Consider the following 144,179-nt stretch of genomic DNA (forward strand, 5'->3'; position numbering starts at 1 on the left):
GAACAATCATCACTTCAAATGGTGTAAACTACCATTCAGACTGGAAAACAATAACGCAGGGTATCTCGCAAGGTTTGATCGTCGGTCCAATTCTCTTTGTATTGTATGTCAATGACTTACCATTAAACATAAATTCATCATCCATCCTGTTTGCTGATGACACGACTGTCTTGATAGAAAGCGAAGAAACAGAAATGATTCCTGATAGTCACTGGTACATTAGACAGGCTAGAGTCGTGGTTCCAGTGAAATGGTCTGGAGTTTAACACATCAAAAACAAACTTGATTTAATTCAGAACTAAACAGTCAAAAGACCAGAAAATAAGTATAAATCATAGAAGTGAAGAATTAACAGAAGTGCATTCTGACAAATTTTGAGGTCTACACCTTGATAAAAATCTAAACTGGAACATGCACATTGAGTACCTGTGCAGCAAACTGGGTAGCTTTGCATATGCCATGCATATATTATCAAGTGCTACTAACATGTCCACTAACAAAGTAGCATACGTAAGTTACTTTGAATCAGTGATAAGATATGGCATTATTTTCTGGGGGAGCTCCAGTATTATATCTCATGTACTGAAGCTCCATAAGAAAATTATCAGAAATATGTCCACTACACAGCAAAGAAAATCATGTTGTCCATTATTATAGAAACTAAAAATTTTGACTGTACATATACATATACGAGCTAATGATATTTTTACACAACAAACCGGAATTGTTCATTAAAAACAGATTTGATCATCCGTACAGTACAAGGACTAAATATAGTTTTATGCTTCCTGTCCATATATTGAAATTAATGCCCAGACCCCATAATATATGGGCATGAAAGTCTACAACAAACTTAAAGGCAAAAACATTCTAAACATGGAACTAGGGATACTAAAAAAAAAGGTTACATCAAATTCTTATACACAAATGTTATTACTCATTAGAAGATTTCATGGAAGATGATCTGATAATTTGAGCAGAATCCAACCGCAAATTAGCATTATATTGTGGAAAAAAAAAAAACAACAAATTGTCCTTTATCAAGAAAGATATGTACCTAAGCTGGAAAATAAGAAAATATAGATACTGCTACACAGTCTAAATATAGTTTTAAAAATTAATGTTAGATTCTAGTTTGTAATTTTTGATGTGTCTCCTGTACCATAATCACATGATTTGTAAGAGTATATTATGAGACTAATAAATCACAGTTCACTAACTAAGTGATATTGCTAGTACATCACAGTTTGGTTACAGAAAAGGAAAGTCAACTATACATGCCATAGAACTCCTAGCGAGAGACATTTTAGCAGCATTGGAGGACCATGCTTGTATACAGGTAAGCTTATGTGATCTGAGCAAGGCTTTGAGTGTGCTGAACACTCTGTTTTGCTTTCTTAACTTGAGTACTGTGGAATTAGTGACAAAAGTTTAAAACTCATCAAATCATACCTCAATAAAAGAAAGCAAGTGGTTAGTTCAGGAAATCATCTCTCAAACACACTCGAGGTTCAACGTGGAGTGCCACAGGGATCTAAATTAGGACCACCTATATTCCTTGTACATATAAATGACTTACCTGGAAACATAGATGTAAAGACATACATGTATGCATATGTTACAACTTTTCTGTCTGTAAACTTTCTATGAATTTGGCAAAAGGAAATGCAATATCGTGGTTTAATGTGTATGGTCTACTATTAAATAAAAAAATACCCAGAATATGTGGTTCAGTCTACAAAGACTATTAGAAATACAAAATTTTTAGGTATCATACTTGACAATAAACTAACATGGAACTCTCGTGTTGAACTCACAGTGATTAGGCTGTCAAGATTTATATATCTGCTGAATAGACTGATGTGCTGTCCGACATTTGAATATGTAAGGATAGAATACTTTTTAACGTATGGGTTAATACTCTGGGATACAGCAAAAGACTATGTGAAATTCTGTTGATCCAGAAGAAAGCAATCAGAGTAATGGCAAAGGTAGGTAATAGGACACATTGTAAACATTGTTCATTAAACATAGAGTTTTAACAGTTATTAATCTGTATATTCTTGATAATGTTAACCATATACTTGCTGAACAACCAAATTTAGGTGTAACAAATCAAAGGAACAACTACGTACAAGAATCTGTACTCCTCTGCTCTTGCCACAAAATAGATCGGCAAAAATTAACAATTGTCATAAGTACATGGCAATTAAAATATATAACAATTTTTTTAAACATGTCTCACTCATACCCATCAAAGTATTTAAGGAAAAGTTACATAACTTCTTGTTAATTAACCCATTCTATTCATTAGAAGAATTTTTAAAAATGCCCAATATCAACTTAAATATGTAAAAATATATTTTACAAAGTTAATAGGCCTGGGTGAAGTGAACTGATGAAGATTATTACATGTAATAATGCTGAATGACAAAGAATCTCCATCTGAATCTGAATCACAAAAAAGAGAAATGTAATCAAACAAAAGAAAGTCCAGGATGGAATAACAATAATATGAAAATGATGCAGACAGGCACAATAGAAAATTGTGCTAAAGCTTAAATGTTTAACAGTCCTTTTTATTGTGCCTGCCAGTGACAGAGGCCTCCCCTGTGTGATGGGTAACAGGCTATCCTTTCCACATTGTTATTATTCCATCCTGGATATTCCACTGTTTGATTTTGCCTAATGGCTTTCCTTCCATCCCACAGTCCACAGCTGTGTACCTTTGTTAGTATTCCCTAACACATTACTTTGGTCAGTGTTCGTCCTTTCTACCCAGAGAGCTTTTCGAGTCGGACCAATGTAGAATCAAAAATCAAATGACAGTAATAAAACTACTGCAGTAAAGGTAAACAATGCAACCAAACTTCATATGTATAAAAGAAAACATTGCTTGAATGAGTCCATTTACAGATGAACTGTGATTTCTCTACACTTCAGACAATAATCAGAATGATTAGTACACCTTTAAATGACACAGGATGGCATTTTTGATTAGATTAGATTAGATTCAGTTTTTGTGCCTTAGCCCCAAAAATTGAGATGATTCTCGTGGGTGTGGAACGTGTCAGGAAGTGTAACATAAAACATTTGAGTATTATACTTACTACGCTGATCGTTTGTCAGGAGATTGTCGAAATAGGTGAATACAATACGGTAAGCTGGAACAGCAAATATTTACAGAATTAACATGCTGTCAGAATGAAACACTGTTATGCATTGTTAATAAATTTATCATACACAAAATACCTAATCTTGACTGTTGTGACCAAGTGCTGTCAAAACTGAAATCTAGCAGATATGTTACTTAATCTGGCGTAACGGTCTCCATGTAGTAGAAGGAGTTGCCTATAAAAAAGTTTTGAAACAAATACTAACAAAGAGATAGAGGGGCTGGCCAGTACTTACCTCACCTCAGTACAGCCGATAGATGCACATAAAACAGAACCGAAAATTTACGTTCCTAGCTTTCGGAACAAATGTTCCTTCATCGGGGAGGAGAGAGGGGAAAGAAAGGGAAGAAGGGAAAGGAGATTCAGTTACTCACAACCCAGGTTATGAAGCAACAGGGAAAGGAAAATAGGGAGGGCAGCAAGGATGGAGGCATGGTTGTCAGAGGGAAGCCACATATATTCTACTGTAAGTACTGTGCCAGCTTCAAACCAAAGAGGATGCATACAGAAGTAAAGAGGTATATAGTATAGAGATAAACACAACTATGTAGGATGAAAAGATGCATGAATGGCTAAAGAGGAAAGGGAAAGAGGATAAGACTGAAGAGTAAATGGGAGTGAGGTTGTTTAACGTAGGTAACCTGGGTTGTGAGTAACTGAATCTCCTTTCCCTTCTTCCCTTTCTTTCCCCTCTCTCCTCCCCGATGAAGGAACATTTGTTCCGAAAGCTAGGAACGTAAATTTTCGGTTCTGTTTTATGTGCATCTATCGGCTGTACTGAGCTAAGTACTGGCCAGCCCCTCTTATCTCTTTGTTAGTATTTGTTTCACATCTTTATATGAGATTTTCTATCAAAAAGTTTTTCAAACTCTGTTTAAACCATACTTTATCTGAAACCAAGTTTTTAATAGTTGCTGACAATTTATTTTTGGACCAAGGTAAGGGATTTTAGGTCTATATGTAGATTGTTCTTATTTCTAGTATTGATACTATGTATTGAGCTATTGGTTGGAAATAGAGATGTATTACTTGCAACAAATTTCATTAAGTAATAAATATATTGAGAAGCAGTGGTTAGAATACAAAGTTCCTTGAACAGGTTTCTACAATACGTTCTTGAATTTACACAACAAATGGTTCTTATCACATACTTTTGTACCCTAAAAACTTTTGCTCGTTGTGATGAGTTGCTCCAGAATATGATCCCATATGATGTAACAGAATGAAAGTAAGCAAAGTGTGCAAGTGTGCAAGTTTTTTTTATATTTGTATCTCCTACAGCTGACATCATTCTCATGGCAAATGCAGACTTGTTTAGGCGCTTAAGTAATTCTGTGGTATGCCCTTCCCAACTGAATTTGTTATCGAGTTGTAATCCCAGAAATTTAACACTGTCCACCTCTTCAATATGCATGTCTTCATATGTTATATACATGCTGGAAGGAAATCTCTTACAAGTTCTGAACTGCATATAGTGGGTCTTCTCAAAGTTTAATGGCAGTGAATTAGCTTTAAACCACTTATTAATGTCAGTGAAAATTTGATTAGCAGCTATTTCTAATTCTGTACTTGACTTGCTACTTATTGCAATGTTTGTATCATCTGCAAACAAGACAAACTTAGCATCTCGCAACATAACAGATGAGAGGTCATTAATGTACACAAGAAAAAACAGTGGACCGAGATGCAACCTTGAGGAACACCACATGTAAGTGATTCCCAGTCAGATGAAGACTGACTGCTTACTGCACAGGTATTTTGCAATGACACCCTTTGTTTCCTTTTAGATAGATAAGACTCAAACCATTTCGCAGCATTGCCGGTGACACCATAATATTCTAATTTAAGAGAATGCTGTGGTTCATGCAATCAAAGGCTTTTGACAGGTCACAGAAAATGCCAGTAGCCTCTAATTTATTATCTAATGAATTAAGTACATTCTCACTGTAAGTGTAAATAGCTTTCTCTATATCAAAACCCTTAAGAAATCCAAACTGTGAACTGGATAATATATTGTTTGCAGTCAGATGCTTAAGGAGATGTTTGAACACAACATTTTCAAATATTTTTGAGAAAGTTGGCAATATGAAATTGGTCGATAGTTTGAGGGTATCTCTTTATCCCCCTTCTTGTAAAGAGACTTAACTTCAGCATATTTTAGCCAGTCTGGATATGTTCCGCTGATAAGAGATTGATTACACAAATAACTTAAGATATAACTCAACTCACATGTGCACTCTTTGATTAACTTTGTTGGTATGTTATCATACCCACTGGAATACTTAGATTTTAAGGATTTTATGACGGATGGCTACTTCTTTGGGAGACGTGAGTGTCATTCCAATTTTACGGAAGTTATTTTTAAAGACTGGTCTCAGATGCCCCATTGCACTGTTCACCGAACCTGATAACCCCAAGCTGTCAGTAACAGAAATGAAGTACCTGTTTAAGAGGTTTGCAACACTACATGTACTTGTTACCAAAGTCTCATTTATTTTTAGAGCTATCTGTTCCTCTTTGTTTTTGATCCCACCTGTCTCTGTCTTCACTATATCCCATACAGTTTTTATTTTGTTGCCTGATGTAATTATCATTTTCTCACAATAAAGTTGCTTTGATTTCTGTATTACTTGCTTCAATAGTTTGTTGTATTCTTTGTAATACATTACAATTCTAACACAAGCGCTGTTCCTAGGTAGTAGATACAGTCTCCTTTTTGTCCCACATGATATCTTTATTTCTTGTGTAATCCAAAGTTTATTTTTTGACTTGTGTGTGATTTGAGTTATCTTTAGGGGAAAACAGTTTTCAGAAGTGGAGGTAACTTTATTAATGAATGTTTTGTAGTTTCCATTTGAGTCAGAAATATTGTAAACACCTATCCAGTTCATGTCTTTGAGCAATTTCCTGAATTTCTCAAGTTTTGACTTATTTATTATCCTCCTGGACTCAGATTTAATAGATTTTTTATCCTGACAAGTTTCAACATTTAACACAGGATGCTGCATGTCATTATCAGATAGCCCATTTACTATTGGTTTTGTGATATGACTTTTTTCCCCTAGATTTGTCTGCAAAGATATTATCAGTAGCAGTCTCAGAGCATTTACATATCCTGGTATCAAAGTTCACAGTAGGATCTAAATTGAATGATAGTGTTACTGACTGCAATAATTTTTCGTTGACAGAGCTTTTCAATAAATCGTTAAAATCACCAGCAACCACTATTTCTTCATTTTTCTACCATGAGATGGGATAGCAGAGCTTCCATATTTTTTATGAAGATGTTAAAATTTCCTGAAGGTGATCTGTATATACCTACTATTATAAAGGGCTCATTATGAAATACTACTTCTGTTGCACAAGCTTCTAAGTGCTGCTCTGAGCAAAATTTATTAATATGATTAGTCTTGAAATCAAAACAGTTTCTGACAAATATGGCAACATCTCGTTTCTCCATATTTTCTCTACAGAAATAAGAAGCTGACTTGAATCCTGTAACGTTTAACAGATCTGTACCAGTGATCACATGATGTTCAGAGAGGCAGATTATATCAACTGGTTAGCTCAACTCTAATTCTTTAAGACAAATAAGCAACTCATTAAGCTTACCCCTTAGTCCTCAGATATTCTGATGCAATAACGATAACTGATTTTTTGCAGTGGCTGAATTACAACTGGATGAACCTAATTTTCCTGCCAATTTTTGAGTATCTCTGGTTTCAGTCAGAGGCTGTCTGCATGAATTGTGTACATTATAATTTGCTTTCTGGCTCCCTGTTTTATCAATGTGAATGTCATTTACAGCCTGTCTCTGAATGTCTTTTGTTTCTGCCCTCCCTGCCTTAAAAAACTGCTGATCTGTCCCCCCCTAAGTTATTTGCTATTAGCCCAGACAGTTTTCCCCTTCCCTTTCTTGTTGAGGTGAAGGCCATGCTTAGTATAGTCCCACCTGTTGATAGAGTCAATGGAAACCACATTGATATGAAACCCCATATATGATCCAAGCAGCCGTCCCACCTCTAAATTAACTCTCTTAACAGAAGAATTTAAATGAGGCCGGTCATGGTGCCTCAGAAGAGAGACAAGCCCAACACCAGTATATCTCGTTGCTGAAGCTATCTTTACCAGGTCACTCTCAATTGAATAATTAGTTTCCTATCTATGCTGTTGCCCACCCCACCCACTATTACCATGGTGTCTTCCTTTGTGAAGATGTTTCCACCAGAAGCTAATGTTAAGGACAACTAACAAATTGGACATTGGCTCCAAGTTTTTGACACCATGATAGCTCTCCTTATTATACCTCCCTAGCTAGATGGGTACAAATAGAATCTGTGGAAGTTTTGTTCTGCATAGTTGGCAAGGTTGTGCAAATAATTTGTTTTTGTTAAGCACAGTTAAAATGGCAACAATGCAGGAGCAGGTTCAGTATGTTTTAATGTTGGCAGGGTACAACCTGTTAGATCAGTAAAAGCTATTTCAGAACCCAACAGGGATGAAAACTGCCTATGAGGGAAAAGCATTCAATTCTGGAACAATAAACTCAGAAGCACAGGTAGTCTGTTACATGTAAATTCTGCTGAAAAGCCACAGATCTCCAAAGAAAATGTCAGGATCTTGTTAGAGATGCAATTCAATGAAGCCTTCATATATCTGTTCATCCTTCTAGTTTGCAGTTACAGATTCCACATTAAACAGTGCACAAAACATTCCATCTAAGAACAAACAAGATTAATGAAATCCGCATTAGAACTGCTAAAAGGAATGCTGAGTCACCCATCTGCCTTCAACATGTGTGTTTCTCTTATGAAATGACATTTCCTGTTAGTGTAGCTGTAAACACACACAGCTGTAGAATATGAGGAAGTGAAAACCCACTTTTTGCATGTGAATAGGAGAGGTGCATCCCTATAAAGTCTATGTGTTGGCTGGCTTAATGCTTAACATGGTGAGTGGATCATTCTTCACTGACAGTGACTGGAATTTTGTACCTGGATATACTGGTACAGTACGAATTCCCAAAACTATCACTGACAACGTTTTACCAGCAAGATGGAGCTCCACCACATTTCAACCTCTTTCTTATGGAATGTCTGAATAGAGAAATGCCTGGAAAGTGGATTGGCAGAGGTGAGCCAACTGTTTGGCCTGCTTGACCTGTGTGCTTCACAACATTAAATTTTGTTTCTTATGGGTTTATATGAAAAATGTAATTACCTGTTTAAAATCAACAGTGTTCAGCACTTGAAAGACCACATAAGGGATGCTATGGCAGCAGTTATGCTAATCATGCTCCAGGCTACATGGGATGAGGTGGAATATCGCCTGGATATTTGTCGTGCCACCATGGGGTTCTATATTGAAATCTACTGAGGGTGTGATATTCAGGAAAAAACTTCAACAGTGTCCTTTTGCAACATTGTAGGCCATAGTAAGCCATAAATATATATAATAAATAGTTTGCAGGTTATAGTTTGTTCATTTTGGATACCTTTGGACACCCAATATTCCTTCTACCTTTCAGCTTTCCAGTCTTTGCTTAGTAAGGGCTTGCCATCTGAGCACTTGATATTCATACTGCTGCATCTCTTTTCTCCAAAGGCCATTCAAATTTGCCCATAGGTGGCTCTGTCTTCCCCATAATTATGCATGCTTCTATGTGTTTGCATTTTTTATTTAGCCATTCCATCTTTACCATTTTGCACATCCCGTCAGTCTCGTATTGTAGATGTCTGTATTCCCTTTTGCCTGATACATTAGTGACATTTTTTATATTTTCTCCTTTCGTCAGTTAGATTCAATATTTTGTATATTGTCAATATATTTCTACTAGGATTTATCTTTTCTGCCTATTTGATCCACTACTGCCTACACTATTTCACCTCACAAGATTACTCATTAACATTCTATAGCTTTCCTTTCCCCTCTTTGCCAATGGTTGTCTAGAACCCACTTTGAAATTCTCAACCACCTCTAGTTCTTCCAGATTATCCAGATCCCATATCCTTAATTTCCTGCCTTTCCTTCAGTTGTGATAAATTGTGATCATTGTATATATCTGACCCCAGAATTGTTTTGCAGTTTCAAATCTGGTTTTCAAATCTCTATCTTACCTTTATGAAATCTGTTTGAAATCTTCTTACTTCTCTCAGTCTCTTCCATCTATATAACCTCCTCCTATGATTTTTAAACCAAATATTCTGACTACTAAATTATTATCTGCACCAAAATTCCACCAGACTCCTTACTCTGTTATTCCTTACCTCAGTCCATGTTGTTTTATTATTTTTCCTTCTCTTCCATTTCCAGTCTCCCATCACAATTAGGTTCCTCCCCGCAGGAAACAATCTGTTGGCCTGAAAAATTACCAGTTCATGTCACTGATGTGGGTGTGCCAACTAAAAATTGTTAGTTCGCCAAAACAGGTCATTCCAAAGGATTTAAGTATGTTTAATTCATGTTAGTAAGTTGTCGAAGTGTCTGCAGCAAGATCCCTGAGTTACTCTCCAAAATAAACAGCAGCAATGCCAATATTGTATTAGGTACCGAAAGCTGGTTCAAACAAGACATAAAAAGCAGTGAAATTTTGAACTCGGATTGGACAATGCTTAGGCCGGTATTACACTATCAAATTTCTTTGTCAAAGATTTGATCAAAGGTGTGATCAAATATTCCGTCAAATATATTTGACAAAGATCTTTGACGTAGCGCTAGAAGGGGTATTACACTGTCATCAAATTTTTCATCAAAGTTCAAGATGGCTGACAACAACTTGATATTAACCGCAGCAGTTGCACGTACCGCAATTGCATTGTGTGCACATGCGGAAAAGAAGTGGGGGAAAAAAAGGAACCATACATACGAGGTTGACAGTCTTAAATTCCTGTGATTACAACTTGATAATAAATTCAGTTGGGAGGAGCACACCACAGAACCGCAGAAATGCCTTAACAAATCTGCATTTGCAATTCGAGTGTTAGCAGACATAGGCAACATAAAAATGAAAAAGCTTGCATAGTTTGCCTACTTTCATTCCATAATGTCATATGGGATAATATTTTGGGGTAAATCTTCAAGTCAAACAAAAGTTTTCAAAGTCCAAAAGCATGTAATACGTATTATTTGTGGAGTAAATTCACGGACGTCCTGCAGAAACCTCTTCAAAGAACTGGGTATACTAACTACTGCCTCTCAGTATATTTACTCCTTAATGAAATTTGTCCTAAATAATATATCTCTTTTTCCAACAAACAACTCAGTTCATACATACAATACCAGGAACAAAAATGATCTGCACAAGGACTTAAAAGCACTTACTTTAGTTCAAAAAGGGGTCCACTACTCAGGAACACTCATCTTCAATAATTTGCCAGCAAACATAAAAAATTTAATTGCAAATAAAGATCAGTTTAAAAGGAGCCTGAAAGACTTACTAGTGGCCAACTCCTTCTACTCCACTGACAAAATTTTTAATAGAAACAAATGATGTATTGTATTTATTCATACTATTAGTATTGTTATTTCAGCTTAAAAAAATTGACATGTTCCACATCCGCGAGGATCTCCTCACCACGGATCTATGGAATGAAAAACTAATCTAATCTGGGTGAAGCCGTGGGTTTTACGACGACACGATAAAAGCATTCAACAAAACTTGTTACGTGAGCTTACAGTGAAAGACGTCAGGTCGTACATCACATACGTAAGAAAGGATGAGCATACATTTCCGTATGTGCTCAGTGAAGTGTATCCTCATATCACAAAGCACAATATTCGCTTAAGAACTGCTACATCTTCAGAAGACAGGCTCACTGTAACACTCCGATTCCTTGCTACAAGAGAGGGTTATGTTAGGTCAGGTCAGGTCAGGTCAGGTCTCCAATCTTCTTAATCTGTTTTTGTATTCAGGGTTCCTCACATTGTAAAGCGCCTCATCAGATTCATACATCTCTATTAATTTTGTAGTTGTCGGCACACACCAATTGTATTTACCGGCAATGTTTATAAAAACAATACAGACGACAGAACGCTACAATGATGCTAGCGCTCCATGTGGTAACATGTCACATTGCAGTGAACAGAAGACAAGCGATTTCTTTGATCAAATCTACAGCGAGGCCCTAGATTTGATCAAATTTTGGACGACATTTGACAAAGTCCCTATTACACCATCAAATATCTTTGACAAAGATATTGGACAAAGAAATTTGATAGTGTAATACCGGCCTTAGGAAGGATAGGACTGATGCTGTGGGAGGTGGTGTGTTCATTACAGTTAAAAGCTGTTTAAATGCAGTTGAGATTGATACTGGGTCGGACTGTGAAATAGTCTGGATAAAGCTGTCAATCAGACAAGGATTGACCATTGTATTAGGATGTTTTTATAGACCATCAGCATCCGCAACAAACATCGCAGAACATTTCAAGGAAAGTCTTGAGTACATAGGAAGTAAATATCCAAATTATCCATTAGTTATTGGTGGAGACTTTAATCTGGCATCCATAAAATTACATGTTTATCACAGGGGGCAGAAACAAAGATTCATGTGAAGTTATTCTAGGAGCAATTGGTTAGAAAACCAACTTGAGATGGGAACATATTAGATATATTGGTGACAAACAGACCTGATCTTTTTGAGGAAGTTAATCTGAAAGAAGGTATTAGTGACCATAATGTCATTGTGGCTTCTATGTCAGTGGAATTTGCAAAAAAAAAAAAAAAAAAACAAAGAAACAGCATAGAGTTTTCTTGTTTGGGAAAGCAAATAAAAGTGTCATTAATGAATATCTTCATAGTCAGCTCCAAGAATTCTTCATTGGACACAAAGATATTGGGCATCTTTGGTCAGAATTTAAAGGCATTGTCCACCATGTGCTAGAGAAGTATGTGCCTAGCAAAAATATAGGGGAGCGAAAGGATCCACCTAGGTACAACAAATATATTAGGAAGTTGCTGAGGAAGCAGAGAATTTTGCACAGTCATTTTAAACATAGTCACTGCTCTGCTGACAAACAGAAATTATGCAAAATGAAAGCAGCTTCAGAAGGACAATGAGAGAATCTTTTAACGAATTTGAAAGCAATATTTTATCTGCAGATTCTAAAAATAACCCCAAAAATTTTGGTTGTACATAAAATCTATGAACACTGCAAATAATTCAATACCTTCTCTTGCTGACAGTATGGGTAATGTAACTAATGATAAACAGAAGGCTGAAATTCTAAATCTAGCTTTCAAAAACTCGTTTACGGTAGAGGACTGCAGCACCATTCCCCCTTTCAATTATCGATCAAATGCAAGGATGGTTGACATAGTGTTTAGTGTATCTGGGATTGTAAAACAGTTAAGATCCTTAGACACCAGGAAGCATTTTATGTTGACTATGCTACAAATATAGCACCATTCTTATGCATCATCTATCAGAGATCGTCGTAACAGCGGAAAGTTCCATGGACTGGAAGAAGGCCCAGGTCATAGCAATCTATAAAAAGGATAGAAAATCAGATGCACATAATTACCGGCCAATTTCACTGACATCGATTTGTGTTCAGACATAATGACTTTTCTAGACTCTGAGAAGCCCATCTGCAGAAACCAGCACGGTTTTTGGAAACAGCGGTCATGCGAGAAACAGCTGGCCCTCTTTGTGCATGATATACAACAGGCTGTAGATACTGGCTCCCAGGTTGATGCCACATTTCTCAACTTTCGAAAGGTGTTCGACTCAGTTCCGCACTGTCGCTTGCTCCAAAAAGTGCTCACTTATGGTCTGTCTTAACTCTTCTGTCTTCCATCACCATATCATGGATTTTATCAATGATTTCTGGAGCTGTAACCTCCACAGGGCGTCCAAAAAGTTCAGCATCACTTGTGCCCATATGGCCTCTCCGAAAATTTTAAAACCACTTATAAACTGTTCTAATCGAAGGTGTAGAATCACCGTAATGTTTATCAAGATTCTCTTTAGTCTCCTGAGGCGTTTTTTTCCTTTCATAAAGTAATGTTTAATGACCATACGAAATTCTTTTTCATCCATTTTTTGACAATCACTTGATTTCCTTGAATCACATGAATGCCAAACACAAAGAAATAGATCAATATGGCTGAAACTTTGTGTGCATTCTTTCCAAAGATGCTACTAACTAAACATGACCTGGATACGTACCAGTGGTGCCGTCTCTAGGACTTTGCACAGACTTTTTAAAAACCCCTCGTACTGCGGTTGGATGCCAGTGCCTATATTTCCTCTGTTAGTTGGTAGAGGTCAGGTGCAGGCTCAGCTTGAGCAATGTAATGAACTGCAGGTACATAGTAGTCAGCAACATGAACCACCAGCTGTTTCTCACCGACTGCAGCCGAGCCAGAGCATGTCCCCCATCCGCTACCCTCAGCTACTGCCACAGGATGAGTAGAAGTCCCAGCTGACTCATGCTCAGCCCCACACCCAGTATATCCACTGAGCTGGCTCCACACAACTTTTGGAGACGCTACTTGAACTGCCAACTGCCCTGTGCATTCCCAAACTTTTCACATGGGCCACAGATCATGACAATGAGGAAGGGTGCCTACCAACAATGCACCCTGTTCAACCTTCTACTGCACAAGGCCGTCCATATGCCTTGTATTTATGCTCGCGTCATCATTTCCTTGTCAACGTGGGAGCTGATGTTAGCATTGTTCCACTCTCATTCACTGTAGCGGATGTAACACCATCCAAACTTTTCCTTGAAGCGGACAATAAATTGACACTTTGTGTCGATGGCATGGTTGTGTTACCTATTAAACTCATCCCTGGTGCACTGTTCGCTTGGGCTTTCCATGTGGCCAGCATAAAACTGTCAAGACAGATGGTGCACCAGTGCGTCATAAAGCACATCGCCTCCCTCCACACAAAATAGGTGTGGCTAAAGTTGCAGTGACTGAACTTCTGCGGGTAGGCATTGTTCGATTGTTGGACAGTAACTGGTCTTTCCCCATGTACTTAGTCTCCAAGAAGGATGACACATTGTGCATCTGTAGTGAATATCATTGCCTTAATGTGCATACCGTAATAGACAATTATTCTATCCCACATATTTAGGACTTCGCCCAACTATTAAGTGGAGCACGCATTTTCAGTGTTTCAGACTGCCGCAAGGCATATTTACAAATACCGATGGAATAGAGTGACATACCCAAAACAACCTTGATCACCCCCTTCAACCATCATAAATTTTGTTACATGCCATATGGCCTCAAAAATGTGGCTGAAACTTGGCAATTTTTCATCAACTCACTTCTCTGTAACTGTTATTACTTCTACACACACCTAGACAATATTCTCATTTTCCCCTCCTCTGATGGGGAACATAAGCCACATCTTTTGGCCATGATACAGGACTTGCTGGCAAGTAACGGAGTTAAGATTAATCACAATAAATCACAGCTTCGACGTACCTCTGTTATCTTTCTGGGGTACACAGTCTCCTGTGACGGTATATGCCCTTCACAAGACCGGGTCAACTGCATTCGCAGCCTGCCACTCCCTGCAACTATTCGTGAATTGCACTGGTCTTTGGGGATGATCAGTTTTTACAGATGTAACTTACTGATGGTGGCAGCTATCCTAGCCACCCTTAAGGTCGCATTAGCTGGCAAACAAACTTATGATAATCACTGGATATAGTGGTCTGACAGTATGATAAAAGCATTTGATGGTCTCAAGACAGCTCTAGAATGTGGCCACCCCTTGCCACATGCTCAAATCTCTGTTGTGGCAGATGCAAGTGATTTTGTGATAGATGCTGTTCTTCAACAACATGTTGGTGACACAAATCAGCCAAGCCATTTTTTTTCATTTTTTTTTTTTTTTTTAAAGAATACGTATTTGCGGCTCAACGTAAGTGGTCAGCTTTCGACAGAGAACTTTTTGCAGTGTATGAGGCCGTTAAACATTTCCACACAAACGTCGAAGGGAGAATGTAACAATTTTCGCCGATCATCATCCCCTCATGGATGCCATTTGCAAACTTGCCATTGACACTTACACATGCAAGTTTTCGCTGTTGGATTTCATCTGGCTATACACAAAGAACATCTGACATATTCATGGCTTTTAAAATGTGATAGCTTATTATCTGCCACATGTTGTTGTTGTGGTCTTCAGTCCTGAGACTGGTTTGATGCAGCTCTCCATGCTGCTCTATCCTGTGTAAACTTCTTCATCTCCCAGTACGTACCGCAGCCTACATCCTTCTGAATCTGCTTAGTGTATTCATCTCTTGGTCTCCCTCTATGATTTTTACCCTCCATGCTTCCCTCCAATACTAAATTGGTGATCCCTTGATGCCTCAGAACATGTCCTACCAACCGATCCATTCTTCTAGTCAAGTTGTGCCACAAACTCCTCTTCTCCCCAATCCTATTCAATACCTCCTCATTAGTTATGTGATCTACCCATCTAATCTTCAGCATTCTTCTGTAGCACCACATTTCAAAAGCTTCTGTTCTCTTCTTGTCCAAACTATTTATTGTCCATGTTTCACTTCCATACATGGCTACACTCCATACAAAAACTTTCAGAAATGACTTCCTGACACTTAAATCTATGCTCGATGTTAACAAATTTCTCTTCTTCAGAAACGCTTTCCTTCCCATTGCCAGTCTACATTTTATATCCTCTCTGCTTCGACCATCATCAGTTATTTTGCTCCCCAAATAGCAAAACTCCTTTACTACTTTAAGTGTGTCATTTCCTAATCTAATTCCCTCAGCATCACCCAACTTAGTTCGACTACATTCCATTATCCTTGTTTTGCTTTTGTTGATGTTCATTTTATGTCCTCTCTTCAAGACACTGTCCATCCCGTTCAACTGATCTTCCAAGTCCTTTGCTGCCTCTGACAGAATTACAATGTCATCGGCGAACCTTAAAGTTTTTATTTTTCCTCCATGTATTCTCTAGCTCAAGATTTTTATCTTGCTGGATAGCTAGATTCAGGCGCCATACTTCCATCACAACTGATCAAGATAGACAGTTTGAGTCACTGTTATTTAACAACTCTGCCTACTCTGTGGCGTGAATAAATTTTGCAGTACGGCATATGACTCTGAGAGTAACAGGTTCGTTGAGTGTTGGCACAGGGCTCAGAAAGTGGCCCTCATGTGCCACTGCAGTGAATGGTTCTATGATCTCCCCTGGGTCATATTGCAAATCCACAAGGCTTATAAGGCAGACTTCCAGGTGTCACTTGCAGATGTCCTGTGTGGTGAGAGATTAGTCCTCCCAACTGAGTTTGTCAATGATGCTGCAACTGTTGATCTAGCTGGTCTCCCCACTCTTGTCAACCGTGTCCAGTTGCACATAGCTGTGATCCGTACACCACCCCTACAATGTATACCTACCCCCCCCCCCCCCCTCCTACCCCCCGTTTTCTTGCACTCGGCCTTGGAGTCATGCGAATTTATTATGTTATGGGATGACACTGTCAAATCAGCACTACTGTCGCCTTACTCTGGTCGGCATTGGGTATTGGCATACATGGCTAATACTGTGGACATCCTCATCAACGGCCAGTGTGAGACAGTTTCATTTCAGTGGGTTAAACCAGCTTGGATAATCGAGGAATCAGCCCACGACAACCTCTTGAGTTGAGTTCCACACCATCGCATGATGACCCTGAACCAGTACATACTACCCCTCAACCTGTGAATCAACCTGATTGTGCATGTGTTGAGCCTATGCCTGTCAGTCGCTCAGTGGTTGCATTTATGATTTCCCTCCCTTGGCTCACATGGACTCAGTGTGTGATGATCCATTGCCTGATGTTCAAAAACACATTGTGTGTGACATTGCATCATCACAAATGGTGCCCTCAATGTGCTCTAGTGCTTCTCCTGAGCTACAATATCCCCCCCCCCCCCTTTTCTCCTTCAGTGCCACCTATGACTGCCATCAACAAGATTTGATTTTTCATCAGTACTTCTGGGTGCCCGAGTGATGAACTTCCCTTACACCACAGTTCCAAGATGGATCACTCTTCATCCTTCGTACAAGGGGCACTTCACCCAAGGCCACACCCATTTCACATATAACCATCCTCTGCTCAGTTCCCATTCCAGATGAGGTGGATGCCGCTGGAATAACAGTGATGCTCAAGATACGCCTCCCCCTTTTCGCCGCAACTCCAACACTGTCACCTCCCATGCCAGTACAGTTCATGCATGCACGGTGACCAGTCTGCCCTCCTTTCTGGATGGTGGACTATACCTTCTCTAGCCCATCCTGCATGCACCTCCCCAACTCCACAAGAAATGGTCCACCCATGCCTCCCATTCGAACCAGCCATGGCATGGTTGATTATGCTTCTTTGCATGATCAGCCAACACCTGTTTAGTGGCCCTCAACATCCTTGTATTTGACAACACCCACATCCACTTACTTTCCCCAGTGCTCCACACTGCTAGGGGCTGAAAGGGGAGGGGGGTGTAGCTTTGTGGCAACTATAGATCACCAATAACAGTAGAATAAGGAGTGCTCTATCTTAGGATTTAGTGAGCTCTGAATCTTGTTGTGGATTGTGTTTGTATTCGCTCAACATGTGTTGTTTTGCTGCTTGTTGTGCACGAATAAAGAGCTTTAATTGTAACTGTTGGTTATTTCTATCCAGAAGCTCGCCAGTGTCGATAGAATACCCACACAGTGGATGAAACATTCACCATTTCACATGACTGGTATGTTATCAGCAGTACCAGTGCCTTTGATTATACTCAGATTGTGTGTGCCTGACACGAGTCACCCAATCTCCCAAGTCATGCTCGTATTGGGCTTTCCAAGTGCTATCGTGTCAAGTGTACATCACAGATATTTCAATTTCATGGAAACTGCTGTGATTACAGTCTGTGCCATTGGGAACAATGTGTTGATAACAGTGGTTGCCATCAAATTTTGTGAGACACAGTATTGGGTAGACCAGCTGCAGTATAGCAAATCACTTACCAGTTCAATGCTGAATGACCAAAGATTGTGAGCAGCCATACCACCAGCACTAGTCATAATTTGTTGTTGCTATACTTTACAGAAGTAGCCAGCAGTGGTTGCTTCTGTTTGTTAATGTATAACTTGACTCGTTCCACATCCCTGAAGGCTGTCCTTCATGATGGGACTGACATAGCACAATGTGTGAATGATGGTGGAGGTATTTATATGCAAATGTCTGTTTACACAGGATAAAATTTGATCCCTGATACTTCTACAATCAACTGTCACCAGTGGATGATAGAGGCACCAGTGTAATGTTGAAGGCATCTCCCCTGAACTTATGACGTATTATCTTTATAACAGAGAATAAAGAATTATAATAACAAATAAGGTAGGGCTGAAAGTATATTCAGAGTGAGGAAACATTAAATATTGTGTCTTGTGAGATTCATGCCTCAGCCCAGTCTTGTTATTGAACTAAGTAAATGGTTTACCAAAGACATTGCAGGAATTTTAAAAACTATGATTTATGCTTCAAATGCAACTACTGTATACTAATAAAAGGCCCCAGAAACACACATACCAGATACAGCCAACATATCAGAGCAATAGAATTAAATTTATGTCGCATGAAAGAGTTTAATTTGTAGCCTTACAGAACAAACAAACGAAGAAGGTGTTCGTGTACTAGAAGTAACAATTAATGGGGAATGGCCTAAATGAAACTGTGAGCAAATCCTATGTTTCTGAACGGACAACAAATTGCGTTGGTACCAGCTTAAGAATAAGTTCATCAGCAAGCTCAGTTCTACCTGATTTGCACTTAGAAATCTCTCTTATTGTTTTCACGTGCAGACAGGATTGCTGGCACAGATTTTGCATACTTTCTCTCAATGCTGTCCTGTAGCATAATTTTCTGGGGCAAAAGGTAAAAAAGATTTGTTCTACAGATGCATACCATGAGAATGTTGTGCAAAATTGGTAATCTCAGTTCACCATATATGTAGATGAGATGTTGAATCACAGACATGCACAACAAAAGGACTGCTATAAATGAGAGCTTTCGGCCAAAATGCCTTTTTCTATTGTGGGAAACACACATGCATTAACACAAGCACAACTCGCACACAAATGACCACTGTCTCTGGCCACCAACTCCACTCTTCATGGTGAGAGACAGTGATCATGTGTTTGTGAGTTGTGCTTGTGTGAATGTGATAGTGTTTTTTATGTTAGAAGAAGGCCTTTTTTGACCAAAAGCTCGCATCTGTAGCTGTCCTTTTGTTCTGCCTCTCTGTGACTCAACATCACCTGTGTGTGGCGAGTAGCAATCTATCCTTTTCATAATAGTCATTATTCTATCCTGGATTTTCCATTCTTTGAAAATTGATAATCAAACCTTTTTCAGAAACTGCCTTAGGGATCATGTGATTCTTAAAGTCACATATCAATACATTTACTTCTGATGGTAGTTATGTGTTGTTAACAATACAAGAAAATGTAAAATGAATTGTGAAATTAGCAACTGCATGATGGTTACAAATAATTTCCATATAGATTGTGTGGTTCTGTCTGTAGCTCACAATGAAGTTCTATATACTGGTGCAAATATTTTTAGCAGGTTGCCAGTAAAGATGAGGCTAGATATTGGAAATCTCCAAACTTTTAAACTAAAGAAAAACAGTACTTTCTATAATTTATCATAATATTTGAACATGGGATGCAAATTCCAGTTAACACATGTTTGTATTAAACAGGTTTTTAATTTTTACATCTTATGGACAGCCAAAAGCGTTCTTTGAAGAAAGTAAAATTATGTAAATACTTAATATTTAGTACTAAGTGGAAACAGCAGCTATACAGTGTAAGAGGAATATCAGTGATTTTATTTCTAAATATTTATTTTTCTGTTACTGTTCATAATACCAAGATCTATAACACACCCATTGCAAAGTGAAAATTTATTCTGGAAACATAAAGTTGTAATTGGTTATTGTTACACTTTACAAGCAGTGGATGGTTCTGCCAGTTAATAGTAGAAATTGATTTGTTCCACAGCCCTAAAGGCTTTCCTTCATGATAAGATTTACAATTTAGAATGTGTGTGTGGATTAATGAATAAAATGACTGTACAGTATGATTATTCAAGGTTGTGAGGGATGGGAATGACCTGACTTATTTCAAGAGCTATGTCAAAAACCGTCTGTGAAAGCAAAGAGAACCTCATCACAGATTTAAATGAAGGCAAAGCATTACTTTAAAAAAGCCTAATGAAGCCAAAATGAGCATCAGAAGATCAGCAAAAAGCATTCAGTGTGTTAAAAATATTTTCTTATTAATCTTGTGGAAAAATATTAAGATGTTCTGATCTTACATAAAGTCAGTAAATACACGTAACTCATCTGTACAGTTTCTCAGTGATCACATTTACACCGAAATGGGAGGTTGACAAAGAGACAGCTGAAATATGGAATTCTGTTTTCCAAATTTTTAAAAAGTTGAGGAATCATGCTTTGTGATGTATCCTTTCAATCACTGGATGAAAATCAAAGTCTGATATTAAGGTTATTGATGACATTATAGAAAATCAACTAAAATCATTCAACAGAGGTGGCAACTGAGCCTGCTGAGATACCTGTATAATTTTCAGTAGATTATGCAAAGCAACTTTCTCCTTGTATAGCATCAGTTTAGTTTAGGTTGCTGGAAGTATTCCAAGCCATTGGAAAAAACCCTAATTCATATTTTCGTAGTCATAAAACATGTGTATAATTATAGACTGATATCACTGACAACAATTTATTATCAAATTATGGACTATGTTTTATGTTCAGTGTATTATGATCTTATTTGACACTAAAAATCTCCACTTTAAGAATCAACATGAATTTAAAGCAAAGGCCTACCAAGCAGCTTCCACCTTTATTTCTCTACCACACTATTTTTTCTTCTCTTCCTTTTCATACTACCAAATTCCAGTCCTCCATCACTATTAAATGTTAGTCTCCCATAACTATCTGAATAATTTCTTTAATCTTATCATGCATTCTTCCAATCACTTTGTCATCTGCAGAGCTATTAGACTTATAAACTTGTACTTTTGTGGTGGTTGTTGGCATTTTATTTTATCTTGGATACTATAATGTGTTCACCACGCAGTTCACAGTGGCAAACCCGTATTCCTACTACTTTCCTCCAGAACATTTTACCCAGGTGAATGTTGCCACCATCATTAAGGCACACAGTTAAGCTGTATGTTGTTAGGAAAAATAACAGCCATAGTTTCCCTTTGCTTCCAACTGTTTGCAATATCAACATGCAAGGCCATGTTGGCTACTGTTAAATGGCCAGATCAGGGAATCATTCAGATGGTTGCCCCTGAAACTGTTGAAAAGGATGCTGCCTCTCTTCAAGAACCACAGGTTAGTCTGGCTGCTCCACAGATACCCCTCACTTGTGGTCATAGGTTAGTTGTGACCCCCTGATATCATTGTCACATACAACATTTATGCATTTTGTGAAGTGCAGAAGTTTACATTTGTGAAAGTTTAAAGCAAGTTACCAATCTTTGCACCACTTTAAAACTGATAATAGAAGCATTGAGTTGTTGACAGGCAGACAAAAAAAGAATGAAAACTTTGCTAGCTTTCACATGAATCCTCTTTTGAGCTAGAATTAAAGTTTTATTTTAGCAAACAGAGGATCCAAGCAATGCAAATTAGATATATTTGTTAAGTTGGCACTGACTTTTGGAATATATGAACAAGAATAAAAATAGACAATGCACAGTGCACTGTGAGGTTGTGTATTGCATTTGTTTTATTTACTTTTACTGTGTAATGCATCACACATGCTGAAATGTATTATATTAATGTGTCTCTTAATTCTTAATTTTTATCAATTATCTTATTTTATGCTGCGGGAATCCCTTTTACTCTGTTTTAATGTACTAATCTGTGACTACTGCACATGTCATTTGACTATTCAAACATTTTTTCCCCGTCATATCCATGAATTTACATTAGTTTTGCACCACTGTTGACAAACTGCACTTTGAAGTGCCACATATGTGTGAATTAATATTTTGTTGTCATTTGTACAACCTTTGAGCATAGCGTTTGTAGTATCACTCTTCTGTAATTTTAGTCTTTATTATCCTTTTTCCTGTCACAACATAGACCTGAAGATGATCCACAGTGCAGATTTATATAAGTAGTCGGTAATAAAACGTTGTGATCCAGATGGTGTTTGTTTATTTACTCTAATACAAGAGATCGTGATTCTTGAGACATTGTGGCAGTCATGTTTCTTAATAAATAAAGAAACACTGTATTTACTTGAGTACCTTGTTCCATGGCATCAGAATGTCATGAGGAAAGTTGGTGGGCATGGATTAGAGCTCATGATGATTCCTTACAAAATAGCAGAGCATTTCAATAATCTGCTGTCAATATTTATGAGGCTAGCAACATACAGACTCCATGAGTAATTTGATTGGATTATTCATGAGCTATCTTTAAATCAGTTACTCAAATGGTGTTTTTTGAAGGGCTTAAGTGTGAAACACTATCATCCAGTTATAAAAGATGAGTATAGAAATCACACAGTTTTGTTGTTAAGAAAGTACGTTATTATTTAATATACATCCAGTTTTATGACAATAATTTGTAAACCATCTCTCAGTTTGCCACTGTAATGGCTTCTCTACGGGGAAAGTTATTTTTTACCTTGATAATGAACTTCTGGTAGAGTTTAGCAGGGAAACTGTTCTATTGGCATTTTATTGTGACATTGCCAAGATATTTGATCACCTATTTCATGAAACTACTCTAAGAATTTAACATATTATGCCATCAAATGTACATCACTTGTATTATTTGAAACTTCTCTCTGTAACAAGGAACTTCTGATTACACCAACAGGCAGCACCACAGGAGTAGAACTGGAATGAGAGGAAACTCAAATACACCTCACAGGAATTAGTACTTCAACAGTTCTTGTTCATGACCTACATTCAAGTCTATTACAGTCATCACAAAAGCTTTGAGAGTTACAACATATATTGATAACAGAAATATACAAATAAAACTCACTTGTACCAGTCACAGCTAAAAAAAGCACTGAACAGGTTCATCCAGTTACCTTGTATGTAATACAGAACTAACATTAATACCTCCTGCTGGCACTGTAAAAACTTCTAATTAATCATACAAGGAAAGAAGTATGGAAGCAGAATCAAAGCCTAATCTGAAATCTAGTATTCAATCATAATGTGGAAAGTACCATGCCACTGATCCGCCTAACTGAAACTAACATTTTATATCAGCACATCATGCAAATGAATGTAGTTAGATAAACTGTAAAATGGACAAACCAGAATTACTTACTGTAAGAGAACATTTAGAATAGCCTGACATCAGTAGCCCACTGTAATTGAATTGAAGAAAAAGATCCTTGCTCAGAAAGCAACATCATCTGGAGAAATGTGAAATGTACACAATGTTCACCTCATGCTGGCCACGAAATCTACACTGAGATGACAAAAGTGATATGCGCATGTAGAGATAGCAGTAGTATCGCATACACAAGGTACAAAAGGGGAGTGTGTTGGTGGAGCTGTCAGTTGTACCGAGGTGTGGTATGTGTGAAGAGGTTACATACGTGATTATGGCCACACAATGGAAATTAACAGAGTCTGAATGTGGAGTGATAGTTGGAGCTAGGTGCAAGCAACATTCTATTTTGGAAATCATTTGGGAATTCAATATTCTGAGATCCACAGTGTCAAGAGAGTGCTGAGAATACCAGCTTTCAAGATTGCCTCTCACCATAGACAACACAACAGCCAACATCCTTCACTTAATGACTGAGAGCAGTGGCATTATCCCAGAGTTTTCAGTGCAAGCAGACAAGCAATACTGGATTAAATAACTATATAAATTAATGAGGGACAAACGACAAACTTATCGGTAGTACAGTGTGGGAAAATTTGGCTTTAGTGGGCTATGGCAGCAGATGAGCGATGTGAGTGCCTTTGCTAACAGCATGACATCACCTGCAGTGCCTTTCCTGGTGTCATAACCATTTCAGTTGGACCTATACAACTGGAAGACCATGATCTGGTCAGATGAGTTCTTATTTCAGTTGTTAAGAACTGATGGTTAGGTCTGAGTGGGGCATAAACCCTCAAAGCCATGGTCTAAAATTGTCAACAAGGAAGGTGGTGGTAGTTCCATAATGGTGTGGGATATGTTTACACAGAATGGACGGGGTCCTCTGGTCCAACTGAACTGATCATTGACTGGAAACAGTTATGTTTGACTACTTGGAAACCATTTGCAGGAATTCATGGACTTCATGTTCCCAAACAGTGGTGGAATTTTTATGGATGACAATGCACTGTGTCACAGGGCCACAGTTGTTTGTGATTGGTTTGAAGAATATTCTGGACAATTTTAATAATTTGGTCACCCAGATCGCCTGATATGAATCCCATTGAACATTTATGGAATGTGGTCGAGAGGTCAGTCTGTGTACAAACTCCTGCACCGGCAGCACTTTCGCAATTATGGATGGCTATAGAGGTAGCATTGCTCAATATTCCTGCAGGGGTCTTCCAATGACTTATTGAGTCCACGTCATGTCAAGTTGCTGCACTACACACAATGGAAGTATCTGAGACATAGTAGCTACAAATAGGCTGGATCTTGTTGACAATGTCAGTGTAGAAATGGGGATTAGTGATCATGATGTCATTATAGCAACTATAGTAACAGAAGTTAATAAAGCAGTTAAGAAGCGTAGGAGAGTGTTTCTGCTAGCAGCAGCAGATAAACAGTTGTTAGCTTCTCACTTAGACAGTGAATTGACATCATTTAGTTCCAATAAGATGGACATAGAGGAATTATGGGCAAAGTTTTGGCAGATTGTAAATCATGGTCTGAAGAATTACGTGCCTTGTAAGTGGATTAAGGATGGAAAAGACCCAACATGGTTTAATAGCAAGATTAGGAAAATACTGAGAAGCAGAGGCTGTGGCAGTCTCGGTTCAAAAGAGAGTGCACAAATGACAAAAATCAAAGGTAAGTAGAGGTTTGTGCATCTGTGAAATGATCTGTGCATGAAGCATACAACTACCATCATCAAACCTTAGCAAAATATCTGGTAGAGAACCTGAGAAAATTACGGTCCTATGTAAAATCGCTCAGTGGTCTAAGGCTTCCATCCAGTCACTTGTTGACCAGTCTGTGTAGCAGCTGAAGATAGCAAAATGAAGCCAAAATTTTAAATTTCATGTTTAAGAAATCTTTCACACAGGAGAATCATACAGACATACCATTGTTTGACCACTGAACAGACTCCCATATGGACAACATAGTAATGAGCATCCCTGACAGAGAGAAACAGCCAAAAGAGTTGAAAACAAATAAGTCAGCAGGGCTGGATGGAATACAAATTCGGTTTTTCAAAGAGTATTCTACAGCATTGGCTCCTTACCTAGCTTTCATTTATTGCAAGTCTTTCGCCCAGTGCAGAGTCCCAATTGACTACAAAAAAGCGCAGTTGACTTCCTGTATATGAGAAAGGAAGGCAAAAGGACCTGACCCACAACATTACAGACAAATATACCTAACATTGGTTTGCTGCAGAATCCTTGAACACACTCTTCAGTTCAAATATTATAAATTTTCTTGAGACTGAGAATCTTATGTCTATGAATCAGCATGATTTTAGAAAGCATTGCTCCTGTGAAACCCAGCTTGCACTTTTCTCAATTGATATGCTGCGAACAATGGATGAAGGGGAACAGGCGGATTCCATATTTCTAGATTTCTGGAAAGTGTTTGATACAGTGCCCCATTGCAGGCTGTTAAAGAAGGTATGAGCTTATGGAATTGGTTCACAAATATGTGAGTGGCTCGAAGACGTCTTAAGTTATAGAACCCAGAAAGTCATCCTTCACAGTGAGTGTTCATCAGAGACATGGGTATCATCAGGAGTGTCCCACGAAAGTGTGATGGGTTCACTATTATTCTCTACATACATAAATGTTTTGGCAGACAGGGTTGGCAGCAGTCTGATGATGCTGTGATGTACAATAAGATGTTGAAGTTGTGTAACAATAGGAGGATACAAGATGACTTAGACAAAGTTTTAGTTCATGTGATGAATGGCAGATAGCTCTAAGTGTATAAAAACATAAGTTAATGTGGATGAGTAGGGAAAAAAAACTTGTGATGTTTGGATACAGCATTAGTAGTGCTGTGCTTGACACAGTCATATCATTTAACTATCTGGGTGTAACATTGCAAAACGATATGAAATGGAACGAGCATGTGAGGATTGTGATAGGGAAGGTGAATGGTCAGCTTCGGTTTATTTGGAGAATTCTCGGAAAGCATGGTTCATTTGTAAAGGATGTCATGTATGGGACACTAGTGCAACCTATTCTTGAGTACTACTCAAGTTTTTTGGGATCTTATCAGGCCAGATTAAAGGAAGATATCAAAGCAACTCAGAGGCAGGCAGCTAGATTTGTTAGAGGTAGGTTCAAACAACATGCAAGTGTTATGGATGTGCTTCAGGAACTCAAATGGGAATCCATGGAGGGGAGGTGACATTCTTTTTGAGGAACACTATTGAGAAAATGTAGAGAACCAGTATTTGAAGCAGACTGCAGAATGATTCTGCTGCCTGCAATGTACATTGCATATAAGGAGCACGTAGGGCTCATACAAAGGCATATAAACATTCGTTTTTTCCTCACTCTATTTGTGAGTGTAACTGGAAAGGAAATGACGCCATGAGTCATATGGCAAATTGTGGAGTATCTATGTAGATATAGGCGTAACACACCACTGAGCAGCTACTTTGTAAGACTATGTATCATATTTGAAAACAAACACTGGAAAATCACAAAATATGCGAACTACATGGAAAGCTTTGGTGACATGCTGAAAGTAAAGACCACATCATAAATATGAGGAGGAGGAGGAGGCAGAAGAGGAGAAGACAAAGATGAACTCCTGATAGTGATGACGCTATAGCTCAAGCTTATAAAAGAAAGAACTATTAATTACTGGTAAAAAAATCAGAGATTATAGAACTAAATCTGTCAATATTTTAGGTACACATATTGAGTCCAAAATTCCTGTAGGAAGAAAATGTCAACAATGTCTGGAAAAAAGAGATATTGAGTGTGGGTTGTAATGTTTTACCATTAACATTTTTTTAAACAATGCAGAAAAGTATTGTTCATGCAATTTATAGGACTAGTCACTTGGTGCACTAGAGCAATAAATTCATAAATTTGTTTTTAGTTACTTGATATTAAAAACAGTATACCTGACATTAGAGAGGACTTCACTTATGTAATACTAGAGTTGAAGTTTGAAGTGCAGGTATCAAGAAAAGGGACTTCTCTCAAGACAAACTACCCCCCCCCCCCCCCCCCAAACACAGAGAGAGAGGGAATTTTTTAGTTCATGCCAATGATTTCTATCAGTCAATCAGTTATACAGCATTAAGGACTTCTTTGATATACCTAACAGTGAAATTATGTTTTAAGATTTCATTGTAATCTACTGTATTATTATCTAATGATCCCATTCTCCGCTCAAAAATCCATTTAAATGCCATTTGTACATAGAAACACGTTACAGTGAGTCCAGAAAAATGATTAGAATGTTTTCCATATTTTCATTCCTTAATATTTGCTGCGATAATTTTACTGGGGCAATGTAGCTATAGACAGCGAACATTTATCCTGTAAAAACAATTAATAACAAAATTATGTCAGTTGGCATTCGGATCTCTTCCACAGTCTTCTTTCAGTAGAACAGAACTCTTACCACACACATTCCAGAATATTTAGTACTTTATGTTATATGGTTGTAACAAGCGGTTAATACTGGTTTGAAATGGGCTACAACAAACATAACTGTAATAACAGGTACAAAAGTTGGGGTCAGCACAACAGAAGTTTAAGGGGGAAGGAGGGGGTGTAATGGATTTTGGTCCAAAAAATCGATTTTTCAAAAATATTATTTTCTTGATCTAAACAGTTTAATCTGTGTTGTGTGTGAATTTTATTGTGATAGCAGCTTTAGAAATGACTTTAAATTGTTAAACTGATTAACTCTGCTCTGGCAGCCACCCCCACCTTTTCTGATATTTGGGAAACTGCATGCTTCAGCGGAATTTTTCTCAGTGTGAAGGTTATATTTTTCGACATCTTTGGCTGACATCTATATCTTTGCCTGAAAACTTTCTTGCATCTGGTTTATTTACATTTTGACAATACTAATACATATTAGTAGGTGGAATGTTGAATTCACAAACCTTTACTTGGAAGTCAAAATTTATGCATAATCGGTGGTGGAAAAACTGTGTTTAGAAAATGTAGGCTTCATGGAAATCGGTTTACCAACAAAAAAATAGGAAAGCTCAAAATGAAGAACATAAGCTCTCAGCTTCAGCATCGAAACTTGGGACAGGAGAATTGTACAGGTGTGTGAATGATGTTGATATGGGTTCAGACTTATTGATTTAGAGCTTCTCTGCCAGGCTATAAAGTTTTCTTGTTCATGTGTTAGCCGCAAAACACTGAATGCAAGATTGTTGTTGAATAAAGAAGAGCAATTTAAAATTAATTTGTAATTTGAATTTTCATTTTCCTCCTCCAAGAAAACTGACACTGGTACCTGGGAAAGCAATTTTAGATTAGCACATGCTCTGAGATGCCTTGGACAGGGCAGGGAAGTAGGTAATTTATTGTGTGGTATTCTGAACATGCCTCCACCTTGTGCAAGGGTTGAAGAAAATAAATAAAGAAATGTCTGATAATGTATGCTATACCATTAAAGTTTCTATGAAGATAGCAGTGGAGGAACCAAAAAGAAATAGATCCTGGGGTAGATATACATGACAGTGAATCTCATACAAATGTTACTGACCTGTGTGTGTGTGTGTCGATGGGACCTGGATGAAAAGGGGCCACAAATCTCTGTATGGAGTTGCATATGTCATTGGTATTGACTCAGATAAAGTTTTAGATGTAGAAATTATGTCTAAATATTGCCACCAGTGTGCAACAAGAAAAAGTCCAACAATGAAGACAATGAGAAACTGTGGCAAGAAAAGCTAGCAGTAGCATGCTCTAAAAATTATAGTGGCTCAAGTGGAGGCATGGGGGGTGCTGCAGTTGTGAGGATGTTCTCCAGATCTGAGGACCAGTATGTTGTTAGATATACTAAATACTTTGGTGATGGGGACACCTGTAAGAGATAAAAATCCGTACAATATAACAATAGAAAAGTTGAAAAGTGCTGGCCACATCCAAAAGAGGCTTGGTGGTAGTCTTCGTCAATTGCTGAAAGAGAAGAAAGGTGAAGTACTTGAGAATGGAAAACCACTAGGAGGAAAAAGCAGGCTTACTCTGAAAGAAATTGATTCTCTTCAGTTATTTTATGGGAGAGCTACCAGGAAAAACACACATAATTTAGAGGCAATGAGGCGTGTTGTGTGGGCAATTTTTTTCCATGAACTATCCACTGACCAAACACCAATACACAATCTGTGTTCGAAAGATGATTGGTGAAAGTTCAACAACAGAAATGAGAAGTATTCACATAAATACTCATTACCAGAACCTGTTATGAATGCAATTAAGCCCACATTCAGGTTTCTTGCAAACCCTGACTTATTAAGGAAGTGTCTTCACAGAAAGACACAAAATAGACATTGAAATCCTCAGTAATTTAATTTGGGTTAGATGCTCAAAAAGGACATCCTGTGGACTTGAAGTACTCAAAATAGGTGTCTGTGATGCAGTTTTATGTTGCAATAATGGAAATAATGACAGAGTTGAAGTGCTGAAGAGAGTTGGTAGATATCCTGCTGTGTGTACGACAAAAGCATTTTATACCATCAACGAGAGCAGGGTCAAGAAAGCTAACAGATCAGTGTCTTACCTGCAAATACAGTCAAGGCAGATTCAAAGAGGAGAGAAGAGAAACTTGGAGGGTGAGGAGTATCAGTATGGAAGATTTTAAAATTGAGGTAAGCTTATTACATGTAAAAGTATGAGAAGAAAACTATTGAACCTCATTTTCTCTGTTTTACATTTTTTATGTTATTAGAAGCTGCTTCTCAAAAAGTATATGTGCTAATGCTATGAAATTTTCAGGAACTGTTCACAACGTGTTGCTGTCTCCCTGGAACTAAAAAAATATGAGATCCCACAATTACATTATGATTTTTAGATGTTTGTATGTAGAAAAAAAAAGTTCATTTTGGATGTGCAAAATTAAAAACTCTGTTAATTATACAATTTGTACCATAAATTAATAACTGTAATTCAATGGTCTTATAACCTTCTCAGGACAGTGCAATAAAATTTTCAGATTAAATGCATGATTGGAATTTGAGTTTGGCTTTTTATAAAAAAGAAAATAAAAAAAATTAAAAATTCAAATTTCTGGCAAAATATTAATCCTGCATATTTTATTATATTTTTCCGTTAAAACAAAGCTCTTTTGCTTTACACATGCAGAATTTTAAATTTATACATTAATAAATAATGCTCTCATGATTTTTTAAATAAATGTTTACATTTTGCATTACATCCCTCCTTAACCCTTGCGTATGTGAAAATTGAAATACTGGCTCTATTGTTGCCATTGGGATGAACTATATTCCTACCAAGCGGGTTAGCCTAATTCACAATATGTCTCTTGTTATGAAGCTTTTAATCTGTGCCTTAAAAATATTTCATTCCTCTGTGAATGCAACACTCGTCTAACCTCACAAAGACAATTGAAGAAGGAGAACCAAATCATGAGTAACAACAAAAAAAGATGGCTGACATTCAGGATGGCAAATGACTCCTCAAGCATTGAAAATTATTGAAATAACACAAAAAATTCTGGGAATCATGCAAGAAAACGAACAAGGAATGTAAATTCATGAGCAGGAAATATTAAAAAGCAGAAAAGGAGTGCAGGAGAAGAGTACATAGGTAGAACTGGCAAGAAAGTCAAGGAAGGTAAGCAAGGTCTGCCATGTGGTTGTGAACATAGGTGTTACAAATGTTCTGTGCTCATAGGTAGCACACTGCACCTAGTACACATCTACCACGGTGCTTGGGGGCCACAGCACAGCTGCGACACGTGAGGATGGACTTACGAGAGCCTGAAACCGGTCGTGATAATAAAGAAAATTTACAACTGAAGTGGTATTTTCAATCTCTAGTGTTACAAATGTATTTGTAAGGAAGGACATGAAGCAGTGTTCAAGCAGTTCTGCAATATTGGTGAGTTTAGTATACAAAATGCCTTCTTAAGTGGATGTGTGAAAATAAAAGATATTAAGAAAAGGTATGATGCTAATGGAAATGAAAGCAGGAACAGAACACACACAAGAAGTGCCACATTTTAGTTCAGGGCTGTGGCAAAAGTATTTGACAATAAATACAATTTAATCATAAGTCTAAATCATATACATATTTTTCCACTTGTGACTCTCACTATTGTAGAGTTTCTGCTCCAAACAAAAAATACTTGCCTGAAAGCCTAAATGTTTCTATTATGTATAAACTTCATTAGCTGTATGAAACAGGAACATGATTCCTGTAATATTGTTAGAAAGTATATTTAGAAGGTGATTTGTAACACCAAATTCAATTTCTTCTTTTCCACCCCATCTACTGACACTTGCAAGGCTTGTGATCCTCTCCATATATATAAAAGTTTCAGCTGCAGAGAATGATGCTGATAGAAGAATACTTCGGTCTGAATTTTCTCTCTCTCTCCTTTTTTGTATGAAAGACTGCTCGGGACTTATAAGTTTTGTGTTCATTGTACTACAGACAATGTAAATAAAAACAAAGATGAGGTGACTTACCGAACAAAAGCGCTGGCAGGTCGATAGACACACAAACAAACACAAACATACACACAAAATTCAAGCTTTCGCAACAAACTGTTGCCTCATCAGGAAAGAGGGAAGGAGAGGGGAAGACGAAAGGAAGTGGGTTTTAAGGGAGAGGGTAAGGAGTCATTCCAATCCCGGGAGCGGAAAGACTTACCTTAGGGGGAAAAAAGGACAGGTATACACTCGCACACACGCACATATCCATCCACACATACAGACACAAGCAGACATATTTGTCTGCTTGTGTCTGTATGTGTGGATGGATATGTGCGTGTGTGCGAGTGTATACCTGTCCTTTTTTCCCCCTAAGGTAAGTCTTTCCGCTCCCGGGATTGGAATGACTCCTTACCCTCTCCCTTAAAACCCACTTCCTTTCGTCTTCCCCTCTCCTTCCCTCTTTCCTGATGAGGCAACAGTTTGTTGCAAAAGCTTGAATTTTGTGTGTATGTTTGTGTTTGTTTGTGTGTCTATCGACCTGCCAGCGCTTTTGTTCGGTAAGTCACCTCATCTTTGTTTTTATATATAATTTTTCCCACGTGGAATGTTTCCTTCCATTACATAGACAATGTAAATATGTTTCTATGGCCAGAAAATATTGCTGAGTGTGATGCTGATGAAAAAATATTGTCTTTAGCTAATTATTCCTCTAAACATCTACAAGATATTGATAGATGAATTGTGTATCCTGATTGTCAAAGAAATATCTAGTTCCAGGCCATAGTTATGTACCATGTCAGAGGGAATTTGGGCTAATAGAGGAGAAAAAGAGGGAGCAAAAATATGTTTGTACACCTACTAAGTGGTCACAGATTATTAAAGTTACTAGGACAGGTAAAAAAATTAATGTTGTTGAGATGCAACACACTGATATTTGTAAGCACAAAGCTTTTAACAGATAAAATAACTAGTTGCAAATCAGCTGAGCACAAAAATGCAGCTGCTTTCAGTTGCAACATTCTCTTCAAGCTATCTGTTGATTACCCATCAAAATACTGCTTGAAGTATTCACAAATTACGAAACACCATTATTACAATGCTGCCTCGCAGGTATGATCTCATGTAAAATTCATGTGTAAATAAGTTGATTCGAAAAACAAACATTAAAATGAAATAAATGTGTGCTCATTTTGGCAAATGTAAAATATTAGATATAGGCAAACTGAAAAGACATGGTATGAACCTAAATTTTGAAGGCAAAAAATTCTTGTGTGACAAAATATGGGAAATTATCAAAGAAAAAGACGATTTAAACAGAATTCTCAGTCACAAAGTAGACAATGATGGTTTTTTTAATTTTTTTTTTATTTTATTTTTTTTAGAGGAAAGCATAATAAATTAACCCTTGCATATCAGAATGTCCAGTATGTAACTAATAGAACAGAGCAGCTGAGTGTTTACCTAAATGAAACTAAGCCACACCTCTTCCTAGTGAGTGAATTGGGATGCAAGGAAGAGGAAGCATATGGTTACAGGCTAAAAAATTACAAACTTATAAACTTGTACTGAAGAAAGACACACAAAAGTGGTGGGGTAGGCATTTATAGTAGAAATGATGTAAAATGTGAAAAAGTTAAATGGATAGATGATCTGAGTACTGAAATGGTATTTGAGGTTGCAGCAGTAAACCTGAAGTATGGAAACAACAGCCTTATTATAGCAGCACTGTATAGGTCACCTGGAAGTAACACAGAAGAGTTTCTAAATTGCCTAGAAGACTTGCTGGAGGGGACAGCAATGTATAAAAACACTTGTTGCTTGTTGGAGACATCAACATAGACTCATTAAATTATAGTGTTAACTATTTGCACTATATGGATGTATTATACTGTTATAACTTTAAACAAATGAACTCAGAACCTACAAGAGTCACTGCAAATATGAAGACATGTATTGACCATGTTCTCACAAATGTAGGAAAAGAGAAAGTAAATGTAAACACCTTAGAAAACAACATTTGTGGTCACAGAGCCCTTACTATGGAAAATGATGTAGGGAACATAGATGTAACTGAAAGTGATACAGTTATATATAAAAGAAAATTTAATTACTCTAAACATAAGATGGCACTAGGGAATGAAAAATGGGAACCAGTGTACAATGCAACTGTAGTGATGAAAAATGGGAATGTTTCTGTAAGTTATTCAGTAACACCTTAAATGAAACCTGCCCTTTAGTTAAAAAAGTAAATAAAGCTATAAACCATAAAGCTGAGAATCTCCCTTCTGAAATTATTGAACTGAGGGAGAAAATGAAAGATTGCTATATACTTTTTAGAGATACTAAACTACAATATTTCTCAACAAAATATAAACTGCTCAGAAAAACATACAGAGAGTCCTTGACTAACCTAAAAGCACATAAATATACCTCTGAAATAAGAAACTCTAGCTGTATCAGTAAAACTGCCTGGAAAATAATGCATAAAGAAAGTGGGAAACAAAATTCTTATGAACACAGCAACATAACATTAAATGAAAATGGTGAAGAAATAAATGACCCAAAAGATGTGTGTGAGAAATTTATACAAAAGTTCAGTACAGTTGGTACAAATGAAGTTTATGCCAAGCCACAACATTTTAGTCTTGGAAAAACCAGCCAGTCCTTTTACATCCACGGCATCACTGAGAGGGACATCCGAGCAATCATATCAGCACTTCGACCAAAAATGTCTTGTGGCTGGGATGACATTTCACCTAAACTGCTAAAGGAATGCAGGGATGAATTAGTGAAACCCCTGACTCACTTGATAAATACCTCCCTCAGAAATGGAGTATTCCCTGACCTTTTGAAAATTACTGAAATTATACCAGTGCATAAAAAGGGATTAAAAACTGACACTAAAAACTACAGGCCAATATCATTAACCTCAGAACTAGGCAAATTGTTAGAGAGAGTAATACTAAATCAAGTTGAATCATATTTCACCAAACACAAACTGTTAAACAACCTACAACATGGATTTAGAAAAGGGAGATCTACTACAACAGCAGTAGCATCTTCTATACATGAAATATTAAATAAGCTGGACAAAAGTGAAAAGGTAATAGGCACTTTCCTAGATATGAGTAAAGCCTTTGATACTGTGAATCATACCATTCTTCTGTGTAAGCTAGAAAAGTACGGGTTGAGGGGACTAGCCTTGAAACTACTTACCTCCTATTTAAAAGACAGGAAACAGTGTGTAAAGCTAACTTATCAAAATAATGAGCAGCTCCTAACAACCAAATCAAACTTCAGGACACTTCAATGTGGCGTGCCTCAAGGAAGTATACTAGGGCCTTTTCTGTTCCTTGTATATGTAAATAACTTATTTGAACCCCAAAATTGCATGGTTGTAAGCTATGCCAATGACATATCCTTCATCAGCTGTAGCAGTGATATGCAGTCTGCAGCTAACAGTACCGAGATCAGTTTCAATACTCTGTCCGCATACCTTACAGCAAACGAGCTTCTTGTAAATAAAGACAAAATGGTAATAATGAAGTTCATCCACAGTTATAATGCTGCCATAACTGATACTGTATTTACATCCCCATTGGGTCTTGCATTTCCAAATTCACATAAATTTTTGGGCATCGTTGTTGATGAACACTTATTATGGAAAGACCATGTAGATAATATTTGCAAGAAAATCAGTAGAAACATGTATCTACTGAAACGGGTTTCAGCCTTCTTGGACCATGATACTTTAAGGCAAATATATTTTGGGTTAATTCATCCGCACCTTCAGTATGGTATTGAGATATGGGGTGGGGCATCAGCAGTTCATATAGATAGACCTTTTATATTACAAAAAAAAAAAATGCAGTAAGAATGGTAGCCAAGGTAAAGAAGAGAGAACCTTGTAGAGAGATATTTAGAAAATATAAAATTATTATGGTGTACTCCATGTATATACTGCAGACAGTCATGTTCGTGAAACAGAATCCTGAATTTAATATGAGAAACAGTAACGTACACAACTATGATACACGGGGAAGGGAAAATTTTCATAGAATTGTGACCAATAAAAAGGCAACGGACCACAGCCCACACAGAATGGGAGCAATTTTCTACAATGCACTACCCTGTGAACTCAAGAAAGTAAATCTAAATATGCTAAAGAGTAGACAGAAGCAATTATTAATAGAGAAGTGTTGTTACTCTATAGAGGACTTTTAAGTTGTAGTGCCATCTTGGAAAACAGTGTATATAGACAGTGTCTCCGATCTATCAGTGGTATGAAAGAATGTAATTATACACTGTATTATGTGTACTGCACTATTATAAATATAAGCTAAATTGTGTTACACTATAGAGGAATCTACTTGTAGTGCCCTTTTGAAAAATAATGTGCACAGACATGTGTCTGATCCATATGTTGTTATGAAAGAATGTAAATACTTTACTGTATATGTGTAATGTAATCTAAATTTTCCTGACAATGTCCAAAAACTTTTTGTTATCAGGACAGAAAATAAATAAATAAACATTTAGAGACAGATCACGTAGTTGTGTAAATATTCTAAAAGGACTAAGGAGAAGAGAGAAACACACTAGATCTACAATATGTTGACCTTCCACAAAAATATTGCAAACCAATGCCTATAAATCCAAAGTCAGCCAGGTAGCTGAGACAGGAGGTGCTAGGGATGAAGATGTTCTTTCTGATCTAACTGATTATGTGTAAGCTAATAAACAGAGTAATAACAATGAAGGAATATAATACATCTGTTACCAAAGGTTCCACCAAGTACAAAACCAGATACATAGGAGTTTGTAAGCACTTTGGACATACAAGGCAGTTTGTATGCCCCTTTTTAGTAGAAGTTTTTTTAATCACGTAAAGAACAGGGAGTGAGTTGTTTATATGTAAAAAATTATCATTTTCATGTGTTTGGGATAACTTCCTCTGCCACTGGGCTCTACATTAATGAACTTTTCTTTGTGAAAATCTCTTTTCAAAAATTATATGAAAGCGTTAGCAGTAAACATTGTTTCATTTCATGTAAAAGCGCAACTTTCCATTAAAAAAATTTCTTTTCCCCTCCTACATATAAAGAATTCCAGTATAGTTGTGATCTAGCTAAGAAAAAGTGCTGTAGCACAATCATTAACTGAAGTATATCTAAAACTAATCCATGAAAATTCATGTATGATTATAGTTAAATTGACTAAACATCATACAACATACCCACGACAACCAACAGAATTGGATTTTTCAAGTTTTAAGAAAAATCGCAGTAATGTAACTTTTAACTAGCTTTTTCTCCAATCTAAAAAAGTGAGTTAGACCCCTGTTGCACTGACCCCCTAAATTTCACTGCCAAAGTTTTGACAAATTTTTCACAGAAATAAGACACACTTCTTCAGTGAGCTGTAAGAATGCTGAGCCTCCAAATGCTCATTAGAACATCAGGAAACAAGGTTACTTGTAAATAAGCATCCATCTTACAGTCTGTAACAAATGCTGTTCTTCAGCAGCAATCATTATACTCACATAATTGTTAAGTATGTTGTAGCAGATGAGCTGTAGATGAATAAACAATAGGAAATGAGACTTTTACAAAATTACTGAATTTTCTGCCAAGAATGTAGTCTTTCAAGCCCAAACAGAAAGCTACAAATACCTTTAATACTCAGCATTAACTGCTTATCTGTAATGATAGTCAACTTTTAAAGCAATGAGCAGGATCAATTCATTGTAGATAACATATTTTGACTTGTTCACATCTATTTTTCCCACTTGTGATGTGATTTACAAAAACAATAATGCCTGCTTGCAATATCACATCCCACACACATGCCTGAACATTGCTATAGTTTAACTAGGTAAACTCTAAATAACGAAACTGAAAGTTCAGTTGTTTATAGATACAATAAAAGCACTTACCATTTAGGCAAAGAACAAACTATAATTTAGCAATAAAAATTATGTACTATAACAGTCATGATTTATATGATAGTTTATTCTGGTGTCTAATTCTAACTGCTGAGCTCATTTATTCATTCACATATCATGATCACACATCATGAAGGAGTGCCTTCAGGCATGTGAAAATAGTCCAATTACACATTAACAGGCAGAAGCAACCACTGCTTGCTACTTCTGTCAAGTATACTAACAACAAATTATGTTTAGCACCAATATTCTCAAAAAATAATTACTGCAGTTACTTCCAGATAACTTTATGTGTGAGGAGAAAAACAGCTACTGTGAAAAAAAGGTACTGCTCATTTTCCTTTACTACTCAGCTGTTGTTATCATATACTGACATTTTTTAAAATGAAGAATCCGCACAGCGGTTGCTTGATCTACACTCTTTTATTGTGTACACCACTGATTTTGGAGCACTGAAAGTTCCATCATGTGGTGTAAACTGTAATGATGAAAATATTGTGTAACACAACAATGCAACAGAGTCTTCAAGTGTGAAATATCATATAAGGAACTATGTGGCTAAAATTTCTAAAATGAATTAAAATAAGTTAAAAGAAAGAACAGGATGTTACAAATAATATCACTTACCAATACAAGGTCATGAGGTAAACAGGGTATAAGATAAGTAGAAAAATCTGAAAAAAAACAGGTATCACGACTCGACATCAAAAGTCGCCAAAATAATGAAACAATTAAAATGGAATATTGAGGGTAGGGGGAGGGGGGGGGGGGGGGGAGAGGGGAAGAGAGAAATCACATGTTGCTTAGAATTAATTACATAGATACCATAAAAGCTTGCATACACAATAAAAGATTTTGGATTAAGTAACAGTTGTGCACTTTCTTCATTTTACAAAGTGGACTTTGGAGCTGACCTGTAAAAGTAAATCTTTATATACTGACAAATCAAGGATCTATCAAAAAATATGTTAGAACTACAGTGAACTTGCTTTCTTGAATCCTGTGTTCTTATAAATCGTGAGAGTGGCTAAGGATGTGTCATTTTACTTTATTTTTAAATATGTGAGGATTTTGTGTGTGTGTGTGTGTGTGTGTGTGTGTGTGTGTGTGTGTGTAACGTCCATTCCACTGGAATATGAAACACCATTATGATTCCTACAGAGTAAATTTATAGTCATTATGGAAATTGTTTTTAGGCTAATATTATTACTATGAACTGTTGAGATCATCCTGAATACACAGTTATTATTAACTAAAAATTGTACTGGCATGTATTTGTAAGAATCCTTGAGCCACTGGAGAGGCTCCTGCAAAATGCTTGGCTGTCAAATTTTCACAATATTGTTATTGGATGTTTCTGTAGAATAAATAATTTTTCACCTTACCCACAGTCCCCCTGAAAGTTATACCATAGGTAGAACTGAATGAAAGTATGCTAGCAATGCAGGTCAACACAGTGAGAGAAATTTTTGAATGTAGTGAATGTAGTGTGGACAGAACTCAGCTTTCTGGTTGAATCATCCATTTGCCAGTGCCACCTACATCTACGTATATATTTACATCTATGCTCTGCAAACCACTGTGAAGTACGTGGAAGAGGGTGTTTCCATTTTACCAGTTATTAGAGCTTCTTTTTGTTATATTCATACATGAAATGTGGGAAGAATAATTGCTTAAACACCTATGTATTGCAGTGTTAATTAGTCTATTTGTCTTGATGAAATGAATGGAAGTAAATGTAAGAGGCTATAGTATATTCCTGGGTTCATCACTTAAAGTTGGTTCCTGACACTTTGTCAGTGCTTTCACAGGATAGTTTGGTGTATCTTCAGAGTCTTCCATTGCAGGTTTTTCAGCACCATTGTGGGTCTCTCCTATAGGTCAAACAAACCTTAACCATTAATGCTACTATTCTTCATATACATTCAATATCCTCCGTTAGTCCCATTCTGAATGGGTCCCACACACTCGAACAGTACTCTAGGATAGGTCACATGAATGTTTTGTAAACAATCACCTTTGTAGACTGACTACACTTCCCTACTATTCTATCAATGAACCAAAGCCTGCCACCTGTTTTATGCCTATGTGCTCATTCTATTTCATACCTCTGTGAATAATTACAGTCAAGGGCTTGTACAAGTTGGCCAATTCCAGTCATGACTCATTGATATTGTAGTAATAGGACACAATTATTTTTCTTTCTGTGAAGCGCAAAATTATACATTTCTCAATATTTAGAGCAAGATGCCAATCTATGCACCACTCTGAACTCTTTTCAAGATCTGACTGAATATTTGTGCAGCCTTTTTCAGACAACATTTCATTACATCTACAGATATTTTGAGGTTACTATTAATATTTTCTATAACATCATCAATAGACAGCATGACCAGCAAGGACCCCAACTCACATCTCCCAGGAATGTCTGAAGTCACTTCTACATCTTTTGATGATTCTCAATCCAAGGTAACATGCTGTGCCCTCTGGACCATAAAATCCTCACTCCACTCAGAAATTTCTCTTGATACCCAGATGACCATACTGATAAAATTCGTAGGTGTGGTGCCAAGTCAAATGCTTTTCAAAAATCAATGGCCTTCAGGGTGTCATGTGACAGAAGTATGAGCTAGGTTAATGTGATTGGTGTTTTCAGAATCCATACTGGTTGGTATGTAGGAGATCATTCTGTTCAAGGCACTTCATTACATTTGAACTCAGATCATGTTCAAAGATTGTACAGCAAATATATGTCAAGATAGTGAAAGGTAGTTTTGTGCATCACTTCTGCTACCCTACTTGTCACCGAGTATGACCTGTGATTTCTTCAAACCAATGGGCATGGGAATTTCTTAGCTACCCTCAGTTTCAGTTCCTATCTAGCCTCTAAGTGTCTGGATACTAACTTTTATGACACTAATGGCCTTTACGTATGACTAGAATTTCTTTGTGATAGACAAGAAATCTTTCAATAATATTCTACTATGGTTGTCACTGAGGGCCCTTTTAAAAGCCAAGTCTGTGTCATTCAACATTTCTAGATCTATATCCATGTGTTTTGTTTTACATATATTACACAGTAATTCCATTTTCTGTAGAAGTTTCTTTATAGTGACTGTGTACTGAGAAGAGTCCCTCCCATTATGAACTGTTCTGCTAGGCATGTGTCTGTGAAGTGCATGATAATCTATCCTTTAAACTTGACCCAAATTTCTTCAACATTCTACTGTCCACAGATAAAAGCTTCAGATTCCTCATTGAGAAATGACACTACTTCCACTTTATGTAGTTTGTTGAACATATGAACTATTCCATTTGTTTCAGTCATCTTCTGTATTTTGCTAAGCTATTTGTGCTATGACTAACGCATGGTCACTGATCTTAGTTTCAGTGTGGACATCCTCAAAGAGGTCAGATTTAATTTTGTTACCATTAGATCCAATACGCAGAGTCCACCAGAAAAATGTATACACTCTTTGTCAGGCTCTATCGAGATATCGATATTGTCATGTGAGTTCCAAGTCTGTTGTAGTATGATCTTTGGCTCAACATATGTTGATAATGTCATCTCGTATTGAGAAAACAAGATGGCTGGAGCACACTTGACATTCGAGCAACAAAAATGTTTTGTGAAGTGGCTTTTCGAGTTTGATAATGCCAATGAAGTGCAAAGTCAGTGGAGGCGGGAGTTTGAAACAGAACCATCAACCCGCCCAACAATTAAATGCACCATTGGCAAGTTTGAATTGCATGGAAAGATTTGTGATATTCACAGAAGAGGATCAGGAAGACAGAGTACTGCTGCAAGTCATGATTCACTGGATCTCATGTTGGAAACGTTTGTTAATTCTCCACAAAACTCTGCTACACAATGTGCACGTGATGTGGGGGTTAGCTGTACAAGTGTACGAAGAACTCTGGAAGCCGCAGAGTAAAAAGTTTACATTCTATGATTACTGCACATGACTAATGGTGATGATATGATCCTGATTGCTGAATGCAATTTTGCAAATGGTATCAGCAAATGGTAACTGATGATTTGTGATGAAGGTAGTGTGGAGTGACAAGGCACAATTTAAACTTAATGGAACTGTGAATCGGCATAACAGTTCATACAGGGCACCAGAAAATCTGCATGTCTATGTGGATAAAGTGGTCAATCTACCAGGGGTTCACGTGTGGTGTGGACTATCATCTAGGGACTTAGTAGGACCCTTTTTCTTTGATGCTACTGTCACTGGCAAAGTGTACTTGGAAATGTTACACACATCAATTTTGCCAGGTATACGTGCACTTTACGGAGCTGTTGAAGAGGTCTTCTACCAACAGGACAGGGTGCCACCACACTACCACCTAGCCATACAAGCTTTCCTGAATGACAATTTTCTGGGGTAATGGATTGGACAAAGAGGGCCCATTGAGTTCCCTCCACGGTCACCAGATCTAATACATATGGACTTTTACTCGTGGAGAACTGTGAAAGATAATTTCTGTCAACATAAGCCATGCATGCTGGAGGAACTTAGCCAGGACATTACAGCAACATGTGCAGTGATCTCCATTGTCACATTGACTGACATAGTTACGGCAACCACTTGTCATCCTGTTGTGTGTATAGCTGCCAACGGTGAACATTTTGAACATTTAAAGTAACATTGTGCTAAACTGAAGGTTATGCAACATATGTGATCAAATCTTAAATGTAAAATAAACACATAAGTAATACTTTTTGTTCCTTAAAGTGTGTGTACATTTTTCTGGCGGACTCTGTACTTCCCACATGAGTGGGCTTACAAACTCTCTGTTCTACAGTAGTTTTCAGAGACAGCATTTAGTAATGTTTTGTCATGCCCATCACTTACAAAGTTTTAATTAGGTCATATTTTATTTTTATGTATTAATTTTTTTAAAGTCTGTATTGTGACAGACTACTCGGGAGTTCAGTCGTTGACAATAAAGTAATTCAGTTGATTTATGTTATACCCAAACCTGTAAACCTACTTCCATCAGTACAAAAATTTGAAAAAAAAATTTATAGTCAGTTTATAATAAAAGCATAGCAAAATGTACAAAATACACCAGATCAAAATACACACACACACACACACACACACACACACACACACACAAAACAATAACCAACACACATCACCAACTCCCACAAAACCACTTAAGTTCCTGCATGTCTGTATTATATTGAACTATTAGTTCCTTTGCAAAAGGATGAGAATATTAAGTAGGTTTGTTGCACACAAGAAGCTGCTGCTCATGAACTTCAAAATCGAATTTATTAATTCCATGTTATCAGTAGTGTCAAGGAAATACATTTGGTTATAAATATGTGTCTTCTTTCCAATGTCCAACCAACAACTCACTGTTCTTTCTCGTTCTCTTTCTCTCTTGATAGTCCAGTCTACCTATCACCTTCTCGATACTAACGGGCCACTCATTTTTGGTATGTAGTCAAATGCTGTCCTCAAGTGGAAATTGTGGGAGTTTTTCACTCAACAAACAAATGCCTTATTTCATCTCACCTGCCCCTTTATTTTCTCAAGGATCACACTCTGTATCATTCTGGGAAATACTCAATCAATGGCGTTCTCTATTTACACTTCTCCAGTAGTCTGTTCTGAATTTTACCCTGACACTTCAAGGAAACAACTTATACAATGTGCAAAGTATCACATCCAGGCAAAATTTGCCCACAAATAAAGTCACTCAAAAAATCCTTAACTTCATACATAACTTAAGAATAGCAGCATCTCAGTTACACTAAAGGTAAGTAAAGATGAAATATCAACAAAAAATTTACATTCGTCTCTATATAAATACCTTCCCCAGGTATCTAAACGTTTCTGCTATACATCAACTTACACAACACGATTCCTTTGTAATTAGTTTCACATTATCTTAAAACTACTGACCATTGGTCAAAAAAGTCAACAACGGCTGGGAGAGCACTGTGGTGACATCATGCACCTCCATACCAAATCTGAATGACACCTTTGGCATAGGAAGACACGGTGGTCAGTTGCTCTCCATTGGTCTGTCTGGACCAAAACACAGATCTTTACCCTATCTTACCTTACCTTATTGACCATAGGCACAAAAAAATATTTGCTAGGTTTTCCACCAATAAAGCTTAATCATAATAATATACAGCCACATACAAAAATATTCATAATTACCTCTTCTCAAAGACACTTAACTAAAAAAACTTCTTCTACCTATACATATACACTGTCAAGACACATTAATGTGATCACTAGTGAAAAGCCTGAAAAACCACTTTTTGCAGCATGGACCACTACAAGACATACATAAAGAGTGTCATTGATGTTCTAGAAAGTACCGCCAGGGATGTGAAGCCATGCCAACTCCACCGCTGTGGCAAGTTGCATTAGGTATGTCGTTTGAGGGTCCATGACATGAATAACCTGATGGAGGTATGTATGGCCAGGGGAATATGGTAAACTTATCCTGCTTTTCTTTGAACCATGCAAGGATACTGCAACCTTTGTGACACAATGCATTGCCCTGCTGGTAGATGTCATTGTGCTGAGGAAAATTTAATTGCATGTGGGGGTAGACATGGTCCCCAAGGATAGATGCATACTTGCGCTGATCCATTGTGCCATCCAGAAAGATGAGACCACCCAGGGGAATGTAACAGCAACATTCCCCAGACCATAATTCTCCTTCCAGCCTGGACCCTTCTGATGATCGTTGTAGGGTGTTTACTTTCAGACATTTCACATTGTACACACCAATGGACATATGATAATGGATCATAAAATGTGTTTCACCAGAAAACACTACCTGTTGCCACTCAGTTGTCGTCTAGTTGTGGTGCTGGCTTGAAAATTTCAAATTTCATCACCAATGAGTAGCATTCAGCATGAGTGCATGAACGAGATGCCTGCTGTGGAGGCTCATACGCAACAGCACTTGTGAAATGGTTGTTGAGGAGACACTGTTTGTAGCTCTGTGGTTTATCTGGAGACTCAATTGCATGTGTATTCACCCATACACATTTCTGCTGGTGTTGGTCATCCTTGTCATCTATGGCCACAGTTACCTCGGTGCAGTTTTGCTGTGCATGGTATACTTTAACCATGGTGGCACATGAACTGTTTACAAACTTAGCCATTTCCAAAATGCTTCAACCCTTGGCCCAAAAGCCAATGACAGTGACCTTGTGGATGTCAAATCAATTGCTCTGTTTCTGCATTATGATAATGACTGCACTATTTTTCATGTCCCCCGAAAACCTTTATACACCTTCCACTGCTAGTGCAGCCACCTGTCATCTGTGTGTGGTTTCTGCATACTGACTTCGAACGTAGACACTGATCCCATTAATGTGAGTGGATTGTGTATATACTGAAGTCTCTCAGCTCAGTTCTGTTTGTATGTTGCGCTAATCTCAGGAACTACTGTAGGATGTTGTTCTCACTAATAAGTAGATTAACTTATCAGAAGGTTTACAATTATCTCATGCAAACTGGCTGAACTCTGATGAATTAAAGCCCCTTCCTGTCTCAAGATTCTTCATGCCAGTGTTGCATGTCAGAGGATGGTTCATTCCTATGTTACATGGGAGAGGGTACTTTGTAGCAATGTTATGTTGGGAAAGGTAGGAAAAAGCCATATAGAAAACGGAGCTCACTTCAGACTGGCACTGGGGTCAGATAGTCAGGAAGTGGCTGTAGCTTGTATGAAACTTATTGCAGTCAAGTGGGCTTGTTGGCTCAGTAGCTTGCAGTTTAAGTTACATGAAAGTGATGGTATTTAGTTACCTAGTATTTTTCTCCAAATTTTAATTATAACTCTACACAGTGAGTCTTAAACAAAATTACCCCTATGCCAGACAAGTTCCAGCCAATGACATGCAGTGCTACCTACTTGAAGCTGGGGCAAGTCACTATTACTTAAATGAACTACAAAACAATCCTGTCCTTACTTTAGTAGAGACATAAGATTAATTATTCAACACTCAAAGTTTACTATAGTATCCAGGTCACATTTTAAATTTCATCTAGAGAATCATACAAAATGGAACACTCATAAAAAAATTTACAAAAAAATTAAATTGATATTCGTCTATACGAGAAATATCAAATACATTCAAGAAAATACATTATCCTCTTCATTAGCTCACTTGCAAATTCATCACTTTCCCATTACATGAATTTACACAATTGGCTAGATGTCACTCTCAAAAATTGGACTTATACTAATAATAGGAAAAACACAATTAGTTGGAAAAACTAATGCACTACATTTCAAGTAGTATTTATATAATTGCTGTAAAATTTTGGATCTTCTACGTGCACATTGGCAAAATTCTTCATAGGTTTTGAACATAGCAGACAGTAGGTTTTTTGATGGGATTTTTCTAAAAGATAGTAAGAGAAATAAAACGACATAAAATAGGGAGTTTGCTGCAGTGTATCAATTCAGATTGTTTTCTTTGTAATGTGCAATGACTGTAATGTACGTGTTAAACCTACAAATAGCTAATTATACATGCTGGTGATGTAAAAATATGTGTGCTGCAAGGAGAGGACATTCATTTGTTAATTTGTCTGAAGGGATCAGGCAAATAAACTGGAATAATTACCGCTATTGTATGTTACTGCACTTCTACTGGCTTATAATGTGCTAGTGTGCACAAGATGGAATATGGCCGCAAGGTAAAAAGAAGCCAGTTTACCAGTGCCACACAGGACAGACTTTTTAGAGAAACATAGGCTCTTCTGCTCACTAAATTTGAACAGCGTTCTCTCCATGATGTGCTAATAGCAATGAACTACTGTAACTTTTGTTCACTTTAGGTTAATTTATGTTTCTTGATTCATAATTTCAAATGATTAACTGCAAGCAGTATAATTTTATTAGTAATTACATCTTAAAGTTGCAAGAAATAATTTTCTGTTACTAAAATTGCACATACTGAATGTGGTGGTGCAGTGGTTAGCACACTTCACTAACTTTCAGGAGGACGATGGTTCAAATCAGTGTTCGGTCATCCAGATTTGTTTTTTTCCATGATTTCCGTAAATTGTTCCAGACAAATGCTAGGATGGTTCCTTTGAAAGAACATGGCCAGTTTCCCTCCCCATCATTGACATAAACCGAGCTTGTGCTCTGTCCAAAATTACCTTGATGTCGATGAGACATTAAACCCAGTCTTCCTTTCAATACATTTTACAGACAGTAGCCACATACATACCAATGGATGTACCTGCAAAATTGACGTCAGAAGATAATGACATCATAAACATTGAGCAGTGTGAAAATGACACTCCAAAGTTAAGTTCCTGAGAGATACGGGTGAAATATGTGTACAAATATGTACAAAATACTTAAATACATCTGAAATATATATTGTGTGTGTGTGTGTGTGTGTGTGTGTGTGTGTGTGTGTGTGTGTGTGTGTGTGTGTGTGGGTAAAGTCACAGGTGAAAACCTCATCCTAAACCCCTGGAACAATTTCAGCCAAATTCAGTACACAAATGGTAAGTAACACACAGCATGGGGTGCAGATAGTTGTACATATATGATACCTCTGTCTATAATTTTCTGGCAGTACACCTCTTCTTTAATAACTTTTTGGTGCAATTACAGAAATTTTGAAGTTGAAACTTTGATTGAAGCAATATTTTAAAATTTGAAGTGAACAGATATAGAGTACACTACTGAGGTCACAGCCTCTGACCAATCAGAACATTTGTTATGATTCACCATTGGTCTTCAGGTAAATGATGCAAACTTTGACATCTCATGTGCATGTGTTCTGCTGACCTGTTCACTTTGTGTCAGAGTATTCTCACTATGTTACAGTATAGATTTAGAGCAGTTGGATGTATTTGTGGGTCACAGATAATGTAGCTGTACTGATGTTGTTTTGTGTTGTGGTCTTCATTCTAAAGACTGGTTTGATGCAGTATTCCACACTGATCTACCCCAAGCAAACTGCTTCATCACTAAATAACTACTCCAACTTATATATGTTTTGATGTGCTTACTGTATTCATGCATAGGTCTCAATCTACTATTTTTACTTCCCCCACTTTCCTGCACTTCTAAATTGACTATTCTTTGATGTCTCAGAATGTCTCCTACCAACCGAACCTTTCTTTTAGTCAAGTTATGCCATAAATTTCTTTATTCTCCAGTTTGATTCAGTACTTCCTCATTAGTTGTACAATTCACCCATCTAATCTTCATCATTGTTCTGTAGCATCACATTTAAAAATCTTCTATTCACTTCTTGTCCGAACTATTTGTTGTCCACATTTTGCTTCTGTATGTGGCTACATTCCAGAGAAAGACCTTCAGAAAAGACTTCGTAACACTTAAATTGATATTAGCTGTTAATAAATCTACCTTTTTCAGAAATTATTTTCTTGCTATTCATAGTTTTCATTTTATATCCACTTTACTTCAGCCTTATTAGTTATTTTGCTGCCCACACAGCAAAACTCATCTAGTACTTTTAGCATATAATTTCCTAATCCAATTTCCTCAGCGCTGCCTTATCTAATTTGATTACGTACCATTACCCTTATTTTACTTTTGTTGGTGTTCATCCTGTAATTACTTTTCAAGACACAATCCATTCCATTCAGCTGCTCTTCCAAGTCCTTTGCCACCTCTGAAAGAATTAAAATGTCAATATCAAACTACAATGTCTTTATTTCTTCTCCCTGAACTTTAATTCCCTTTTCAAATTTCTCTTTGGTTTCTTTACTGCTTGCTCAATTCACAGACTGAATAATATTGAGGATAGGCTCCAATAGTTTCTCATTCCCTTGCTAACCACTGCTTCCCTTTCCTGTGCTTCAACTGTTATAGCCACAGTCTGATTTCCGTACAAGTTGTAAATAATCTTTCACTCCTTGTATTTTATCCCTGACACCTTCAAAAATGTCAAGTAATATAGCACAGACCACATTGTCAAACACTTTGTGTGAATCTACAAATGCTATAAATGTAGGTTTGCCTGTCTTCAGTGTATCTTCTAAAGTAACTAACAGGGGCAGTACTGCCCAAAGTGTTCCTCAATTTCTCCAGAAGGTAATATCATCTTCCACATGATCAGCTTCTATCACTGTATTTTATTCCTGACACCTTCAAAAATGCCAAATAATGTAGCACAGACCATATTGTCAAACACTTTGTGTGAATCTACAAATGGTATAATGTAGGTTTGCCTTTCTTCAGCATTTGTATTTGTATTTATTTATTGGTCCTGTAAATCATGTTTAGGTACATATTTTGCACAAACGATGTAGGACAAGTCAGGTTGGTACAGTATATACATCATACACATTGTTATTTTGAAAAGATAAATAATTAAAAATTATTCAATACATGTTGAATATTGATGACAAAATTAATATAATGAAATAAAATGATGGATTGGTTAAGAATATTTGAGCAGTTACACTATACTTTTCTGGTACTCTAAAAACTCGGAAACAGAATAGAAGCACTGGTCAAGCAAGTACTCTTTCAGTTTCACTTTAAACTTTTGTAAAATTTGCATCTGTTTGAAATAGGATGGCATGTGATTGTACAGCATTATGCCAGTATGATACACTCCTCTCTTACAAATGTTTGTACTTACTGTATTGACATGCAAACAATTCTTCTGCCTAGTATCATGAGGGTGGTAATCACAGTTATACTTGAAGATATTTCCATCTTTTAAAATACTTCCTTTTGTGAAATTTAGTATTTCATACTTATATACACAAGAAAGAGGTAGTATATTGAGATTTTTAAATATTGGCCTACAGGAGTCTCTTTACTTAGCATGGTTCATTATTCTAACAATATTTTTCTGTAGCCTAATTGTTTTGTTTGTACCTACAGAGTTCCCCCAAAAGATAATGCCATACATCAGCAGTGACTGAATACTGCCATGGTACATTGTGATCACTGACGCATGGCTAGTATTTTGTGAGAGGATTCTTACTGCATACATAAGTGTGTTTAACTTTTTATGTACATGATTAAGATGTGTCTCCCATTTTAGTTTTTGCTGAATATGTATAACTAAAAATTTTGTGTCACTCACAGATGAGGCAGTTTTTCCATCAATTTTAAAAATCTGTCTTGCAGGATGTAGTTTCTGTGAATTGTGGAAATTGACTGTCACTGTTTTTTCATTATTTATTATTAGCTTGTTTGTTCTGAACCATTGTGTTAAATTTTGTATTTTACCTGTAGCTGTTTTTTTGTAGGCTTTCCTCATCACATGATTTGATTAGGATATTTGTGTCATCTGCAAAATGTACTGTTGTCCCTTTAGTAATTTTTTCTGACTAATCATTAACATAAAGACTGAAAGGAATTGGCCTAAGGACTGACCCTTGAGGAACTCCATATGTAATGTTTTGTGCATTACTGTAAAAATTACAAATTTGTTGTGTTTTTATGTCTTTGTATTTTATTTGAGTGATCTGTTGATGGTCATGAAGGTAGGAATGTATCCACTTGTTTGGCAGGCCTCGTATTCCATAATTACCTAGCTTCTGCAACAGAGTATTATGATCAGTTACATTGAAGGCTTTACTAAGGTCAAGAAATATGCCAGACACATGTTGCTTATTATCTACTGCAGTTAGAATTTCATTTAAGAAGGTATAAATAGCGGACTGTGTTGAATAAAAATCTCTCGGTGTACATGCCGCGTCAATACAGGATAAAACTCCAAGCTTTCGACCACTACCTCCATGGTCGTCGTCAGGGCTAAAAGTGACTGTCGTGAACTAGCGAGGTTCCCACTTTTATATGCCAAGGACGGCTTCTGATTGGCTGGAATACATCATAGCAACAGCAATATGGCGCATACTGAAGTGGTGCCCTCTACTTCCATAGATGTAGTTTCTATCCTGCGTTGCTCGCAGCGTCATCCCTTGAATTAGGAAGTAAAGTGCGGGAAATTTTTCTCTGCGATTTTTCTTTATCCAGTGCACTCTTCCAAGTGTTGCTAAGTGCATAGCCACTGTCTCTGTTAAAGTTATTATCGCTAAGTCTAATTTCGACTGCTTCCTGGATCACAGAGTCCCAATAATTCGATGCTGACTGTGTTGATCTGCCAGTTCTGAATCCGTGTTGTGCATCACTTATTATGTTTACTTTATTTAGAAAGGCTGTTAGCCTTCTAAGAAATAGTTTTTCAAGAATTTTGCCAAAGCCTGACAATACTGATCTACAGTTTGCAGCTTCATGTTTGTCCCCTTTCTTGTACAGTTGTATCACTTTTGCCATTTTCAGATTTTTCGGGAATATACCACTCATGAATGGTAAATTGAAAATATCCGTTAACGGTTGTACGATAGATTTTACACTTGCTTTGATAATAATATCTGGTATTTCATCAGTACCTGCTGAATACTTATTGGGTAACCTTTTTATAATGGCAGCTAATTCCTCAGGTCTTGTAGGAGACATGAACAGGGTTCTTGTAAGAATTTTTATATCTGACTGGAGTTTATTGCTGTCTGGTTGTGAGTTGTAAAGTTTTGTAATCAGGTGATGTGCTACATTAGAAAAGTAGTTGTTAAATTTATTAGCCACTACTGTGGGGTTGATTATTTTATTGTTGTTTTCATGAAGTTCTACATTTTTGTGGGCTAATGATGTAGTACCTGTTTCTCTTTTTATGATATTCCAGGTTGCTTTAGTCTTATTCCTGGAATTTTTTATTTGTTTGTCATTTTACATTTTCTTTGCTTTTGTTATAACTTGCATAAGTATTTGTTTATATTGTTTAAAGTAGTTGATAAATACAGGATTTGTGGTTTGCTTTGAGTGTTCATATAAGATCCTTTTATTCTGGCATGTTATTTTTATTCCTGTTGTGATCCATTTATTTGGTTTGTGTACAGAATTTACAAGTGATGTATGTTTAGGAAAGCCTATTTCAAAAAAATGTTTGTACGTGGCCATAAATTTATCAAACTTGTCATCTGTGTTGTTTGAAATGTAAACATCAGTCCAGATTTCTCTTCTCAAGAGAGAACAAAAGTAATCTGTGTTTTCATTATTAAACTTCCTGACAATAGCTCTAGTTTTATGGACTTGTGTGTTTCCTGGAACAGCAAGTGTTAGTATTTGGGCATTGTGATCACTAAAACCAGTGTTTGCAGTCTGTGTGTTGCAGATATATTTATCTGTATTTACAAACACCTGATCTATGGTTGTTCCACAAGTAGTGGCTATACGAGTTGGGTTAGTTATAGTTGGTTTTAGGTTAAAGAACTTCAGTAAGTCTTTGATTTCATTTTTAAATTTACTGGATTTGGAGAAATAAACATTGAAATCTCCACATATGATAATATTTTTTGAGGGTGTTGAAATCCTCTAACAGCTCTTCCATATGATTATAAAAAACTTTTTTATCACCATCTGGTGACCTATATTCACAGATGATAACTGAATTTCTAGTTGGCAGTTCTACTATTGAGAGTTCTATGTCTCTTTCTTTAGGTAAGCTATCAAATTTGGTTATGTTAGTGAAGTCTATATCTTCTCGAACATATATGCAGCTACCACCATACCTTAGCACTTCTCTACAATTTAAACTGAGGCTAATTTAAACTGAGGTAGGTGTGCTAGTTCTATCATGTCTTTATTTAGCCAGTGCTCAGTAAAGCATAAAACAGAAATATCACTCATATCATTTAACAAGATTTGTATTTCATTCAGTTTATTGGAAAGAGACTGAACATTCTGATGGAACAATTTAAAGTATGAAGTAGTGACTATATGGTGTCTTGCTTGACCACTTACCTCTTTTTTACATCTAGTATTGTTAGCTGTAAAAAATCCTCCTTGTTTTGAGGTGTGGGTGGTGTCTTCTTGCTAGCTGGTTCCCTGGATTCTGGGCCCTGCCTTTCGTGTGCTGTTGTGCTTCTAGTGGTAATCCACTTGTCAAGTAGTATCTTCTAAGGTAACTTGCAGGGGCAGTACTGCCCAAAGTGTTGCTCCATTTCTCCAGAAGGTAATATGATCTTCCATGTAGTCAGCTTCTATCACTGTTTCCATTCATCTGTAAGTAATTCATGTCAGTATTTTGCAACTTTGTCATGTTAAACTAATGGTTTGGTAGTATTCACACCTGTAAGGATGTTACTTCTTTGGAACTGGAATGGAATTATTTCATTCTTTTTGGTATGAGGACATTCTGCCTGCCTCACACATGGCTGTCTCTTCCAAGAATCTTAGTCATTCTGAAGGAGTGTAATCAAATCCGGGGCCTTGTTTCCACCTAGGTCTTCCAATGCTCTGTCAGATCCTTCTCACAATATCATATCTCTCTTTTCATCTTCATTTACTTCCTCTTCCTTTCCTCTTCTGCACTATGCTATGAGAATTATTATTGGCATGTTTATTTGTTATTTAACACTTTTATGTATTTTTTAAAATGTGTATGTCAGCAGAAACGGTTAGTGTGGCCCAAATAATTTTGGAAACAGTCAATTTTTGTCAGTATAGTGTAAATGGATAGGTAAAAAATCTACTCACCAAGCGGTGACAAAACACACACAGAAAAGTTGACGCGAAAGGAAGAAGGGTGAAGGAAAAGGACTAGAGATGTCTAGGAAAAGGGGTAGATTTTGGAAAAGTCACCCAAAACCATGGGTCAGGGGGGACTTATAGGATGGGTTGGGAAGGAAAGACTCAAGAACGGATGTAATGTATAATGGGAGGACAGTTTGGAGTGTTAGAAAGCGTGTGGGTGGCAAAAGAGATAACCAGAGGGTCGATAAAAAGATAGAAAAACAGAAGAAAAGAAAAGAAAAAATTTGGAAAAAAACAGAAAAATTTGTATGAAAATCGTCAGAATAGACACTGGTTAACAAGAGGTCTTTCCTTCTCAACCCGTCCGATAAGTCTCCCCTGATCTGCAGGTCTGGATCACTTTTCCAAGCTCTACCACTTTTCCTAGACCTCCCCAGTCCTTTTCCTTCACACCTCTTCCATCACCTTCAACCTCTCTGCCTGAAGAAGGAGCCACTGGCTGCAAAAGCTTCCCTAATCATAACTTCTTTTATGTGTGTGTCCTTCCACCACTTGGTGAGCAGATTTTTTATCTATCCAGTTAGATTATACAATTCTGGATAATTCATAAAGAGTTAAAAGTGCTCGTCACTTGCATAGATGGATCAGCTTTGTTAAAAACTGACTGTGTTCCTTTGGCATATGATCAAGTGAGTAATAACTGTCTATTTCCAAAGAAACCTAGCTCATTCAAAAGCCCTTATTTCACCTTGTATAGTAATTGGACTTCTTTATCTGAAAAGTCATTGCCTGAAATATGATCCATAATTAAAGTTTTAACTCACCAGAAAATATTTTGTCATTTGAAATCTTAATATATTTTATATTCCAGATCTCACATTATACTTTTGTTGCTCTAATTTTTCTGAACCAGGTAATACAATTGACTATCTGAATAATGTACTAATTAAGAAGTTAATAATTAAGAAAATTATGAACCTGAGAAATACACTGCTACACAAAAACTGAGTAAACCACTGTGTATATGCATATAATATCTACCAAATAGCTAACCTGTCTATTACATTTGCATTTATCTAATCTACAGTTAAACAAAATTATTTTATTTAGTAGAATGACACCATTATTAAATTTGACCCATGTATAAATATAATATAGTTACTGATTTCAGAAATTATTAATGCATTGGTCTTTATATACCCCTCCCAGACAATAAGTCAACAGTCCAATGTTACTCTTAATGGAAAAGTTCACATTTCGCAAACATGTAATGTTCTGAATGTAAATGTGGGTCTTAGTTATTCACACAATCTTAATTATTTTGTGCAATTATGTCATGGACCTATTTGGAGTAGCCTGGCTGCAGTAGTCTGCATAAATTTTTGCACTGTGAGATGACTGAAGCCTCTTAACCATTACTAAGAAATGTTTGGAATTGTACATCTTCTTTCAACTTATATTTGGTGAAGATTTATGTCACAGAGACATGAGTTACTTCATTATATAAGAGTGTTCTGAACAAATTGCAACTGCCAACAATTATGAAGTGTGTGTGTACTAGCCTGGTCTTTGTAATAAATGAACTAAATTGCTAGAAGAAGCTGATCATTGCCAGTATATGTGTGTGTGGACAACAATAAATGTGGAAATAAGTCAACTTAAAATCAATGATGTCACCTCTGTTATCGTTCAATTTAGTCGCAAATCCAAACACTTTTCAGCAAGGAACTACAAGAGTGAGATGCTACAGAGGTACTTCAGTCACAAACTAGTCTGGTAATACAATATCCTGTGTTCTTAGATGACACTTACTGTATTGTCTTGGGATGTTCTTTCAAAATCATGATTAATAAAATGTATTTTTAATAAATATATTTTTCTGTGGGAAAGTCTATTCTACACTGTATAATTCACAGTCCTGGTCACATATTGCTATATCAGTACAGACTACAGATAACTTTTTTCAGCTTTGCAACCATCAGCAGATCTGTAAAGGAAAAATAGAAATAAAGATTTATTAGAATTTGGGAACATGAACATGCAATCAGAAAATCAAATAAGATTATTACCTTATGAGGCAGCAACATGGAGGATGTGTAATTGTTAACTGAACTGATGAACAGTTCACAAGGTGTCCCAGAAATGCTGTGACAAACTTCAAGGGGTTGTAGAGAGTGTCTCAAGGAACAAATCAAGGATAGGAATCCATGTCCGGAAACATCATCCAAAAATGCTATGGAGTGTTGAAGCAACAGGCATTGTTGCCTGCCACTAGGCCACCCCTGTGGCAGCAAACATGACTTTGTATCCTGATGGGCTGTAGGCAGAATGATGGCATTGTTGTTTGCTGTTCAGTGATTGTGACTGATTGCTACAATTGCCAGTGAAGCAGATGGAGCTAGCTGCTACGTAGACAGGCCATGTCATCTATGAATGCGATGTCCTGTTGGCTTGATGGACGATGGTTTGGAACACAGAGTTCCATCTGCATTAATTTTCTCCTGTATACCAAAAAACATTGGAGATTTTAGAGGGTGTTAGGAGAAAAATAAACTGTGAATGCAAACCTATGTATGAAAGTATCATCAACTGGAGTAACACAGCATCTTATTTATATTAGAAGAGGCCATTTTCTCCACTGGAAATCATGACAATCAGTCGTGATCACTGAATAACAAACAACATTGAGAGATAATATTCCTATGAGGAATATTGAGGTAGCTAAAAAGTACATATGCTTAGTGATAGGTATTTAATTTGGAAATGGACCCTGTGAGTTTAAAGCACTTCACAATCATAGAATGAGATAGCAATTCAGCCTGGACTGAACTGTTTTTAAGTATAGCACTCTATTTGTTTTTTTCTTAAAAAAATACTGTAAAAGCTACACAAAAAGACTGAGTGAGCAACATACACATCAGGGTATGGTAAAGATACAATGCACTGCATTTGGAAATGAAATTATGTTGGCCTCTTTTGAAAGTGGTTGTACTCTTAAAAAGAAAGGAATTAAAAATTCTAGCTGCTGCAAACAAAGAAATCTCTACATTTTTGAACCTATGCAAACAGACCCTGAAGTAAGGTAGGGGAGGCATATGTGATCACTCTTAAGATATTAATTAACCTGACACAACATTTCCTCAACAGAAGTTTGTTCTTGCAGGGTGTCATAGTTGTACAGTAGTTACATTTGCTTAAATTACATTTTTATTTAAACAAGAAGAATATGAACAATTTTTTAGTCTGTAGCTCTCTTGTCCATCATGTAGAAGATTACTTTCAATTCTGTTACAGTAAATTTCTTTGTTTTTGTTTTTATAGATTTTGTTTTGATTAATGCCATAATTGTAATGGCTAACATCATGGCCTGACAAAAAAAAAAGTAAAGCACTCAGAAGGAGAGGGGTCAATGAAGTGAAATTTCATGGGTTGAGTGGGTACGTGATGTTATTTAAGTGACAATTGAATTGAGCCAAATTTACAAAAAACTTGTCAGTGGGATCCCTCGCCCCTTATCAGTTTGATGTTGCACTCCCTCCGGCTTGGATGCGTGTAATGACTCAGTTGATTAGGGTGTCATAAATCCATTGTGTCTTCTCCTGAGCCAAACTGGTGCACAACTTTAGTAAGTAGTTCTTCATATTCTGGGCACTGGAATTGGGACAGAGGTACAACGTGAGCTGATTACCGAGTGAGGGGTTACTGTGGTTAGCACGTTGGACCTACTTTCAGGAGGACGACAGTTCAAACCTATGTCCAGACATCCTAATTTAGGTTTTCCATTTCCTTAAATCACTTCAGGCAAATGCTGGGATGGTTCCTTTGATATGGCACCGCCAACTTCCTTCCCCATCCTTCCATAAGCCAATGGGACCAATGACTTTGCTGTCTGGTCCCCTCCCCCAATCAACCAACTGAGCTGATTGCACACATATTCTAAGGGGGAAAAGTCTCAACATTACACAGATAGTTCACAGAAACATGTTCCCTGTGTGAACGAGCATTGTCCTGTTGGAATATGGCACCATGATACTGTTACATGACAGATAACACATGAGTATGCAGGATATTATGATGTACAGTTGTGCCATCTCAGCTTCCTCAATAACTATGAGCTGTGACCGGAAGTCATACCCAATGCTCCCCCACATCATGACGCCAGGAGTAAGACAACTGTGCATCTCCAAAACACTGAAAGAATAGGATCTCTCCATGGGTTGCTGCAATGCTCACTGATGACGGTCATCCAGGATAGTACAGGACTGCAATTAATTGCTGAACACAATGTGACACCATTCATCAGCAGTCCATGCTTCCCAGTCATGACACCACTCCATACACAGCTCTTTGTGTTGTTGAGCAAATGGCATCCTATGCCTTGAACGGTAATTCCCTAGTCCAGCTGCTGCTTGTCTCCAGCCATTGATGTGAAGTGACATAGGATGTTGAACAGAGACATGCTTCAGCGACAATTTTATGGCATGGCATTGGAACCTAGTGGGCCACAGACAACGGGGATCTTGGCTTGACTGCCTAGATTGCAAGGATGATCGAAAACTGTATTAAAAAAACCTTGGTGTCAAGGTATGCTGTGCACTGACGAGATGCATGGATGTTGAGATGGAGTAGTCATTAGCAGGCAACCTCTGGGGAAACTGCCACATCTCAGTTGTATAAGACTTTCTAAGGCACGTGGGGTTCTGTCTGAGTGGACCCATATACCCCTAGCTGCTAGTGGGACTGAGATGAAACCTTTGAAATTAAACTCGTCAACTGTCAGCAGAATGGGTGTACTGCTGGCAGGTATCAATACTCCGTCAAAAGAGGGCATACGTAGCCAATCCTCCTGACTCGGGAATTAATTCAAAGACGATTAAGTAACAATGTGCATACAGCTAGCCAGAATGTGTTTTTAACAGTTATAAGGAAAGAGCACAACTCTGGAAAAGTTTCACCTTTCTATAATCAATAAGTTTAAGAGAGCATTGCTGGCACTTTAAAATCTGTCAAGCTATTGTGAAATGGGACACTGTTGGTAGAAACTCCTTGTTCCCAACACGTAAAGAAGCTCTAGAAAGCTAAATGCCTCAGGGAATAAGCAATTGAATCTGAGCTACACAACACCTTGAATTACAGCATAGGTATTGTGTCATCTAGAGATCTGGGAGATATTCCGACAGAGGAATTGAAAATTGAGTGGGTCCAAGATGACATTGTTGACATGCAAAATGTAATGAATAGGGTGAACAGTGATCTAGTCAAGTCAGACTCATTTATATGTACTTTCAACAGCATGAAACTTCCATGACATATCAAGGCAGATTTCGTTCACTTAAATGTATGACCCTATGTCCCCAACTCAATGTGCTGTTTTAAATGCCAGTGCTTCGTGTACGCTTCTCTCAGTTTTAAGGGTGAAGCCAGAGGTGGCAAATGTGGTAAGGGTGCTCCTGAAGAAGTTATTTCTTCATCTCCTCCATAATGTGTCAACCGCTGTGGGGATCACCCTGTCTGTAGTAGGGACTGTGGTATCTTACTAGAAGAAAGAAAGACACAGGAGCTGTGGTGAAGTCAAAAACCTGTAAAGCCATGCAGCCTCCCACATTCACTACATCTTTCGATTCAGCTCCGAAAAAGTCTCTTCTGATAGCTGATGCCTCTACAGTAACGGAGGTTGTTAGTGTCAGCATTAATACTGCGATTGTAATGCAATTTAAAGCTGCATTATTTTAGAGCCCATAGACCCCCCTCCCCCCAAACACGTCAGAAAAAGCCCCATTGCCGACATTGCAGAGTTCCCAGCACCTCCAGACGCAGAGTCTATCAAACAGTTTAGCACTGCCATGACCACTGCTGTGATAGTTCATACAATGCTTTTCCAGGCCAAAAAAGCAAATGCAGGCGAGAACAGGAGGTAAACTATCAGACCATATTGACATCATTTGATCTGATGGTTCTACTGCTTCTGCTTCAGAGCCAGTGAAATGTGAAGTTTGCCCAGTGCAACCATATCGCCCAAAGACTTATCCTCCACCCATTGCAGGCTCCCCACCCCGTCAGAGAGACAAGCTGAAAGTGGAACAACAATGATAAATGGCGTCTGTACTACAGTGGAACACAAATGGGTTCAGTAAAGCGGAGGAACTGAAACTCCTAGCACAGGCATACGCCCTGTACTCATGTTTAAGGGAAATACATTTTAAGTTCACTGATGCCTCTGTGCTGCGGGGCTATATCCTCCACCACAAGGATGACCTCACTGAGGAAAGAGCCAAGGGGGGAATTACTGTGTTTGCCAACTACTTGCATCACCCCTGGGCTCTTCCTTTGGTTATTGACCTATAAGCAGTAGCCATTGAAGTCCATGTGGGCCAGAAGATCACTGTCCGTTCACTGTATTTACCTTCACAGGATGCAATAGACTCTGAGGCTCTCACAGACCTTGTAGAACAACTCCACTGTTCATTTCTCGTACTGGGTGACTTCAATGCCCATAATGTATTAAGGGGCTTGAACTCAACTTGTCCTAGCCATCAAGTTTTGGTGGACCTCATGATGTCTCAGAAGCTGTGCATCCTCAACAAGGGAAATCCCACTCACTTGTCGGCTGCTGTCAGATCATCCTCAGCCACTGACTATCTTTCTGCTCTGCAGCTCTTGCAGATTCTGCTCAGTGGGAAGCAACTGATGACCTTCATTCCAGTGACCACTTTCCTCTGTGGATCGGCTTACAGGATGGGGTATTATTAAACAGGAAGCTACTGAAATGGATGTCTGGCAGAGCTAACTAGGTGCTATTCAGCCAGCTGGCTGTGTTTGAACACCAAGGCAGTGTCCAGAAATGGCTGCCCTGTAACCCATCTTAGGAGGCAATCTGAACTTTGGTGGACAGCCGCATAGCAATCTGTGTCAAGTGTACTGCTCTATGATGGTTTAAATGCTGTCCAACATCAAACTACCTTGCAGCCTTTTGAGTTACAAGAGCTTCATGCATGATTACGGAGAGCAAGAAAAGGTCATGACAAGTGTACGTGGACTCTGTCAACCATTTCACTTGTTCTAAAAAAGTATGTGAAGCTGTCAGAAGGATTTCCAGTAAACACAGGTGTTTACCAACAGCAGAGGAGCTGAAACAAGGTTGTGCCCAAGCAACGTCCTACAGACATCATTCAGACGATGGCAGAGTATCTCGTAACTACTACTGCCAATGCCAGCCAATATCCAGCAGTCCACTGCTACCATAGAGAGGGGCCAGTTGGAATGCAGATCCAATAATTCTGAGTTTTACAACTACTCCATGTATGGGATGGATTTGGCACTGTCTGAAGCTCGTAACACTGCACTCAGTCATTACCAAATCCAGTGCAGTATGCTTCGACATTTACAGGCAGCGTCAGAGGAAATCATCCTTGAAGGGTGTAATTTGATATGGCAGATAGGTCACTTCCCCCAATCGTGGACAGAGGCCATCTTGATACCTGTCTTCAAACCAGGAAAGGGCTGAACGTGTCCCAGTCAGTCGTTACTGGAACATCATCTTAATGAACTGATTGGGAAGACCCATGAACGAAAGGTTAACTTTCATCTGGTCTGGGTTTTAGAGACCAACCGATTCTTTAGCTGCTCTCAATGTGGATTCTGGAGATTTTGATCCCCTGTCGATGTCTTATCCCTGCTAAAGGCAGCTATTCAGCAGGCTTTCGTATGTATCCATCACTGTATCAGTACAGTTTTTGACATCAGTGAGATGTATGACATTACTGGGAGGCACAATATTCTAGGGCGACTCCACCAGTGGGCCTTTCATGACCGTCTACTCATCTTTATACGGTCCTTCCCATCCAAGCACTTTTTTAGGTCCTGAGTTAGTGACATGCTGTCGGATCATATTGTGCAGGAATATGGTGTTTTTCAGGGCAGTGTTGTGTTTTAAGCGCCACACTCTTTGCCAAAGCCGTAATTAGTATCACGTCTGCAATAATGAGTACTGTACAATGCTCTTTATTTGTGAACTATTTTGCAGTTTTCTGTTCCTTCTTCAGTACTGTAATGGCGACTCACCAGCTGCAACTGACAGTGAAAATGTTGGAGGAGTGGTCTGCAAAGACGGGTTTTACGTTTTCTGCAGATAAGTGTGTGTGTGTGTGTGTGTGTGTGTGTGTGTGTGTGTGTGTGTGTGTGTGTGTGGCGGGGGGTTACTTTTAATTTACCAGACTTGCATATGGAGGGCACAACTCTACTTTTTAGACTCTATGAGGTTTCTGGGCCTCATTTTCTATTCCAAAATGTTGATGCTACCACATTTAAAGGACCCAAAATCCAAAGGCTCAGATGGCACTGAATGTTCTAAAGTCACAGGTTTTGCGGGGTGGACAGGGCTCAACCGGGCTATGGGTACACAGTATACAGCTCAGCGAGACCTTCTTAGTCGAAGACCCTTGAAACTATACACTATGCAGCAATCAGAGTGTCCACAGGTGCTTACAGGACAAGATTCCACAGCTCATGGTGCGTCAAGCATATAAGGCTCTCACTGCTCCAAATTCACCAGCCTATCAAACTGTGTTTGTCCAGCTATGGAACGCCCTTTCTCCAGTTTCCTGCGAGCAATGAGACCATTTGGAATTTGTGTGAAGCGTGAACTGCAATACTGCGGTGTGGGGCATACACAGGCTCAAATCCATGGTTTTAACCGATTGCCACCCAGGTTACTGCAGAGGCCCAGAGTAATTATAGATTTAGTGCAGTACAGGAGAGACTGCACTCCTACTCATCTTTTTAGTATGATTTTTTCCAAAGTTTTAACTGAGCACCAGAACTATGTAACTGCGTCCACAAATGGGTCTAAACACCGGAATTCCGTTGATTGCTCCGTTGTTTTCCCAGACAGTATCCACAAGATCCAGGTGCCTCCAGTCCTCACGGTCTTCGATGCCGAATTATCCGCGATCTTGAGGGCGCTGGAGCAGGTGAGTTGGGTCGTGCTTCCGAAATTCGTGTGTTCTGACACCCTTCACCATTTACAAAGCTTGGGGAAGGTGTTGTCTTTCCGCTGGGTATCAAGAGGAATGAAAGGGCAGATGTAGGAGCCAAGGAGGCGTGTCGTGATCCTCAGTTAGTTAAGTGTGCCATCCCCCTATATGCTGTCACCTGACTGTTGAGGTACAGAGTCGTAAGTTGATGGGAAGAAGACTGACTGGAAGTGATAGACAATATGCTGCGTGTGGTAAGGTTCACAACACGATCATAGTGCACTACCTTCCAGACATACAGGCAGGATGAGCTCCTCCTCCCTCATTTTAAGATAGGCCACAACCCTATAACCCATGGCTGCTCCCTCCAGTGAGAGGACCCTCCTGTGTGTGGTTCTTGTGCTGTACAGATCACTGATCGCCACATTTCACTAGGCTGTGTTTTATTTTCAGACCAGAGGGCATCAGCAGATTCGCTGACAGATCTGCCCTCTGCTTTAAGTGACATTAAAATGAATGTGGTTAGAGTTTTAAGGTTTTCTGACATGACCAGCTTGTTTCCTAAGATTTTAGGGATATGTTCTTAATTTGTCAACGGCAGTCCAAGATCGGGCTATGTCACATCCAAATTTTTTACAAATTTGAACATTGCATTATTCGACCAACGGGCCAAATGGAGACCCACAATAGGCCCCTTCCAAACTCTGTCAGGTGCTTAAAGGGGTGTCTCTCACATTATGCGACATCTCCATGTACTTCATTGTGATCCATCAATGTCTGGCACTGTTCACAACCTTTATATAACCCTTCCAAACCCATTGTCAACACTGAACGCGAACAACATTAATGCACTTTGGTGCATGTTCTATCTGACAAAGAGAACTGCAACTCTGGGAAGTCTGATGGTGAGTATATACTCACGAGCCAAAACATTATGACCACATGCTAAATTGCTTCTTTGTCTGTCTTTGGAACAAGATGCATCACTGAGTCTGCATACTAGGAATCCGACAGGTTGTTGGTAAGTTTGTGGAAGTATGTGGCATTAGATGTCTACACACTGATCATGTAATTCACATAAATAACGGGCCTCTGATTTGCGTACGCGATGATGACGGCCGATAGCGACCTAGATAAGTTCCATAGGATTTACATCAGGCGAAATTAGTCGACGAGACATCAACTTGAGTTCACGGTAATGCTACTCAAACCACTGTACAACGGTTCTGACAACGATACGGACAATTAAACTGCTGAAACATGAATCACTATCGGGGTAAACATCCAGCATGAAGGGATTCAGGTGGTTCACAACAGCCAATGTGTCAGTACTAGCACAGGTCCAATTCAAGCGCAGGACAATCTCTCTCAAAGCATAATACGGCTCCCACCAGCCTGCATCCGCGGCGCGGCGCACTTTTCGAGCCACCGTTCATCTCAATACGGCGTTTGTGGAGACGACCATCGACCTAGTGTAGCAAAAATGTGATTCACCCTAGGGGCCGACACGATTCCTTTGGGCGACGGTAGAATCCGCATGATTCCATACCCAGGGCAATCGTAATTGACGATGTCGTAGGGTCAAAATGTGACAAGTAAGAGTGGTCTGCTGCGGAGCGCCACGTTCAACAGTGTACAGTGGACTTGAGAAACTTACTGTGCTGATAAACCTCTACGTTATTTGATTTTCAAACTGCTGAGCAAAACTGAACGTACTCGGACATTTCTCTCTTTACTTATTTTTAGCGCAACGCAATCTGACTTTCACAAATCCCTACAAAGGAATGGCCCTGACTAACAATAACCTATTCCTTTCATGAATCACTTACCTCACAAAAATCTTCGTTACTCGAACTACTGCAATACAGCGAGCGCCAATGCTGCCAGCTAAATAAAACTACTGAAGGCACCAACTACTGATGGGCATAGTTAGCAAACGAAAGATTTTGATAGAGAACAAACAATGTATTTACCTCAATAGTGTTCACAAGTCATTATATATATCAGTTCATTATAGCCAGTATTACAAATTAACTCTTTCTGATGGACACACATCCAGATCGTCCGCTCTCAAAATTCTGCCATATCTCTTCCCACATCCACCACTACTGGCGGCTCACCTCCAACTGCGCAACGCTACACGCTGTTAACAGCCAACTGCTCAACACTACAATAGCAAATTCCAACAATACAAACCAGCCACAGACTACACACAACACAGTCAGTGATTTTCATATAGAGCGCTACATGGCGTTACCAACATAAAAACCTAAACAGCCTACTTACAAACTGCGTGCTCCGCAACACTTGTCCATGTACCAGCATTGTGCTCTTTCGGCAGAAATGCCACAGTTCACTATCTATCCTACTTTACAGAACAGACAAGCCTCCGAACCCCACGTTCTGTGAAGAGTCGTGGACGTCCAACCACTTAGCGCCTAGTGATAATTTCACTGTCCTAGCTCTTTCCGAAGAAGCTCAGGATAGTAGCATGTGAACATTCAACCATCTTCGCCGTTTTCGAGATACTCGTTCACAGGCTCTGCGTAATAATAATCTGCCTTTTGTGGAAGTTGCATATCTCAATGGATTTTCGCAGTTGCAGCCCATATCTTGGCTTGGGTGATCCTCCGTCCGTGTCTGCTCCGCTAACATACTTTCATTACCATGTCACGTGCACAGAGTGCCACCAGGCGGCATATAACGTCAGGGTGGGCCGTGATCCTAATGTTTTGACTTATCAGTGTATGTATGAAGTTACATTGACATTTGGCCATGTCTCCTGAGTGCTTCTCTCTTTTGGTCAGGTGGTGTATGTACTCAACATCAGTACAATAATAACAAAAATTTTAGTTAAATGATTTGAAATTACTAAACAGATTACATCACTGTCACCACAGCAAATAATGAAAATAGTTATGTTTCTGGCTAACCTTTCGTTACAATATTGCACCTATTTATGTAAATTTTTTTATATTTTTTGTACTTTGCCTGCATTAATTGTAACTGAATGAAAGCTAAATCGTACTACAAGTCCGAGCTGTAGCACACAGATCGTGAACCTTCCACATATTCCTAAAAACCTACCCGATCCATCCGATCTAGTATCTTTTGTTAGAATGGCCATCTTGTACTGCAGCTGGTTTTATCTATGCTTCATCAGCCACAAAGAGAAAATATCACTTTCTGCGATAGGAGAGAGTGAAAAAACATGTAGTACTTCACGGTCGAAAAGTTGTCTTGTGCAGAAATTAGCACCTCCTCCATCTTTACGTGGTGCACACAGAGCAACAGGCAGTAACAGGGTTACAAAATCTGTGAATCAGTTGACATGACTGCAGAGTAAGGTGTCAAACAGGAGAGATGAGGACAGTTTTGGTTCAGTCCGAGGGTACTGAAGAGTTGGTTCTACCGGTCAGCATGACTGTACTTTTCGGAGGACCCCAAGACCCATCTGGTCGAATGGTGGTCATGAGTTACTACACTTTATTCAAACAGCGAACAGCTTTTGCTTTCATAACGTACTTATTCGACTTTAATTATACCACAGAACATTAAAAAATAGAGGACACGAAGATAATGGAATACATTCATTAATATGATAACATGTTAAGCTTTGTAATAAAAAAAGAACTGGAACACGCTGTTTTAATATTTTTTTATAGTCTGAGTATGTAGCATCTTTTTGCTGGTTATTGTCGTAGTTTTCCAATAGGGTGCTTCTCAGCCGTTCTGTTTTTTTCTTCTATGTCCGAGTTTTAATCTCTAGCGGCAGCGTAACATTAAACACACATGAACAAAAATATATTTTATGAATTTTTTGTTGCTTTATTTTCTAACTCGTTGCATGCACTCACGCGAGGAGGTACACAAGAACGTCGTTTATCCGGCTGTCATTAATCTGGATTTCAGGTTTATCGGGATTTATTTTTTGTTTCCATTTCGTTTTAATAATGCCGCATACGGAGATAATGCCGCAGATGGAAAAACTAATGGTTTACCTAGAACGTCAGTCGGGAACAACTACAGCTGAATTGATGTTACTGAAACGCGTACGCGATCACCCTGCTCTCAAACGCCACACAAGTTTGAAACAAAAGAAACTTTACCACTATTTTAGTAAATAAAGTGAGTAGTCTGCAGTAACTGTAGAGTTTAAGTGGCAAAAAGGTGTTTCTTGTTAGCGGCAAAATAAAAGGTTTTTATATTGTAGTACCTGTTAGAGTTTTTACATTTAGTAGAATATTTCCGAATTCTCGGTAATCCGCTTTACATCCGGCTCCATCTAGTTCGGATAAACGAGGTTCTTACGTAGTTTCAGATAATTAACTAAAAAAGTGGCATCCGTAGACATATTAATAATGTAAAAAGATGTACTTTGCAGACTTTAATGAAATATATCAACGCTTCATATATGAAACATACCTCCAAAAACTGCTGTCGGTCCTTGTGGTCGAGCGGTTCTAGGCGCTTCAGTCCGGAACCTCGCGACTGCCACGGTCGCAGGTTCGAATACTGCCTCGGTCGTGGATGTGTGTGATGTCCTTAGGTTAGTTAGTGCTCAGAGACATTTGAACGATTTGGAAAACTACTGAATGGGTAACTATCTAGTCATCATGACGCGACACATCTCAAACTCAGAATCAGTTATGTAATAAATAGCAGATTGAAAATCTTACCTCCCCTCGCCTCCCCCCCCCCCCCCCCCCCCCTTCTGGTAAATTTATTGGGACCCTCATTTCTCCCGCAACGATAACCGTAAAAGAAACAATTTTTAAGTTATCGCAGTAATAACGAAGTTGATCTACGTCTTCCCAGATTGTGTGCGGCGGATGTCCTCTCAACTGCTACTGCAGAGACGGTGTGGGATTTGGCAGTCCTTGACCTGCTGAGATCATTCCCGCTTGAGAAGAGAGCGCAGAAGGTGATGAATGGTACAGGGCTGCGTCCGCTGTATGCAGAGGCCATGCAAAGTGCAGCGCAGGAAATGAGCGCTGCGGAAGACGTCTGCAAATCCGGCACTTGCATCCTGTCGCTTTCCTCTCGCTGTCTGTGGCCCTCAGGCAGCTGGGCCTCACGAGAGCATTAGAGAGCACTGCCGACTCCAAGATTACTCACATTTACGGAAGGTCACTACGAAATGTAGCTGTCTTACCACCTCGAAGTGTCGGGTTTCTTCTAGCTTGTTGCATGTTACCCAACCGCTATGAAGCTCAGGAGCTCCCAGGTTTCAGATCAGTAACTTTAGGACTGGAGGAAACGAGACAACGGAAGCAATCAATAAATTTTGTTATTTGGGCAGCAAAATAAATAGCAAAGTCTGAAGTAGAGAGATCATAAAATGTAGACTGACAGTAGCAAGAAAAACTCTTCAGAAAAGGAGGAATTTGTTAACATCTAATGTGCACTTAAAGAGTTAGGAAGCCTTTTCTCAGGATAATTGTCTGGAATCTAGTGAGGAAAAGAAATGTGATCGACAAACAGTTCGAACAGTAAGAAAACTGAAGCTTTAGAAATATGATGCTGCAGAAGAACGCTGAAGATTGTCTGGGTGGATAGGATGACTGCTGAGAAAGTACTAAATCGAATCGGAGAGGAACGAAATTTGTGAGACATATTGAGTTCTAAGCAAAGAAGGGAAAGCAGAAAGGTGGAAAGAGTATATAGAGAGTCTATGCAAGGGCAATGTACTTGAGGACAATATTATGGAAATGGAAGAGGATGTAGATGAAGATGAAATGGGAGATATGATACTGCATGAAGAGTTTGACAGAACACTGAAAGACCTGAGTCGAAACAAGGCCCCGGGAGTAGACAACATTCCATTAGAACTACTGACGGCCTTGGGAGAGCCAGTCAAGACTAAACTGTACCATATGGTGAGCAAGATGTATGAGACAGGGGAAATACCTTCAGACTTCAAGAAGAATATAATAATTCCAATCCCAAAGAAAGCAGTTGTTGACAGATGTGAAAATTACCGAACTATCAGTTTAATAAGTCACAGCTGCAAAATACTAACGCGAATTCTTTACAGACGAATGGAAAAACTGGTAGAAGCCGACCTCGGGGAAGATCAGTTTGGATTCCGTAGAAATGTCGGAACATGTGAGGCAATACTCACCTTACGACTTATCTTAGAAGAAAGATTAAGGAAAGGCAAACCTACGTTTCTAGCATTTGTAGACTTAGAGAAAGCCTTTGACAAAGTTGACTGGAATACTCTCTTTCAAATCCTAAAAGTGGCAGGGGTAAAATACAGGGAGCGAAATGCTATTTACAATTTGTACAGAAATCAGGTGGCAATTATAAGAGTCGAGGGACATGAAAGGGATGCAGTGGTTGGGAAGGGAGTGAGACAGGGTTGTAGCCTCTCCCCGATGTTATTCAATCTATATATTGAGCAAGCAGTAAAGGGAACAAAAGAAAAACTCGGAGTAGGTATTAAAATCCATGGAAAAGAAATAAAAACTTTGAGGTTCGCCGATGACATCGTAAGTCTGTCAGAGACAGCAAAGGACTTGGAAGAGCAGTTGAACGGAATGGACAGTGTCTTGAAAGGAGGGTATAAAATGAACATCAACAAAAGCAAAACGAGCATAATGGAATGTAGTCGAATTAAATCTGGTGATGCTGAGGGAATTAGATTAGGAAATGAGACACTTAAAGTAGTAAAGGAGTTTTGCTATTTGGGGAGCAAAATAACTGATGATGGTCGAAGTAGAGAGGATATAAAATATAGACTGGCAATGGCAAGGAAAGCGTTTCTGAAGATGAGAAATTTGTTAACATCGAGTATAGATTTAAGTGTCAGGAAGTCGTTTCTGAAAGTATTTGTATGGAGTCTAGCCATGTATGGAAGTGAAACATGGACGATAAATAGTTTGGACAAGAAGAGAATAGAAGCTTTCAAAATGTGGTGCTACAGAAGAATGCTGAAGATTCGATGGGTAGTTCACATAACAAATGTGGAGGTACTGAATAGAATTGGGGAGAAGAGGAGTTTGTGGCAGAACTTGACAAGAATAAGGGACCGGTTGGTAGGACATGTTCTGAGGCATCAAGAGATCACAAATTTAGCATTGGAGGGCAGCGTGGAGGGTAAAAATCGTAGAGGGAGACCAAGAGATGAATACACTAAGCAGATTCAGAAGGATGTAGGTTGCAGGAGGTACAGGGAGATGAAGAAGCTTGCACAGGATAGGGTAGCATGGAGAGCTGCATCAAACCAATCTCAGGACTGAAGACTACAACAACAACAACATTGAGTAAACGGAGGGATCAGTTGATAGGACACGTCTTGAGGCATCAAGAAATCGTAAACTGGTAGTAGAGGGAAGAGTGGGAGGTAAAAAGTGCTGAGGGAGGCCAAGACTTGAATACAGTAAACAAGTTCAGACGGATTTAAGTGCCAGTAGTTAGACAGATATGAAGGAGCTTGCACAGGTTAAACTAGTACGAAGAGCTGCATTAAAACAGACTCCGGACTGAAGACCACAACAAAAAAGTAACTATACGGATACTGTCTTGAAAAGTGGTTGTGAGATAAACTTAAACAAAAGTGAAACTAGGGTAATTGAATGTAATCGAATTAAAGCGGACTGTGACGAGGGAATTACATTATCAAAAGATGCACTAAAACTAGAAGATGCGTTTTGCTATTTGGTCGGCAAAGGAAGTGATAAAAGGCAAAGGTAGAGAGAATATGATGTGCAGACTGGCAACAGCGAGAAACCACTTCCGAAAAAGAAAAATCTGTTAACATTGAGTATAAGTTAAACCTTAGGAAGTTTTTCTGAAGGTTTTGCCTGGAGTCTAGCTTTGTACATAAATGTAATGTGAACGATAAACAGTTCAGACAAGAAACCATAGAAATTTCTGAAACTTTGAAGGTAAGTTGGGTAGCTCGAATAATTAATCTGGAGGTGGTGAATGAGACTGGGAGAAAATGAAAACGAGTTGTCAGTTTGATGAAGGAGGGAAATGTGGAGATTAAAAATTATAGTGGGAGACCAAGGCTTAAATACAGTATGCAGGTTCAGATGGATGTAAGTTTCTGTAGTTATCCACAGTTGAAGAGGCTTGGGCAGGAGAGACTAGCATGGAGAGTGCATCAGAGCAATCCTTGGACTGAAGAATGCAACAACAACAAAAATTGAATGTCTTTCTTGGTGATGCCAAGGATATTTCTTTGTGGCTGTTGAGTTTCATCCGTAGTAATATTTTTTGTGTCAATCCTATGTTTGGATTCCATGGCTAAATTGTAATCAACAACAACAACAAGGACTGGAATATCTTTCTTGGTGGTGCCAATTTCTTCGTGACTGGAGGTGAGTCTCATGTGTAACAACACTTTCCTGTGTCAATAATAAAGTTTGGGCTCCATGCTAAACTGTAGTTAACGTTTTGCTCACGGTCCATGAGGCTGGTTAGATGCAGCTCCTCATTCCTTTTCCTTGCCATCTATCTTCTTCAATCCAACGAGACTGTCGCATTCTACATAATCGGATATCTGTCTCATACGCTCATATGCAAGCCTGTCCCTGTGATACTTTCCTTCCACCGTTGCTAGAACTACTGCTTTCTGTGGTGTCACCGCCAGACACCACACTTGCTAGGTGGTAGCCTTTAAATCAGCCGCGGTCCGTTAGTATACGTCGGACCCGCGTGTCGCCACTATCAGTGATTGCAGACCGAGCGCCGCCACACGGCAGGTCTAGAGAGACTTCCTAGCACTCGCCCCAGTTGTACAACCGACTTTGCTAGCGATCGTTCACTGACAAAATACGCTCTCATTTGCCAAGACGATAGTTTAACATAGCCTTCATCTACGTCATTTGCTATGACCTAGCAAGGCGCCATTACCAGTTACTATTGATACTTTAATAATGTAGCATCAAGACCGACGTTCTTCATTAACGGATTAAAGCTAAGTATTTCACCATCTACGTCCGTTTTTCTAAATTCTAATTTCCTTGTCCTGTTCCAGACCTCACGCCAGCCTGCTTGAGCTAAAACGCGTGCCTTTTGGCTTCCTCTAGTAAAACGGTGTTGGTTCTCCTGCCAACCACAACACTGGCGACGAGGTTGGGATTGTGCTTTTGAGTGTCAATGTGGACTCCCTTATTCAGATACTATGGTACGTGATGCAATTGCACAGAACGTTTCTGATGTTCATATAAGGGAACAGATTTTGAAACTAGTCAATCCCTCCCTTCAACAAGTGATGGACATATTGGATCAGCAGGACACACTTGACTTTGCTCAGGAATCATTTGAAACTTCACCAGCCGTGTGTCATGTTAACCGGCCCACCGGGCAAGCTGCATGGCCGCGCCGCTGCCGCCAGGCTCTCAGCCACGTGTACCGCGCCGGCAAGCAAATGCAGTGCTAAAATCATGCCCGCGGTGTGCTACTAGACATTCGCATGAGAATTGCCCGTCACGCCAGGCTATCTGCTTTTTCTGTAATAAAAAAGGACATGTTCAGAGTGTTTGCCAGAAAAAGCTCAGATCGGACACTAACAACCATTCCAGGCCCTTTGCTTCGCGCCGAATTCGAACCCAGGATACTCAGGCTCGTGAAACTTCGCCCATGGAAATTCATGTAGTTCATTCCACTCCGCTCAGTGCCACTCTCTCTAACAGTGACTGTGTTCGTCCCACAAATAGTGTGCACCAACATCGCCGGAAATCCCGTCAAGTCCCAAGTGATTATGTGCCATTGTCAGTTCACGTTGCACGAGACAGTCGCTCTTGTCGTCAGCAGGACAATAAACTTTTTGTAGACTTGGACATTAACGGCAAAGTGATACCATTCCAGCTCAATACCGGAGCTGCAGTTTCACTGATCAATCAAGACACATACAAACAGTTAGGCACACCTCCGTTGCGTGCTGCAAATGTTAAGTTAACTAGTTATTCAGGTCAAGATATCCTTGTATTAGGACAGTGCAGCCTTCTTGCAACATACAAAGGACAAAGAAAACTCGTGTCATTTTACGTCCTTTGTTCTTCTTCTGCAGTGAACTTGTTTGCTTTCGATTTATTTCAGTTGTTTAACTTGTCTATAGTAAATCAGGTCCTATCAGTGAACCAGACTGTGTCTTCAGACAGTGTTTTTCGTCAATGTGAAGAATTTGCAGACATTTTTGCACCGGGCCCTGGTTGCGCTACGAACTATAAAGCACATTTGGAACTGAAAGTAAACGCGCAACCGAAATTTTTCAGAGCGCGCAATGTTCCCCATGCATTGCGTGATGAGGTCGCAAAAACATTACACGATTTGGAATCACAAGGTGTAATTGAACATGTGCAGGCTTCTCTCTGGGCATCACCCTTAGTAAATTTGCCAAAACCTTCCGGTAAATTGAGACTTTGTGTGGACTTCAAGGCAACAGTGAATCCACAACTAGTGATTGCAACTTTTCCTTTACCCCGCCCGGAAGATCTTTTTGACAAACTGTACCCGGGTAAATATTTTTCGAAGTTGGACCTAGCAGATGCGTACTTGCAAATACCGGTGGACGAAGACTCCCAGCGCGTTTTGGTGGTTAGTACGCATCTTGGTTTGTATCGATTGAAACGACTGCCATTCGGGTGTGCATCCGCCCCTGCATTGTTTCAGCAATGTCTCCAAACTGTTTGTGCGTCGGTCCCTACTGCAGCAAACTATCTGGACGATATTGTGATCTCCGGAAAGACGGAAGAAGAACATTTAGCCACTCTCAGAACATTATTTCAGGTCTTGCGACACAATGGTCTTCGCTTGCGGAAGGACAAATGTGTGTTTTTTGCTCTGGACTTGCCCTACCTGGGACATGTACTCAATGCCCAAGGCATACGTTCCAGTCCCGAGCACCTCCGTGCCATGCAAGACTTGCCTTCGCCGCAGAATTTGAAGCAGCTACAGAGTGTGCTGGGAAAAATCAACTATTATCATAAATATATCCCGCATGCCTCTTCCATTTCAGCTCCGCTTCATCGCTTACGCCGTAAAGGTGTTCCGTTCGTCTGGACGACGGAATGCGAACGCGCCTTTCGCCAGTTGAAATCGGCGTTGCTTTCCAATACTTGCCTTACGCCATTCGATCCCCGGAAGCCCCTTTTGTTGATGGTGGATGCATCGGATTTCGGGATCGGTGCTGTGCTTGCGCACAAAGATGGATCGCACGATCGCCCTATTGCCTTTGCGTCCAAATTGCTCTCGTCTGCGCAAAGAAATTATTCACAGATCGAGAAAGAAGCATTCTCTCTCGTATTTGGTGTTACAAAGTTTCATGATTTCTTGTATGGCCGTCACTTTACCATCATCACAGACCACAAACCTTTGACATCGCTTTTTCATCCGAACAAGCCTGTACCTCCACGTACAGCGCAGAAATTCATCCGCTGGTCTATTTTCCTCTCGCAGTACCGCTACGATATCTTGTATCGGTCCCCTGCTAAGCACGGAAACGCCGATGCGTTGTCCCGTTTGCCTGTTGCTGAGGATAGAGCATTCGATTCCTCCGAACTTGCTTGCATGTTCATTGATACGGAAACCGATTGATTTTCGTCGTGTAGCTACAGCCACAGCTGCTGACCCTGTCCTTGCTACCGTTCTGCGTTTTGTTGCTACGTAATGGCCCTTGTCATAGTCACGGATCGGGGATCCGTTGGTTCGCCGATTTTTTTGCTCACAAGGAGAGACTTTTTGTTCGACGTGGTGTTTTGCTGTTGCGTTCTGATAATGATCAGTCCAGGGTCGTGGTCCCACGTTCGTTACAGTCCTCTGTCTTACAGCTTCTCCACCAAGGACATTGGGGTATAGTGAGAACGAAACAACTTGCTCGTCAGCACTGTACTTGGTTCGGAATCGATGCCGCGATTACGAATATGTGCTCTTCTTGCATGGTGTGTGCCGAACAACAATCAGCACCACCGCGGAAATTCTTTTCATGGCCAAAAGCCACTTCCCCTTGGCAACGCTTACACATCGATTTTGCTGGTCCATTCTGGAATGCTCGCTGGTTGGTTCTGGTAGATGCCTTCAGTAATTTTCCTTTTGTTGTCCGGATGTCTTCCACGACGCCATCTGCCACCATCCAATCGTTATCCGCTATCTTTTGCATTGAAGGTCTTCCACAGACTATTGTTTCCGACAATGGCCCACAATTCATGTCCGCAGAATTTCAGTCATTCTGCAAGGCCAATGGTATTCAACATCTGACGTCCGCGCCGTTTTCGCCACAGTCAAATGGTGCCGCTGAACGATTGGTCAGGACTTTCAAGTCACAGATGTTGAAGTTAAAAGAGTCGCACTCTCGGGAGGACGCGTTATTGCTCTTTTTGTCCTCGTATCGCTCTCAGCCTCGAGATGGTCGCTCGCCGGCTGAGTTGCTCCACGGTCGTCATCATCGAAACTTGATGTCTTTGCTACATCCGCCGCATCAGGTTCCTGTGCAGCGGCAGACACCTGCTTTTGCTCCAGGCGACGTTGTCTACTATCGTCACTACCGAGGTTCACGGCGTTGTCGTACCGAGCGAGGTGGCGCAGTGGTTAGCACACTGCACTCGCATTCGGGAGGACGACGGTTCAATCCCGTCTCCGGCCATCCTGATTTAGGTTTTCCGTGATTTACCTAAATCGTTTCAGGCAAATGCCGGGATGGTTCCTTTGAAAGGGCACGGCCGATTTCCTTCCCAATCCTTCCCTAACCCGAGCTTGCGCTCCGTCTCTAATGACCTCGTTGTCGACGGGACGTTAAACACTAACCACCACCCCCACTACCACGGCGTTGTCTCGAAGGGCGCATTCTTCGCTGCCTCGGACGCGCTATGTATCTGGTTTTGGGGGCCTCTGGTGAGGTGCGCCGGCATCTCAACCAGCTGCGCCTCTGTCGTCGCACAGGATCTGCCGCTCGCCGTCTGCTTTCAGCGACGGTGCCGTCCGGTCAACGCCCTGGGGACCCATCTACTGGCTCGCCTCAGCCCCAGGTGTTACCGACGCTGCCTTCCATTTTGCCCCATGACGACGCGCCGCCGCCGCCGCCGCCGCCGCCGCCTGTTCTCCCGCCGGCGACGCCCGCAGTGGACGCGTCGCTGCAACCGCCGGGCGCCTCCCTGGGTCACGCGCCGCCGATCGCTTCCCGTGACCAGTTGTCCTCCGACATCGACCTCTTGCCCGCTCCGGACCATATGTCGTCTTCGCCCGTCGGGTGCCCCGCCCCGATGGAGGTCGACCCTTCGGCCCCTCCTGTGTCTATACGGGCGCATACACCGCATGTTGGCGTGCACCCTGGAGTAGGTTTTCAGGCGTTTCCTAGCTCCCCTCGGACCGAATGGCAGGGTGCGGGTGGCACGACCTCGCCTGTTGTTAGGCTCCCCACCTCGTCGCATACGTCAACATGGGGTCCTCCCCACGGCGGGCGGAAGCCTTATGCCACAACCGTACGCTGTCTTGCGGGGGAGCAATGTGGTGTCACCGCCAGACACCACACTTGCTAGGTGGTAGCCTTTAAATCGGCCGCGGTCCGTTAGTATACGTCGGACCCGCATGTCGCCACTATCAGTGATTGCAGACCGAGCGCCGCCACACGGCAGGTCTAGAGAGACTTCCTAGCACTCGCCCCAGTTGTACAACCGACTTTGCTAGCGATCGTTCACTGACAAAATACGCTCTCATTTGCCGAGACGATAGTTTAACATAGCCTTCAGCTACGTCATTTGCTACGACCTAGCAAGGCGCCATTACCAGTTACTATTGATACTGTAATAATGTACCGTCAAGACCGACGTTCTTCATTAACGGATTAAAGTTAAGTATTCCACCATCTACGTCCGTTTTTCTAAATTCTAATTTCCTTGTCCTGTTCCAGATCTCACGCCAGCCTGCGTGAGCTAAAACGCGTGCCTTTCGGCTTCCTCTAGTAAAACTGTGTTGGCTCTCCTGCCAACCACAACACTTTCAGACACGACTCGTGTCGTAAAACACTATCTGATAAAAAGTGTATGGACACCCATTAGTGGATATTAACATGAGATGTGTCCGCCCTTCTCTTTTATGACGGCTTTGGCTCTGCTGGCGACACTTCAGTGAGATGCCCGAGCATGTATGAGGGAATGGCAGCCCATCTTCCTCATGAGCCGAAACCAGAGAAGGTAGTAGATGCAGGGGTGTAGAGCTAAGTCGACGTTCTAGCTCATCCCACAGGTATTCCATTGCGTTCAGATCGGGAGTCTTGGAAGGAAAGTCCATTGCAGGAATGGCATTGTCCACAAACCATTGCCTCACAGATGCTGCCTTATGACAGGCTGCATTGAGTTGCTGGTACCGTTATCGTCTCTGGACTGTTACTCCACTGTCGCAGTACACTATACTGTAAAATGTGTTCATATCCTTTCGCATTTTGCGTTTTCTTAAACGCAATAAGGGCTCCACAACCTAACCACGAAAGACACCCCCATACAATTCACCGAAACCAAACCCTTCCATTGGTGTGATCCATCAGTCCCAATCAATCGTTTCCGGTCATCCACTGTCCAACACAGTCGATCTTCACACCACATCAATCACAATTTAGCACTGACTGCAGAGACGTGTGGATTATGAGGAGCTCGTCGATCATTACACTCCGTTCTTGTCCCTACATACAGTCATTGTTCTACTTGGACTGCTGATAGCACTACGGATCTCACGAGTGATTCCTTCTGCTGATTTCATTAATTTTTTACAACCATCCTTCGCAATGTTCGACGGTCCCTGTCCCCTCGTACGTAAGGTCTACATGGTCTTGATTTAGCCATGGTTGGCTTTTGCGTTTCCATTTCACTGTTACATCATGAACAGTGGACTTTGGCAGCTTTAGAATGGTTCAAATATTCCTGACAGATTTGTTACCCAGGTGACATGCAACGAATAATCCACATACGATGTCACTCTGCTCCTCTGACCAGTGCATTCTGTTGTTACTATCTCTCTCTGATCTTCTTTTAGACTGGTGGCCTTTCGTGACGTCTAGCGGTCAATTGCGTATTACATAGGGATATCTAGACACTTCTCATCAGGTACCGTGTGCGCCCAACCATTCTATCACATTATGTTCTTTATTAGAAATATTTTCCCGTTGGCTCGTCGAAGAACGTCTTCGTGCTTCACTCGACCAATATACGAGGGTTCTTCGGAAAGTAAGGAACGATCGGTCGCGAAATGGAAACCACAGTGAAAATCCGATGAAGTTTTGCACGGGTGTGTTGGGCAGAGTCTCTAGTGTGCCCGTCGATCGCATAACATCGTTCTTTTTAGTTCTGAGGACACAGGGAGCACATAAAGATACCTAGAGAGACAGTGTCTCCCGCCAAGTACGAGGGCCTGGTGAGAAATTTCGTCTGAAGCTATGCAGCCAACATTACGTAACTGTCGTGCGTTTTCTTCTTCAAGCCAATTCTCAGCCGCATTCACCAGGGGCAATGAAGATGCTCCTGCATCGTTTTCAATTGGAAATATTTGATTACCCACAATACCGCGCGTGTCTCTCTCTGAGTTTCATCTCTGCTCACATGAATCGCTAGCTATGAAAACAACATTTTGGCATAGACAACGGGCTGTATGCCAGCGTAGAGAATTGGCGGAAAGCACTGGCGGCTGCCTTCTATAACGAGAGTATTGGAAAGTTGGTACAACGCTACGACAAACGCCTAAGTCGGATCGGCGACGCTGGAGATAAGTAGCTGGAAGTTGTAGCTAACTGTTGCAAATAAAACAGTTTTGATTTTCACTGTGGTTTCCATTTCGCGACCGATCGTTCCTAAGTTTCCGAATAACCCTCGTACAACAGTCCCTTCTAAAATCACATTTCAAAGAATTCTAAAGTTTTTATTTGTCTTCTCAGTTGTCCACGTTTCGTACACATACAATGCTGTGCTCCAAACATAGCTCTGAATTAATTTTTTTTTCTGATCCCCTGGTTTATGCTCCTGAGTGTTACATCTACTTCTTTTTTATAAAAACCACTTTTGCTTTGCTCAGTCCTTGCTTCTGCATCTTTCCTGCTTCTTCTTTCTTTATCTGTTCTACTTCTGAGGTAGAAAAATTTCTCCAACTCTTCAAGAATCTCTTTTACAAGGCTAGGAACTGCATTGTTAAATATATTGCTGTACTTATTTTTACTTTAACAGTGGATTTCGGTGACACTTCGATCATCCTCGCGCCGTAAAAGACGTACATACCTGAGCATTCCACAATGGCAATAGCTACTCAAATTCTTGAACTTGTATTATTCCTTCCCAACCAGTTGGCAACAAAGTTAATGATAAAACAAAGTAAGTGCATTTTCAGTGTAAATAATCACCATTCTTTCGCTACTTAATTATCACTTGGAAGAAATAACTACTCTCTTCGTTGTCTAAGGTCTGTTTTGTTACGTGATGACTGAAACACACTTCTTCATCTTTTTTGTCATTTATTGACATCAGATCAGCTGTTTACGACACGCCTTCTAGAGATAAGTGAGACAAATGACAAACATATACAGGCGAGTGCCATAGTATCTTTTAAGCAGTAAGTTAATAATAGACGGGCTGCTGTAGTGTCTTTGCAAGTCGAAAGCTAAACACTGATAGACGGAGTCGGCGCGCAAGGCCCATATTTATAACCTCGCATTTACCTTGAGAATTTTCACGAAACGGAAATTTTTTAACTGCAGAAACTTCATAATAAGCACATTAATTTTGACAAAAGTATGCATTTTTAGATACCTAAGAATCAGGGTTACAAGAATATAGGTTTGGTTATTCAGATCTTTTTCAATTTTACACAGGAATTTTCTAGAATGGAAACTTTTTACCATCAGTAACTTTTCAAACAAATTATTTTTTAAAATGGATGTTGTTCTTTCAGAAATGAAGAAAAAGAGGTATCAATCCACATGTGTAAAGGCTAATAGAAATAACTTTGACTTGTGTAAAACTCTTAGGCAATATACCGGGTGATCAGAAACTCAGTATAAATTTGAAAACTGAATAAATCACGGAATAATGTAGATAGAGAGGTACAAATTGGCGCACATGCTTGAAATGACATGGGGTTTTATTAGAACCAAAAAACTACAAAAGGTCAAAAGATGTCCGATAGATGGCGCTTCATCTGATCAGAATAGCAATAATTGGCATAACAAAGTAAGACAAAGCAAAGATGATGTTCTTCACAGGAAAGGCTCAATATGTCCACCATCATTCCTCAACAATAGCTGTAGTCGAGGAATAATGTTGTGAACAGCACTGTAAAGCATGTCCGGAGTTATGGTGAGGCATTGGCGTCGGGTGTTGTCTTTCAGCATCCCTAGAGATGTCGGTCGATCACGATACACTTGCGACTTCAGGTAACCCCAAAGCCAATAATCGCACAGAATGAGGTCTGGGGACCTGGGAGGCCAAGAATGACGAAAGTGGCGGCTGTACACATGATCATCACCAAACGACGCGCGCAAGAGATCTTTCACGCGTCTAGCAATGTGGGGTCGTTCTAATAAAACCCCATGTCATTCCAAGCATATGTGTCAATTTTTGCCTCTCTATTTACATTAGTCCGTGGTTTATTAAGTTTTCAAATTTATACTGGCTTTTTGATCACCTGGTATTCCTTGTAGATGCCTCAACTTTCATTACATTTCTTTAAATAAAATGTTTTTAAGAGGACTAACAACACTTTTACAGTCGGGAGGCCGATAACTAATACTGAATAACAAAATTAAATCTGAAACTACTTAAATAAAATTTCGGCAACTTATGGAACATACTGATCACGCGTTACGTGTTTAATAGATAGTATAAAAACATAAAGTGTGTCTGGATCATTAGTTTCCCCTTTTGTTTTTAATTATTGCTTTTATTTTAAAATAAATTGTGTGATGACGAACCTTTATTACTGTGCAAGGTGAACATTAATAAACCCGACAAACTGCAGGGATCGATTACTGACTGGAAATGGAGGAAAAAAGGCCCTATGAACAAGTGTCCGGAAATTCATCGTTGCCACGGTAGATGACACAGACGAATGAAAGTTACTCTGACCACGCGCCGTGTGTTCCTCGTATGCTACGAGCTGTGTGATTGACGCAGCGTGCTGTAAGCAGCAGAATGGTCCGATATCTACGTCGGGAACAAACCGAGATGGTGTTTGTGTACGGCCAAGCAGGTGGAAACGATCGAAAATTGGAATCCGGTCCTCCAAATCTGGTGTACTCACAGTCCGCCACCTCCCTGCACGTTCGTCTCTTTGAAAACACCAATGATCACACAAAGGCCCAAGAAGGGCTCGGAATATTGTGTGAAGTCGTTGGTGTCGATGAAGATACTTGTTTTGGTGTAGCCATACTGACTCTCGACCGTTTCCATCTGCTTGGACGTGCAGAAACACCATCTCGACTATTTCCCTACATGAACACTGTACCATTCTGTTGCTTACAGTGTGCTGCGTCAATCGCACGGCTTGAAGCACACAAGGTACACATGGAACATGATCAGAGGAACTTTCATTCGGCAGCGCCTACTACCGTGACAATGATGTATTTCGGACAAATGTTCATAGGACCTTTTCCCCTCCATTCCCAGTTAGGAATCCATCCCTGTAGTTTGTTTGTTTTACTAATATTCACCCTGAATTTTAAACATACGTGATGTAGTTGAATGCTTTTATTAGTTGCAACACATGCTGAATGAAATAATGACTTACATGTCACTACATGTATTGCATAGTTCAAATTAGTATACAGAGCTTTTGCAAACATTTGTATGGTCTACCACAGTAATGGAAATTTATCAACCCCTCCCCCTCCCCTCGCAGATACATTTCAAACTGCTAAATTCCAGTATAAAACCTGACTTCATAATCAGGTACTTCCGTCTTCCAATGGCAGTAATTATCAATCCAACTGAAGTTATTAACACACTTGGAACAACACTAGTGCCTCAGATGACGGAAGAACATGATTGCAATGCCACAAGTTGCACTAAAAACGGAGCCTTTCAAGATTTTGATCAGCTGCTGCAAATGTGGAAGAGACAGTTAAATACGTTTCTATGGTCCGAGGGTAGTCAGAACGCGGCCGCAGAAGCGTGTAAAAATAAAAATATTTCAACTGTGTACTGCATGACGCGCTTACTGACACTGAAGCAAACCTTCCAGCACTGCCTACTCAAAATATTTCTCTTGTATATGTTTAACATTTAGCCACACAGCGTGCCCATTTGCTACACGCAACGTTACCTTTGGTTTCCTTTTGTTTGTGTCCGCATTTTAGCAGTTAGCTAGCACATGCCCCATTTCATTAAGCACTCAAGTCAGTTCCTGTACAGTATTTTATTTTATTTTGAGAACAGTTCTCGTGGAGAATATCAACGACCACGATGAAATATTTTAAAACTGAATTAAGGACAGTCTTAATTGCAATAAAATATTTATTGGCAATGGTAACCTGTTTCAGTCAAAATGTGAAACGGGTTACCATTGCCAATAAATATTTTATTGCGTTTAGGTTGCCCTTAATTCAATTTTAAAATCAGCTCCTGTTCACTTTTGTTGACCACTGTTATAGTCGCGCGGGGTAGCCGTGCGGTCTAAGGGCGTCTTGCCACGGTCTGGGCGGCTGCATCCGCCGGAGGTTCGAGTCCGCTCTCGGGCATGGGTGTGTGTGTTGTCCTTAGCGTATGTTAGTTTAAGTTATTTAAGTCGTGTGTAGGCTTAGGGACTGAAGACCTCAGCAGTTTGGTCCCTTAAGACTTCACACACATTTGAACATTTGTTACGTCATAAGCGAGCCATACCCTGCCGATTTTCTGTCCATGACAAACAACTCTGAGATGAAAATGGCCTTTTACCTCCCGCATTGGCTCTCCTGCATAAAATTAAACATCAGTGCTGAAGCTAAGCAACCCATCCCAACACATTTTCTGATTTTGGCGCCTTGTACCACTCCTTTCGTGGTGACTACTCCAGTCTGTTGCTCATTCAGCAATGTCCGAGTATACGGAATGGGTTCTCGGTGTATGAGTTGCGCGAAACTTTAATAATGCAACCCAGTAACTTGTGCTGGACGACGATGGTTCATCAAGAAAAGGGTATCATCTGGAGTGCCCCAGGGAAATGTGATGAGACTGCTCTTGTTGTCTACATACTCAACCAAAAAATGCCTCCTATTTTTTCTTTTTTATTTGACAAGAATTCAAATGCAACTACGTATGTTTTAACCACAGCATTGACGATTACTTTTCAACGTAACCTGTGTCCATTTCCATAGTTTTTGTCAATCTTTTAACAAGGGCATATAAGGCCACGTAATGTAGTGTGGTAAAACGCACGGCCATGCTTCTTAAGCTATTGGCGACGGACGTTTTCACGGCCTCCTCATCTACAAAGTTTCAACAATGGGCTGCTTCAACAGATAGACGTCTGATGGTACCAGGTCAGGGCTGTATGACGGATGAGGCAAGACTCCCCATTCAATTTTCACATTTTTTTCGGTAGTGTGATGACTGGTGTGTGTTCTTGCGTTGTCATGCAGAAGAAGAACATCCGCCGTAGCTTTTGGTGGGCGAACTCGCTGAAGAAGAGCTTTAAGCTGTTTGAGGGTTATCAGGTACTGAACAGAATTTACCGTGCATGACAGCTCCAAAAAGTCAACCATCATCTCAGTCTGTGCATCGAAGAATACTGTAGCCATTACTTCCCTGCTGATCGCACAGTTTTGAACTTTTTCTTCTTCGGTGAGTTTGTGTGATGCCATTCCACTGAGTGCCTCTTTGATTCTGGTTTAAGGAAATGAACCCATGTTCGTCTCTGGTCACAAATTTTTCCATTCCGGAAACTCGTCTCCGTCCAAGCACTGCAGGAGTTGGGAGGCACTTGTTTTTGTTGTCTCTCTTTATTCTGGTCGGTTAACGTTCTTGGTACTTAAGTTGCACAAACCTTTGAATATCCCAGTTATTTAATAATCTTCATCAGACTGCCTTTACTGAGCGAGGTTACGCGACACAAACCATCTACATTTAACCGCCGTCACCACGAATGATGTCACCGGCTCGCTGAACTTAAGAGTGGAGTCACTGCAGTAACCGGTCTGCCGTTCCGCCTTTTGTCAACCAACGGTGTTTTTGCCCTTCAGCTGCGATGTAACGTCGAATCCATCGTTTAACAGTGCTGGTAACCATTGTTGCATCGCCGTAGACGTTTTCCAATATTTCATGAACGCGAATGGGCGTTTGACCTCCTGCATTCAAGAATTCTGTTACAGAGCGCTGTCTAATATGAATATCGATATCGGGCGTTTTACAAGCGACTGCAGTACTGGCATCTGTTGACCCAGAAAGTTACTACTACAGTTAATTGGAGAACAAGTTTTGCGGAATAGTGCCAAATTAAAATTTTTCACTTGAGAAACTTTATTTGAGAAGAAAAAGATAGGAAGCATTAGTTTTTGACTGGCCTTCTCACATGAGCAGTCTGACGAATAGTTTGAGCAGCAATCCGCAACTGTTTGCTGATGACGCCGTAGCGTACGGTGAAGTGTCGTCTTTGAGTGACTGTAGGAGCATGCAGGATGACGTGGACAGAATTTCTATTTGGTGTAATGAATAGCAGCTTGCTCTAAACGTGGAAAAATGTAAGTTAATGCAGATGAGTAGAAAAAACAATCCTGCAATGTCGTGGCGTCCTGCTTCACACAGTCATGTCTATTAAATAGCTAGGCGTCACGTAGCAAAACAGCATGAATGGAACGAGCTCCTAAGGCCGGTTGCACGGAAGTCGAATGGTCGACTCCGGTTTTTTGGGAGAATTCTAGGGAAGTGTCGCTGATACGAAGGAGACTGCTCATGAAACACTTAAGCGACTCATTCTTGAGCACTGCTCGATTGTGTGAAATTCCGTGATATCTGCCACGGACTGCAGGACGATTCTACAGCCACCAACGTGCAGCTGGCGTAAAGACTGTGATGATAAAATAAGAGACATTAGGGCTTGTGCGGAGGGACACAGACTATCGTTTTTCTCTCGCTCCAGTTGCGAGTGGAGCCATAAAGGGAATGACTAGCAGTGGTACAAGGTTGCCTGCACCATGTACCGTATGGTGACTTGCGGAGTATGTGGGTAGTTATAGATTAAGCATAGCGAGTATGGATTAAGGAATGGATAAGCTTTCTGTTCCTGTGGCTGATGCCACGCTGTCTAAGAATGAAAAAAAAATTTATTCTGTTCCGTATTTTCAAGTCTCCTCCATATCTTTTACTGTAGTGAACGTTTCCTTGAATTTTTTCCCCTAAATTTGCCTTCTGTTGTTAATTGTAATGCTAATATTACTGCTTACATGTTCACACTTCTGTTAAAACCAATTTGGTCTTCCAACTTGCTCTCAGTTTTCCCTCCATTCTCAGATAAAGTATGCTTGTGGGAATTTTTTTCACATACAGCGCTAGATTATTTGTGGTGAATTTTCACATCTATCAGCAATTGTTTTTCCTGAAGTCTGTGAACTTAAAATCTGTTGCAATTTCCAAAGTTACATAAATTTCATTCACGAACTTGCACAGGTCCCGCTTCTCCCTTAAGCCTGATGTTCAGCTGGTATTTCATCAATATCTGGGCATTTACTCGGTCGTAGTTCAGGCAAAATTTTCAGAAATATAGAAGTAAAAGCTGATTCCCCTTGTGTTCTATTTTTGTTCTTTTTCCCCATGTGATTAACTACAAGAGCTGGTTCGCAGCCTGTAGGTAGGAAAGAGTGTATCGTCTCCAGTAATACCTTGGCTGGTTAGGTGCTGACGTGTTACAAACAACAATCGACTTCTTTTCTTTATGGAGCAGATGCATACCAGTGCAGCCGGATCCTTGGCTCGAAACAGCTGACCTCCTGTGATCGCAAATAATCGAGCACGAATGATCCAGTCCAAAGAAGTCAACACGTTAATTGTCACAAGTGAGCGCTCCACGTAGGTCTTGTCCACGTGTTTTACACCACAGAGGGATAGAGCCCTAGATAATGTAACATGTCCAAGAACTGAAGGAAGAAGGTAAGACAAAATGTGTGAATTACTGTATGTGGATGTATCAAATAATTAAGAGTGGAATATTGTTTCATGAGTGATAAAGCCTGGTTCCATCTGACAGGACATATAAACTTCCAGAACTCCAGATGCTGGTCAACAAACAGTCCCTATACGCTTAATGAGTAACTTCTTCACGGTTAAAAAATCGGGTGTGATGTGCCGTGTCACTAATTCGGGTTGTGGGTCCTATATTTTTTGAAACAACAGTAAACACTCTTGTGTATATGTGAATATTTGAGGAATTTTAAGCACAGTTGACCCCTCATGAAGGTACATATACTGTTTTTGAGCAGAATTGGGCGACCTCACACTTCACGCAGGTCAGTGTCACGAATTCACAGAACAAAGAACCGTCAGTACACGATTATGGCCTCCGCGTTCGCCGGATCTAACCACTTGTGACTTTTATCTTTGGGGGAGACTCAGGGAAAGGTGTGCAAATAGCCCAGTATCGTTAGAAAACTTGAAGAACAATATTCGTAATGAAATTTTGAGAACTGGTGCGGTAGTGTTGCGCAGTTACATTAACGTCTTAGGGCGCGGGCAAAACCGCATTGAAGCACAAGGAGTTCATTTTCAGCTCCTAATTTAATATAATGTAAAAGACTAGCTCAGTTAAGTAAACATAGACCTTTACATTAGCTTAATTGTTATTTCTTTATATCTAATTATTACAAGATTATCTGTTTGTTGAATCTGCTCCTGGCGCGCCAACAATTAGTACATAATTGGCGGGTAGTCTGAACTAGGGACCGGTTTTTAGTGCGCCACCCTGTAGTATTATACTCCTATTGCAACTATTTTCGACTTATTAGTATTTGCTTTGCTTTTCATATTAATTTCGATCCTGATTGTACAGTTCAGAGGAGTACATATTTCCCTCATTACACGCATTTTTATTGACAATAAGAAATGCACATACAACGTATAGGATTGCTAGGAGTCACGAAACATGACGCTCGAGTTTAGGCAAGCGTTCTCCGCTAGCCAATGAGCGCACAGTAACGTTCTGCTGTGACTGTTGTATGCAGTGCGAGCACTATAGCGATCGTGGAGAGATATGTAGTGAATTTTATTCCATTTGTTGCAAGCTGTCACGGCCGCTAGTTGTAGTGAGCGACAAATTCTACACAAGCAAGAGAGACAAGTAATTTGCGGGATACAAGCTTTTATCAGGAGCAAAACACGTGTATGCGCGTGCCGCAATTATCGCTTGCAACCGGCAACAATGCAATCCTCGTCCGTGTCTCGACCCGCGGGAACCGCACCGTACCTGGCTCGGACTGTAGTTTCAGCTAACGTCCTGTTTCAAATCGTTGACGCTGACGTGCCCAGTACTATGTTATTGTCTACGGTGAGGGATCTGATCACATTGCTTTTCATAGAGCGCCATTGATTTTTTAAATCCTATTATGTGCCCATTGCTTCCACTCTACCGTTACCGGAGACGTTTGTCGTAGAGTTAATAGTCCCCGTTCTTGTTCCGTTGGCTCGTCTATGGCCATTGTCGTCTTTGCTATGGAGACTGTCGACTATATTACGCTTGGCATTTTTTTTTTTTTTTTGTTGCTTCGACAAGAAAATGTAGAGTATCAAAATGATCCTTTTACCTAATTATTACTTAGGCGTTTTTGCTGTGTTATAACGCAATCTGGTGCGCTCATTTCGCTATACACCTACACCTGGTCATTGCCACTATACCAATTATGATGCGATAAGTAAGGTATGGCTCATGTGCGGGAAGATGAAGTGGTGACGTAAAATCCCAGATCATCAACTGTGTGATAATGTTATTCGCCAATCTCTGTGCACTGTCTCTTGTGTGAGCAAGAGATACTTTTGATTGTAATCCTTTCTTCGAATGATGACGCTAAGCTCAAAGGTCTCATTAACGGAATCTGAAATTAACAGAGGATGTTTTGCCATCGGGGATCACTCTCTTTCTTTTTCCATTTCAGTACACCACTACACTACTTAAACTCTCGCCATAGACCGCCACAAGAATGGAGAGACGTGGCGCAATGATATGACACAGCCATCCAGATTTACATTTTCCGTCGTATTTCGAAATCACTTAAGCAAAAGCCGGGATGGTTCTTTTTAAATGGATACGGCTGATTCTCTTCCAAATCCTTTCTCAACTCTAGCGGACTGTAATTGATTTAAGATACGGGAGTTCGTTTCAGCGGTATTGATCTCTTGATTTTGTGCTGCAACGCAACATCAGTATTTCCAGTTTGTCATTTTTACCCACAGATCCATATAAGTCATAGATTTAACTATATGAGTATCCAGAGTATGTATTTAAATGTTTCAAATGTGGAAACAGGATATATATAAGCGTCAAGCGCTTGAACAAGTACAAGTGACTATACATTTATTTCGATATATTGTATTTTTTCTTTTTTTTATTCTGTGAAATAATATGAACTGATAGAGTGACAACTGTATTATAGTGGCCAGGGACCGTAATTAACGAACCACACCATTAGAAGTATCTAGAAGTTGTACTATAATTTTTCTGAAATATAAAAATAGCTATCTTCAATTTCTTATTCCGCATATCTGCGCTTTTTCTTTATCTGATGGATTGTGAAAACGTAAGTGGCACTGTCCTGTACTGGGTCGAAATGGATTATATTATTGTAATATTGATGAAAATTGAATTTCCTTAGAAACATCTTACCTTCCTCGATTCCAGTGTAATGAATATAATTTTATATGTATTTTTCTAATGTTTCAGCGGCCGCATCGAAAGGACTAATGGCTGATTGTTCAGTGGTACAACGACCGGACATTTGACGCGTTATTTATTCTTTATTACAATGCCCAAACACGCTGAGATTTATTACTATAGGTTATTCGTCTTGAGCTGACTGCAGTTTAATTAAAAAGACGGATAACCTATAGTAAAAGATTTTAACAGTTGTTGCCGAAAGTGGCCATGTAAGCAAACCGTGAGATCTATTTGTCGATGCCGGCCGCTGTGGTCAAGTGGTTCTAGGCACTTCAGTCCGGAACCACGCTACTGCCACGGTCGCAGGTTCGAATCCTGCCTCGGGCATGGATGTGTGTGATGTCCTTAGGTTAGTTAGGTTTAAGTAGTTCTAAGTCTAGGGGGCTGATGACCTCAGATGTTAAGTCCCATAGTCCTTAGAGCCATTTGAACCATTTTATTTGTCGATCGTTTCCTTATTCTCGCGTAAACTTTTACGTAAGAATTTTGTTAAAGTCATCGGTCATTTATCACAGAACAGTGCTGTCTTCAGTTTCGCCTCAATGGTACGATGTACCCTGCCTCACGGTTTACTTTTGACGATGAATTATTTCGTAAGTTTATGATGACACACAGTTACTCAGGAGACAATTGTATTCATCGTCATGGAGGCTTTCTCTTCCCCGCCGCGCTATTCAAGTTACGCAGAATTTCTTTGTGATTTACTGAGAAATCTTTTTATTGAAATATCTCAGTATGTCAGTGTTTGGAGGGAAAAGGAAGAACACTTCAATATGTATTCATTCCAGTAGTTAGTTCATCTCTCCCCCCCCCCCCCCCAAAAACTTTCTCTCTCTGTCCATCTCCTCCTCCTCTGTCCATATTCTCCCCCCTTTGGCTGTCCATCCCCTCCTCCACCTCTCTGTCTGTCTCCCCTTCCCCCTCTTTGTCCATCACTTCCTTCCCCTTTCTTTGTCCATCACCTCTTTCTCCTCTCTCTGTACATCTCCTCCTCCCCATCTCTCTAGTCATCTCCTCCTTTCCACTCTCGGTTTCTCCATCTCTCCTTTCCTCCAATCTACCTCCATCACTTCCACCCCAACAGGAGGCTGGAGGTTCTTACCCCCGAAGTATTTCTTTCCTGATAATACGTAATATGTATACCAAGTATGGTTAAAATCGACAGAGGAATTTAGGAGAGACTTTCTACCCGCGACTTCACCCGTGAGCGCTCGTGTCACGCATATTTCACGTATACGTATTGAACATATTTCACACACATTCGTATACATATTTCACCTGTGTCTCTAGCGAATTTCGCCCTGCAGTTTCGTTGTAACGCATCTCAGTGTTTGTAACGTAATATACCCTAACCCATGTGTCTTACAATGATATAATATTGCAAGTACATTCAGTGGTATACGTGAATACTGTCTGCGAAATGTGTCGTGAATTCAGCTGGTGGTAGGAAAGTAATAAATTAAAACTTCGTGCCTGATGCGACAGTTTTACTGCATGAACAGCGAAAATGTATAGTAACCGATAATCTTTTTCCCTTTCATCATTTTGTAGGGGGAGTCGGAGAGCAAAGTTGGGTAAAAGTTAGAAACTGTATGTAAATTTTTTGGAAGTCACTAAGTATTCTTCTTCCCAAGTACTGGATGAACTGGTTGGTATCTGCACGTCGTGGGCTACACTTCTTTTTGACCCCCACTCCACCCCTTTAATAGGTAGGTGATTCTTATCCCAGAGCGCTTCTTTCCAGACAGTAAATGTTATGTGTACCTCGTATACTTGGAATAGATCCAGTAGTATAGGAGGAGATGTGGAACGTACATACATACATTTTTATAATACGTATGGGTATCGATTTTGAAGTAAAGTTTGTGTGCGTGTGGTCCTTCAGCATCCAAAACCATTTGTTAATAACCTTATTTTCAATTAAAATGTTTCAAAATAATTATGTCATTGTACAATAATAATTTCTGTAGAGCCAAGTTAAATGGAATAAGTATATAAAAAGAAGACTTAAAAAGGAAAATTACTATAGTTTTCAGCTCATAAAAATAGTATTCCGCTGCTTTTGCATGTAAGTTAAATGTTCGATTTGCTTTGTAGCGAGAGTTCTGGCGGTAGGGACGTATCACAGTTGTATCGCGGCAAGTGGTCCGTAAAGTTGCGGTTGAGCAAACAGAGTACAAGGGTTTAGAATAAATTTTTTTGTTTCCGTCTATGATCACAAACTTGTTAGGTCCTTAGACTATCGGTTAGAGTCAGCAGTGTCTATCTTTATATTTGCAGTAAAACATGGGAAAAACGCAAGTACAATTCGTGGATTGTGTACAGCTCAAAAGAATAAAATAAACCACAATGAACAGTATTACTAGCAAACATATGAAAAGTATGAGCTCTAAATACGAGGCATACCTGTTTTAAGAAAATGTCCTAATATAATAGTGGTATCGTCAAAAGATAAATACAAATTCAGCTTAGCGTCGTCGCATATATATAAAAATATGGTAAATACTAGAGTCATTTTGTTAACAGCGCTACTGTTCGTAACAAACTGTTACATACTAGCCACAAAATGTTTCGTCGCAAGGTCATTAGACGTTGCTACTGTAGGCGACCACGGTTCACACATTCTTGTCATATACACTCCTGGAAATTGAAATAAGAACACCGTGAATTCATTGCCCCAGGAAGGGGAAACTTTATTGACACATTCCTGGGGTCAGATACATCGCATGATCACACTGACAGAACCACAGGCACATAGGCACAGGCAACAGAGCATGCACAATGTCGGCACTAGTACAGTGTATATCCACCTTTCGCAGCAATGCAGGCTGCTATTCTCCCATGGAGACGATCGTAGAGATGCTGGATGTAGTCCTGTGGAACGGCTTGCCATGCCATTTCCACCTGGCGCCTCAGTAGGACCAGCGTTCGTGCTGGACGTGCAGACCGCGTGAGACGACGCTTCATCCAGTCCCAAACATGCTCAATGGGGGACAGATCCGGAGATCTTGCTGGCCAGGGTAGTTGACTTACACCTTCTAGAGCACGTTGGGTGGCACGGGATACATGCGGACGTGCATTGTCCTGTTGGAACAGCAAGTTCCCTTGCCGGTCTAGGAATGGTAGAACGATGGGTTCGATGACGATTTGGATGTACCGTGCACTATTCAGTGTCCCCTCGACGATCACCAGTGGTGTACGGCCAGTGTAGGAGATCGCTCCCCACACCATGATGCCGGGTGTTGGCCCTGTGTGCCTCGGTCGTATGCAGTCCTGATTGTGGCGCTCACCTGCATGGCGCCAAACATGCATACGACCATCATTGGCACCAAGGCAGAAGCGACTCTCATCGCTGAAGACGACACGTCTCCATTCGTCCCTCCATTCACGCCTGTCGCGACACCACTGGAGGCGGGCTGCACGATGTTGGGGCGTGAGCGGAAGACGGCCTAACGGTGTGCGGGACCGTAGCCCAGCTTCATGGAGACGGTTGCGAATGGTCCTCGCCGATACCCCAGGAGCAACAGTGTCCCTAATTTGCTGGGAAGTGGCGGTGCGGTCCCCTACGGCACTGCGTAGGATCCTACGGTCTTGGCGTGCATCCGTGCGTCGCTGCGGTCCGGTCCCAGGTCGACGGGCACGTGCACCTTCCGCCGACCACTGGCGACAACATCGATGTACTGTGGAGACCTCACGCCCCACGTGTTGAGCAATTCGGCGGTACGTCCACCCGGCCTCCCGCATGCCCATTATACGCCCTCGCTCAAAGTCCGTCAACTGCACATACGGTTCACGTCCACGCTGTCGCGGCATGCTACCAGTGTTAAAGACTGCGATGGAGCTCCGTATGCCACGGCAAACTGGCTGACACTGACGGCGGCGGTGCACAAATGCTGCGCAGCTAGCGCCATTCGACGGCCAACACCGCGGTTCCTGGTGTGTCCGCTGTGCCGTGCGTGTGATCATTGCTTGTACAGCCCTCTCGCAGTGTCCGGAGCAAGTATGGTGGGTCTGACACACCGGTGTCAATGTGTTCTTTTTTCCATTTCCAGGAGTGTAACTGTAAGATATGGAATTAAAAAAAGAACACAATCGGCATAGTCCGTAGTGGGCTTACCAAGTGTACAGGTCATTACAGTAATAAAATGCAACAAATTAAAAAGCACGACCAAAATTAGATTTTTAAAAAGGAAGTAGTTAGACGACAATAATTCTGATGCGCTCTTGTCGCGAATTTTAGATAAAAATATAATGACATACATAAGAACAAAATTATGTATTTCACAGAACAATATAAAAACAATAAAATAAATAGGGACAGACACCAAATGAATAAAAACAGACGTTAGTAAGTAATCAGAGCCGTCGGCGTGACCGCCAGAATATGACGGCACGGTAGCTTAGAGTGTTTGGTCAGAGGGTTAGCTGCCCTCTGTAATAAAAAAAAAAGAAAATAAAAAAAACTGAGTTAATCGATCAACAACGAACTGAAACGGATGTCTTACGACGTCCGCCCAGAGCAGATGCAACGAACAAAAAAGGAACAAAAATCGCCGCGCCGGCAAGGTAGCTCAATGTGTTCGTTCAGAGAGGCGGTGGCCCTCTGTAATAAAAAAAAAAACTGAGTAAAGAAATCAACGATCAACTCGAACGTATGTCTTGTAACGTCCGCCCAGACCAAACGCGACGAACAAAAGAAAGAAAAAAAATAGAGTAAAAAAATGCCGTAGAGGCGAGAAGTGGTCAGAGGAACTTAAACGCCAGAGGGCCCCTCGTACCCAGCGACACGCCGTTCCAAGGAAAGAATGATGAAACACCGTACCAGTCAATTAACAAGATTATCTAGTTAATGAAGTATATTACATAAACAGAGGAAGGACAAGTAAACGCCTACGGTAGCGACATCTAACGGGGTTTTGTGGGTATCGTTTGTTACGAACACTAGTGCTGTAAACAAGATGACGCTAGTATTTACCATATTTTTATATATGTGCGGGGATGCTAAGCTGATTTTGTGTTTATCTTTTGACGATGTCACTACGGCTCCTTTGTATTAGGACATGTTTTTAAAGCAGGTATGCCTCGTCATACATAATGCGCAAAGTTTACGCATGTATGTTAGTAATACTTTTCATTATGGTCTATTTTGTTCTTTTGAGCTGTAGACAATCCATTAGTAATACTTGTGTTTTTCCCATGTTTTGCTGCAAATCTGAAGATGATAATTGCTAACCGAAACCGGTAGTCTGAGGGTCTAACAAGTTTCTGATCATAGACGGAAATAAAGAAATCTATTCTACACTTTCTGGACCACTGTTCTATTTGCGACCATCTGTGTGCAAGGATGTGCCAGACCGTAATTATACAGTTACCGAAATTATTTGACCAAGAAGTTCTAATTAATTTAAAAAATCATCAGTTCCACAAGTTGTATGCAAAATCCTGAAAATCTAGGCACCTTTGGAAGTGCTGCAATCAAAATTTGTCTAGAGCATCCATCCGAAAAGGTAAGTAAAATTTATGTTTCGTTTCATACCGTTGAATAATGTAACAAACTCGTTTTTTTTTTTTTTTGAGTGAATTGCAATTAACGTTAAAGCCTGTAATCGAGAACGTTGAAGCCAGGAGAATTACAATATTCTCCCTGTCTTAATGATCTTGTCGTCGACTGTACGCTAAACCCTAATCTCCCCCCCCCCATCCCCACCCCCTTCCTTCCTTTAGCTACAAAACACGGACAGTCGCATTAATCATTATGCTCAGGAAGGAAGAGGGAGCCTATTTCAGTATTTCAAGTATCTCTCTCGAAAACCTGGGAAAATTGTATCCGGGCAAAAGGTATACCCATCAAATGCTTGTAACGAAAGAACTCTAAAATTTATGTTGTTGGCTGAAAATGCCATCGATAGAGTCACTCCAAGATGCTATCCTCCATTTCATGAACAGCGCACGAATGTTTATTAGGCACCAGGGAGACGTACTCCAGACAGTCAACATGTTGACGTCACAACGAAAGATGAAGTGTGTGCTATGGTTAGCAGAGTTATAATCTGTAAAACGTGTTGAGCGGCGTTCAAGAAGGGAATGGGACGTGGTTCCTCCCACACGTAAATCCATTTATCAGAGGGACAGAACTCTTCGAGAAACAGGAAGTTTGATTTCTAATGCTGGAAAACGTCCGAAAACGCTTGTGAAAGAAGAGACCGTGGAACATATGCACGAAGCATTCACAAAGAGCCCACGTAAATCCATTAGACAAGCGAGTAAGTAATTATCCGTCCCACGTTCGACGGTGCACGACACTGTGCACAAACGTCTCCGGTTGCGTGCATACAGACTCCAACCTTTGCATCACGTTATGACTGAGGATCGTCGCGGACGATGTGATTTTCGCTGTTGAAATGTTGCATCGTGTAGACGAAAATAACTAGCTCAATGCAGTGTTGTTCAATGATGAATCTACCTTCCACGTCTGCAGCTAAGTTAACCGCCATAACCGGGGAAACGAGACTCCAGGAGAAGCGATAGAATATGAATGGGACACACCAAAAGTTAATGTGTGCTTAGGATTAAGTAAAGATGGTTTGACTAGTCCATTTTCTTTTTTGTTTGTTTGTGTGTGTGTGTGTGTGTGTGTGTGTGTGTGTGTGTGTGTGTGTGTGTGTGTGGAGTCTATAGTGACAAGCCATGCCTATCTCTACATGTTGACGAACTATGTATTTCCACAGATGCCTTCCGACGTCATTTTTCATGAGGATGGTGTCCCACTCCCCTATCATGGCGACGTTACCACATTTGTCGATGAGGCGGTTCCTAAAACCTTTTATCACAAAGGGGGCGGGGGGGGGGGCTCACTTCCTGTCCCCCTCAGTCTCCCGATCTGACTCTACTGGATTTCAGTGCCTGGCGGTTTATCAAGGACATTGTTTACAGAACGAAGGTTCGAGACCTGGTAGATTTGAGAAAATGGAACTACGCTACAGTGGAGGCCATAACACCTGTCATACATATGAACGAGTGGCGAGAAGGGGAGTACCGTTTCGATATCCGTCGAGCGTTTACGATGCCCACACTGAACTGTATCAACATGTACAAAGACGTTTGAGCTCCTGTGTACAATGATGGACGAATAAAGTTATAAATCATAATAGGTACTGAAATATAAAAAAATGTTTTGAGTACCTCTAGGCTGGGCTCGCTGTATTCTGGTTCAAAATTCAAACTAATAATAAGACAGGCTCGTTAGAGATTATTAACGCAAATAACGTAACCGATGTGGCTGTGTGTTAGAATGTACAAGCTGATATTTGTATTTATAAAGTGAAATGACCGAAGAGGAACTTATTTCCTGTTTCTTTTTAACGTTCAAATGATCATTCCCGTCATTAAAGAACTTAATGGAAGAATTTTAGAAGTAGAAAACATAGGTTTTGAAATTTTAGTACATAATTTACACTCTACGTAAGAGTCCATCAACTGCAGTAAATGGTGGTTAGAGAATAGCTTTCGCAGGAGAAAAAGCAGCTATTTTGCAAGTAGTGGCTTTTTGATGCAAGGCGTGAAGTACTTTACTGCAGTTTAGTCCATAAATTCATAAAAGTTAATTGGCGCTTAGGGACTGGAGTGATGTACACGTTATGAAAGCAGGGTCGGCAGTAAGAAGTAACACGTCACACTGAAGTCACTTGTACTGATTGTGAGCTCACATGAAGTATCGAAGTACAGGTGCAGCTGAACTGCCTGCCTGCAAAAGTAGAATGTTCTAGTAAATTACAGTAATAAGTCCCAGAACCTTACAAAAATCAGGAACATCAAATCACAAATAACTGACAAAGGCAGATATCGAACCGATGACCCGCACCTCGCCAGGCAGCGACTATGATCGCTATACAAACTTTTAGTTTTCCTCTTTCTCCTTCTTTTTCTTCTTTTCTCTTCTCTTAAGAACTCTGGTTGTGTCCCTGGGGTGGTGGCACCAGTTCACGACCTTGCTAGTATTTTACGCTAAACGATCTGCTCAATCGCGGACAACGCAAAACGCATGGCGTTATCGAACTTATTGCTCCCGCAACAACACAATTTGTCACCTGTTTATGCAGAGCGCAGAAGCAGTTTATAAACGTCTTTTTATTCCAGACAATTCGCAGAATATGATCACGCATGTCGTGGACGCTTAGTCCACTGGATGCCGCCTACGACGTGCAGGTAGGAACGAGAGCCAATGAATAATCGAAACTTGTGATGAGTGTAACCATATTCTATGATTGCGTCTAAAACAAAAAGCATTCGTATTATTCAGGAAGTAGTTTACGATAGCAGGCTATACTTACTGATGTATTCTTTAACTCACATTCCCAAATTTTGCCCTTCAACAAGATATTCAAAGAACGCAATACTTGCACTGCGTTTACGGAGCTGATTCGTATTAGGATAATAAGTAATATGGGTCCTAGTCATTATTTTTCTATTAATGGTAAATCTTTCGTACCTATTACATCCAAAATCTTCGATAACCTACTTACCACTGAGAAAACCAATCTAAATGCCCTAAGGTATCATCGACAAGACAATGAAAAGGAATTGACATCACTTACTTCCGATGCCTTCATCGAGCTCTGCAGGTCGACAGATTGTAGTGTGGAATAATTCTTAAGGCACCGACGTCTTCAGAGTTCGTCTTCTCGAAGTTTTGCTTTTGCAGTGCATTCTGCAATCTTTTCGTTATGAGTCGTTTCATCGATTTCCCGATGTTCTTTTGCTTAGTGCTTTCGTCTTCTCTTAACCCTGAGCCACCAATAGCCGAAAATTCCACACAGCAATCTGTCGAACTGCAGTGCTCGATGAAGGCATCGCGGTCGTTCCTGAGCTCATGAAACGGCCGAATCTGTAGTTGTTTCCAGATCTCTCCCACACACACCTGTGGGCAGAAAAACCTAACACCGACAACTTTCATACAAAGGGAACAGACCTCTTTGCCTACGTGAAAACTACAAGGGTTGGCCATTCTGTAAGACTACCGCTGATTCTCTGCAGACCACCGTACAGCAAAATTAAACGCACCCACATTCATTCACTCACACATGCCAAAGAGTTTTGGAATAGGAGAACAAGGGATAAACATATTGTGGAATCATAGTCGTGAGTTGGGTGTCACATAAAAACATGGATGACTTATAATGGCGTTATAGACGCGTTTGCAAGTCTGAAAAGAACCAACATAACAGCCATATAATGCTTGCAAATCGTAGAAGGGAGTAGGCTACGGCTAGGTTGAATCATTGCTCAGTCTTCTCTGATACGAAATTTAGCAACAAAAACATCCGAATTGTTCTGTAGGTTGCAAAGTGCACTGGAAAGCAAATAAAATGATAAGAAAGGGGACTATAGGACCGTTTCACCATATAGTAGTACAATTGCGCATGCTAAGCAGCGCGCAACGTTTTACAGTGTGTAAACTTTTAGATGGCAGACCTCTCCCTAGTGCTGAGTCGGTAGAAGTCGGTAAACGTCGGGAGGCTTCGGTAGGTACGCAGTTTCGACTGCTGCCAACATTACGTAGCTGACTGTGTTGTACAAGGTAGCCATTGTCGTCTGCTTCGTTATTGTTTTGCGCTGTACTGTTCTGCGTATTTTTATTGTGCAGTTGTGATAAACATTATCAAAATGAGTAGTTGCTGGCCCATCTCGGGAGTCGCCAACAACTTCCAAGCCTTTCGTCTGCTTTCGTGTAAGTATGACGTGCAATTTGTAGTGCCAGCACTGCAACTGGTAGGTGTGTCTTGTCCCCCCCCCCCCCCCCCCCCCCGGCTCCACTCCCCACGCCAGCCAATGCTTGCTTCTTCCTCCCCCCGCACTCCCCTCACAACTCCTCCGTCTTACAATTAACACACTGTACGTTTGAGCGACTGTGTCCGCGCGAACATTCTTGGAATAATTGTTAGAATTCCGGTGGGCATGAAGGCGGCATAATTGGTAAAATTACGCAGGAACTTGAAGAATTCCGCCGTTATTTGGAAGATATTATTTCAGCGTGTGGAACCATTGTGAGAATTTTAGCATTATCAGCTACAGAATGCCACAACTTTATTATTTTTCAAGGGGCTCGAGGTGACTCGTTATATTACTCACACGTGTAGAGTTAACCCCGCAATGCAGTTTTCCACTGCAATGGACAGTAACTAACGTAGCTTCTCCAGTGTATAGTCTCTATTGGTGCTGTGCTCTGAGTGCATTTGGAGCCTCGGGACTGATTGATAACGCCAAAAAAGGACTATTAACAGCTATCCAGCACAGCGGACAGCTGCTCCACCTGATTATGCGAGGACTTCAGCAGAATTTCCCCGAAGTTAAGTGAATTCGGACTCGTACAGAACACTGATTTCAATCATGGTGGATAATGTGAGGTTTCCTTCAGTACCCCGCTTTGCTCTCCGGTCGTATTACTACAGCTTTTTGCTCTGGGAGAAGTGATCTCCATCGAAACCGAATGTGTTATTTAAAGAAAGCGGAGAATAGGACAGGGCTGCCAACAAAGTTGACCGCTAATTAGGAGACGAGCACAGCAGTTCGACCACTTAGCGACAGACGGTCGTTGTGAGAAAAAACATCCTGCGAAGCGAGCGCCGTACATAATGGAGCACTCGCCGCAGCCTCCGAACGGAAACTTATATAAATATACTCATACTGAAGGATTCGGGGAAAGACGGAATGTTAGTAAAAACACCACAGTACTATAAAAACCATATCAAATACAGTTTCATACCAAGACGAGGGATGGATTGTAACTCGATCACCCACGAATGTACACACACGGGTACGAAGGTTAATTCAAAGTAGCAGTACCAGTATTGATCTTGGAGTCAATTGAATGATGGCTTATGTCTGATAACGGAGTTGTCCTTCAGGTCTCAGTCGGTACACACGTCCGCGTCGCTCGCAAATAGTAATCGAGATGAGCAACTTTAAATGGTTGGGCATAAAACGTTAGTATATGCAATGTCGGGCAAAGAGACACGATCAATATTTTAGTTATGCTGACTTTTGTGTAATTTGTAAGAAATGTTGTGATTTATCAATGACGTTGAACTGCCATCAGCACCGGATGCGAGGCAGAATAACAATGTTTTCTACACGTTCCAGTCACATGAATGTGACCACCGCCTGTATTCGACGTTCACGTGCAAAGACGACTCACACACGACAGGTGGCAGCACTAGCAGAGGAGGGTCAATAAAGCTTGTCGAGGAGGACGTGGAAAATAGTGCATTCGTTGTCGTAATACGGAAACAGAGCGATTTATCTGACGTCTAAAATAGCGTGGTCATTGTCTTTTGGGTGGAAGCATTTCCGAAACGGCTAATTTTTTTAAGTGTTCGCGTATCTCCGTGGTTAAAATATATCGTGCTGTACATGGCAAGATAGGGCTATCCAAATCCGGCACCAAGACAAATGTGGTGCAGCAGAGGCCATAGATGGCTAGGGTGAACGGCAGCTGCGGAGGTATGTACGGGCCATTAGACGTGCAACTGTTGAGGAGCTGACCGCCCAGATGAACCAAGGGTCTACCAACTGTGTCTCCTCAACAACCGTTCAGCGAACGTTGCAGCGTATCGACTTCCTCAGCAGGCGCTTGGTTCATGCACTCACGCTAACTGCTGTTCTTCGGCCTGGAAGGCTGGAATTTGCACGCCAGTAGCGCAGCTGGACATCTACTTGTGACGAAGAAAGCTGGGATATTTTTACTTCCTCTCTTGTTTTGCCATCTGCCTCCTTAAAATTCATTTTTTCATTTTTGACTAATTACTATTAACGTACATGTGTATAATCTGCATGTTCATAAAAGAGAGAGGTTGGCCTCAGTTTTAAAGAATATTACACAAGATATCATTTTGTACTTAATTTTAGGTATGTAACTGATTTTCTAATTTATTTCGACTATTCCTAGTTAGCATCTTGTGTTATAGGGTGAAATCAGTAATTGTTTCGTCACTTAAATTGTATTGTTGACTTATAAACAAATATAAATTCTGTTCTAATTATAAACATTCGGAGGAACAACTAATAGTATTCTTAAATGATCTACTTGGCTCTATTCGAAAACATGTTAGCAAAGCCAGACCTTAATTAATTCCAAAGTTATTAACAGTTTTGTCAAAAGTATTGTTTGTGTAACTATATCTGTTAATTTCAGTATTTAAACAAGGAATTCAGCCTAACCCTTGTAGTAGAAGAAACTATTAAAAAGAACGAATTTTTCGATGTATTCAATTAATTTAATGGGTGATGTTTTAATTGTAATTTATGTAACTTATACATAGAAGAATGTGTAGTTTCAGTACCTATAAATGTGCGGATATATAAAGGCCCGATTTTTGGTCTCTGGACAGTCAGTCCACGGCCATGTTTCAGACAAGAAACCTGTGTTGGTTAGAATAACAACAATGCATCAACTTAACCGTGAAATAAGTGTTACACCAATAGGCCGTGTATTAAAGCAATGACAGTGTCTGTTCAATTTATTTGAAAGACTGTGAAATGTGTGGTTAGGTTTTTACTGCTCGTAGATGTTCAACAGTAAACTATTGTAGCAGTATGTGGATGCTTGCCTGCAACCTATTAATGAGGCTTATCGAAAATTAAACAATAGAGCACTGGCCATATAACTGTGTATTATTGGGGGGGGGGGGGGGGGGGGGGGGGGGGGGGGGGGGGGGGAGGGATTGTGAACAGTGAAAGTAAAGAATTGTGAAACACAACTGAGCACCGGCCGCAACATCATTTACAGTAGTCAGTACGGCACTTCCACCTCCCATTTTTTCAGCGAGTATCACAACGCAGTACGTCGACACCGAGGATCATCAACGAAGAATTAAAGCAGGCGAACCTCACACACTGATTGGGGTAGGCGACCCTTTCAGCTGAATCGAATCACGTTTTATGCTCCAATACACAAGCAGGAGTAACGCAGAACAGGCGAAGTAAATCTGCGAAACTTGCTTTGAGTATTTCGCTACATGATGGGCCTTTCATGGCAGCATAGATCCGTAAACCACAACAACTAATTACAAGTTAAACAAATGAATTTCATAAAATATCAAGTACATGTGATGTTTTCTCTAAATTTCTCTACCGTAACCACTGCTGGAATCGAAACAAAACAATTAGGCTGACTGATAGTTTACAGGATGTTATGTGAGTGCTTGAAAACTTTTGCAAGAAAAAAACATGTTCCAGTATTCTCAATGGACACTTGAGTGATCTGCTTGTCTGTTCTGAAAAATGTTGCAAGCAAAATAAACAAGTTTTTATTACTGTCATGACACCGTGATCTGCAGTTATCTCTGCTATGTGAACAATGAGGTATCTGTGCTTTCCTGAACAATAAAGAAAGTACCGCCGGCCCCGGGTGACCGAGCGGTTCTAGGCGCTTCAGTCTGGAACCGCGCGACCGCTGCGGTCGCAGGTTCGAATCCTGACTCGGGCATGGATGTGTGTGATGTCCTTAGGTTAGTTAGGTTTAAGTAGTTCTGAGTTCTAGGGGACTGATGACCTCAGAGGTTAAGTCCCATAGTGCTCAGAGCCATTTTTTTTAAGTACCACATGGTGCTTTCATATACATCTTCCATCCCGCTTCTTTTTCAGTTGTTTACTTCAATTTGTTCGGACCAAACTGAATTTCTCTCGGTCTTGGCAGGAACTGAAGTGTATTGCGCAATACTATCCCTTACATACAATACAGGGTGTCCCAGGAGGAGTGGCCAATATTCAGAGATATGAGAAGAACCATCATACGAAGCAAACAAAGAAAAGTCTAGAAAACATGGCTCTAAAATGCATATCATAAGAACTATGAACACTCCTTCATCTTCGATACTGTGAAACAAATCTCTTTTACTGCAAGCTCTTTGCTTTGCATATTTTGAGAGATGATAGCATGGATAAAAAAAAAGCAAAATGGTCTAGTAAACATGGGCTTTAAGGTGTATTGCTTAAGAGCAGTATAAGAGATGTGTTTCACATGAACTAGTGCTTAAAGCTCCTAATGTATGCACTTAGAGTCCATGTGTACTTGATTATTTTAGCCCATACTACCACCTCTCAGAATATGGGAAACAAAGAGCGTGCAGTAGAAAAAATTTGTTTCACAGTATCGAAGATGAAGTGCTCCTGTATTTGAGAGCTGATATTTGCTAGACTTACTGTTTCCTCCTGGGATACTTTGTATGTTGAACGAGAGTCAGTATTTTCAACGCTCTGCCGTCCTTCGGTATATTGCGATAACGTTCAAGACCAGTCTCATATGGTCAATTTTAAATGCACAGTATTCTTTATCTGCACAAAGAAAAATGTGAGTGTTCATTTGATCAAAATTGTAATTTCTTCATCGACTGCTTTCAAATTTTGACACAACGTTCCACTGGAATATGCGCGTGTTTTTCTATACCTACTGGAGCTCCACATGTAATAGACAAATATATATATATATATATATATATATATATATATATATATATATATATGATAATTATAGGAGAAATCTATATAAAAATATAATGCTCGTCTGTTAAAAATCTTAACTCTCCGGAAGGTCTTCACCGATCGCTCCGAAATTTTGAAGCGACGTTGCATTCCAATACGCCCGTGCTTTATGTACTTATTTTAATGTATGCAGTATGTAAGTTATGTGATGTATAAAGAGGAAACGCTTTTACCAAGAATCTCAAAAAGTACTCAACCGATATACTTCAAAATTTTACACGTTTGGAGGACACGCACGCGCGCGCATACACACACACACACACACACACACACACACACAGATATATATATATTGGAACATGGCTGTTATTCAGCAACCGTATGCTAGTTTCAAGATAAGATTAAGTCTTCATCAGAATGAACAATTGATAAAACAGGAAAGTTGTATTTATGGCTTATCGACATATGATCACAATACTACTACAGAATCTGAATTTGCAATAACAATAAACAAGGTTCAAGGTGAGAGAGAGGGGGAAGAAGAGGTGGGCAGAGGGGTGGGAGGAAAGGGGTAAAGAATGCGGAAAGGAGCTGACAGACAGAGAGACGGGGCAGGAGGAGTGGAAACAGTGGAGGAGAAGATGGGCATAGAAAGGGGGAGGAGGTGACACAAGAAGTGAAGGGGAGAGAGAGGAGGGGTGGTAGGAGGAGATGGGGATGGAGAGGGGAGGAGGTGGACAGAGAAATGAGGGAAGAAGTTATGGACAGAGAGAGGGGAGAGGGACGGCGCAGGAGGAGATAAAGAGAGGAGGAAAGGAGAAGGTGGATGGAGAGCGGAGAGGAGGAGGAGTTGAACAAAGAAAGTGGGAGGAGAAGATGAACGGAGACAGATGGGAGAAGCAGGTGGGAACGTATATCCAATTCCCATACACATTAGAAACGTGTACTTTCTGTTTTCTTGGGTTTTTTCCATCTAAGCAGACAGCCACAGCAACACGTGGTCAGGGACAGTTAATTGTGCAATGAATATTGTGTGTCTGACCGCCCAGTGACAGACTCTGATCCTAACTGACCACACACGGTCGCACCAACAGACGGTTCATCTCATTCGTTGACAGATCGACTAGCTTTTTTTTTCTCCTGTGTGAACGCTTATGAACAAGGAAGCCCTGGTGTTACGGTCACTTGCGCCATCTACTGGTAACACATTAGCAGTGTTGCTAAAGGTGTTAAAACTCAGTGGCTACAACCAACATTCACGGCCTTGCGAGTTATGGTACGTGCAACGTTCCACAAGAACCAACCTTCCCGGCCTTGCGAGTTACGTGCAACGCTCTGCAAGAGTGACTGGCGGCGGCCAGAGGTGAATTACGGAGGTGACAGGAGGCAGCCCCGGGCGTGCCTCGGCGGCGTACCGTGGGAACAGCCCGGGGTCAGGGGTCAGGGCGTGGCGGCTCCGTGTTGTGCTGCGCAACCGCCGGCCCAACTCGGCTGAAATGGAACGTTAGCCACTCGCGGGCACACTGCTTCTCTTCTGTCATAACCTTGTGAAAGGCTTACCTACGCAATGGAACACGAGACACTTTCTACTCCTGAAGTTATCGACATTCTTACGATACCGAATTCGGTTTTACAAAAAGTATTCTGTAGCATAGGGCACTTACACTGGTGTCCAAAATTGAAGAAACAAATTGCTATTTCCTCGTCCCGTGTCTAATTCACAATACAGGGTGGTCCATTGATAGTGACGGGGCCAAATATCTCAGGAAATAAGCATCAAATGAAAAAACTACATAGAACGAAACTCCTCTAGCTCGAAGGGGGAAACCAGATGGTGGTATGGTTGGCCCGCTAGATGGCGATGCCATAGCTCAAACGGATATCAACTGCGTTTCTTTTAAAATAGGACCCCCATTTTTATTACAAATTCGTGTAGTAATTAAAGAAATATGAATGTTTGAGTTGGACTGCTTTTTTCGCTTTGTGATGGATGGCGCTGTAATAGTCCCAAACGTATAAGTACGTGCTATTACGTAACATCCCGCCAGTGTGGACGGTATTTGCTTCGTGATACATTACCCGTGTTAAAATGGACCGTTTACCAATTTACCGTTTACCCATTTTATTGACAATCTAAATGTTACAATGTATGCTGATTTCCTACGTAATGTTCTACCGATGTTACTACAAGATGTTTCACTGCATGACAGAATGGCGATGTACTTCCAACATGATAGTACATAGCTCGCTTGCGGGTGAAGCGGTACTGAATAGCATATTTCATGACGGGTGGATTGGTCGTCGAAGCACCATACCACGGCCCGCACGTTCACCGGATCTGACGTCCTCGGATTTCTTTCTGTGGGGAAAGTTGAAGGATATTTGCTATCGTGATCCGCCGACAACGCCTGACAACTTGCGTCAGCGCATTGTCAACGCATGTGCGAACATTACGGAAGGCGAACTATTCGCTGTTGAGAGGAATATCGTTACACGTATTGCCAAATGCATTGAGGTTGACGGACACATTTTGAGCTTTTATTGCATTAATGTGGTATTTACAGGTAATCACGCTGTAACAGCATGCGTTCTCAGAAATGATAAGTTCACAAAGGTACATGAATCACATTGGTACAACCGAAATAAAATGTTCAAACGTGCCTACGTTCTGTATTTTATTTTAAAAAACCTTCCTGTTACCAACTGTTCGCCTGAAATTATGATCCATATATTTGTGACTATTATAGCGCCATCTACCACAAAGCGAAAAAGTGGTCCAACTAAAACATTCATATTTCTTTACGTGCTACACGAATATGTAATAAAAATGGGGGTTCATATTTTAAAAAAAGGCAGTTGATATCCGTTTGACCTATGGCAGCGCCATCTAGCGGGCCAACCATAGCGTCATCTGGTTTCCCCGTTCAAGCTAGACAAGTTTCGTTCTTTGTAGATTTTTTGTTTGACGCTTATTTCGTGAGATATTTGGCCCGGTAACGATCAGACCACCCTGTATAATCATACAAACTGTCAACAGATGCCCGTACAATAGTGTTCCGCACCGAAGATGGCGTTCCGATCAGCGGACAACCACGGCAGCAATGACGGCAGGACAAACTGTCAAGCGAGGTAGAGTTTGCAGGGTAATCCTACATTCGCAATCGCTGTGTATACAGTCACAGATGGTGCATTAAGGTACAGAGAAGACACCTACACATTATCTGCTGTGTAGGGCAATAGAGAGTCGCAAACTGATGTGGTCCGTTGGCTCAATGTGAATCCTTTTTTTTTTTCTTTTTTTCTCTCGGAAGAGGTGACAATTTATAGAGACCGAAACTGTATTCCGGAGACCAGGAATGGCCGACCATGTGTGACGTCAGAAAGAGTATACCCTTATTTGGCTGCCGGCGCGCGACATTACCGCCTCAGTACTGCACTGCAATTTGCGTCTGACCTCGCAGCACACCCTGGACGTGTTGTATCGATGCAAGCGGCGAACAGAAGGCTTCAGCAGAGTAGCCTTTATTACTGGAGCTCTGCTGCCTGTTTACCTGTGGCGTGTCTTCACAGAAGAGAACGTGTAGCGTGGAGCCTTCAACATACCACCTGGACGGTCGAAGCGTGGGCCAATTTTCTTTTCACTGATGAGTCCCGATTTGGTCAAGAGAGTGATTCTCGACAGATTCGCATCTGCAGGGCAAGTGGAACACGATTTCGGGATCCAAACATTGTGGACAGACAGCGATATCAGGGAGGATCCCAAATGGTGTGGGCAGAGATTATGTCGACCTCTCTAACACCTCTTCATGCAATTATTAAGTTGAATCAGCAAGATTTAACTGCTGTCAGGGACCGTGAAGAGAGACTGTAATCTCATGCGCCCTTGTTGTGAGGTGCTGTGAACCCAGATTTCGTGTTGATGGACGATAATGCTCGACCTCATAGAGCATGGGTGGTTGATGTTTGTTTGGAAATGGAAGATATTGCACACATGGCATGCGCTGCTCGCTCTCCCGATTTTAATCCCATAGAGCATGTATGGGATGCATTAGGGAGATGGTTCAGATTCCACCAACCACTCACCAAGAATTATGAGCAACTCTGCAGGAAGAATGGACGTTATTGCCTCAACATGATGACATCATTAACAACATGTCCCGTCGCTGTCAGGCCTGTATTGGTGCTAGAGTTGGTCACACCCCATACTGGACACATTAACCAGCTATCCGTTAAGTTGAAAAAAAAAAAAGAACACCATTTTTGTCTACCGTTGCGCATGTTGTAGCTGATTACGTTCCGTATTCTTTACATTGTTTCTACTTTAGTATCACCTGTTTGTACTTTTTGTGGCAAAAAAACCGCAACCTTGCAAAACATCCGTTTGTTGCTTTAATTTTGAACACCAGTGCATTTACCTTGCGTTTCCCGTATAATTTTCGCCTAGTGCAAAATTCCAAACGACTGCAAAAAGGTGCAAGTGACTCTGGTGTATAAGAAGAGCAAAAGAACGGACAGCATAATTACAGACCAATATCCTTAACGTCGGTTTACTGCAGTATTCTGGAACACATTCTCTGTTCTAATATAATAAATTTCCATGACACGGAAAAGCTGCCATTCATAAGCCAGCATTGTTATAGGAAACTCAACTTGCGTTTTTCTCACATAACATCTTGCGAACCATGAACGAAGGACAACAGTCACCTTCCATATTCCTAGATTTCAGAAAAGCGTTTGACTCGGTGCCCCAATGTTGACTAAGGTATTAGCATACGGTAAAGGCTCCCAGATATGTGATTGTCTCTAGGGCTTCTTAAGTAACACAAGCCAGTACGTTTGTCAAAGTAAAATTTTTTGTCAGCAATAAAAAGCTTTGATCATTTGTCCAATAAGGGAAAATGTCTGACAGGTAGCAAAGCAAGCTTTAAATCTACTTTAAAATCATTTCTCCTGGAAAACTTCCTGTATTCGATTGACGGATTTCTATTTAAAAACTGGGAGCCAGTAAGAAAAGATTTATTTTTAAGCGTAGTTGCATGACTAGGAACAAAATGATAATGTATTCATTAACGTTAACAGGAATCACGTATACCTGTAAACTGACTCGTTCCACATCATTTCGATAAAAGAATCATTCAAATGATATACGTAACATGTAACTAACTAACGTCGAGTATTCATCTGAGACAAGGGTATCGTAAGGAATGCCGCAGGGAAGACTTCTCTATACAGGGTGTAACTTGTATAAGTGTAGACATTTACACTATGTGATCAAAAGTATCCGGACACCTGGTTGCAAATGACTTACAAGTTCGCGGCGCGCTCCATCACTAATGCTGGAATTCAGCATGGTGTTGGCCCATCCTTAGCCTTCATGACAGCTTCCACTCAGTCAGGTGCTGGAAGGTTTCTTGGGGAATGGCAGCCCATTCTTCACGGTGTGCTGCATTGAGAAGAGGTATCGATGTCGGTCGGTGAGGCCTGGCACGAAGTCGGCGTTCCAAAACATTCCAAAGGTGTGCTATAGGATTCACATTAGGACTCTGTGCAGGCCAGTCCATTACAGGGATGTTATTGCTGTGTAACCACTCCTCCACAGGCCGTGCATTATGGACAAGTGCTCGATCGTATTGAAGGATGCAATCACCATCCCCGAATTGCTCTTCGACAGTGGGAAGCAAGAAGATGCTTAAAACATCAATGTAGGTCTGTGCTGTGATAGTGCCACGCAAAACAACAAGGGTTGCAGGCCCCCTCCCTGAAAAACACAACCACACGATGACTCCACCGCCTCAGAATTTTACTGTGGGCACTACACAAGCTGGGAGATGACGTTCATCGGGCATTCGCCATGCGCACACCCTACCATCGGATGGCCACATTGTGTACTGTGACTCGTCACTCCACACAACGGTTTTCCACTGTTCAGTCATCCAATGTTTATGCTGCTTACACCAAGCGAGGCGTCGTTTGGCATTTACCAGCGTGATGTGTGGCTCATGAGCAGCCGCTCGACCATGAAATCCAAGTTTTCTCATCTCCCACCTAACTGTCATAGTACTTGCAGTGGATCCTGATGCAGTTTGGAATTTATGTGTGATGGCCTGGATAGATGTCTGCCTATTACACATTATGACCCTCTTCAACTATAGGCCGTCTCTGTCAGTCAACAGACAAGGTCGGCCAGTATGCTTTTGTGCTGTACGCGTCCCTTTACGTTTCCACTTGACTATCACATCGGAAACAGTGGGCCTAGGGATGTTTAGGAGAGTGGAAATCTCGCGTACAGACGTATGACACAAGTGACACGCAATCACCTGACCGCGTTCGAAGTCCGTTGAGTTCCGCGGAGCGCCCCATTCTGCTCTCTCACGATGTCTAACGACTACTGAGGTCGCTGATATGGAGTACCTGGCAGTAGGTTGGAGCACAATCCACCTAATAGGGAAAACGTATGTTTTTTTGGGGGGGAGGGAGGGGGGGGGTTCGGATTCTTTTGATCACACAGTGTATGTGGTATCATACATCAGTGTATTGGTTTTTTTTCCCTGCGTCGAACAGTCTTCCCACAAACACGTCACTTCTTTACTACCTGACTTTTTCTGCACGCCCATAACTGAACCACTTAGTGGACTACTTCTGTCAGTATAGAGTAACCGTTTTGTGTTCATACTTCAGAACCTTCTCTGTTGCCAGAGGAAAGTCTGCATTAATGACTTCCTGGAAGTATTACCCAACCTAAAACCATACATCTTGTAATAGTCATAATTGTTAGTCTGCAAACGACGTAAATACTAATGTAATGTTTTTCAGTTCACCGTTCTCAGCCACCATCAGAAATACGCGTACTTATACCCGTTGCACCCGCCATACATAAATGACCGGACGGACAGGGTTAGCAGCAATCTGTAGCTGTTTCCCGATGATGGTTTAGTGTACCGGAAGGTACTATCGCTGCTGCCTGTAGGAGGATACAATATGACTTACACGAAATTTCTAGTTGGAGTGATGAATGGAAGCTAGCTCTAAACGTAGAAACATGTAAATTAATGCAGAGAGTAGGAAAAACAATCCTGCAATATACGAAAACGACATTAGTAGCGTGCAGTTTGAAACAGTTAGGTCGATTAAAAAAGTACATTTAAAGGACGTCACGTTGCAAAGCGATATGAAATAAAACAAACGCGTAAACACGGAAGTAGGGAAGGTGAGTGGTCGACTTTGGTTTATTGAGAGAATGTTAGGAAAGTGTGGACCGCGTATAGAATTCTAGTGGTACCTATTTTTGAGCACTACTCGCGGGTTTAGGATCGCCATCAGCTCGGATTGAGGGAAGACATCGAAATAATTTACAGACGAACTGCTGGATTTGTTATCGGTTGGATCGATCAACATGCAACTTTTACGGAGATGTTTGGAGAGCTCAAATGGTAATCCCTGGAGGAAGGGTGACGTTCAGTTCGATGAAAACTATTGAGAAAATTTAGAGAACTGCCATTTGAAGCTGAATGCAGAACGATTCCCCACCATCAACGTGCATTTCGCGTAAGGATCACGAAGATAAGAGAAACTAAGGTTCATACCGAGGCATGTAGACAGTCGTATAACCCTCACTCTGTTAGCGACTGGAGCAGGAAAGGAAATGACTGGTAATGGTACAAGGTACAATCCGCCATGCAGCGTACGCGGTTTCGAGAGTGTATATCTAGATGTAGATACTTTTGATTTCATCCAGCGGTGCAGAAGCTTGAGCTGGAATGAGCTATTGGTGGAAATATTAGGCCGCGGCGACACATCTGCGGCACCCAATTGCCTGCATGCGTATAATTAATGTGAACGCTGTGTAGATCGACCACGATGGAATTTTGTTTGGGACATAAAATTGTTATCAGGAGGACCAGCTTCGAAACCCTGTCGGGTCATTTATGCTGATAGAAATCGGAAAGTGTTACACCGTGAACACCTCTACGCAATGATACCAAACTGTTACTCCAGCAGTTAGATATCTGTGGATTAAAATTTCATCTGTGTGGACCGCTACGGTCGCAGGTTCGAATCCTGCCTCGGGCATGGATGTGTGTGATGTCCTTAGGTTAGTTAGGTTCTAGGGGACTGATGACCTCAGATGTTAAGTCCCATAGTGCTCAGAGCCATGTGAACCATTTTTTTCATCTGTGTGCAAGCTTGTTTTCTAAGTACCGAAAAGAGCCGTCTCTACAGATGAAGAATGGTGTTAATCGTGATGGCTATTAGATATTTCTAACGAATACTACAACTTTTCAGTTATAAATTGTAACAGAGTATGCCCAGAGAACGTACAAGCGCAACTTAACACCATATTTCGGACTTCAGTCCAATGATTGGCGTGACAGATCTCTCACACAGTTGGCTGCAGTGTAATGACGAGGTGGAATCAGGACAGTAGTATATCAGGAAGAGCTTGCACAGGTCTTTTCGGGAGGGATACAACACGAGAAGATCGTAGGAGTGTTTGATTGCCTCTGATGAAAACAGAGGGGCCCAGAAAAATGTATATACTCTTTGATAATTAATAGCTTTCGAACAAAATGACGTATCGTTGCAGTTTTGCGCGGAAGCGTAGCCCACTGTTTTCTCAACAGAACCTGGCGCACGATTTCCAGCAGATAACAGTGCAGCAATGGACGAAGTAAGATTGTCGTTTGGGCGACTCAAGACTGTACTGAAGTGGTACTGGACGAACGAAAACATGATGGAAGTACAACGGCAATGGTGTAATGTGTTCGGAATACAGCCACCGATACGTACAACAATCTGTTGTATTCAGCATAAATTTGAAGCCGACGGTACTGTTCAGGATGTGTATAAGGAAAGGTCTGGCCGACCAAAAACATCAACAAGTCCAGCTTCCAGCTCAAACCTCTGCGGCCCCACCCCGCCCCCTAACGGCGAGGCAAACCTCGCGCGTGAGGAAATTATCGTCGCCATCGACCACAGGCCATCTCAATAAGACCGCTTACTGATTGTTGTCTTTTTTTTTTTTTAGTTCAAGAACTTTGAAGGTTGATCTAGAAAAAAACTGGCTGTAGCTGATTAATAACACAGGCCAACGAAAATTTTTTTTTGAAAACTTTTTTTTACATTGATGGCTGATCTTCATAGATTTTTATGAGCTGAGTCCAAATCTAGGCTTGGTTTTTTGTATCATGCATAGATTTCGAGCAATATGCTTTTTACTATATAATATAAAAATCCTATGCTAGACGGTAAACGGGGAAATTAATGAAACGCTTTGTTACAACATAAGCATGGTTTGTATTTACAGTAAGCTACTTAAAACAATGATGTGTGTTAGTAGAGGTTTCACTTGTCAGCTGGAATTGGTTTGTAATTTCTTTCTCTTTTTTCTTTGAAGCTTCTTGTGTAGCTTTTTCTACGATGAGCCGCTTGCTGAACTTCTCGGTGAAGTGACCAACAGTACCCCCATCATGTTGGCGTTCCAGCGGCCTTGGTAGCGTTTTCCCATCACTTTAATGTCCTGATGAAAACGATCTCCTTGCTCCTCACTCAGATCTCCCGTATTGTCCGGGAAGTAATCAAGGTGACTGTTCAAAAAGTGAAGTTTCAGGCTCATTAAACATCCTAAAGTTTGAAACTTCTTTAACATTGTAACTATAATAAAAACATATTCTGGGTCTTTTTCAAGTCCTAAGAACTTTTTAACGACTTGCTTGAATGATAACCATGCTTCTTTCTCATTTAAGGTCACTGCGCATTCAGAGTTAACATCAAACATCAATTTTCTAATGTCAGGTCCGACAATGATGCCTTCTTTTAGTTTAGCTTCTGAAAGGTGTGGAAACTTTTGGCAAAGGTACTTAAAACATGGTCCATCTTTAGGCAAAGCTTTTACAAACTGTTTCATTAGACCTAATTTTATATGTAGAGGTGGTAAGAGGGTGGTGGGAGTACGTTTTTTGGATCTACAAGGTTTTTGCGTAGAATGTTCTTCTCACTAGGTTTTAACGACTCCCTCACAGGCCAGTTCTTTCTGCACCAGTGTTGATCTGTTGAGCCCTAGCCCTACTGTCCCATTCACACAAGAAACATGGAAATTTGGTAAAGCCACCTCGAAGACCAAGGAGCATGAATGTTACTTTTAGATCGCCACATATCATCCAACCGTGAGCAGAATAGCCTATTTTATTTAGCACTATTTCTAGGTTTTCATAGCTTTCTTTCATATGTACAGAATGTCAAACAGGTGTAGATGCATACATGTTACCATTGTGTAATAAAACAGCTTTTAAATTAGTTTTTGGTGGATCAATAAACAGCCTCCAGTCTTCCTTTTTGTATTCAATACCAAACTCATTCATTAGACCGGGAATGTCTGAGGAGTACACTAAATCATCTTCTTGTTGAAAAAACTTTGGAGAATTGCAGATCTCTCTTTTTATACATGTATATGCTGGTTCCAACTGCCAATAAGTTCTTTTCTTTTAATCTAGAGCCAAGTAATCCATTTTTTTTTCTTTCGTTAAGCCCAGATCCCTAACCAAATCGTTAAGCTCGGTCTTGGTAAACAATTTGGCCTCTAGACTTTCTGTATTACAATGGAATTCATCATCATCTGGTTCATTTAAATCAGATCGTACACCAGAAAATACTTTCCTTGGAATAGAATTTAAATCATCTGGTCGTTCAGAAACTGGCAAATCTACACCGTGCTCTGCTGGTCAGATGCCGGACGGAAGGTTAGGGTAGCTTATTACCTTCTTGTTTTTCGAATTATGACCAGTAATATCAACAGTGCAAAAGTAGCAGTCATCGGAATGATTTCTTGGCTCCCTCCATATCATAGGAACAGCAATTCTAAAGGCTTTTTTCTCCTTTTTGGACCATTTTCTCAGATCCTGAATACACACGTAACATACCTTACGTGTCGCCCAAGATTTATCTTGATCACCATGTTTGGACCCAAAGTATGATAGATAAGCCTTTTTCACAAAGTCTGTAATGTCTCTTTGGTGTTTTTAATTACAAATTCACCACAAATATAACAAAAACTGTCAGCAGAGTTTTTACAATCACGATTAGACAATGTACTGAGCACATGTACAGGAAACGGGAAAGTGAGGTTAGGATGACATTAAACAAAACACCATCTGTTAACACAAAAACAGAATCGATCTTTTTTTGCCAGCAAATGTTTTTCAGCAATGCTACCAGCGTAATCTAGATTCATTATACCTCATTTTTAAATTATTTTAATTATATAAAAGCTGTTAAATTCTTTAAATACCGCTTAATTTAATAAATTTAACTGAAATATGTGAAGAAATGGTGGGTGATACAGTTTTTAAGTATCATATTTGGATTTTCCACCCTAAAAAACATAAGAATAAGGCATTTTCAGCAAAAAAGTTTTTCCATCGTTGGTCTTTATAATCAGCCACTGACAATATCCAACTAACTCTATTTCTACTTAAAATTGGTAATCTGGCTAGTAGGGCAGAATGTCGGCTAACTATAACGCCGAGTGCGCCTTTTCTATTTTTAGACTTGGCAACCTTACTTCCAAGTCTCTGTAATCTGAGGTGATACTGAGGTATCAGTAACGAACGAAAAGTGCTATGTGAAATGACACACTCTTGTTATTGCAGGAATTCTGACACTCTACCTGCAATTGCCTACTCTCAACTAAGGCAGCATCTTTTCCAATGCTGACCTATAACGTCGTCGTTAGGTGTCACCAAAGAATGTGCCATAATTACAATAGTCTTTCAAATCAAATTAGCTATCCTGTAATTTCAAATTTCGCTGAAGGCAAATTTTATGGAAGATTCAGAGCATCAAAATAAAAATCGGAGACTCTCATGGAAGGCCGGTTCTGATCACATGCAAATCTTGTGTATAATGTGTGTTGATTGAACCTTTTGCTATGTGGGTGGAAGATACAAAAACATACAAAAATGAAAATCACTACAAAAATGCCAAAATAAAAATTGTTACGTTTATCAAATGATTGCGTTTAATTAAGGGAGCACAAATACGAGTTCTTCAAGTCGATGTTTTTTAAAAATTATGGATGTATTTTTATCGATGTTTTATTTAATTAGTATTAATTTACTGTATAATAATCGTCATGTTTAGATGAAACTAGTTATAGGAGTCGAGGTATTTTGATTGAGATACCCGTGCTTCAAAATGCTTTTTAAAGAGTTATTGATCAGTGATCTCATGTCAGGCCTAATGGGATTAGTTCACAGAAAGTGTCCCCGACAAAAACTACTATGATTCTACGAATAACTGGTGGTTCTGCTTTCAAGTAATGTTTGTAATGTTGGGTAGAATTTTTAAAATTTTTAAAATTTTAAGAAGGGAATGAAAAGCCAAAACTGGAATCAAGCAGTGAGATATGACAGAGTTAATATATAGAGCAGTGAAGTTAAAATGAGACAGCTGGAAAAAAGTAAGTAAACTATTTATTATTTCGAAAGTATTTGCCATAAATGTAATAAATGTAAATATCCCGCTGTCAGATAAGACTATCAATCCTTTCATGGTAAAATGTTTGCAGTTGCCTACGGAACCATGGTTGTACCCAGGCTTGCACCTCTGCACCCGAGGTAACGGAACGCTAGGAATGTCTTGGGCTCCAAAAATATGACAATCGCATGGGGTGAGACTGGGACTATATAGAGAATGTGTAAGGACTTCCCAGCGAGACTTCTGCAGCTTAGTGGAAACAATGGGCACGCCAGCTTCGGGAAGGTCACGATAATCTTTTTTTTTGACTTCAAGGGCCCGCTGCATATTGAATTTCTGGAACACTGCATCACGATTAGTACCTTTATACACTGGAAAAAATGAAGCTCACCATCAAATCCAAGTGCCCAGAAATGTTGACGGACAACATCATTCTGTTGCAAGATGAAGCCCCCTTCTCCTACATGCAGTCTAGGTTATCTCGAGTATACCACACACGTTTCGCTGGGAAGCCCTTACACATACTTCATAAAGTCCCGATCTCTCTCCATGCAATTTCACAATTTTGGAGCGCTGGAGAAAGAGATTCGTGGCCGTCTATTAGCTCCGGATGAAGAGGTGCACGCCTGGGTACAATCATGGTTCCCTAGGCAACTACAAACATTTCTCCATGAAGCAATGACCATCTTGTTTGACAGTGGCATGAATATACTAATAGTTATGGCGATTACTTTTCAAATAATAAGCAGTTTAGATACTTTTTTCCATTATGTCTATATATTCATTTGACTGCTCATTAAATGCAAAAAGATTGGCATGAAAAAAAAAAGAGAGGGGGAGAGAGAGAGAGAGAGAGATCATTTCAAGCCATTTTATTTTCTAGGCGGGAGTGTCTGTTACATTAGATCAGAACAAGCATTTATTGTATGGAAGTTTAGGTTGTGATGAACGAAGAGTCTTGCGCAAGCAATCGGTTGGATGCATATCGAGCCGCTGCATACCGGGGCACGTCATAATGGTTAGTAACTCGGTACCAACATCGAACCCCCTCTTGCCAAGCAAAGACAACTCATTTGGTTATAGACACGAGTAGGGTTTTTCTTCCGTAGCCGCGCGGCGTGGCCGTGCGTTTTGATGAGTCATGCTGAGGTTGGAGTCCTCCCTCGGGCATGGGTGTGTGTGTTGTTCTTAGCATAAGTTAGTTTAAGTAGTGTGTAAGTCTAGGGACCAATGACCTAAGCAGTTTGGTCCCTTAGGAATTCACACAAATTTTTTTTCTTCCGTAGTTGTGATAAGCTGACTAGTTCGATAAAATTCTCAGGTTATACGAGTAGAGTGAGTGTTTTACCGTTCTGTGACACGAGATCATTCGTTATGATTGTTCAAAATGTTATTCAAATATACCAGTTATTGATTTACACATATCGAATGGTTTACATTTACTAGAGAATTTTGTCAATTTTTTTTGTTGGATTTTGGATTGTGGACTGTATAGCCTTCCCTTAGGGTTTCAAGGATTTTCTAGTACTGTACAGGTAAGTTAACATTTATTTATTTATAAAGTTCATTGTTATACTTATAATAGATTATATAAATGTTGCGGTGAAAATACTCTCGGTTCAGCGTCGTCTGTAAGATGCGTGATACATTGATGGAGGCGTCTCTGCGCCACACTCGAAAACCTTGCGATCATGCAACGGCTCTTCAGAGTACTGTATGGGACTTTCTGATGCGTAATGGCGAATCTTCTGTGAGTTCGCATGCCCTAGCAAGCTGAACCATGCCTCATCTCAAGAAATGCACTTGCACAGATAAACTGCCTTGAGATCTCGTCGGAATTTGTTCCAGTGTTCTAGTGTTCGTAATCTTTGCCACTAAATTTTGCAACGTACACTTTTCTGGAGATTTCAAAGAAGCATTTCTAGTCTTAAACTCTTGCGCAAACAGTCCCTCACGCGTTTTTCACTAATTGTGCTTCGTAAAAGACTCGACAATGAACACGTGATGTTTTATCGTGAGCACTATTTTGTATTTCATTCAAGTGGTCTCATTCTCTGAAATGTAATGACACATCGAAGCACTCACACACTACGGGAGACGCAAGTTCGTAGACATGTGATAGCAACCCACTGGTTGAACGAAATACAGTTTCCAGAACTTCCTATGATAGACACTTCTCCTGTTCATTAACAAGGGCCAAATACACGGGACTTTTGTAAATTTTTCTAGGCCACTTTTATTTAGCCCACCTATACTAGTAGTATAATTTATGTGATAAGCAACAAGACATAATGCACTTGTGGGCAGACAAGAGTAAGTGGAAATGAACAATGACAAAAGTGTCTGTTCAAACTATCACCAGCTGAGTCGAGCAGTATCAGGAAAAACGAGCGTTGCAAGAATGGGAAAACACGTGGAATGTATAAAAAACTACAGAACGCAGAAGTTACGCAAATCTACAGGCACATATGGCCCAAACCCGTTAAATATTTCACTGAAGCGAAATGGACGTTGTATTACATCATCAACGACTGACTTTCAACCACAAATGATTTTATAGGCGTCTGCATCCAATTAAATTGAAAGTGTTGTTAATAAAAATTATCTATTTAAACTAGACTGAATTGCATGTGACTGCATTAGTCTTTAATAAAACTTGCATCTGACTGCGTATTTAACTGAACTGAACTTTATCTGACTGCATGAAAATATTGTTGGAAAATTGAAAGTTTAGTGGTAAAAATAAATGAAAGTCACGAACCTGCATCTGACTGCGTCTGTGGACTTAGCTCGTGCACTCCTTCCCGTTTAGCCGATAATAAAACATATATTCAACTCAGCCGTAGTGCCGTAGTGCAATGGCATAAAATTGTCATTCTAGATAACTTTACTCATTTTGGCCCTGTTAGTTACTTAATAAAAATTCTGTCCTGATCTGAATAATTTGCCAACTGTGCAATGGCATATAGATTATTTTACTCTGATAAATGAAATTATTAGCTTTACTCATGAGAACTTTACTTTAATGTACCTTTTGGTTCAATGCAAGCACAGGATGCGGAGAACGACATAAGGTGTGAGATGAAGCTCTAATTTTATTTAAAAAATATTTTTTGTTCAAACTTTTAAGGCACATGTGAAAAACTAAAAAAAAAAAAATCTTCTATAGCATGGATTTACGAGAAAGTTTCACAAAACGCTTATTGCATCAACAATGGGATTTCTATCTAGCTTTTAGACATTATTTAACCACGGAAAACCTATTTTATTAATTATTCTCTCTAGTTTCCCCAGGTATGTGCCGAGTTTCGCTCAATATATAGCTTATTATGTGCGTAGCGCCAATTCTTACTTTGATGCTGTCACGACCCGGCTGCCTCCTGCAGGCATCTAGCTCCGACTCGAACACTTCTGCTGTCTCTGCGCATCTCCTCACCACAACTCAAACTTTTACCGTGTGCACCTAGCTCTGTTAGCTGTCAAAGATCTTACTACTCGAAGATGTACTACTCGTCCGACCTTGCGGTTGGGAACTATCGACATTTTTCACTGGCTCTATCCTGATCGAATCTCAGCACATACCTTTCAAAATCTTTTGAGTTCCCAGTAATGAATGTTATACTGTAGCCCCAGCAACTATTTACTATTTATACTCTAATGACGATTGGCATCCATAAACTACTAACGAAATAACTCGATTGAATATAATAAACTTATTTAGACAAGTCTTACGGTACCGTATAATTATGCGAACTAAACCATGTCATATAGTTTCATAGTGAGATCTTCAATATGTAGATGGCCAGTGCTTAATAAATAGTTAAAAAAGTGTTGTTACATGACAAATGTTCTGTTTCCGATAACTGCACAAGTTGCACTTCAAAGTAGCAGTTAGTGGTCAGATCCAAGGTTACTCCATGTGATTTCATGTCATTGTTCATTTTATTTATAACAACTTTGCTTTCGTCATTTAAATTGGGTCGATCAATTGTAAATTATAGCACGTGATCGAAGAAAAACCTCAAAACCCTCGACGTGCACAACACTGATCGGAATTTGTTTGATATTTACAATCTTTGATGGAAACCTCATTCCTCGAGCTCAAACAAACTGTATCTTCTCATGTTGAACAGTCGGGCTTCTGCCGATTATTCGCATCTTTCTTGCGCGGAGTTTCAGCTGCGTGACTCGCATTTTTCAGGTCCTGTCTCATACTGATTCCAGTGTGAAACGCGGTATTTTTGCCTATGTCATGCTAGGCGCTCCGTCTGCGGTCCCCGCCGTGCCAGGCGTTCTGTCCGTAGTATGCACCGACTAGTAGCAGCGTGTGTAGTGGAGTGTGTAGTGTGTTATGGTAAGAGTGATAATTATTGAACTATATGAAATAAAATCGCCATAACTTCTGAACGGTTTGCGTTAGGACGTTCAAATGCACGGTTGCCCACGGGGCATGATGGGAATTAATATGCGCTGTATGATTTGGTTTAGCGACGAAGCCCACTTTCATTTGGATGGATTCGTCAGTTAGCGAAATTGGTACATTTGGGGGACTGAGAATCCGCATTTCGCTATCGAGAAGTCTCTTCACCCCCAACGGGTGACCGTGTGGTGTGCAGTGTCCAGTCACGGAATAACCGGTGCGATATTCCTTGATGGTACGGTAACTACCGAACGGTACGTGAAGGTTTTGGAAGATGATTTCTTTCCCATTATCCAAAGTGACCTTTATTTCGCCAAGATTGTGGTTTATGCAAGACGGAGCTCAACCCCATCGAAGCAGAAGAGTGTTTGATGCCCTGGAGGAGCACTTTGGGGATCGCATGGTCCTGGGCCTGGGCGTCGATTGGCTGCCATATTCTCCGGATTTGTAAACATGCGACTTCTTTTTGTGGAGCTGTATAAAAGAAAATGTGTACAGCAATAACCCCAAAACCATTGTCGAGCTAAAAAACAGCCATTCAGGTTATCATCGACAGCATCGATGTTCCAACACTTCAGCGGGTCATGCAGAATTTCGCTATTCGTCTGCCAATGACGACAGGCAATCGAACGTGTCATAATCTAAATCCGAATATCTTTGGTGACGTTTACATGTTGAATAAAGTGTGTGCACACCGTAGTTTGTAACTAATTTACGTTTTTTCCATATAGTTCAATAATTGTCACCATGTATGTCTTTTCCGCAACTGAAGGCCATGAATGTTTGAGACTAATATATTAATCACTCGTAGGGATCATATTTCCAGAAGCGTTCATTTTATTTTTTTATTTACACGTCAAGTTCCGTAGGACCAAATTGAGGAGCAAATCTCCAAGGTCATGGAACGTGTCAGTACATGAAATTACAACATAAAAGTAAAAAGAGATTAAAATAAACGTTCATCAACCTGAAAAAAGTCAGTCCATAAGTTAAAGTAAACGCTATCAGAAACACAATAAGAATCAGCTTAATTTTTCAAGGAACTCCTCGACAGAGTAGAAGGAGTGACCCATGAGGAAACTCTTCAGTTTCGATTTGAGAGCGCGTGGATTATTGCTAAGATTTTTGAATTCGAGTGGCAGCTGATTGAAAATGGATGCAGCAGTATACTGCACACCTTTTTGCACAAGAGTTAAGGAAGTCCGATCCAAATGCAGCTTTGATTTCTGCCGAGTATTAACCGAGTGAAAGCTGCTTATTCTTGGGAATAAACTAATATTGGCAACAAGAAACGACAATAAGGAATATACATATCGAGAGGCGAATGTCAAAATACCCAGACTCTTGAACAGAGGTCGATAAGAGGTTCGTGAACTCACACCACTTATTGTCCGAAGCGCCCCTTTGTGAGCCAAAAATATCCTTGTAGAATGGGAAGAGTTACCCCAAAATATAATACGATGCGACATAAGCGAATGAAAATAAGCAAAGTAGATTCATTTTCGTGTCGAACGATCACTCATTTCAGATACCGTTCGAATAGTAAAAATGGCAGTATTAAGTCTTTGAATAAGATCCTGAACGCGGGCTTTCCACGACAGCGTACTATCTATCTGAACACCTAGAAATTTGAACTGTTCAGTTTCACTAATCATATACCCGTCAGAGTTTTTTGAATTGTGTGTAAAAAAGTGTAAAAACTGAGTGTTACTGTGATTTGACGTTAGTTTATTTTCTACAAGCCATGAACTGAGGTCATGTACTGCACTATTTGAAACCGACCTTTTAACTCTAGGACTTTTATAGTTCACATCAGAATGTGAGAATTTGGATGCTTTCAATACAAGCCTCGTGAAACAGGAGCAGTTTCGCTGTCTTACCAGTTCTGAGATGGATTTAACTCAGTGAGGGCAACTTTTTACTTTGAAATCATTTATAAAGTTCCTCAACTATCTAGTCCTCTTTGAACTGTATAAGGTCTCTAGTACATAGAAGGCAAGACCGATGCCTGTTTTGTTTCCCACGGATGCTGTCACGGCAGTTGTCTTTTACTGCTCTCCAACAAGGAGCCCTCTAACTTTCCGTGTTTGGCTGCTTGTGCCGTAGGCAACGCGGAGATTTGTGCGGCTAATAGCACAGTCTGTTACAAGGACGGTAGATTAAGTGTTGAGAGTGCATGGAGAAGACAGGCGCCGTATTGCTCGCATGTCTGGCACGGATACGCGAAATTGCTGACCAGCCAGCCTCCACTTCGCAGTTCCGTCCTTGACAGTCTGTGGCGTCCAGGTTGCGCCCACATCCGCTGCTCACTGCTGCGCACCAAAATTGTATCCCCTCTCAGCGCCGTTCGCCGTGTGAAAAGTAGACTACTGGCGCGTTCGTAGAATTAATACACTGACGAACCAAAACATTATGACCATCTGCATAACAGCGTATCCACCTTTGGAATGCAATACAGCAGCTATTCTACATGGCATGGATTCAACAAATCCTTGGTAGGTTTCCAGAGATATGTGGCAACAGGTGACTACATAAAGGTCGCCTAATTCCCGTAAATTACGGGCTGGTGGTTTGTGGACAACGTCCCATATGTGTTCCAGTGGGTTTAGATCAGGTGAACATGGTGGCCAAGATATCAACATGCTTCTCACACCAATTTAGGGCGACTCCTGCCTTACGATACGGACAGTTATCCTGCAGCAAGATAGCACGCCTCTCAGGGAATACATCAGATATGAAGGGGTACTGGTGGTCTGCAATAAATTTCACGTAGTCCACAGCTGTTCTACATCTACATCTACATCCATACTCCGCAAGCCACCTGATGGTGTGTGGCGGAGGGTATCTTGAGTATCTCTATCGGTTCTCCCTTCTATTCCAGTCTCGTATTGTTCGTGGAAAGAAGGATTGTCGGTATGCTTCTGTGTGGGCTCTAATCTCTCTGATTTTATCCTCATGGTCCCTTCGCGAGATGTGCGTAGGAGGGAGCAATATACTGCTTGACTCCTCGGTGAAGGTATGTTCTCGAAACTTTAACAAAAGCCCGTACCGAGCTACTGAGCGTCTCTCCTGCAGAGTCTTCCACTGGAGTTTATCTATCATCTCCGTAACGTTTTCGCGATTACTAACGAAGCGCGCGCTGCTCTCCGTTAGATCTTCTCTATGTCTTCTATCAACCCTATCTGGTACGGATCCCACACTGGTGAGCAGTATTCAAGCTGTGGGCGAACAAGCGTACTGTAACCTACTTCCTTTGTTTTCGGATTGCATTTCCTTAGGATTCTTCCAATGAATCTCAGTCTGGCATCTGCTTTACCGACGATCAACTTTATATGATCATTCCATTTTAAATCACCCCTAATGCGTACTCCCAGATAATTTATGGAATTAACTGCTTCCAGTTGCTGACCTGCTATTTTGTAGCTAAATGATAAGGGATCTATCTTTCTATGTATTCGCAGCACATTACACTTGTCTACATTGAGATTCAATTGCCATTCCCTGCACCAAGCGTCAATTCGCTGCAGATCCTCCTGCATTTCAGTACAATTTTCCATTGTTACAACCTCTCTATACACCACAGCATCATCCGCAAAAGCCTCAGTGAACTTCCGATGTCATCCACAAGGTCATTTATGTATAATGTGAATAGCAACGGTCCTACGACATTCCCCTGCGGCACACCTGAAATCACTCTTACTTCGGAAGACTTCTCTCCATTGAGAATGACATCCTGCGTTCTGTTATCTACGAACTCTTCAATCCAATCACACAATTGGTCTGATAGTCCATATGCTCTTACTTTGTTCATTAAACGACTGTAGGGAACTGTATCAAACGCCTTGCGGAGGTCAAGAAACACGGCATCTACCTGGGAACCGGTGTCTATGGCCCTCTGAGTCTCGTGGACGAATAGCGCGAGCTGGGTTTCACGCGACCGTCGTTTTCGAAACCCATGCTGATTCCAACAGAGTAGATTTCTAGACTCCAGAAAAGTCATTATACTCGAACATAATACGTGTTCCGAAATTCTACATCTGATCGACGTTAGAGATATAGGTCTATAGTTCTGCACATCTGTTCGACGTCCCTTCTTGAAAACGGGGATGACCTGTGCCCTTTTCCAATCCTTTGGAACGCTACGCTCTTCTAGAGACCTACTGTACACCGCTGCAAGAAGGGGGGCAAGTTCCTTCGCGTACTCTGTGTAAAATCGAACTGGTATCCCATCAGGTCCAGCGGCCTTTCCTCTTTTGAGCGATTTTAATTGTTTCTCTATCCCTCTGTCGTCTATTTCGATATCTACCATTTTGTCATCTGTACGACAATCTAGAGAAGGAACTACAGTGCAGTCTTCCTCTGTGAAACAGCTTTGGAAAAAGACATTTAGTATTTCGGCCTTTAGTCTGTTATCTTCTGTTGCAGTACCATTTTGGTCACAGAGTGTCTGGACATTTTGTTTTGATCCACCTACCGCTTTGACATAAGACCAAAATTTCTTAGGATTTTCTGCCAAGTCAGTACACAGAACTTTACTTCCGAATTCATTGAACGCCACTCGCAGAGCCCTCCTCACACTACATTTCGCTTCGCGTAATTTTTGTTTCTCTGCAAGGCTTTGGCTATGTTTATGTTTGCTGTGAAGTTCCCTTTGCTTCCGCAGCAGTTTTCTAACTCGGTTGTTGTACCACGGTGGCTCTTTTCCATCTCTTACTCTCTTGCTTGGCACATACTCATCTAAGGCATATTGTACGATGGTTTTGAACTTTGTCCACTGATCCTCAACACTATCTGTACTTGAGACAAAACTTTTGTGATGAACCGTCAGGCACTCTGTAATCTGCTTTTTGTCACCTTTTCTAAACAGAAAAATCTTCCTACCTTTTTTAATATTTCTACACTCCTGGAAATTGAAATAAGAACACCGTGAATTCATTGTCCCAGGAAGGGGAAACTTTATTGACACATTCCTGGGGTCAGATACATCACATGATCACACTGACAGAACCACAGGCACATAGACACAGGCAACAGAGCATGCACAATGTCGGCACTAGTACAGTGTATATCCACCTTTCGCAGCAATGCAGGCTGCTATTCTCCCATGGAGACGATCGTAGAGATGCTGGATGTAGTCCTGTGGAACGGCTTGCCATGCCATTTCCACCTGGCGCCTCAGTTGGACCAGCGTTCGTGATGGACGTGCGGACCGCGTGAGACGACGCTTCATCCAGTCCCAAACATGCTCAATGGGGGACAGATCCGGAGATCTTGCTGGCCAGGGTAGTTGACTTACACCTTCTAGAGCACGTTGGGTGGCACGTGCATTGTCCTGTTGGAACAGCAAGTTCCCTTGCCGGTCTAGGAATGGTAGAACGATGGGTTCGATGATGGTTTGGATGTACCGTGCACTATTCAGTGTCCCCTCGACGATCACCAGTGGTGTACGGCCAGTGTAGGAGATCGCTCCCCACACCATGATGCCGGGTGTTGGCCCTGTGTGCCTCGGTCGTATGCAGTCCTGATTGTGGCGCTCACCTGCACGGCGCCAAACACGCATATGACCATCATTGGCACCAAGGCAGAAGCGACTTTCATCGCTGAAGACGACACGTCTCCATTCGTCCCTCCATTCACGCCTGTCGCGACACCACTGGAGGCGGGCTGCACGATGTTGGGGCGTGAGCGGAAGACGGCCTAACGGTGTGCGGGACCGTAGCCCAGCTTCATGGGGACGGTTGCGAATGGTCCTCGCCGATACCCCAGGAGCAACAGTGTCCCTAATTTGCTGGGAAGTGGCGGTGCGGTCCCCTACGGCACTGCGTAGGATCCTACGGTCTTGGCGTGCATCCGTGTGTCGCTGCGGTCCGGTCCCAGATCGACGGGCACGTGCACCTTCTGCCGACCACTGGCGACAACATCGATGTACTGTGGAGACCTCACGCCCCACGTGTTGAGCAATTCGGCGGTACGTCCACCCGGCCTCCCGTATGCCCACTATACGCCCTCGCTCAAAGTCCGTGAACTGCACATACGGTTCACGTCCACGCTGTCGCGGCATGCTACCAGTGTTAAAGACTGCGATGGAGCTCCGTATGCCACGGCAAACTGGCTGACACTGACGGCGGCGGTGCACAAATGCTGCGCAGCTAGCGCCATTCGACGGCCAACACCGCGGTTCCTGGTGTGTCCGCTGTGCCGTGCGTGTGATCATTGCTTGTACAGCCCTCTCGCAGTGTCCGGAGCAAGTATGGTGGGTCTGACACACCGGTGTCAATGTGTTCTTTTTTCCATTTCCAGGAGTGTATTTACGGCTGAAATCATCGATGCCGTAACCGCTTTATGATCGCTGATTCCCTGTTCTGCGTTAACTGTTTCAAATAGTTCGGGTCTGTTTGTCACCAGAAGGTCTAATATGTTATCGCCACGAGTCGGTTCTCTGTTTAACTGCTCAAGGTAGTTTTCAGATAAAGCACTTAAAAAAATTTCACTGGATTCTTTGTCCCTGCCACCCGTTATGAACGTTTGAGTCTCCCAGTCTATATCCGGCAAATTAAAATCTCCACCCAGAACTATAACATGGTGGGGAAATCTACTCGAAATATTTTCCAAATTATGCTTCGGGTGCTCAGCCACAACAGCTGCTGATCCAGGTGGCCCATAGAGACATACAGTTACCATGTCTGAGCCTGCTTTAACCGTGACCTTCACCCAAATCATTTCACATTTACGATTACTACCACAGGTCCCATGGAGGCCCAGCATAATACGACCCACATAGGGCTGAACCGAGGAGCCGTTCACCTGGTGACGGCATACACGTACACGACCATCGACCTGGTGCAACAAGACAGGTGAGTGATTCGACCAGGGGACACGTTTCCAGTGATCCATCATCCCGTCCTCTCTGCAATTGACGATGATGCTGGATCAACGTAGGAACACATGGGATATCATCTACTGTGGAGCTCAATGTTCAAAAGAGTGGACTGCACGGCTTCCTGCGAAAAACTTGTGGCTGTACCAGCATTGAACTCTGTCTTCAGATCTGCCCCAGATTGCCACCTGTCCTGATTTACATAGCGGGCAAGCCTCAAACCTCGACGCTCTGTGATGAGCTATGCTCCTCCAACACTTTGTCGCCTACTCGTGGTTTCACAATCATTCAACTACCTGTCATGTATGCTCACGCCAGTAGCAAGCCAACAGCCGACCAGCTTCGTCGTTTCCGGGATGCTCGTTCCCAGGTGCCGGGCCATAACAACCTGTCCTTCGCCAATGTCGCTTCCCCAAGTGGATTTCCCCATTTGCGATCCGTATCGTCGCTAGAATGGTTTCCCATTCGTCTCTGCTCCGCTTACATTCTTCCCCTTAGCGCGTGACGTGCCGACAACGCCGTCGTGCAGAACTCAGTCTCGCGGTGGATGGTGTTCACAATGTTTTGACTCATCAGTATAGTTACTGGAGATGCAATTTCGCGCTAAAAAAAGAGAGTTTTGATCACTCGTATGTGAAAAAGACCAATCTGTAACATCTCTCTAACTACTACAATCTGTTAGGGGTAGAGGACAACAAAGCTCGACAAGGCGAGAGTGATACAGAAACTTAAACTTAAAGCTAAATGAAATTTCGCTTATTGAGTGTATACAGTATAGTACAGTGGTTCCCAACCCTTCTGACACCGTTACTCCTGAATGCTGACCGATTTCAGAACGAAAATGTATTTTCTTCAAACACTTGTAATTCTACAGGATGTTACAAAAAGGTACGGCCAAATTTTCAGGAAACATTCCTCACACACAAAGAAAGAAAATATGTTATGTGGACATGTGTCCGGAAACGCTTACTTTCCATGTTAGAGCTCATTTTATTACTTCTCTTCAAATCACATTAATCATGGAATGGAAACACACAGCAACAGAACGTACCAGCGTGACTTCAAACACTTTGTTACAGGAAATGTTCAAAATGTTCTCTGTTAGCGAGGATACATGCATCCACCCTCCGTCGCATGGAATCCCTGATGCGCTGATGCAGCCCTGGAGAATGGCGTATTGTATCACAGCCGTCCACAATACGAGCACGAAGAGTCTCTACATTTGGTACCGGGGTTGCGTAGACAAGAGCTTTCAAATGCCCCCATAAATGAAAGTCAAGAGGGTTGAGGTCAGGAGAGCGTGGAGGCCATGGAATTGGTCCGCCTCTACCAATCCATCGGTCACCGAATCTGTTGTTGAGAAGCGTACGAACACTTCGACTGAAATGTGCAGGAGCTCCATAGTGCATGAACCACATGTTGTGTCGTACTTGTAAAGGCACATGTTGTAGCAGCACAGGTAGAGTATCCCGTATGAAGTCATGATAACGTGCTCCATTGAGCGTAGGTGGAAGAACATGGGGCCGGCCCAATCAAGACATTACCAACAGTGCCTGCCCAAACGTTCACAGAAAATCTGTGTTGATGACGTGACTACACAATTGCGTGCGGATTCTCGTCAGCCCACACATGTTGATTGTGAAAATTTACAATTTGATCACGTTGGAATGAAGCCTCATCCGTAAAGAGAACATTTGCACTGAAATGAGGATTGACACATTGTTGGATGAACCATTCGCAGAAGTGTACCCGTGAGGGCCAATCAGCTGCTGATAGTGCCAGCACACGCTGTACATGGTACGGAAACAACTGGTTCTCCCGTAGCACTCTCCATACAGTGACGTGGTCAATGTTTACCTTGTGCAGCAGCAACTTCTCTGACGCTGACATTAAGGTTATCGTCAACTGCACTAAGAATTGCCTCGTACATTGCAGGTGTCCTCGTCGTTCTAGGTCTTCCCCAGTCGCGAGTCATAGGCTGGAATGTTCCGTGCTCCCTAAGACGCCGACCAATTGCTTCGAACGTCTTCCTGTTGGGACACCTTTGTTCTGGAAATCTGTCTCGATACAAACGTACCGCGCCACGGCTATTGTCCCGTGCTAATCCATATATCAAATGGGCATCTGCCAGCTCTGCATCTGTAAACATTGCACTGACTGCAAAACCACGTTCGTGATGAACACTAACCTGTTGATGCTACGTACTGATGTGCTTGATGCTAGTACTGTAGAGCAATGAGTCGTATGTCAACACAAGCACCGAAGTCAACATTACCTTCCTTCAATTGGGCCTACTGGCGGTGAATCGAGGAAGTACAGTACATACTGACGTAACTAAAATGAGCTCTAACATGGAAATTAAGCGTTTCCGGACACATGTCCTCATAACATCCTTTCTTTATTTGTGTGTGAGGGATGTTTCCTGAAAGTTTGGCCGCACCTTTTTGTGACACCCTGTATATGAAGATAGTAACTGTTCTAGAAAGAAGAGATACCATTGATGACCGTGTAGTTTCTGTAGAATAAATGACAATTAATTGAAACCCTCAGCTGCCGACAGGTGTCGGTCATCAATGGTATCTGTTCTTTCGAAAACACTTATTATCTTCATATATAGTTAAAGGCTACCCAGCTGTTGACCTTCGTCTGTACGAATGCGCACAGGTTGCCCGAACTCTCACGGGAATCGTCACCTTAGTTGGCGCGAGTAATGAGTGGACTGGCAAATATCTATTAGGTACGTTCGGTCAGAGGCTGCATGCTCTTTGTAATAAAAAAACTGAGTCAAGGAATCAACGATAAACTTGAAAGGATGTCTTGTGACGTCCGCCGAGACCAAACGCAACAAAGTATATCGAAAAAAAAAAAGATGGACAGAGCGTCTGCCATGTAAGCAGGAGATCCCGCGTTCGAGTCCCGGTCGGGGCACACATTTTCACCTGTCCCCATCGAGGTATATCAAAAAATCCTGACGGCATCTGAGGTTTTCAATTAATTATCATTTACTTTTAATTGTAGGTGTTTTAATAAAGCACGAACTAATGAGTCAGCGAGACGATTGGTACTGCTTATTCCCCATAAACTTTATTTATAGAATGATAAAATAATTGTCAATGCATTGTGAGTGCTACTTATAACTCCTTCTTCGAGAACAAAGGTAACTATCCACAGTGACGTTAGACACATGTTTCCACTTCACCACTCCTGTGCCTACTGACACTTACTTCATCCACACGCTTCACACACATTTAAAATCAACCAGGTTAAAAGTGGCACTACAGTTATTGTCTGTAAATCAATTGATTGCTGGACTCCTTACATCTGAATTGGCAGAAATAGGAAGACTTCAAGCTGCCATGGTTTGTGTCACTGCCAATAATAGTAATACTAAAGATAATGATACAAATACTATGTAGGTCCTACAGCAGTTTAGCAGCTGTTACAGAATTATTGTTGTGTTGTGCCGTCAATTAGTTCGTTTATCTTTTGTGAACTGAAGAATGGAGCAGTTTGGAGTTCATTTCGAGAAGGTAATTTTCATGGGACGTTGATTTATTTGTAACTTATACACTGAGCCACCAGAACATAATTACCGTCGACGTACTATCGATGTAAACCCGTCCGGGCGATAGCAGATGGTGATGACCTGGAGGCTCGGCACGGGGATTTCGGTGACTGCACGACTTGTCGGATGTTCAGGTAGTGCTGTGGCGAGTGTGTTCAACACGTCAGGAAACCAAGGTGAAACTGTGTCCAAACGTCGTGGGGATACGCGACCATCCCTCATTACAGTTGGCGGACGTTGCAGGCAGGGCAGCCTGGTAAAACAAGACAGGCGGCGAACTGTGGCGGAGCTATCAACAGACTTTAATGCTGGGCAGAGTATAAGTGTGTTCTGAACACACAATGCTCCGAACATTCCTGACGAAGAGTCTCCGCAGCCGACGACACGTGCATGTGCTAATGCCAAAACCATGAAATCGTTAACTACGGCTGAAACGGGCACGTGACCATCGGCACTGGACGTTGGCGCAGTGGCAGACCGTTGCAGGGTCTAATGAATCCTGATACCTTCTTCATCATGCCGACGAGAGGGCGCAAATCCGTCGTCTTTCAGGGGAACAGCGCCTTGACATCTGTAGAGCAGGACGGAGACAGGGTGACGGCGGCTCCATTATGCTCTGCGGAACATTCACGTGGGCGTCTATGGGTCCATTGGAGTTTGTGAAAGGCACCATGACGGCCAAGGAGTATCATATGCTGGTTGCAGACCACGTATACCCTTTCATGATGATCACGTTTTCCGACGGCAGTGTCATTTTTCATCGAGATAATGTTCCATGTCAAAGGGCCAGGAGTGTGATGGAGTGGTTCGAGGAACATAGTGGTGAGTTCCAGTTGATGTTCAGGCCCCCCAACTCGCCATATCTGAAACGAGTCAAACACATCTGGGATGTTTCCAGAATGAGATTTTTCACCCTGCAGCGGAGTGTGCGCTGATATGAAACTTCCTGGCAGATTAAAACTGTGTGCCGGACCAAGAGTCGAACTCGAGACCTTTGCCTTTCGCGGGAAAGTGCTCTACCATCTGAGCTACCCAAGCACGACTCATGACCCGTCCTCAAAGCTTCAAATCTGCCGGTACCTCGTCTCCTACCTTCCAAACTTCACAGAAGCTCTTCTGCGAACCTTGCAGAACTAGCACTCCTGGAAGAAAGGGGATTGCAGAGACATGGCTTAGCCGCAGCCTGGATGATATTTACAGGATGAGATTTTCACCTTGCACCGGATAAAACTTCCTGGCAGATTAAAACTGTGTGCCGGACCGAGACTCGAACTCGTGATCCTTGCCTTTCTGCGAGCAAGTGCTCTACCATCTGAGGTATCCAAGCACGACACGCGACCCGTCCTCACACCTTCAATTCTGCCAGTACCTTGTCTCCTACCTTCCAAACTTCACAGAAGCTCTTCTGCAAACCTTGCAGAACTAGCACTCCTTGAAGAAAGGATATTGCGGAGACGTGGCTTACAAGGGAACCTCCCCATCGCACCCCCTTCAGATTTAGTTATAAGTTGGCACAGTGGATAGGCCTTGAAAAACTGAACACAGATCAATTGAGAAAACAGGAAGAAGTTGTGTAGAACTATGAAAAAAATAAGCAAAATATACAAACTGAGTAGCCCATGAACAACATATACAATATCACAGGAAACTGTGACCGCAGAAGCGCCGTGGTCGCGTGGATAGCGTGAGCAACTGCGGTATGAGAGGTCCTTGGTTTAATTCTTACCTTGACTAAAAATTTTTTCTTTGTTTATTTTCGCAAAGTTATAATCTGTCCTTTCGTTCATTGACGTCTCTGTTCACTGTAATAAGTTTAGTGTCTGTGGTTTGCGACCGCACCGCAAAACCGTGCGATTAGTAGACGAAAGGACGTTCCTCTCCAATGGGAACCGAAAACATTTGATCGCAAGGTCATAGGTCAACCGAAAACACGTCTGATATATTCTATACGACACTGGTGACGGCATGACAGGAATATGTTGTCGACCTACCTAACTTGTTCACTTGGCGAATGGGTAAAAAGATTCTTCTACCTTGCCCGATTTAGGTTTTCTTGTGTATGTGATAACCACTCCCAAAAAAGTGATGACAACATAAGAGTTTGTCACATAATCTGCAACAAATGAATGCATCAGTTTCACAGTCGCACAGTTTTCCCTGTGTTCTGTCAAAACATATGTTTTTAAAGTTTTCAAATTTTTCCGTGCGTAGACCGTGAAATCCTGCATATGTCCGAGCAAATCTGAACATGTCCTGGAATTTTGGAGAGCGAAGTTGATTATGTGTGAGTGCCTGAACTTTGATTATTGTCTGAAAATAAAAAATTAAAATTTTCACCCGAGGGAAGACTTCAACCAAGGACCTCTCGGTACGCAGTTGTTCACTCTAACCACGGGACCACGGCGCTCCTGGACTTGCTATATCTTGTGTTGTTACGTATCTTCCACATGGTCTACTCAGTTTGTATATTTTGCTTATTTTTTTCATAGTTACACACAACTTCTTCCTGTTTTCTCGTTTGATCTGTGTTCAGTTTTTCAAGGCCTATCCACTGTGCCAACTTATAACCAAATCTGAAGGGGGTGCGATGGGGAGGTTCCCTTGTTAGCCACAGCCTGGGGGATGTTTCCAGAATGAGATTTTCACTCTGCAGCGGAGCAGATTAAAACTGTGCGCCGGACCAAGAGTCGAACTCGGGACCTTTGCCTTTCGCGGGCAAGTGCTCTACCATCTGAGCTACACAAGCACGCTGCAGGGTGAAAATCTCATTCTGGAAATGTCCCCCAGGCTGTGGCTAAGCCATTCCCTAGTATCCTTTCTTCCAGGAGTACTAGTTCTGCAAGGTTCGCAGAAGAGCTTCTGTTTAGTTTGGAAGGTAGGAGATGAGGTACTAGCAGAATTGAAGCTGTGAGGACGGGTCGTAAGTCGTGCTTCTGTAGCTGAGATGGTAGAGCATTTGCCCGCGGAAGGCAAAGGTCGCGGGTTCGAGTTTCGGTACGGCACACGGTTTTAGTCTGGCAGAAACTTTCTCATCTGGGATGTGTTTGAACATGGCGTCAGAGCTCATGGCTCCCCTCCAGGAAATTGATGGGAATTAGGTGCTTTGTGTGTGCAGATGTGGTGCCAGCGACGTACCAAGGCCATATTTCTTCCACACCACTAAGATTCGCCCATGTTATCCGTGGAAATGGTGGACATACCGGCTATTATGTAGGTGGTCATAATGTTCTGGCTGATCAGTGTATGTCTCAGATGTACTGTCACAGAAGCATCCTACAAAGTATCAACTATGTAGTGGGTGGGCCATGTGAGCAAGATGTTGCTCATACATTCTTTTCACAAGCTGTAATCATCACTTCCTATGTCACGCGTTAATACTAGTATTTGAAAAGAAAATATTATTAGTGATTTATATAATGAGCATAACGGTCTTACAAAATACTGAAATGATCTTTTAAAAATAATTTAGTTTCTTAACCGAAACACAATCGACCATTTTGTTTCTACCCCCTCCCCTCTAGAAAATTTAGTTTTACCCATCAGGGGATAATTTCCCAAGGTTGGGAGTCACAGGTATAGGAAGAAGAATACAAGCCTAAATTTCTAAGTGAATTTGGGATATACAGAGTGCATAATGGCCCGCATCTCGTGGTCGTGCGGTAGCGTTCTCGCTTCCCACGCTCGGGTTCCCGGGTTCGATTCCCGGCGGGGTCAGGGATTTTCTCTGCCTCGTGATGGCTGGGTGTTGTGTGATGTCCATAGGTTAGTTAGGTTTAAGTAGTTCTAAGTTCTAGGGGACTGATGACCATAGATGTTTAGTCCCATAGTGCTCAGAGCCATTTTTTGAGTGCATAATGTAATACATAGAGGAATCATCTCTAGAAGGAACAATGGTTTAAAGCTGTTTGTAGACCGAGTTGATGCTGCTTGAAGGGATAAGGGTACGTTGTTCCACGCTACTCCATCTCATTTCCAGATCGCTTCAGGGTTAGCGGCTGGAGACTTCTAGTGTGCTGGTCTGTACGGCCAGGTGATTTCAGTGAGCAAGTGATTCGGGCCAGGGCAGCAGTCGGACAACCTCTGTATCGAGATACTTCAGAACAGTACGGGCGATATGATGCCTTTCGTTGTCTTGTTGAACGAAAACTTCACAGAGACTTCAAAGACAGGTGAAAGCCAGCGGCCTTAACACACGCCAAAAATGTAGCGCCTGCTATCTTAATTATTGACTATGTGAAGCTGAGATATTCGTCTTCTGAGTCTAATGGCATCCCAAAATATCACGCTAATAATTGGGCCCATGTAACTATGAGGAGTATAATATGGATAGGTTTTCGAAGAGGGATTATGTTTCAGGTCAGTGTGTTCAGGGAGTAAGTCGTTCGGCAAACTTTTCTATGTTTGTATTTCTCTAATTCTTCCAAAATATTCATAGTACGGCGTTTAGATATTCTGTGTAAAATTTGTAAAGTGTTTCCAGTGTTTCCGTTTTGATGTTTTCACTTTTAAGATTTAGATAGAAGGCTGACCGATTACTTTCACATGCTCTCCTATGTTTTTTGAATCTAATGTTAATCTTTCTTCCCGTTTGACGATGTAGAATTTCGTACAGTTTCACAGGAAATTTTGAAGACTCCTGGGTTTGAAAATTTTGAGATCATGGCTTCGCCTGATCGAATTCGTGGTCGTGATCGTGAGAAATGCTAATTTTAAATTTGTCTTTTGTAAAGCTTCATTCATTTTATTGGTTATGTGACTCAGGTAATTTGTTTGCTCATACGCTATTTTTGTTTTAGTTGTAGGTTCCTCTTTCAGTGTTTTAAACTTATTGAAAGGGTACAGACATTCAAAATAGGTACAACATTCTTCGTTATTCTTGTCATAACAACATATTTTTTGTAATAATAACTCAATTTCACTTAATACACCGAAGCCGGATACCAATGTAGGAAATAATGACAATTTATTTATTTAATTGATCACATGTGCACTCCCACAAAATAAATCCCTACATCCAATTTGGTGAGATCTGCGAAATGAATGAATGTATGGTCGTCTGCTAACTGCAGATAGTGACTGTTCAGTATATGATCATCTTTGAGACGGTCGTTTGGCCACCTTTGGTGGAACCAAAGAGATGAAATTTACCTGAGCTTTGAGCGCCTGAAATGTGGCTGACCAACGGGTAGCATGGTCTTCCCCCACCTCGACGGAGGTGCGAGATGACCTGAAGAACGGCCATGTTTCAGCACTCTGGCGCTGGATCTTGTGTTGGTAAGACCTGTCTTAGGTGTGCTCCGTAAAGACAAAAGAATGGATAGAATGGTATGCATGTGAAAGACTTAATGTCAGGCAGGTAATATTAAGGGGATCGTAGTAATCTTCGGAAGTGACCAACGGTCACAATGAAACCACGTGTAGCAATAAGTTGAAATACTTCGGAGTGCTTAAGTTAAGCAGAATTACTAGCGTGTGTACCATAAGTTGGAAATATTTAAGAAATGGCGTGTGCAGGACTTGAAATTAGAGACGAGTACTTCCACGTGGTGAGTACTGTGTGAGTCTCAATCTGTGTATGAGACAAAGGATAAAGAGAAGTACTCGTCCATGGTATCAGTTGAGGACTCGCGAGTGTGATGAATACGTTCTAAATATTACTTTGCGTGTTATGTTTCCGTGTGACGCTTGATTCAAACTATAATACTCTGAGAGAGAAGCAAGGTGAGTCAGCCGTCTATCCAGCAACGCCACTTGGCTTGCATTGCACAGGAAGACGTGCATATATCCTCCAGAGTTCATAGTAGGAAAGAAAAGTTACGAAGTGGGGCAGTGTCGTGTGAAACTGGGATGAATACTAATTGAAGTGGGAAAGCTGAAAGTGATGTGATTATAACGTTGTGACTATTCTTTGTATTGTATGTGGCCAGTGTGATGTATTTCATGAAATTTAAGTATGTGTGGTTGGCATGGGAGAGTAACAAGATAGTTTCAGAGGCAGTGGGTTATGCATGTTCCTTTTTGTACCACTCGGTCTGGAGGAAATTTTCGTGATGATGGGTATGAGAGTCGAAGTGTGAGATATAGCAAAAGATCCACCATCCTATCCAGAAAGTGCACTGTAGCGTTAAATAATTACGAGACCATAAGATAGAGAATCACCAATGTAAAGTCATGCCCACTGGGCGGAATTTCTCATGTGTTATTGTTGTAGGCTATAGAATTTGTGTGTTTAGGTTATAGAATTTATCGGAATAAATAAGACAGTGAAAAGAAAACGATTGGTGGCCTTTTCCTTCGAATAGTATGTTGTCATGATACCCAGGATTTATAATGTGTGCGCCATTCATATTCAATGCGATGGCCACGTGTTGACCAAAGCCGTTAAATAATAAAGAAAATGTGGTATTGCCAGTGCCTAGTGAACAGTCAGAGTTGTGTAAATTACTGATAGTCAGATGTAGTTTTCCGTTTCTGTTGCGTAATATTCAAACAGGAGAATAACTTGTAACTTAATTGTGAGTACTAGAGTTCATGTTACTCGATAAATAAGAATGAGTCCACTCGCTTGGCAGACCACTCATCTTGCAGGCCTGACTGCTTGATGCCACAGTATGAGCAAGGCATGTGGGTGCCTCTCATTATGTATGGTTTGTTTTTCAGATTTTGTTCGTTGGTTGTACTTTCTGAGCACTATATCATTATATCTACTGTTTTCCTCTGCTACGTACTGTGGTGCTGTAATTTTCTTTTTGTATTGCATGTTGCTCTAGTAGGGCAGTTTTACAATTCTGGTAATCACTGATTTGAAAACTCATCTTCCTGCAACTATATGGAAATATGACCCGAATTAAATTGTTGATCATGAATGATGCGATTATAAACAATAAATGAAAAGCACCAGTTTGCTTTTGTTCCACAATATTGTAGAACAAAAGCAAACTGGTGCTTTTCATTTATTATAATGTTGTTCTACCAAGAACCGACGGAAGATTCTGTTAATAAGATTATAAACAATAATAAATAAATACATAATACTTGAATGGTTCCGTCATCTTTTGTGTCATTTAGTATTTGGCTATTCCTTTAGGTAAATGTTCGGTTATTCTGGGAATAGTTTCCCTCTTGTTTCGTTCGGCTTTGTCATTTAGGATCAAAGTGTGAAGTGCTGTGTCTGAGGGCACAGGCCACGGCCGGCCAGATGTCATCGAGGCCCCTGCTCAGCCCACGCCGCGATCGCCGAAAACTGATGTCTTGCAGAGGCGCTACGGAGGCGTGATGGGTGCGGCTTGACGGGCGTTGCGTTGGTGTTTGTTGCGAAGGCATGAGTTGTTACAAGGCTCCAGGACGACGACGTACCACACTTTACGTAGGCAGACCACCGTTTAGCATGTAATCCTTTTTTTCAATGGAGGAACGTCTCCAACAGATAACGTACCGCTAATGTTGGCCATAATTTCCTACTGCTTCTGCAATTCATCTCGGTTGAATGTGACAGTGCCTCCATAAAGGAGAAACTAAAAGTAGTTAATGAGTTTTGCTACATGGGCAGCAGAATAAGTGTACGAACAGGGAGAATATAAAATGGAGACTGTGTAAGCGAATGAGGGAAGGTGGGGTTGTTGTTTTACGTCTGTGTTTGCTATTCTTACCCACTCACCTCGTAAATCCAATCGTCATTCGCTTCTTCCCTTGCAGTCTAGGAGCAGCGGCTCGAGTATTGCTGTAATAAATGATAACTAACAAGGGGAATAAAGGAGTGCCAATTACCGAAATTTAAGTTTCAGCCTAGTATAATCCATTGCTGTATTTTTTAACCCTTGCACTACACAGGGCTGCACTGTTACACGCTTCACAAAGTAACAAATATGTTGATACACTGATACATACAGTAACACTACACCACGATACATCATACTACACTGTAATTCAGATGCTGCGTTCGTGGCAATACAAGTAATCAAAGCTGCACTGTTACACGCTTCACAAAGTAACAAATATGTTGATACACTGATACATACAATAACACTACACCACGATACATCATACCACACTGTAATTCAGATGCTGCGTTCGTAGCAATATAAGTAATCAAAGTTTCATTTATCGGCGCGGATGAGATGCTCGCGGGCATCTAATCATCTTCTCGCGATTGTTCTCGTGATTTTTGACTTGACGTACTGCGGATTACGTCTCGTGAGGTACACGAATGATTACACAACATCGAACACATTTATAATCACAAAACTTACTTGTTCTCTTAGCCTGATTCCTTAACATCTTCACACCAAGCACACCGTTAAGCCTCTTCACGTGACCCCCTCGTTTGTTCTGGCGCGAAAAAAAAAAAAATAAGTGACCATAGCGCTGTCATCATAATCGATATCAGTGCTACTCGATAAATGCTTACAACTGCAAGTAGTAAAAAACGCTTTTCTGAAAAAGAGAAATTTGAAAAAAAAATTTTTTTAATGTTAGGAATTCCTTTCTGAAGATATTTACCTGGAGCGTAGCCTTATGTGGAAGTGAAAGATGGATTAACGCAGTTGAAACAGGAGGAGAAAAGAAGGTTTCGAAATGTGGTTCTATAGATGAATACTGAAGATTAGTTGGGTAGATCCAATAACTAAAGAGGAGGTACTGAATAAAACAAGGGAAAAAAGAAATTTGTGGCACAACTTGAGCGAAAGAAGGCATCGATTGATAGGACGCATCTTGAGGCGCGAAGGAATCGTCAGTTTTGTAATGATGCTAATCCTTGCACATCTTCATACATACAGTATGCATCATTGTCGATATATTGTTTTATCAGTTTTAAAATCTGTTTGCATCTACAACTTTATTCTTCTTCTCCACTTTCCTACGTGGCTCCGTGTATATCTGATCAACCTGTTCATCACAATGCTAAAGATTTTTTTTCTCCTTCTAAAGTGATAAATTTAGAGAACAGGCCTTAGCAGCTGACTGCAGAATGATTCTAGCCGGCCGCTGTGGCAGAGCGATTCTAGGCACTTCAGTCCGGAACCGCGCTACTGCTACGGTCACATGTTCGAATCCTGCCTCAGGCATGGTTGTGTGTGATGTCCTTAGGTTAGTTAGGTTTAAGCAGTTCTAAGTCTAGGGGACTGATCACCTGAGATGTTAAGTGCTTAAAGCCATTTGAACCATTTGCATGATTCTACTGCGGCAAACATACGAGGGCAGTTCAATAAGTAATGCAACGCATTTTTTTTCTGAAACAGGGGTTGTTTTATTCAGCATTGAAATACTCCAGGTTATTCCCCAATCTTTTAGCTAGACAACACTATTTTTCAACGTAGTCTCCATTCAATGCTACGGCCTTACGCCACCTTGAAATGAGAGCCTGTATGCCTGCACGGTACCATTCCACTGGTCGATGTCGGAGCCAACGTCGTACTGCATCAATAACTTCTTCATCATCCGCGTAGTGCCTCCCACGGATTGCGTCCTTCATTGGGCCAAACATATGGAAATCCGACGGTGCGAGATCGGGGCTGTAGGGTGCATGAGGAAGAACAGTCCACTGAAGTTTTGTGAGCTCCTCTCGGGTGCGAAGACTTGTGTGAGGTCTTGCGTTGTCATGAAGAAGGAGAAGTTCGTTCAGATTTTTGTGCCTACGAACACGCTGAAGTCGTTTCTTCAATTTCTGAAGAGTAGCACAATACACTTCAGAGTTGATCGTTTGACCATGGGGAAGGACATCGAACAGAATAACCACTTCAGCGTCCCAGAAGACTGTAACCATGACTTTACCGGCTGAGGGTATGGCTTTAAACTTTTTCTTGGTAGGGGAGTGGGTGTGGCGCCACTCCATTGATTGCCGTTTTGTTTCAGGTTCGAAGTGATGAACCCATGTTTCATCGCCTGTAACAATCTTTGACAAGAAATTGTCACCCTCAGCCACATGACGAGCAAGCAATTCCGCACAGATGGTTCTCCTTTGCTCTTTATGGTGTTCGGTTAGACAACGAGGGACCCAGCGGGAACAAACCTTTGAATATCCCAACTGGTGAACAATTGTGACAGCACTACCAACAGAGATGTCAAGTTGAGCACTGAGTTGTTTGATGGTGATCCGTCGATCATCTCGAACGAGTGTGTTCGGACGCTCCGCCATCGCAGGAGTCACAGCTGTGCACGGCCGGCCCGCACGCGGGAGATCAGACAGTCTTGCTTGACCTTGCGGCGATGATGACACACGCTTTGCCCAACGACTCACCGTGCTTTTGTCCACTGCCAGATCACCGTAGACATTCTGCAAGTGCCTATGAATATCTGAGATGCCCTGATTTTCCGCCAAAAGAAACTCGATCACTGCCCGTTGTTTGCAACGCACATCCGTTACAGACGCCATTTTAACAGCTCCGTACAGCGCTGCCTCCTGTCGGAAGTCAATGAAACTATACGAGACGAAGCGGGAATGTTTGAAAATATTCCACAAGAAATTTCCTGTTTTTTCAACCAAAATTGGCCGAGAAAAAAAATGTGTTGCATTACTTATTGAACTGCCCTCGTAGATTTTGCGTAAGTGTCGAGAAGACAAAAAAAGAGAAATTACAGCCATTTACAAATGGAACAGCAAACAAATGACTAGTAGTAGTACATAACACCCCCCGCCATTCACCATACGGGACTATGCGGAATGTGTATGTAGATGTACTTCATCTCTGCAGTCCACATTTCAAATGATTCTAGTTTCGTCCGGTTTTTCACGCTACGGTATTAACATGGGTAAAATGCAGTGAAAAAAATGAAATAATCGTGCGGCATTGATGGCGGGAGGCTCCATCCAGGGTAGTTCGGACGCCAGGTGCAAGTCTTATTTCAGGTGGCGCCGCATTGGGCGACTTGCCCGTCGGTGATGATGAGGACAGCGCAACACCTAGTCCAGGAGCGGAGAAAATCTCCAACCAGGCAGGGAATCGAACCCAGGTCCGCTGCATGGTAGACAAACACATTTCCACTCTAAAATGGTGGACTAAAATGCAATATTCTAGTGAACAGCTTCAGAAATAATTTTACACAACGCAGAAACACTTACAGTGGAAACAAGTTTTATCGATGACGGTTTCCTGCAGCTGCATCATTCTGCTTATGATGCGTCTTTTGATTCGGCAGTCTTGTGTAACTCAATTTTATCTATCATACACTCCTGGAAATGGAAAAAAGAACACATTGACACCGGCGTGTCAGACCCACCATACTTGCTCCGGACACTGCGAGAGGGCTGTACAAGCAATGATCACACGCACGGCACAGCGAACACACCAGGAACCGCGGTGTTGGCCGTCGAATGGCGCTAGCTGCGCAGCATTTGTGCACCGCCGCCGTCAGTGTCAGCCAGTTTGCCGTGGCATACGGAGCTCCATCGCAGTCTTTAACACTGGTAGCATGCCGCGACAGCGTGGACGTGAACCGTATGTGCAGTTGACGGACTTTGAGCGAGGGCGTATAGTGGGCATGCGGGAGGCCGGGTGGACGTACCGCCGAATTGCTCAACACGTGGGGCGTGAGGTCTCCACAGTACATCGATGTTGTCGCCAGTGGTCGGCGGAAGGTACACGTGCCCGACGACCTGGGACCGGACCGCAGCGACGCACGGATGCACGCCAAGACCGTAGGATCCTACGCAGTGCCGTAGGGGACCGCACCGCCACTTCCCAGCAAATTAGGGACACTGTTGCTCCTGGGGTATCGGCGAGGACCATTCGCAACCGTCTCCATGAAGCTGGGCTACGGTCCCGCACACCGTTAGGCCGTCTTCCGCTCACGCCCCAACATCGTGCAGCCCGCCTCCAGTGGTGTCGCGACAGGCGTGAATGGAGGGACGAATGGAGACGTGTCGTCTTCAGCGATGAGAGTCGCTTCTGCCTTGGTGCCAATGATGGTCGTATGCGTGTTTGGCGCCGTGCAGGTGAGCGCCACAATCAGGACTGCATACGACCGAGGCACACAGGGCCAACACCCGGCATCATGGTGTGGGGAGCGATCTCCTACACTGGCCGTACACCACTGGTGATCGTCGAGGGGACACTGAATAGTGCACGGTACATCCAAACCGTCATCGAACCCATCGTTCTACCATTCCTAGACCGGTAAGGGAACTTGCTGTTCCAACAGGACAATGCACGTCCGCATGTATCCCGTGCCACCCAACGTGCTCTAGAAGGTGTAAGTCAACTACCCTGGCCAGCAAGATCTCCGGATCTGTCCCCCATTGAGCATGTTTGGGACTGGATGAAGCGTCGTCTCACGCGGTCTGCACGTCCAGCACGAACGCTGGTCCAACTGAGGCGCCAGGTGGAAATGGCATGGCAAGCCGTTCCACAGGACTACATCCAGCATCTCTACGATCGTCTCCATGGGAGAGTAGCAGCCTGCATTGCTGCGAAAGGTGGATATACACTGTACTAGTTCCGACATTGTGCATGCTCTGTTGCCTGTGTCTATGTGCCTGTGGTTCTGTCAGTGTGATCATGTGATGTATCTGACCCCAGGAATGTCTCAATAAAGTTTCCCCTTCCTGGGACAATGAATTCACGGTGTTCTTATTTCAATTTCCAGGAGTGTATTACTTGCATCAAATGTGGGAAAAAGTCCACCTTGAATAAAAAATCGTGAAGTTAACTTAATCATCTTTGAGTTCCTCTACTGTAGCCGGCCGCGGTGGCCGAGCGACTCTTGGCGCTTCAGTCCGGAATCGCGCTGCTGCTACGGTCGCAGGTTCGAATCCTGCCTCGGGCATGAATGTGTGTGATGTCCTTAGGTTAGTTAGGTTTAAGTAGTTCTAAGTTCTAGGGGACTGATTACCTCAGATGTTAAGTCCCATAGTGCTTGGAGCCATTTGAACCATTTGAATTTTTCTACTGTATCTTGCTAAATTTGACCTTTGACAGCTTGTTATTTTCCTTTCCACTACATAGCTTTGTAATTATTTCTGTTTTTAGAACTATTGTTTCTTAAAATAACAACACCAATTACATTTGAACCTACCAGATCGTCAGTTCCAATCAGCAGCTTCTGAATTTCTTTGCTGTATCTCAACGTTAGTCTCGTTCCTCTACCATATGTTTTACGTTGCGCCGAAGTATCCTGGAAATAATCTCATTAAATGCCTAAGTTTGAAGACCAGTGTTATTCAAGTTCAATAATATCTGCAGGACAGTCCTGTAAAATTACTGTGTGTAACATTTAAAGGACGGAATGCGAGACTTAGAAGTCCTTTAGATTAACTTAGCGTATCATAACATAATGTAGCAGCTAGCAACCCGCAACTCGATACAAGCTTTCCCATGAGAGATTCACTACAGTTGTAAGGTAAAACTTCCTGCAGTAAAACCCCCTCCAGTAAATCCTGAGACAACTTTCTCCATCCACCCCATCGACGTACCATTCCGTCCAAAATAAACTAGCTACGTCCCGCCTCTATTATCAAAGATATAATCTGTCTTGTCAAGACTCTCCTCCACAATTTCCACCACCCTGAGTGTCGTCAGATCCTTCGACAGCCCACACTGGCCGACCCGTGACGTTTATTATATGAAAGCCGTTACCACCGTCTCCCAGCACAACCCGTGTTTTACTTCCTCCGTCAAGATAACCTTAGCTGATCTAGCTTCCACCCTACAACGCGCAATGTCTCTTAAACCATTGGACTCAGTCTGTAAAATAAGCACAGACCCGGATCCCACTCCATTATCCCACACTAAATCTTACATGTTTCATTCACCAACCCCCTACATCGTCTCCCACTTCCAAATTCCTCTTTGTCACCTAACTGTCCCATTCCATCATTCCATACATACTGTAACACAGCGAACCTTCGCAGGATTGCCAAGTGACGAGATGCACGCATGGGCGACCACACATGGCCAAAAACAACGAAAGAGTTCAGTAGGAATTAATCGACAATCAGACAGATGACAAATCCAGGTAATGAACATCCACCCACTGGCGTATTTACAATTACCCTGTCAATTTTATTTCGATTTCCTGAAAATTCGGCCGGTTCTAGACGCTTCAGTCTGGAAGAGCGCGACCGCTACGGTCGCAGGTTCGAATCCTGCCTCGG

Source organism: Schistocerca serialis, chromosome 2, assembly GCF_023864345.2.
Source record: "Schistocerca serialis cubense isolate TAMUIC-IGC-003099 chromosome 2, iqSchSeri2.2, whole genome shotgun sequence".
In the NCBI taxonomy this organism is placed as follows: Eukaryota; Metazoa; Arthropoda; class Insecta; order Orthoptera; family Acrididae; genus Schistocerca; species Schistocerca serialis.